We start from the raw sequence: 144,179 nt of genomic DNA, 5'->3' as shown, positions 1-144,179 counted from the left end.
CGCTGGGCCACGCCCCCTGGCGCCGGGCCTGGGCAAACCCCCCGGGATAATAGATATATATTGCTGCCCGATAAACGGGTTTTCAGAGTGCCTGAGTGTTTGATTTGATTAAAGCAACTCGGATGAATTCCAGCTTTTTGTCGCGTCCATTCTTCCGATCGACGTGGGAGCCCCAGCTCCTTCAATATATAATTAAATTTACACGATAGGTTGTGGGTAAGTTATAGTTAAAATTATACATGTATAACATATATGTTATACTTCTTTTAAAATAATATGTAATAAAATATAATATGAAAATAGATTATGTAATTGAAAAAAATATAAAAAACTAATTTTTTTGTTGGAGTATATAAAATGAATGTGCAACAAGACAAAATATTTCAATATATATTTAATTCAATTAAACGTTTGGTTGCGAAAATTATAATATGTATACACAATTATAATAGGGATAACGCACAGACTGAATGATTAAACGCTAAATCTTTTCAAACCAAAATAAAATGAATGATTTTTTTTATCCGTTTGGGAAAGTAATATAAAATTTAATATTCATGAGAATCTCCCAAATTCATTAAGATGTCTAATAGTTGGTTCAAGTGTATGTAGGAAAACCTGTTTGCTTTTAAAGATGCTCCTTACTCCAAACTTTTTAGATTATGAAAATTAAATAATTTTCACACAAAGTCAAGTTTTCAGCCAGAGTATCAACTACTATCACAAGGTTTTAATGCAGGCGTTAAGATATAATCGGTTAATTTAAATGGCAACACAAACTAAATAAGTACAACATTAAAGATTTAATACAACTATTTTGTGATACTCCACAAAAGGGTAAAAATAAATCAAAACCCACATCACCTACAGCCATAACTTGTATTCTCAGTGATAATACCGATGATATACCTTCACCCCAAGATTTAGATGAAACGAAAAAGAACCTCGTTATCTTTGATGATTGTGTTAATGAGAGAAATCAAACGGTTATGGATAGTTACTATACAAGGGGGCGACATTCTTCTTGTAATTGTATTTATCTCAGTCAATCATACTTTCAACTCCCTCGCTGCTCAATAAGAAATAATGCCAATACTTTTATTTTATTCAAACTAAATTCAATAGATATAAATAATTTTTGGAGAGATAATTGTTCTACATTATGTCGTAAAAAGGAATTTGAGGGGTATATGAAACATACGGTTGAAAAATATAAATATATTGTTGTTAAAGAAGATGATATAATAACCAATAAAAATTTTTGGATAAATAAAATGGACGCTGAAGAACGAGCAAGAAAATTTAAGGAATATAATCAATTAGTTTCAAAAGTTGGTAAACAACAGGAAGAGATAAAGAAGAAATGGAGACAGAAACTATAGGGGGGGAGGGTGAGGGATGGGAGGGGGCAGGGGGGAGGGGGAGGGGTGGGGGGAGGGGGGAGGGGAGGGGCGAGGGGGAGGGGGGAGGGGTGAGGGGAAGAGGGAGGGGGAGGGGAGAGGAGGGAGAGGGAGGGGAGGGGGGATGGTGAGGGATGGGAGGGTGAGGGGGTGGGAGGGGGGAAGGTGAGGGGGATGGGAGGGGGATGGGAGGGGGGAGGGGGAGGGGGAGGAGGAGGGGGAGGAGGGGAGGGGGAGGATGGACGGGGAAGGGGGAGGATGGACGGGGAAGGGGGAGGATGGACGGGCGAGGGGGAGGGGGGAGGGGTGGGGGGAAGAGGGAGGGGGAGGGGAGGGGGGAGGAGGGAGGGGGAGGGGAGGGGGGAGGAGGGAGAGGGAGGGGAGGGGGGACGGTGAGGGATGGGAGGGTGAGGGGTGGGAGGGGGGAAGGTGAGGGGGATGGGAGGGGGATGGGAGGGGGGAGGGGGAGGGGGAGGGGGAGGGGGAGGGGGAGGGGGAGGAGGAGGAGGATGGATGGGGGAGGGGGAAGGGGGAGGGAAGGGGAGGGCCAGTCAACAATGACGTTGCAGTTCTCATGGTCGGAGAGCAGCACAACAATCGCGACATCGTCCTGCATCTTCGAAAGAGCACGAAGCGGATTTTGGAGACTCACCGATCCTGTGACCCACGCCCTCCAGTACCGGCGTTGCCGGGCGGGGGAAGGGAGACCCACACATTCCCAACCCGTACATTCGCCCTCTCGACTCAAGCTCGTATTCGATTCGTATTCGAAATCGAAAGGGGAAAGGGGAAATCCTTCGTATTCGAATTCGTAAACACGAAATATGAATTAAAATTTAATTCATATCGTACAAAATCGACACAAAACACGATCGCATAAAGGTGAAAAAACGCAATGGTTTTTCGCCCTGAATTACGTGCAAACGTGTGACGTGTGACAGGATGGAACATCACGTGATCGCTCTGAGCGAATCAGCGAGCTGCTCGCACTGGCTGAGATTAGCGGGTACTTCGCTGAAATGCACTGAGGTAAATATGAATAAAAAATATGGATCTCGTCAAATATTGTCTCGGCCATGTTCGTCCCAGGCTCAATGGCCATGTCTATGCCAAATATCAAGCACGTGAGCCTCTCCGTTTCGGAGTCTATCGGTAACATTACACACACACACACACACACACACACACACACACACAAACTGTGTTTTATATATATAGATGTAGTAAGTATATAATATAATGTATAATGTAGTAAGTAATTTTTCTGTTGGTTTATACTTATTATTAAATGATAGTTGATAATCATTTAACCATTCTTTTTTCGGACATTCTTTAGTAGGGGCATATGGCAGGCCGTCGTGTTTATTATGGAGTTCTTGAAGATATTTTAAATCGACCTCAAAATAATATCCAACTTCCGAATCGTCCAATTCTTTTTGTTAGGATGTAACGATGTTTTGTAAAACCTTTTCATAATCTTTCTCTTCAACCCATTTGAGTCCTCCAGAAGGTAGAGCGTGAGACATAGCCCATCCATACAAATTATTAGCATCGTAATACATGAGGTAAGAACTATCTTTCATATCATCATAAGTAGGAAGATACTTATTGTTACCCTTAGCATATCTCTTAGAACATACTTGTGATATTCCTCCTCTTTTAGCCTCTTCCATCATCAAAAGCATATCTTCATCGCTGATTAAATCCAAACTCTGTTTCGTCATTTTTAACATAGCACTCCAAGCTAATCCAGGAGCTGTGTAGTAGTGGACGGGATCGAACCCATATGATTGTTTATTATGACAAACTGTTCTAAAGGTTTCAAAGACGTCAGTTTGAAGATACAAATCATGATACTCTCCAAGGTTCTTTATGTTAAACGTTTTCCAAATATTTTGTGCTTCAGTATATTCTTTATCAGTTATATGGCATTAGTTTAACTCGTTATAGAAATATTCTTTTGGGGGAAGTTGTGTTTCTTTAAACCTTTCAAATGAATCCATGTAATCATATGGGTATATCCCCTTTTGTGATAAGAGTTTAAGTTCTTTTTGATTTAGTACATACTCTGAAAGACATGGTAAGTTTTTAATATTTGATGCCAAGGTAGATAATGGACTTGCCATAAATTTAAATGTGTCAAGAAACCTGATGTTAGTTATAGTATCTGAAGGAATTGTTTTTGTGAATGAAATGTGTGGTGAAATTGTACCAAAGTTGAACCCAGGTTTGGTGCTCCCTTAAACCGCTGGGCAGTGTCTATAAGACCTCGGACGTCCGCGACTCGAGGCCACTCCTGCGACATCATTATACAATGCCATGTAGAATTGAATGGTATGTACCCGCCTATATTCTAGGTTTGCTTGCATTGACTGATATATTCAATCTTCTCATATGATGCCTAGATCCTGACATGTATGTTGCTTGATGTACTTTACAGGATGATGTACAGATCTGATTGAGATTAAACCATACATATGGAACACGTTGTGAATCTGGTTGATTTCCACAACACTTAATCTCAATCAAGATCTTCGGGAATGGTGGGACACGAGTCTGGCGATGGCTGGATGAACGCTGATCTCAGACGAGCGTTTCCCGACATTCTCCATGCTCCTGCGCGGCCCACCTCGGAGAAGAATGACCAGCTGAGAGCCCATCGAGCCAGCTCCAGCCACGGAGCTCCGACGACTCTCGCTGCCGGTCTACCTCGACGGGACCGGAAGCGCAAGCATTTTGCGGAACCGCGCCGTCAAAGCGCGAACTGCTCTCCTGGGGCCCGGACGCCGGAGCAGGCATGACGGACTCCGGCAAGGCGCCTGCTGAAGGAGGCCACTGGGAAATGTCCTGGGCCGCAACCCCGTCGGAATGACGGACCCGCTTGGCGCCGAAGGTACGAGTCTAGCCTCGGTTGCTCGAAACGCTAACGGCTCCGTCCGAGAGAATCATCCTAGATTTGCGTGCCTCGGCCCGAGATGAGATTCCCACGCGAGTGATCACGACTCCCATGTCGGCCATGCCTCCACACGGCCGGCACACTCCGACCACTCGCTGCTCGGTGGAATCGCCTCCTCCGCGCGGGCCGGAACACTCCGACCACTCGCTACTCGGTGGAGTCGCCTCCCCCGCGCGGGCCGGCACACTCCGACCACTCGCTGCTCGGTGGAATCGCCTCCTCCGCGCGGATCGCGCACTGCTCGTCGGGATCACGCCGTGCCTCACACGGCCGGCTCACCCTGACCACTCGCTGCTCGGTGGAACCACCTCCTCCGCGCGAATCGCGCACTGCTCGTCGGAATCATGCCGTGCCTCACACGGCCGGCTCACTCCGGCTGCTCGGTGGAACCACCTCCTCCGCGCGAATCGCGCACTGCTTGTCGGAATCACGCCGTGCCTCACACGGCCGGCTCACTCCGGCTGCTCGGTGGAATCACCTCCTCCACGCGAATCCCCTCGCTGCTCGGTGGAACCACCTCCTCCGCGCGAATCGCGCACTGCTCGTCGGAATCACGCTGTGCCTCACACGGCCGGCTCACTCCGGCTGCTCGGTGGAATCACCTCCTCCGCGCGAAGCCACACGTTGCTCCCTTCGCGGGCCCTACTCGGTGAGGCCGGCGATTCCTATCGCTGCTCACCGGAATCACCTCCTCCCGCACGAATCACGCGCTGCACCATCGCTGGATGGCATCCTCACTAGGCACGACGCGCCAGTCGCGCGCGCCGCATCTTCGCTGGATGGACCCCTTCTTCACGCGAAGCGCACGTGATTCCCCTCGCTGGCACTACTCTGTGGCCCCGTTGCTGCTGGTCGGAATCCCACCTACGCATGGCTTCTCAGCGAGGCCAGCGAACACCGCTGCCCGGACTCGCCTCAACGCGTGAGGCTCGTTTGGCTCCACTCAGGGACTCGCCGAGCATGGTCTTCCTAAACTTGCATCTTCTTCCGCTGTCATAACCTTAATAAACAATCTTAAAAGGGTTCTAAGGGGTTCACGGCACTCGGGGATTTGTGAAATGTGATTTGTGAAATGTGATTTGTGTGGCGTGATGTATCGTATCATGCTAGATACCATTGATAACTACTGCACTGCTGCCGCTATTCCCCGCTTCAACCCCGGACAAACCCTGCCCGAAAGCCATCGAACGGGACGCTACTTCAGGCCGTGCAAATTATTGCGGCCCAGCGTGCTCGCCCTCTCGTCTCCGCGTGCCACGCTGGCTCGACAGGCCGAGGACGACTTTCGGTTTTGCCAACGAACCGCACGCGCCCGAACCAATGGATGACGTCACCGACTAATCACGCGTTTGCTCTACGGCGTCATTAACGTAATTGCGTGCTTCACGCGATCTCATCATCGGGGATTCGTTTACATTTCCATGTACCTTGGTAAACTACGTACCAAATGTCCTTTATGTAAACGACGTAAACTACGTAATGCGGCGCTACCTCAAGGTCGCGCGCCCGCGCCGTTTAGGGAGTACACAGTGACCTCGTGAAATGGTGACATTGAGCGTCGCGCCCGACTCCCTTGTCACCTGCGCAAGTAACGGGGGCACCGTACTGCCTGCTCGCCCTTGACTCTGGGCTTGTTGTTTATCGGACAGAGCTCTTGGCTCGTATCCACGCACATTTTGAGACTGCGAGACGCCTCGTCTGATTCCATTTTCCCTCTGCCCCAGACTGACTGTGACTCAGACTGACCCAGACTGTGAAGGTCGTCTGACTTCGGTATGCAGCGCGCCGCTGCAACCTCGGTGGGGTGGGGGGGGGGGGGTGGGGGAGGTTGGGCAATCCATCCGCGATCCGGATGCCGCGATCCGGATGCCGTTCGGTATACCGCCTCCCACCTCGCCCCTTGTGGGGACCCAGGATGGACAATCCATCCGCGATCCGGATGCCGTTCGGTATAACGACTCCCACCTCGCCCCTTGTGGGGACCCAGGATGACGTCCATGGATGTCTTTGTGTCTTTGTGTGAGTCTTTGAGTCCATCGATGGTCGATCCGAGCCATTCAATGAAGGCGTTGAATGGATGGATCGGTCGGACATCCGTGGATGGACAATCCATCCGGGACATCTAGCATGGATGGACAGTCCATCCGGGGCGATGGCTGTCTTTGGGTCTCTGAGTCTTTGCGTCCGTGGATGGTCGATCCATCCGCGGTCCGGCTGGATCCGTGCCATGCAATGAAGGCGTTGAATGGATGGATCGGTCGGACATCCGTGGATGGCCAATCCATCCGGGACATCTAGCATGACAATCATCTCGACATCTAGACAATCCATCCGGGACAACGCTGAGACAAACAAGGTTTGTCCAGCCGGGACTCTCTCTCGGTTTGTGAATGGGACAATTCAATTCGCTTTGAATGGGACAATCCTTCCATCCGGGGCATCCTCTCGGTAGCCGGTATAGCCGATCTTCTCCGATCCTCCGAGCGCTGTACAGCAGGACAGGATTGCCATATGCATCCCGGAGGTTCTGCGCGCTTCGCTGGAGAGGCGCGTTCCGGTCGTTTGTGCGTCGTCGTAATCAGCCATGCCGGTCGTCCAGGCAGCCCTCAGAGGCCACTCGTGTCTCGTGCGAAGGATCGCTGCCAACGGTAGATTCACGTGCCGGAACAAGAGTTTGTAATGCGTATGAGCTGCCGCCAGGGGACGCTCGAGTCTCGTGATTCAACAGGGCCGCTGCCGGTGTCGAGTAACTCTCGTTATGGCTCTCATCGATTCTCTCCCTCGGCAATTCCATGACATGGACCTAACATGGATCGATCATGTACCCTTGGGAGCCTAGGCAGGTACAGACTGCAATTGACTTACTGTAATGGCCTCCTGTCATGTCATCTTACTTACTGTTACAGCTTACTGTAATTCTTTACTGTACTTGCTTACTGTAATTCCATGACATGGACCTAACATGGATCGATCATGTACCCTTGGGAGCCTAGGCAGGTACAGACTGCAATGGACTCACTGTAATGGCCTCCTGTCATGTAACCTTACTTACGGTTACAGCTTACTGTAAAGAGGCTTACTGATTTACACATGTGTTGCATTGCGACGAATGGACATTCGCTCTTCACCAAGGTACAACGTATCCTATCTAGCTACTGTGCCGACGACCCCGCTGTAAGACTAGACTATTGTGACCCACGTGACCGTCCCTCCCTTCGCCTGATACACCCCTGCCTGAAGCAGTGAAGGCACTGAGGTGCCCCTCCGACACCTGCCTCCAGCGGCTACTCCGAAGCAGGGGGACTCCGGGCTTGGGGATGTCGTACCCGGTAGTTTCCGACCCTGTGTTGGCAGGGTAATTTCGCCACCCTGACCGCTATGGAAGGACCGACTGACTTTATAGGGAAATATGTCTTTAACACCCCAAGAATAAAATGATGACTTCCTCAATCCATTAATGCTGACGCGCACTCGCTTCCTGCCGAGCAGCAGTATAGTTCTAACAGTGGGGAGAATGTGGTGAAATTGTACCAAAGTTGAACCCAGGTTTGGTGCTCCCTTAAACCGCTGGGCGGTGTCTATAAGACCTCGGACGTCCGCGACTCGAGGCCACTCCTGCGACATCATTATACAATGCCATGTAGAATTGAATGGTACGTACCCGCCTATATTCTAGGTTTGCTTGCATTGACTGATATATTCAATCTTCTCATATGATGCCTAGATCCTGACATGTATGTTGCTTGATGTACTTTACAGGATGATGTACAGATCTGATTGAGATTAAACCATACATATGGAACACGTTGTGAATCTGGTTGATTTCCACAACAAAATGTATTTCTGATCTGTGGTAGGAATTGCTGAAATGTATCCAGACGTCTGTGCAAGTTCATTAATAAATAGATGCGTATCATAATGAGCGTTGTTGTGAAGAAAGACGGGAATGAAAGTGGGAGATTTATAATTAAGATTACAACTTTCATGAGCCGGACCTCTATATTTACCGGTGAGATGACAATGATCCCTAACCTTTTTTTGGTTCTGATCCATTTTCTCCTCACAAATATGACAGATGCTATTTGGCTGCTCAAATTCTGTTTTTTCTTCTTTTGTTAGAGGTTTCATCGGTTTCTTGGTTTATATCATTATCTCTCTTAAGCGAACACAGTCCTTTTCTAACCGTTTTACAAACTCACAAGACGCATCTTCCCCCCTATAAAGTTCTAGTTTGTTGTATTTATCACCAACGGATGATTTGATATAATAACAGAAACCACAAGGAGTATGTTTTTGATATTTATTCGTGGATGATTTGTTTGGATTTGAAGAAGCGGTATCTATCTTTTCAAGAATACATTCAAAGTCGGCATATATCACGAATGGATGTTTTATAGTTTTATTGAAATCTTTGACTGATATGTTGAAACCTTCTGGCGGCATATTAATTATGGTGGATTTATGTTCGACACAGTATTTTTAGTGTTTGTCTGATCTTTCTTGACTATTAAAGAAGTTGAGACATCGCTTACAGATGTATTTTTTACCATGATGCTTACTTAATTGTGAAGAAACTAATTTTCCTAAATTTTCGATATAGGCGTAATGTGAATTTTCTCCCGATTTATAATATAGAAGACCAATATGTGTTTTATCATCTTTATTATAGTTATTAGAATTTTTCAAAATCTGAACTTCGTTTTTATCCGTTAGTCCAAATACATTAATAGTTAGATTATTCATTTTCTCAAATTTAGGAATATCAGATAATGCCATTGGAAATTGTAGATCTTTAGTACAAAGCGTATTCTCATATTTCTTATAATGGTTGACCCTTTCAGCCTTCCAATTCAGGAGGATATAAGTGTGCAAGAATAGACCATAGAAAACATTTATTATCTTTGTTTTGAATGTTAATAACCGCCTTTTTACGTTTTATATCTTCTGGTAAATCAATGTATGAAGAAGCTTTTCGGGGGTCTGATTTTAGAACGTGTATATCGATGAAAAGTACTTTCATAATAACATGTCCACTACCTACAAGCGTCTTATCTACATCTTGTTCCTGTTTTATAAGTTTGTCATAACGTCCGTTAATAAGAACTCCTGGAGTGATGCGATAAAGTAAGTTGGTGTTCTCATATAGCAGCGCGTTATATCAAGCTCCTCTTTTTCACTATTCGGTTTTTTCAATTCTAGTTTTACACCCATATAAAATTTAGCGGGATTAATCTTAACCAACGTATTCTTTACATATGTTTCAATGTCGTGTTTGACTTTTTCAACCGCCTCGGCTATTGATTTTGGTTCTAGGGGTATAAACTTTAAAAGCCCTTATTTTAATACGATCCTTAAATGCCCCATCAGAGTTTTTAATAGAGTATCCAAGCAACTTCGTGTGTTTTTGTGATTTACTATGAGTGGGAAAGCTCCTCTTCAAGACGGTCACAGCACAAACATCACAATATTTTGTTTCTTGTCCAAGCGGGGCCATCGTCTGTGAAAGTTTGGCTTTGTGTTTGTTGGTGCGAAAGTGTTGTTTATAATTTCTTTTATAATCATATTCACAAACATTACAAAATGCTGTGATCCTCTTTTTATATGCCTTCATATTGCTCATTTTATATCTATCTATAATTCCAGTAATCTCTGTCTGTACGTCTGTACGTCTGTACGTTTGTTTGTCTGTGACCGCTGTTTCTCGACAACCACGGGTCCGATATACTTTTAACTTGCCAGGTATATTGCTGGGGACCCGAGGATGTGCCTTTTCAAGGTTTCATATTAATCGGACAATTACTTACCGAGCTATGTCCAAAAAACGATTCAACCAATCAGAGAGCAGCGAACGATCGCGTGTGCCGAACGTGGCGGGCACACTCTGCCTCGGATGGCACATTTGAGAGCGTATTCATTTATTTCACGTTTGCAAACTATGTTGGCGTTAAACTATGTTTTACAACTAATAAAAACGAATTTGCGATTCATTCGCTTTCCTGCGCGTTTGTGCACACGATGGCGATTTCTTTACCAAACTCCGGAAGCCGTTCGCTTTGGACCAAACCATTGCATGTAAATAGAGGGGGGGGATTGTCACCACTCGCAAGCCGTTCGCTTTGGACCAAACCATTTCATGTAAATAGAGGGGGGGGGATATAATTTTAGATATAGATATAGTACGGGCATGCCCTAGTAAGAGAAAGTTCTTTAAATTAAAATCATTTTTTTTTCTCAAACGTGTTTTAATTTTATCAATCGTCATAATTCTGAAATTATAATTTTTTTGAAAATTTGGAATTTATAGAAAAATCCAGAAAATCGAGAAAATCGGAAATTTTAGAAATTTTTAGAAATTTTAGAAAATCGGGAAATCGAGAAAATCGGAAATTTTTGAAAAAAAACTTTTTTTTGAAAAATGAATATTTTAATTAATTAATTGTTTTTAGCCGCGTCGCAGACGCTGGTCATAGAGTGCCCTCTGCTGTTGTTGTTGTTGTTCTTCTTGTTCTTGTTCTTGCAGAGAAGACAAAACCTCAAAGCTCCACCCATTCTGGGAACCATAGCTCCACCCATTCTGGAAGAGGCTTCATATAAACAAATATCCACCATTTTATTAACTCGCATAGCTTTGAGGCCTGTTTTGTAGGCCCGTGGTGTCTTCCTCTCTCACACAGTTTTATTTCAAATCAAATTCGATATATCATTTCATTTTTCACAGTCGCTAACATAGTTTTAGACTCGGTTGAAAAAAAACGGGAAGAAAATCCGATGAAAGTTGCCCTTTATAGAACGAAATGAATTCTCAAAGGCCTGTAACTTCAAGTCCATTGAGATATATATCTATCTATAATTCCAGTAATCTCTGTGTGTATGTATGTATGTATGTATGTATGTATGTATGTATGTATGTATGTATGTATGTCTGTGACCGCTGTTTCTCGACAACCACGGGTCCGATATACTTTAAACTTGCCAGGTATATTGCTGGGGACCCGAGGATGTGCCTTTTCAAGGTTTCATATTAATCGGACAAGTAGTTACCGAGCTATGTCCAAAAAACGATTCAACCAATCAGAGAGCAGCGAGCTATCACGTGTGCCGAACGTGGCGAACAGACTCTGCCTCGGACGGCACATTTGAGAGCGTATTCATTTATTTCACGTTGGAAAACTATGTTGTCGTTAAACTATGTTTTAAAACTAAATAAAACTAATTTGCGATTCATCGTAACTGCGATTTGCGACCTTCCGGACAGTGAAGACTTCACTTCCGGCAGCCAATCACAGAACGCGTTGTTGCGAGCCGAGCCGAGCGCGTGCGCCATTACGGTTCGTAATTCGATTTCTTCCGGAGAAAATAATAATTTCTCGATTTCTTATGCGCATTATTTCTCCCAGAGCGAAGGGCGGAAGTGAAGAGCGTTGTTTTTTTTGTTTACGGGCGTACGGGCGTACGGGCGGGGTAGAGCGTACGGGTAGCGTTTTTTTTTTTTTTTGGCAAGGAACGGGCACCCACGTACGGGCATGCCCTAGTTTTTTAAATCGCGGCATGGTCAGTCATACACTGCCCGAAATAACAGATGGGAAAATGCCGAGATATATATATTTTGTTTAAATCGCGGCATGGTCAGTCATACACCGCCCGAAATAACAGACGGGAAAATGCCGAGATATATTAAAAATTCGTCCATTTGATGACAATCGTCACGATGAAATATTTAATTTATACGTCGTCACAATAATGTGGAGAGAGGAGCATAGCTTCGTTCACGTGTCGCCACATACGGGAAATTGCCGAGATATATATATTTTAAATCGCGGCATGGTCAGTCATACACCGCCTGAAATAAAAGAACGGGAAAATGCCGAGATATATTAAAAATTCGTCGCCACACACGGGAAATTGCCGAGATATATTTTCACTTTGCACAAAAATAACATCAAGTAATCGAATCAATAGGAATGTCCTGTGCCTATAACATCGACGTTATAGGCACAGCTGCATCTAGGCATTGTGTAACATCGACGCGGCTTTTGTTTTAATTAAAACTTTTTGTACTTGTTAACATTTAATGTGTTGCCTAAAAACACAAAATTGATTCTGGCAGATGTCCAAATCACTTTGCTTGTTTTATTATTATTTAATTTAATTAATTAATTAATTAATTAATTTTGTTGTGTGGTCTCAGGCGTCCCTGATCTCAGCCAGCCCATTTTATATCTACTTGTGTATTTAGCTCAATCGTCTGTCCTGGCACCTCATCAAGACCCGTCTCAGGGTTCCTGCACGGGAATCTGGACTCGGTCCCTGCCTTGGCGGGAAGTAGGCCTTGGTCCGCCTCGTTCGCGCGCTGCCAGGCCTCACCAGACGTCTCGCTCGCCCCCGTTTCGTCATGCTCCAGCGGCAAGCCGCCCTTGTACGCTTGTCGCTCGCACAGAGAATCCAACTCTTCGTCCGTGCTCTTCCTCCTCACATACAAATGAACAGGGGAATGAGGAGACGATGCTGGCACACAACTGCTTGCACCAAGATCCAGACAAGAGTGAGAAGGTCAAGAGCAAGAAGGTCCAAAGCAAGAGAGGATCCAGCACAAGAGGGGCAAAATGTCGGTCTACTCCAGTTTTTATCGCTCCCTCGTGACGTCATCTGCCTCTCTCTTCCAATACCTGCAGGCCACCACAACCATGTTTCGCTCTCCACCTATTACACGCAGATCGCCCTTTGACGTCATCGGCGTGCCCTGCCAATCAGCGTAATGCCCCTACGCGCCTTTCTCTTCACCAGTCTGCCGCTTCTTGCCTGCTTACGTCATTGGCCAATCACAAGTCCTTCCTTACTCTGTACTTCCCATTGGTCAACTCGCGCCCAATAGCGAGTCGCTTCTTGCTCCGCCCTGGCCAATCACGAGTCTACAGGCGTTCTTCGGCCTGGTTGTGCGATGTGTGTTCAACCAGGCGGTGTTGATAGCCCTGGTGCTTGATGCCTGGCTTCCGGTTAGTTTTTACTGTCATTTATTAATTAGTGTACCAATGGGCCTGACTAGTGTATATTGGTGTAGTGCCATAAGGGAAAATGGATAAATCAAAAGGTCTCATGAACAGGGGAATTAACATAATCCCTACACTAGTTACACGCCCCATTCCTCATAATCGCGACATATATATATATATATATATATATATATATATACAAGCTTAATCCGAACACACGGTCTACACAGGTCCCTGACTTATGTACATCAAAGTATTTCTTTCTACCCACGATCATCGGAGCACCTACCTATGCAGATCTATCAGAATCTATATATCACTCTACTCCACCGACATAACAATATATATATCGGCGCCGATGAGACGGAGCAATGCGAGGGAGAGACACGTGGGAGCTGAGACAAGTCGTTTCCCAAAATCGACGAGGGAATGGCGTCTGAATATAAACAATTTTGGGAAACAACTCTGTATTCCAAGGTTGGGAGACTGTAAAAAGGCCTCTTGACGCTGTAGCGGCTACCGCTGGGTTTTCACAATCGCCTTGCACCTATCAAGGACGTGGAGCGATCACCATGCCGGGCTCGTCCAGGACGCCCGGGCAGGCCCGCGCTCAACTTGCCAGGCCTCGGTCGGGACGCTGGGCCACGCCACCTCTCGCCTTTCCTGGGCAAACGCTCCGGGATAATATGTATATATATTGCTGCCCGATAAACGGGCTTTTCAGAGTGCCTGAGTGTTTGGTTTGATTAAAGCAACTCGGATGAATTCCAGCTTTTTGTCGCGTCCATTCTTCCGATCGACGTGGGAGCCCCAGCTCCTTCATTGGTGACCTACCGACATGGACACGGCAGTCGCCCTTAAACTGCCTACCTTCTGGGAGGCTCACGCGGCGGTTTGGTTCGCACAGGCGGATTCCCTGTTCGCCCTGCGAGGCATCACGGCCGACGACACCCGCTTCCACCATGTGGTAGCAGCGCTCGGTTCGGCCACCGCGGCCCGCGCCCTGAGCCTCCTCGAGAGCCCGCCAGCTGCTGACAAATACGGCGCGATTAAGAAGCTTCTCCTCGACGCTTTCGCCCTCCCATCGGCGGAACGCGCACGGCGCCTGCTCGACCTGCCCGAGCTCGGCGACACGCGCCCTTCCGAGCGAATGGACTACATGCTTTCAATGCTCGGCGAGCACTCTCCGGCATTCCTGTTCCGGGAGCTGTTCCTCCGTCAGCTGCCTAACCTGGTACGCCTCGCCCTGGCAAGCACGACGATCACAGATCCCCGGGCCCTTGCCAGAGAAGCCGACAAGATCTCCACCGCAGGACAGCGCATCGCAGCGGCGACATGGGACCCACCACCGTCCGACGCAACACCCATGGCGCCCGAGCACCCGGCACGGTCGACGACCGAACTGCCGACGCAATTGGCGGCTGCTACACCGAGCCGACCACCTCCAGCACGACGACCGGGGCCTCCACCTGACCAAGCGTGGTGTTACTATCATGCCAGGTTCGGACAGAAGGCCCGGACATGCCGACCACTGTGCACCTTCGGCAGGCCGGGAAACGGCCGGGCCGGCGTTCATTACCAGCCATGAGCGCCGGCCACACGGGCAACTTACTGTTCATCACGGATAAAGCGTCCGGACAGCGCTTCCTGTGCGACACCGGCGCCCAACTGAGCGTCATACCCGCCTCTGACCAGGACAGGCAATCCGCGGTTTGCGGCCCCTCCTTGGTTGCGGCCAACGGATTGACCATCCGCACCTTCGGCCCCCGCAACGTCACCCTCTGCTTCGGCGGCCAACGCTTTGCTTGGACGTTTGTAACCGCAAACGTGCCCATGGCTCTGCTAGGCGCCGACTTCCTCTGCGCACACGGACTGCTGGTGGACGTCCAACGGCGTCGTTTAATCAACGCCGAAACCTTCAGCTCCCTGGTATGCACATTGAGCAGCTCCGCGCCGACCGAGCTGGCATGCGCCGTCCCGGCGGCGAACGAGTTTGCTCGCCTGCTCACGGAGTTCCCGGCCGTCGCAGTACGGCATGGGATCGAGCACCACATACCAACCACGGGCCCGCCGGTCTACGCCAGGGCCCGCCGCCTCGACCCAGCCAAGCTCGCCGTGGCGAAGGCCGAATTCGACGCGTTGGAGCACCTCGGCATCGTGCGGCGCTCCGATAGCGCGTGGGCCTCGCCACTGCACATCGTGCCAAAGCCGGGGGGTGGATGGCGCCCGTGTGGCGACTACCGCCGTCTCAATGACGCTACCACCCCCGACAGGTACCGGATCCCGCATATCCAAGACTTCTCCGCCCGTCTGGCGGGACGGGTCATTTTTTCGAAAATTGATCTCATACGGGGATATCACCAGGTACCTGTCAGGGCGGCCGACGTCCCTAAAACGGCAGTCATCACGCCGTTCGGCTTATTCGAATTCTTGCGGATGCCGTTTGGTCTCAAGAACGCGGCTCAGGCGTTCCAGCGCTTGATGGACGGCGTGCTGCGTGACCTGCCGTTCCTTTTCGTTTACCTGGACGACATCCTCGTCGCCAGCACGTCCCGGGCCGAGCACCTCCTCCACCTCCGAACACTGTTCGGGCGCCTCAGCGAGCACGGCCTCATCGTCAACCCGGCCAAATGCCACTTCGGCACGACGGCCGTTGATTTTTTGGGCCACCACATCACCAAGAACGGGGCCGTGCCGCTGCCAACCAAGGTCGAGGCCATCACCACGTTCCCGCGTCCCCGCACCATAAAGGCCCTGCAGGAATTCCTGGGAATGGTGAATTTTTATCACCGCTTCGTGCCCCGCGCTGCTCAACTCATGCGGCCCCTCTACGAAGCCCTCCGGGGCAAGCCGGCCAAGCACGACATCACCTGGTCCGCAGCAATGGATGCGGCCTTCCAAAGCTCAAAGCGGGCCCTCGCCAACGCAACACTGCTCGCTCACCCGGTGCTCAACGCTCCCATCGCCCTCACCACGGATGCCTCCGACTACGCGGTGGGCGCCGTACATGAGCAATGGGTGAATGGGGTTTGGCAGCCACTCACTTTTTTCAGCCGGCAGCTCCGGCCGAACGAGCTCAAATACAGCACGTTTGACCGGGAGCTCCTCGGTCTACACCTGGCCGTCCGCCATTTCCGCCACCTCCTGGAGGGCCGACCTTTCACGGCGTTCGTCGACCACAAGCCGTTGGTTTACGCCATGGCCAAGGTCACGGAGCCATGGTCGGCCCGCCAACAGCGCCACCTCTCCGCTGTGTCGGAGTTTACCACGGACATCCGGCACGTCGCCGGCAAAAACAACGCCGTGGCCGACTGTCTTTCCCGGGCCAGCGCGAACGCGGTCCACCTGGGCGTGGACTTTGCGCTTATGGCGGCGGACCAAACCACCGACACCACGGTGCAACCCCTCCGGGCGGCGGACACGGGCCTCCGCCTGGCCGACATCCCCTTCGCGGACACTGTCCTGCTCTGCGACGTCTCCCAAGGCCAGCCTCGCCCCATCGTGCCCGTCACCTGGCAACGCCGCATCTTCGCCTCCCTCCACGGCCTTTCCCACCCGGGCCGGAAAGCTTCCCAGAAGCTGGTGTCGGCGCGATTCGTCTGGCACGGCCTTCGTCGGGACGTCCGCGATTGGACCAGCACCTGCACGGCCTGCCAACGGGCCAAGGTCCACCGACACACCCAGGCCCCGCTGGCACCTTTCACCGTGCCCGAACGACGTTTCGACCACGTCAACGTGGATCTGGTGGGCCCCCTCCCCCCATCACGGGGGTTCACACACCTGCTCACCATGGTGGACAGGACCACCAGGTGGCCGGAGGCCGTTCCCCTCGTCTCCACCACCACCGCCGACGTGGCGCAGGCTTTCATCGCCACCTGGGTCGCCCGCTTCGGCGCACCGGCGGACATCTCGTCAGATCGCGGACCACAGTTCACCTCCGAGCTGTGGGGTGCGGTCGCCCGCAACCTGGGGGTCAAGCTCCACCGTACTACGGCCTACCACCCCCAAGCAAACGGGTTGTGCGAGCGATTCCACCGCTCCATGAAGGCCGCGCTCATGGCCGGCCTTTAAGATTGCGGTTGGGCCGACCGGCTGCCGTGGGTCCTTTTGGGCCTCCGCACGGCCTCCAAGGAGGACCTCCAGGCATCCACCGCCGAGCTTGTCTATGGCCAGGCGCTACGCATCCCGGGCGAATTCGTGCCCGACGCTACCAGTCCCTGGTCCGCAGCTCACCAGCGCTCGGACCTCCAGGAGGCCGCCCGACGGTTTGCCCCCGTGCCAACATCCCACCACGGTGACCCCCAGTCCTACGTCCCCCCAGCACTTCGCACAGCGGAGTATGTTTTTGTGCGTCACGACGCACATCGGGGGCCACTCCGGCCGCCGTACGACGGGCCCTTCCGGGTGCTGCGACGGGACGACAAGTCGTTCGTCATCAACATCGGCGGCAGGTCGGACCGGATTGCGGTGGACCGCCTCAAGACGTGGACGTCGACCACCCACCACGGGTGGCCCTTCCGCCGCGGCGAGGCCGCCCCCCGTCCACGGTGCCCCCCACTCGACCGCCCACCACCACACCGGACCCCCTCCCACGACCCGCCAGGGGTCGCTTCGGCCGGGTCATCAGGACCCCCCTCAAATTGACCCTGCCGGTGCAAGTCGATTCTGGGGGGACGTGTGTAGCGGCTACCGCTGGGTTTTCACAATCGCCTTGCACCTATCAAGGACGCGGAGCGATCACCATGCCGGGCTCGTCCAGGACGCCCGGGCAGGCCCGCGCTCAACTTGCCAGGCCTCGGTCGGGACGCCCGGGCATGCCCGGGCATGCCCGGGCAGGCTCGCCCTCAACTTGCCAGGCCGCAGCCAGGACGCTGGGCCACGCCCCCTCTCGCCTTTCCTGGGCAAACGCTCCGGGATAATATGTATATATATTGCTGCCCGATAAACGGGCTTTTCAGAGTGCCTGAGTGTTTGGTTTGATTAAAGCAACTCGGATGAATTCCAGCTTTTTGTCGCGTCCATTCTTCCGATCGACGTGGGAGCCCCAGCTCCTTCAACGCCATGTTCGACACATATTTTGCCTTCATTCAAAAGATCACTGTCCCGACCTCGTTTACCATGAATTAAACACCATATGAATGAGACATTTGTGCACCACAAACACCACAAACACCTCATCTCCTCTTGGCTTCTTTCCACCCTCCCTCTCTCTCTCGACTTCTCAGCGCTTCGTGATATTTAAAGAGTTTTGCCACCAGTAATATTCAGACATATGCTCGTTGTCCTTTCTTTGTACTCGAGTTTATTTTCTCTTGTTTGTTTTGAAAGTTTTGTTTCTCTGGGAATTAAAAAGAAATCTTCAAATCAAATCGAACCACCAGAGGACAATCAATTCTTGTCCGTCACTTGTCTTTGATCTGCTTCATTATTTTGATAGTTACCCTCGCCATAGCACATGGTATTGCATTTGAGTCCGTTTGTTTGTTTGTCTCTCTGTCTGTCTGTCTCTGTTTGTCTGCCTGTCGGTTTCTTTCTCTGTTTGTCTGTCTCTCTGTTTGTCTGTCTGTTTGTCTGTGTTTGTCTGTTAGTCTCTGTTTGTCTGTCTGTCTCTGTTTGTCTGTCTGTCTCTGTTTGTTTGTCTCTGTTTGTCTGTCTCTCTGTTTGTCTCTCTCTCTGTCTGTATGTTTGTCTGCCTGTCGGTTTCTTTCTCTGTTTGTCTGTCTCTCTGTTTGTCTGTGTTTGTCTGTTAGTCTCTGTTTGTCTGTCTGTCTCTGTTTGTCTGTCTGTCTCTGTTTGTCTGTCTGTCTCTGTTTGTTTGTCTCTGTTTGTCTGTCTCTCTGTTTGTCTCTCTCTCTGTCTGTCTGTTTGTTTGTCTCTCTGTTTGTCTGTCTGTCTCTCTGTTTGTCTGTCTCTGTTTATGTTGTTTGTTTGTCTCTTTGTCCACACAGAAAAAATATGATTTTCTCTGCAACCATGGGTCCAATTGACAGGAAATTTTCACCATAGGTGCAACTCCACCTGTATATTTTTGAATGATAATTATGACGTCATAGATCAGTCACTTGGAAAACACCGAAAAACTTTGCACCTCTGTATCTCTGAAAGCGCTGAATAGAAAATATCGAGACATGGCTTTGTCAACTACTCCGCATGGGGAATAACATATGTTAATGATGTCAAAGGTGCCTCCATTATGACGTCATAATTCGACAAGTACAAACTTCATCCGATCAAGAGGAAATTTCTTGAGCGTCATCTAGGATTAAATTGGAGGAGAAAAATAAATAATGATGACGTCATCAGTCACGTGTTTGGGTCGCCATATTTGTTTTAACACAAAAGCCTTAAAAATCACCCAAAACACGTCCTGGCGAGGGTCTGCAATCTCTGATTGCTCTTTCTTGTTTTAATTTCAATACTTTATATTGACTTTCATATTTTTATTTCGGCTTTTTTGTGCTGACATAACTTCATATTGGTTAATGTATTTCATAATTTGCATTTTGCTACATCTTATATTATTGTAATTATTAATTGTAATAATTGCAACCTCATATTATTGTGCGATCTTTGTTTTTCATATATTATACATTCTTGTAAATGTACTCCTATTTTGTTTTTTTTAAAATAAGCAGTACTTTTTAATTCATTTTACTTATTTGTAGATGTTGTTATGCTCATTTCAATTTATTTTTTAATTCTTTTTCTTTATCTTGATTTTAATTTTTTATTGTAAAGCAATCACAATTGAGCTTCTGGCTGAGATGATTTGATAATAAATCTTTATCGATATTGAGACGAGGTCGCAATACATTTGCATCAACAATACATCAACATTCATCCATTAAACGGACCCTATGTTGTGTCGTCAAAATGAATTTGTACTTTCTCACATTCTCTTTCAACATGGTAAGATTAAAGGTGTTTCCCCGACCGTTGTCCAAGGTAATGATACTACAATAAGCTCACTACAATAAGGGAAGGGGTGAAGGTGGAAACATCATCAGTGGTTTTAACCTCGCCAGGCTGGCTCTTCCCCCAAAAGTGTTTCTGGGGTATCAGGCCTTTTCTATCCAGGAATATGTTCCCCCTCCACTAAGATGCTACAAGTGTCAGAAGTTTGGCCACACTGCTCTGGCTTGTAGGTGTAAGCAGCATTGCAGCAGGTGCTATGGAAACCACGAGCGTAGGGATTGTACTGTTTCCAAGATGTTCTGCGCCAATTGTGGTGGAGAGCATAGCGCAGCCTATAGATGGTGCCCTGAATTCCAGAGGGCCATACAGATCCAACAAATAAAAACATCAGGATCCTATGCGGAGGCCGTCCGCACGGTCCCCAAGGCCAAGGCCCCTGCAGAAGTAATCATCCCGGCCCCCAGAATTGCATTCAAGGCCCCAACTCTAACAAGATCGGTGGGAGTCCAGACCGAGACGAGGGATCAATGATGCCAAACTGAGGAGACAAGAACCATCATCATCAAGGGAAGGGTCATCCCGGCATGAAATTTTCAAGACTGGGGTTTATTGGCTTCATCACTGAAGTTGTTAATTGCGCAGCCCAAGCCTAAAGAAGAACAGAGAGAATAGGCATAATCTCTGCCGCAGCCCAGAAGCATCTGGGTTGGGAGGGGATTTCCTCCAAGGAGATCAATAAGTTATTCAAGTCCGGCGATATAAGAAGCAACTCTAGGCAGTCGCAAGATTCATCCATGGAGTAATGAGAATAATTAAGTTGAATGCAAGAAGTTAAGCGGCCCATGGTGACGAATTAAAAAAGTTTGTTATTATTGACCTAACACCCCGACCTGACGTCATATGTATTCAAGAAACATGGCTCAAAAGTCCCAAGCAATTCAGGATCCCTGGTTATACCTTCGTCCGCAAGGATAGAGTGAGAGGGAGTGGAGGACGTTGTGGGTTTTTTGTGAAGCTCGGTATTTCCTTTGAGGAAATGGAATGCGATGCTGAACTGGATTCGATTGTAATCAGGGTTTCCGGCTCGAGGGAAGGTCTATCGAACATAAACCAATACAACCCCTGCAAACCATTGAATCTCGGACTGCTCCAGGAGGTGCTCAGGAAGTGTGAAGGGGTCGTAATCTGGTGTGGAGACTTCAATAGCCATAACTCTCTTTGGGGCTCCAATATCACGGATAAAAATGGTGAGTGCATCAAAAGTATCATTGAGGAATTTGACTTGGTGCCGTTAAATGATGGAAGTGGGACCTGCTTAAATCCATCCTCGGGGAAAACGTCCCCCCTTGATCTCACCTTCATCTCTTCGTCTGCAGCAGCAAGATGCAAGTGGTGGGTGTACAGGGATAATCTGGGGAGCGACCACTTTCCTGTGTTTACAACTCTTTTATTTGAAAGGGACATCGAGGCTGCTGGTGGCCCTCCGTCCTGGAATTTCTACAAGGCCAACTGGGCTTCCTTTTCTCGTCAGTGCTCCGAGGGAGTGCGGGAAGATCTCGCGAGTGGGAACATTGCAGACTTCAACAGCTGTTTAGTTCAGACTGTGAAGGCCATCACCCAGGGAACAATCCCTACCTGCAGAAGCTCATCAGGCAGGAAAATCAAAGAGATGATCCGAGGCCTTGGTGGAATGTCGAGTGCGGGAAGGCCATCCGGGAAAGGAGGGAGGATCTGAAGAAAGTGAGAAAATCCTTAAGGATGGATGACATAATAGAGTACAAGAGGAAAAGAGCCCAGGCCCAGCGGGTCATAAAACGGGCCAAGACTGCTTCTTGGCGGTGCTTCTGTTCAGCCATTAGTCCAGACTCCTCTCTTCAATCCGTTTGGAGCAGTATTAAAGACGGGGGAAGGGTCATCCCGGTACTCATTTCCCCTGATGGAACCTCCTCTACGAATAAGGACAAGGCTGAGGCCTTGGGCAAATATTTCTCTGATTTGATTAGAGAAAACAACACCGACAGAGAGTTCAAGGTGTCCAGGTTCCAGTTACAGACCCAGCACAGAGAAATCCTCAATGACTGGTGTCCCGAAAATTCCCCTATAAATCTGGACTTCTCCCTCTGGGAACTTAAGCAAGCGGTTCATAAATCTAGGAACAGTGCCCCTGGCCCCGACCTATTGACCTTTCATATGTTTAGTAATATGGAATACAAGGTGTTGGGTGTGTTTCTCGGCCTATTTAATAGAGTTTGGTCTTTCGGAGAACTTCCTCAAGAGTGGAAACACTCAATAGTCGTCCCGATCCTTAAGGCGGGGAAAAAATCCTCAAAACCTGTGATCATACCGCCCTATATCCCTCATCTCAGTGGTAAGCAAGTTAATGGAGAAGATGGTGAACAGTCGCCTGGTTTTCTTCCTCAAACGGAACAACCTGTTCAATAAATCCCCAGAGCGGATTCCGAAGGGGGCGTTCAGCTATCGACAACATTGTTTTAGTGGCTAACGAGGTGAGAAAATCCCTCAATAGTCAGGGGGCGCTTCTTTGTGTTTCCCTGTACATTCACAAAGCCTACGATACAGTCTGGCAGGAAGGCCTGCTCTTCAAGCTGCACCATCTCGGCGTCAGAGGCAAAATGTTTTGGTGGATCCGGGATTTTCTGTCCACTAGATCTTTTCAAGTGAAAGTGGGGCAAACCCTCTCTTCCTACTTCCATCTGAAAGAAGGAGTCCCCCAGGGCAGCTGCTTAATCCCTACACTTTTCAACATAATGATCAACGATATAGCCTTCCTCTCAGGGATCCACGGCAAGATGCTGCTGTTTGCAGACGACATAGCCCTGTGGGTCCAGAGTAAAAACTTAGCTTTTGCGGTAAGCAAACTTCAGGCGGATATCGGCTTGGTGGAGCTGTGGGCCCAAAAGTGGGGGTCCAGTTCTCTGGGCCCAAATCCAAGTTCGTAATCTTTTCCCGCAAGAGGATGGTCCAGGACACATCCACATCAGTTGGTGGAACCATCCTCAGAGCATCTTCTGAAGTGTCGTTTGTTATGGATTCGTCACTTCCGTTGTTGTGGTTCTCATCCACTGTAAACATTTTTGGTTGCATGTACTATTAATGTTATCGTTTAAGTGAAATGGAGACAACTGTTTTCAAAAGGTGAAAAAGTTAGTGTTTTAAAAGAAACCGGAAACCGGATCGGGAACCGGACAACGAAGAAGAAGAGGAAAAGAAGGCGGAGCAAGGGAGGTTGAGAAGGAGCCGAGCTGCTTGGAGGTCTTGAGCAAATGCTGGCGAACGGGGGTCACTAGCGAACTTTGGGGTTTCCTGGGAAAGGGATTCCTGCGACAGAGTTGTTATCGCTGTGACAGATAAACCTGCGTGTCAGGTTTTGCGGTTGATTCTGAAGAGAATCGTTGGAGTGCCGTTATGCCTCGAGTTCGGGCCCATTGGCCATTTTGGCTCGCGCCCGATTTCGCATCGCTCTCGGCTCTTCACCTCTTTTCAACCATTTCACCACATCCAGACGTTAACCTGGTGTGTGTGTGTGTAACGTGGATTTTGAGTGGGAATTTGCGGTTCGCCAATTGGGAGCCGTTGAACGTCCATACCCAAAGGTGTGATTTCCCAGTCGCCTCTTGAGGGTACCTTTGCCCATCTTTGGCAGTGTGACTGTCAACCGAGCGGGATTCTGGTCTCGATACAACATCGTTCTGACGATCACTGGAGCGTGGATCAACTCTGGTTTGAAGCTGGGACAGAGACATTGGGAATGTTCTTTTCGCTCACCTGGAGCACAGTGAGTTATATTGTACGAAATGGATGGTACCATCATAGGAATGATATATTGGTTGTACAATTGATTACTATTGTTTTTGTGCTGTTATTCTTGTGTGACCTCAATACAATACTTGTTTGTTGGTAACAATTGGTGTGGTTTCACCATTGATCATTGACACACAGAATAACACATCTTTCTGCCGTGACTCCTCTCGGGGCTCGGAGGTACACCGTGACCGGGGTGTGGGGAGGAGCGCGTAACACGTTCCTGGGGGTTGTTTTCGACAAGGGGCTTACGTGGAGCTCCCCCGTTAAGAAGGTCGCAGTTTAATGCGCCAAGGGCCTAAATGTAATTCGATGCCTCACTGGCATTTCCTGGGGAGCCCACCAGGGTAGTCTTTTTCTCCTGTACAAAGCCCTTATCCACCCTCATCTGGATTATGGTAGCCAGGTTTTTTCAGACATGTCAAAGACCAACCTCAGCAAACCTGAAGCCATTCAGGCTAAAGCCCGGAGTTTCTGTCTGGGCGCTTTCGTGAGTTCACCTATATCTGCCCTTTTGGTGGAGGCAGGGGGGATGCGTCTATCCCTCCGCTGGGAGGTGCCCCAGTTAAAATTCTGGGCCAAATCTATGTCCTCTGGGACCAATCACCCAGTCCGAGCGGTTTTTGCAGACCGTTGGGAGTATGAGGCATGGGGTAAAAATCTAAATTCCGCTTCCTTTGGGATGGCCTGTAGGCGGTGTTACGGATTCGTCACTTCCGTTGTGGTGGTTTGCATCCACTGTAAATATGTCTGATTCCATGTACTATTATTGTTTTCAAAAGGTTTATTGTTCATGAACTGTTTTCAAAAGGTAAAAAAATTAATGCTAAAAGAAACAGGAAACTGGATCGGGAACCGGACGACGAAGAGGAAGAGGAGGGAGAAAAAAGGGCGGAGTGAGTGAGTCGGACAAGAACGAGCCGAGCTACTTGCAGTCTGGAGCGAACGTTGGTGAGCAAGAGTCACTCGCGAACTTTCGGGTTTCCGGGAAAGGGATTCCTGCCGAGTTGTCATCGCTGTGACCGATTAACCTGCGTGTCAGGTTTTTTGGCGGTGGATTCCGAGGAGAATTATCGCCGGGCAGTTACGTCTCAAGAATGGGTCGTCGGCCATTTTGACTCACACAGAACTTTTGCTTCGCTCGCGGTTTCATCTCTTTTCGACCATTTTCACTGCATTCAGACGTCGATCTGGGGCATGTGTATGACATGGATTTTTGAAGGTTAATTCATCCATACCCGAGGGTGTGATCTCTCAGTCGCCTGGAGAGTGCCTTTGGATTTCCCAGTCGCCTTGAGGGTGCCTGTGCGCCGCTTTGGCAGCGGGACTGTTCTTGCCAGCCGAACGGGATTCTGGTCTCGATTGGACATCGTTGTGGCGATCGCTGGAGCGAATCAACAGTGGCTTGAAGCCGGGAATAAGAGACATTGGGGATTTTCTTGTTTCACTCACTTGGAGCACAGTGAGTTATATATTATATAACTGATGGTACCATCATAGGATATTGATTGTACTTTTGATTCATATTATTGTTGTATTGTTATTCTTGTGTGATGTTAATACAATATTTCTTTGTGAGTAACAATTGGTGTGGCTTCACCATTGATCTTTGACATACAGAATAACACATTTTTCTGCCGTGACGCCTCTCGGGGCTCGGAGGTACACCGTGACCAGGGGGTCGGGGAGGAGCACGTTACAGAAATTGGGGGCTCGTCCAATTAACTTGGGGGCTCGAAATTGGGTTTTCGTCCGGGATTAAATTCCCTAATAACACTCGTCCGGGATCTAATTCCCTGATAACATTCGTCCGGGATAGAATTCCCAAATTTGGAATTTTTTTCTAACATTCCCAAATTTTTCAAGAAAATTGGAAAATAATTTGTGTGAAGGTTAACAGGTCTTAACTGATAGTCACCATGGTGTTTGACGCAGAACAGTTTGCGGCATCCCCTAATGAGGCACAGTTCCAAGCGTTAAAAAAATCGGAACTCTTGATATTGGCCAGGCATTTTAACTTGGAGGTCCGAGTTAATATGAAGAAAGCAGAGATGCAGACATTGGTGGTAGAATCTCTGGTGGGACAGGGAACATGGACAGAGTTAGCCTTGGATTGGTTACCCGAGGAAAAATAAAATGTGGAGCTCCGGAAAATGGAGATGCAACTGCAGAGCCAGGAAAGGTTAAAAGCAGAGGAAAGGAGAGCTGCAAGAGAACTCGAGGAGAGAAGAGCAGAGGAAAGGAGAGCTGAAGAAGAAAGAAGAGCAGAGGAAAGGACAGAGGAAAGGAGAGCTGAAAAGGAACTCGAGGAGAGAAGAGCAGAGGAAAGGAGAACGGAAAGGGACCTCGAAGAAAGAAGAGAAAAGGAAAGAGCAGAGGAGAGGAGAGCCGAAAGGGAGTTAAAGGAATGTGACATGGAGTATCAGAAGGAAGTTAAACTCAAGGAGCTGGAATTAATGGGAGAATGGGAAGAGGTAGCATCCATGCTGGCTGGTTCGACAACTAGTCAGAACACCTGGGATGTTGGTAGACGTGTGAGGCTGGTTCCACCCTTCAATGAAAAGGAGGTAGCCAAGTTTTTTTTTACACTTTGAGAAAGTGGCTCAAATGCTAAAATGGCCTGTGGGGTCCTGGACTATGTTAGTGCAAAGTGTTCTGGTGGGTAAAGCTCAAGATATATTTTCGGCTTTACCGATTGACAAATGTACAGATTATGAGGAAGTCAAGAAAGCCATTCTCAAAGCCTATGAATTGGTTCCTGAAGCTTACCGGCAAAAATTTCGGAATGCCAGGAAGAGGGAGATTGAGACCCATGTGGAGTTTGCCAGAATGAAGGACACCATGTTTGATCGGTGGTGTGATTCGAAAGGGGTTGGGAAAGACTTCAAACGGTTGCGACAATTGATCTTGGTGGAGGAATTCAAACAGTGTGTCCACACGGACATTAAAGTACATCTGGAGGAAAAGAAGGTCCCAGAGTTGTATGAGGCAGCAACCGTGGCAGATGACTATGCCTTGACACACAGGATGGGGTTCCACAAACCTAACTTCCCGCCTAGAGTTCGCCTGGGGAGTTATGGTACATCCGGTGCGGAGAACGAATATTCATGGGGATGGCTTAGAGATGACTATGAGGACAACTCTGATACCGCGACTTCTAGGAATCAGAAGACTACAGTTCCAAGACAGACTTATCTTCCGGGGGCTCGAGGCAGACCACGAGTTTTCCCTCCGGGCCTACTTGCGCTTTTTGCAAGAAACCTGGACACTTGATGTCCCAATGTTATGCCCTGGAAAGGAAAAATCAGGAGCGGAGTCAGACTAGTACAACTCCGAATGCATTGGCAAATGCGAGAAATCGTCCTTGGAGGACAGTGCCTTGTGAAGGTTCCCATGCCAAAGTTCCGGCATCTCAGAACGACCTTGTTCAAGAGGGTTACAAACCTTTTATTTCAGAGGGGTTTGTGTCACTGGATGGAGACTTGACTAACCAGAGACCTGTTAGAGTATTGAGGGACACAGGAGCACATCAATCTTTGATGCTTGAGGGCATTTTGCCATTGTCAGAGAAGACGGCAACTGGTGTTAGTGTTCTTTTACAGGGGGTTGGTGGCTATGTTAAAGCTCCACTTCATGTCATCCATTTAATGTCGGATTTGGTGTCAGGACCGGTCACCGTAGGTTTACAAGCCACACTACCTGTAGAGGGAATATCTTTTGTTATCGGGAATGATTTGGCCGGTGGTCAGGTTTCTGGTAACCCGATGTTTGTTGAAAAGCCTAGTATGGAAAATAACACCGCACAGTTAGAGCGGGAGATTCTGGGTATCTTTCCATCCTGTGCAGTGACTCGTGCTATGGGTAGGAAGCGCTCTGAAGAGAAGGAGAAGGTACTGACGTCACGCTTTGCACAGGCACTTCTTGTCGAGTACCCTGAAACTAAGTGTCAGCACACACGAGTCATGAATGGTGGCAATGTTGGCAAGCTCTTTGTAGGTGGACTGAACTTCAACACAAAGGAAGATGTTCTGGACTCTGTCTTCGGCAAATATGGACCACTCTTGGAAGTGCGGCTGATAAAAGACAGGGAGACGCTGTCAGGGAATTTGTAGTGGGGGACTCACAGGACTCCAATGACCGCACACAGGTTTACAAAATGTCTGGTTTATTAACTGTATTTATTTCATTTCCCATTACCAAAATGATACCGCATAATATAATGGATCAGGTTAACTCTTTTCGCTGGTCCTTCTCGTTCATCCGACACTCCCGTTCGGTCAGCGCTTCACGTAGCAAGTCCCTTCGACTCCACGTTTGCTCTAGTTTATATGGACGAACTGGACTTAATCCTCTGTCCGCTGAAACGTTAATCCTTCTTCCGCTGATGCCCCGAGGTCATGTATTGCACCAAGCCCTGGCATCAACTCGCTCCCCTCCTGCTGTGATTTCCATTTACACAGTAGGAGGGTGCTCCAGCCTGGGGCTGTGACCAGGTGGACAAGAGATTACCATGTTCGGGCACATTCCTGACACTCATTTACGAACTCGGCTTTCACAGAGGTTGCAGGTAAAATGTATCTGCTTCGTTACCAGTCTTAATCAATAAGTTACCAGTGCCAATCAATAAGTTACACTGAATTACACTTCCACAATTCCCTCATCTTTTTGTTTTTGTTTATATTAACCATTAATCTAAACATCAATATAAGTAAACAATCAATCACTACAAGTAAACATCATTACAAGTATAAGTAAATAATCATAACTTTGGTAATCAAATTCCCTTAGGCATACACCGTCATCCTGCAAGAATCACAAAACATTTCGTTGGTCATTGACTCCTTCCATATTGTTCAATCTATTGCATTTGCATCACAAATATATTTTCAAAACAACACTTCACCATCACCAAGATACAACAATTTCACTTCATTTTCAAGTTTTGTAAAGCATCTGCACCATCTGGCAAAAACGTTTGCCTCCACACAAATGTTGACTTTGTTTGAAAGGAAGGGCTGATCACTTGTGTTTGAATCCAGGTATGAAACATTTTCTCCTAATGTCTTCATAGCTCCTGCACTACTTCGTGTAGGATTTCGCTGTTGTGGTAACATTGCGGAGTCATAGACTGACCCTGCTCTCCTTGTAGCATTCTTGCCACTTTTTTGCTGTAAACCATAGTAATTCCTGAACAAGGCCTTCACCCAGTTGTAGTCGACTTGCCTCCTCCCTCATTGTGAGTGGGCAGCAAGTATTGGTGTGACGTTGATTGGCCAGCAAGATGTGGAACAGGGATGCCGGATGCATCCACAATGATGTTGGGACCATGGTGTTCAGGTCATTCATGGTCCTTACCAGGAGCAACCAGCAGAATCGTGCACAGCTGTTGTGACACCAAGGGCACAGCCGTTTTTTTTTTTGCAGCTCCATGCTGGTTCCCCGGACGTTGGTGAAGTAATAACATATGTCCCCGCATTTCACAGAGGTTGCAGGTAAAGTGTCGTTGTCCTGCAACTTCTGATGTGGTGAATGTTCGAAGCCTTCGAACAAGAGTAAGTGATCGCCTTTCTTTCATATGTTGCAGTGTGATCCAGGCAAATGGTCACATAAATTTCCTTGGTGAAGGTAAGCATTCATCTCCAAGTTACACGGGAGAATGTCTTCATCATTCTTTGAGAAAGAGGGTGTATGCCATGATTAACTTCATTTTTTTTTTAGCCACAAATTTTCTTTCTCGAACTTCTTCCCAATTCCGTTAGCACTCCCTTCAAAATGTGATCTCGTCTTATCCTTATGCTCAGTCACATCTGAATCTGCTTTCCACACACACTGAATCAGATAGGGTGCATCTTACCATGAAATCAGCATAATCATGTATATCTTCCGACAGTTTCACATTCAACAATTTGTTGTTTTTCCTTAACACAAAAAGTTATATTCATTTATATGCTTCACACAAATAATATTCAATCAGGTATGTATTTTATTACTAAACTAAGAATAGCATTGTATATGATTACAATCACAAACGGGAATACCTAATTCCCAACAACAATTTTCCCAAACCAACAAATTAAGCATAATGTATTATTACCATAATTCCTCTCCACTTTTTCTTTTCCCTCTTTTTTTTTTTTTTTTTTCTAACAGTGTGTCACTCGTGGTGATATGAGTTCATTGATATTGTAATTGACACAACTCATAACATTGTCGTTATGCCATTATCTTAATTCTACTGTTTATGTCGCCATAAAAGTCTTCCTTTTCTGGTTCCACATTTCTTTCCTCATTTGTCACTTCATGTGTTATCATCGTGTTGTTGGTTACCTTATTCAAACACACCGTCACTAAGGCTTTCAAGCAAGCCACCACTAAAACAATTGCCAATATAACTACTAAACCAACAAACAAGTCTGCTACTCCTTGTATATATTCATATCTATGACATAGTTATATGTCGATGACATTTAACATTATGTACCAAACTAACAAGCTTCCTAAAAGGTAAATAAAGAAAATCCCTTAATATGTAACATAATCAGATTATTTGTCTTACCCTGATCCCCCTATCTCCCGGGGTTGAACTCAATCCCCTGATCATGAGTGTAGTTGTGATACATTTTTTTCACTCATGCTGTATTAATATCAGCAGGTAATTGTATGTCATGTAGGCAAATAAATGTCACTATTCCAAGTAGGAATATCACATGTTGAAAATGTAATGTTTATCAATGCAAGGGGTGTTAAAATGTAATTCAAATGACTGTAAATCACGACTATCATTTTTCTACCACTGAATGTTCTGCTGGGCTGCTAGGTGCAGCCTCATTTTCTGTGGGATCGTCCACCTTAGCCCCATGTGCTTGCTTGCAATGAGAGGCATGAATCCAACTTTCTATTTTGGGTCCATATTTGTTTCTATTCTTATCAATCTCCTATGGTTTATCAATTCGTTCCAAGATACCGCAACCAAAGGTTTTAACCAAAGCTCTACCAAACTATTTCCAATTTGAACAAAAATGCCAGTGAAACAATGATTCGAAGGATTAACTTCAAGGGGTCAATAAATTTATTCTATAGCCAGATCTAATTTTCCCATCCAATAGTTTGCCTTGCCACATGTCATATTATAACACCTTAATAAACCTTCGAAAAAATGTTTCCCATCTCAACAAATTTCCTTTTTTACAAATAGCCATGTGTAACTTACGTATTTAACTACAATTTCCTCTCAATTTGTTTGGCCTAACTGGCCGCAAAAGTGGCTGCCAGCATGCAGTACCGTTTTTATCTACCAAGGAAGTGTTCCACACAAGACCTCTACCAAAATGTTGTTTGTAAAAACAAATCTGGGATTTCTGATTACATGGATGCACACTCTCAGGACATTTTCAGGCTGCTGTTAACAATCCACTACGATGACTTAATTCCTTTACCCACAATCAAATAATTAGTACAAATTGAGGATATTATCCCTATCACATTCTTTTATAGATTCATTATGTTGGATCTAATTTTTTCCAATAATTTTCCACTGCTGTAAGGCGGAACAATAGCTCTCATAAGTCTTAGTAATATCGTACTTAATTTGCCCAGCAGAGAATAATTTATTTACTATCCTTTCTCATCTGTTAACCAGTGACTTTGTTTAAACTCCAGAACTGAAAACCCACAATAGTTCAAACCAGCAAAATTTTCTTTACTCTTTTCCCATATCATCTATGCCTAAAACACATCCATACATACAGCACAATTTATATGCTGATAAAATTCAAGTTTATATATATATAATCCATGAGCAGAGTATTCTGGGAAGTCAGTGTAATACCTCTCCCAAATTTGGATGATTTTGTACTTCCTCATTTCCTTTTATGAAGCTCATATCCATAAATAGATGTTATTCTCATATACATTCTATCAAAAATGGAATCCCAAAATTACTCACAATTTTACTATTAATTAATGGCTGCTCATAACCCAGCACATCAAATTTTTTTTATATTCCATTTCCCTTGACAAAAGAGATAATGTTCATAATCAAATTATATTTCTATTTTATTTTACGGATTCTCTGGATATTCAATCCCATCCACATATCCCAATCCCATCCACATATAACTATCCATTTCCAGACAGGCACACTGTCGGTGTCAACAATCTTGTAAGATTGATACACAAAAACACACACACACATGCATTATGCATATTTGTTTGCGTTGGAACCATTATTTACAGATCAGATGGGTGTCAATTTTATTTCAATTTCATAAAATTTGTCAATCAAATTCAAAATGCTTATAGACAAATAAACCAAAAGTCCATTCTTAGAAAACCCTTATGATGTCAAATTGAAATTACCCTTTCTGCCTTCACAATAATCTATCCAAATTTTGACTACACACCCATTTGCATGTCAGTCGACCATTGACCTATCAATCGTGCGGAACAATAGTCCGAAATTCCCACCTGATCATCATGTGACTCTTGTTACTTGGTTTGCCAACAATTGCAACGCAATTGTTCCAAACTTTGTAAATTTAAAATTGCTGTGCCCAAAATAGAAGATCCAATTTTGGCATTTGATCAATTAATTATTAATTTGTTAACAAGCAAAAAGAAAAATGAATCATTCTTGCTCTGAAAACTTTTCAGACACAAGAATCATTGTCAGTTGTTCATGTTTGTCCAGTAATCGAATCTGTTGAGGCCAATCATCATTTGGGATTTGCAGCAATGAAGGCCTAATCATTGTCTGAGGTACCGGTAAGCACTGGTACCCTTGATCTTGGTTTGCCCCATGACCTTGTCTTCCTGTTGACATACGGACATCTTCTTCTCCAATGTCCCATCTTTCCACACTCGAAACACCGGTTTCTGTCGTTGTCTGATCTGTGCGCCTGTGCACTTGTATTGCTGGGCTGCATCTCTACATCCCTGAGTTGCCACTGCAATCTCTCGTTATCTCCTGAAACACGAAAAAATTCTCTGTACCGTCCTTTTTGGGGAGACAACTGGAAATCAGATGGGACAACTGTGACTTTCATTCCTAATTTCGAGGGCAGTTGTGCATTTGTCTCCTCCACTGTATCCTGTATCCTTTTTATTTTAAGTTCTAGTTCCGTTATCCGTTCTTGCTGTTCCCGTTGTCTGGATTCACCATCCCAAAGATGGAATGCAAGCCAGTCTAACGTTAGATTCTGTCTCTTCCTGGCTTTCAATCTTTGTTCCAATCTTTCCAATCGACTTCGCTCAAATGTACCATCTCTTGGAAACTCCTCATCATGTCCCTTTGTCCACAAATACCAATTCTCGACCTGCCTTATAGCTTCGGCACCATAACGGTCGTACATATGATGTGTACAAGTACCTTTTTGTGGAATCTCTGGTTGTCCTTGTGTGTTCTTGCAGGCTCCATTTCCCATTCTGCCTTTTATCAAAGTAGCGTTGGATGTGTTGTAGCTTGTTCCAGGTTCCTCTAAAGCTTCACTCGTACCTCCAGGAAGGATCTCTCCACCTGTTCGCACGGTGATTTCCAGAGAATCTCCCTCAGCTGTGGCTTTTGCACAATCCAATCTCACAGATCAGTATTTGCAGATGAGCCGGAGGGTCAGTATGAAGTGGGTGAATCCTCAGGTGTCCGCTCTGTTTGACGGGGAAATCACACAATGGTAACCGCACATATATATCTGTATATAAACTCACCACCTTGCTCAATTTTCCCAGGTTGTCTCCACATTGATAATATCTCGCAAAGATATCAAAGCTTCTTTCTTGAGACCGCATTTTCATCAATCAAACAATCAATATATTCAATTCAATTTATTCAGTTCAATTTATGCAATTAAATTCAATCAATTAGATTCAATCAATTAACAATTCAATCAATTATTCAATTTCAATTAATTCATCAATATTCATCAATAAATCAAATTAATCATTTTGAATGACTCCTTGCATAAGCCCTTTCCCCAATGATGTCAGGACAGGTCCATCCATTGACTGAGATCGACTCATCGGTCGTCACCTCTGGTTCGTACCTCATGCCAATTGATGAATCACCGTCCTGTCCTAGGGTCATATCTGACATATTTCCCCATTTTGCCTGGTCTCCACAAATTTTCTTTGCAACCACTAAAGGCAACTCATCCTTCATTCGTGAGACAGCCAAAATGGATGGCAGATATTAAAGTTCATTGGGAAAAATATCTCATCATTTTTCTTTTAATAGTATCCAAAATCTCTTGGCAATATAAATTTCGTAAAACTCCTGAAATAAGACTGTAAAATTTCTTCAATCATGCTAAATTTTGAAACTCCATCGCTTGTAATACCCAATTTATCCCATAGGGCTTGAAAGTTCTTTCCCAAGTTCATGCAGCATTCTGCATTTGAACCCTATGATATCATTCATAATAATCATCATGATTTTATAGTCATGGTCCTATCATAATCATCTATTTAAAACGAACATTTCCTTTATCACCACAGCTATGTGGTATAATCAACAATAGAATAAAACTGTACATAGCAACAGGCTACCTCATGGCCACTTAGTATACCTATTGACAATAAGTCATAACAATATCGAATAATCACTGAACAATTCAAAAATCGCTTCCCCTGCTCCAGCCGCAGCATCCGTGATATTTGTTTGCTCATTCACTATTCCTGATTCGTCATCAAGGATCTCCATCATCACACAGCGTACTTAATTCCGCATTCTAATGAGAATTCAACAGGATTTTACGACTCAAAGGAAAAGAACGAGCAGACCTTTTGCAGGATGATCGTTACAAAAATCGTTACATATATTAAAGTATTTATGATGTCGACAAATCATATCTTAATTCTTACAAGATTTTGGTTCTTTGAATAAATCACAGCACTGGGAGAACCAGCTCCAAAAATGGATCTTTGTGTTTATTCAGCACCCTAGTAATTGGTTCTTTGTGTACTAATTACACAGCACCCAGGCCCCGCTCATATGGATCTTTGTGCAGCGCTACACAGCACCTGAGCAAAAGGGGTTTCATCTACATTTTCCCTATCTGGTGTACCATCCGTGATATTTGTCTGCTCATTCACTATTCCTGATTCGTCATCAAGGATCTCCATCATCACACAGCGTACTTAATTCCGCTTTTTAATGAGAATTCAACAGGAATTTACGACTCAAAGGAAAAGAACGAGCAGACCTTTTGCAGGACGATAACTGGAATTAGTCGTGAAAATATATCCAAATACACAAAAATACACACCCACACAAATAAACAACATTTATTCCGTTTAACAGAACAAACATTTCCTCTATCATGACATGCATGTCTTCAAAATTATATGCCCAAGAGAAAAAGTAAAATTAATTAAAACTGCGGGCAGTGATGATCCGGGGACCATACCGCTCCATCCTGATTGGACGAGTGCGTGCTAGAGTCGTTAACAACGACAGTCCAGATCCGATTGTTCAAAATTTCAACTCAATCGATCGAAAAATGAACGCAGGGATGCATTTTAAAGGTGCAGTGGCACTAACTGAGTTGCCACGAATATGGCCACGAAATTGCCAATATGGCTATCGCAAAATATTTTCCTTAATCAATTGGCTCATAGCATAACCAATCTGCAAGTATTTCATCCGAAGATGTATCTCTGAGGAATTTTAATTAAATAAGTCATTTATAAATCAACGAGTTAATTTATTAAATGATTAATCAATAAATCAATATTTTCCTTGACAGCCACATCACTTGGTCAGTGTCATGTCCAAATATCAGCTTCCTTACTCAAAAGGTGCCTGAGTTAATGTAATGTAATTACTGTAATAAGATTACTGCAATTACTGTAATGATTACTGTAATTACTGTAATTACCGGAACTGTAATTACTGTAATTACCTCAGGTAATTACTGTAATGTAATTACTGTAATGTAATAAGAAATGTAATTAATTAAATAAGTACTTCATTAATCGTTAATAATGAAATAATTCCTGATTTCTCATTCGATTCACTTGACATTCGAATGTCCCCAAAACGTTGGAGCAAAACGTTGCAACAACGAAAGTGAAACGTTGTAGCGACGTTGTGGAAACGTAGGCAAAACACAACATTTGAATGTTCCCAAAACGTTGGAGCAAAACGTTGCAACAACGAAAGTGAAACGTTGTAGCGACGTTGTGGAAACGTCAGCAAAACACAACATTTGAATGTTCCCAAAACGTTGGAGCAAAACGTTGCAACAACGAAAGTGAAACGTTGTAGCGACGTTGTGGAAACGTTAGCACAACCCAACATTTAAATGTTCACAAAACGTTGGAGCAAAACGTTGCCACAACGAAAGTGAAACGTTGTAGCGACGTTGTGGAAACGTTAGCACAACCCAACCTTTGAATGGTCCCAAACGTTTCAACAACAAATGGTCACAAGTCATTATCACATTGCAATGACCTCTAAACATTCCTAAACCAATATCCCATTAAAAAATCCCATTATTTTATCACCCTTTGCATTGTTGAAAGCAATTAATTCCATAACTTAATATTACCTCAATTTATATATACTAGGGCGTGCCCGCACGTACGTGCTCGCCCGTACGTGCTTGCAAAAAACATGCGTGCAAACAACAACAACAAAACTTTGAAACCACGTGGCAGTAACGACCACAGAACCCCCCCTTCTATTTACATGCAATGGTTTGGTCCATTCGCAAAGCCAAAGCGAACGACCACAGAACCCCCCTTCTATTTACATGCAATGGTTTGGTCCATTCGCAAAGCCAAAGCGAACGACCACAGAACCCCCCTTCTATTTACATGCAATGGTTCGGTCCATCCGCAGAGCCAAAGCGAACGGCTTGCGAGTACGGTGACCATACCTTGGGACCCCCTTGTCCGATTAATTTCAAACCTTGACAAATTTTCCATTCCTTCCCTTCCTGATCTTTCGATGTAGGGCTGGGTTCTTTTTTTAGGATCATGTTGCATCGAGCATTATTTTCCAAAACAGTGTGAACATTAACCCACACCAAAACCTCTGACATCCCACCATTAACACCTATTGTAAGCGTGCCGAATCAGTAAGCATCACCCCTTCTATGAGCCTCGACCAGAGGGTGGTTGTCACCCACAAACACTCGTCGCGAGCTGTTCCATTGTCTGTTGATTCCCATTCTGCTGTTTTTGTCTCATAATCAAGATAAATTTGGAACAGCCCTTAAACTAACACCAAGCAGATCAATTTTTTATATTTAAATATAAAATCATTTCCTCATTAATTCATAATCATAAAATCATTTAATCCGTGTCACCCATGCTATTTATCTAGCAAATTTCGTCAAAAAAAAACAACAGCACTGGTTCCGTGTCACCCATGCTATTTATCTAGCAAATTTCGTCAAAAAAAAAAACAACAGCACTGGTTCCGTGGAAGCGTCCTGCAAAACGCTTTGCTTCTCGCAAAACGTCCGCCAACGGGAAGTAAAGGGAGGGAAAAAAAGCGGGAGGAAGAGACAGGGTGCCGGAATGGACATGAGGGACAATGAGGGACAGTGAGGGAGTGTTGGTATGCAATTTTTTTTTTCCAATCGCCATCTTTCACAGTAATTCTGGACCGGCATGAGGTGGGATTGTCTGTCATGAATTTATTTGTTGATCGAACGAGTTTTAGTTATGGCGGGAAAACTGAAAAAAAAATTCTCTATTTAAAACGGGTGTACACGATTGTACACGTGTACGGACCTTACCGAACCGGCAAACAAGTCGCTTCATGCACATCAGTGGTGCGTTTCTTCGTGGCGCGTGTCAGAAGAATTACACAGCGCAGGAAAAATACGTATTTACAGAAATCGTTAAAAAAAACTCGGATAATCGCTAAAATCGTTGTGGCCGGTGTACCATATTGGAAATATATATATATATAAATATAATTCCGTTTCCCGGTTCCCTGTCGCTCGCCGAGCGCCGAGCAAGTCAAGTGCTTCGAACAAGTGCAAAAAAAAAGTAGTACTTTATACGTGTGCGGGTGGGTAAACGAGTGTACCGGCCTTACACGTCCTGGAAGCAAGCGGTCGCAAGATGCACACTTGCTCCGTTTGCTTCCAGGTCACAGTAAGGCCCTTTAATAACCAGCGCAAAAATACGTATTTACAGAAATCATTTAGAAAAAAAACGAATAAATTGCTACAGTCGTTTATCGAAATCCCATTCGTGATGGCTCACGCCACCTATATCGCGGCATCGGTGCGCAAAGAAGCCCCAGACCACCTGCTCCCCCATGTATGTACCCATAACTTCCAAGTTCGTAAATCATATTGGACAAGACAAGACACACTCACCTTTTAAAGAAGACGTGCTTGTACAATTGATCCCAGCGGTGCCTCCAAGATTGTCAGGGAATTTGTAGTGGGGGACTCACAGGACTCCAATGACCGCACACAGGTTTACAAAATGTCTGGTTTATTAACTGTATTTATTTCATTTCCCATTACCAAAATGATACCGCATAATATAATGGATCAGGTTAACTCTTTTCGCTGGTCCTTCTCGTTCATCCGACACTCCCGTTCGGTCAGCGCTTCACGTAGCAAGTCCCTTCGACTCCACGTTTGCTCTAGTTTATATGGACGAACTGGACTTAATCCTCTGTCCGCTGAAACGTTAATCCTTCTTCCGCTGATGCCCCGAGGTCATGTATTGCACCAAGCCCTGGCATCAACTCGCTCCCCTCCTGCTGTGATTTCCATTTACACAGTAGGAGGGTGCTCCAGCCTGGGGCTGTGACCAGGTGGACAAGAGATTACCATGTTCGGGCACATTCCTGACACTCATTTACGAACTCGGCTTTCACAGAGGTTGCAGGTAAAATGTATCTGCTTCGTTACCAGTCTTAATCAATAAGTTACCAGTGCCAATCAATAAGTTACACTGAATTACACTTCCACAACGCAAAAGTCGAGAGGGTTTGGCTTTGTCACGTTTGAAAACACAAAGGACGCCAAAGATGCAGAAAAGGATTTGAATGGCAAGGATTTGGATGGTCGGACCATAACAGTAGAGAAGGCAGGCCATGGGCGTTGAAGGGGCTACAGAGGAGGAAAACGTGGAGGTAGTTTTAGGGGTGGATATGGCTCCCGGGGTGGGAGTAGTACTTTTGGTGGTGGCCGCAGTCGAGATTACTATGGAGGCTCCCAGAGTTCCGGCAGCTCCCGAAAGGGATGATTATCAGGGTAGTGGCCGAGGAAGAGACCGCTATTCCCGTGACTACAGCGACAAGCACTCCAACCGTGATTACTGTATTATGAAAGTTAGGAAGAGTTTGAAGCACTAAATGCTGCGGAGCAGCCGAGCCAAGATTCCTACACAGATTAACCGTGAACTCCACGTTCCTAAAGGCGTCCATGTAGTGAATACTTCCAGGCCTCACCACCCAACCACCATGAAACCTGGCTCTCAGCTCGGCCTCCCTAAAAAAGTACTGTAGATTTGCTTGACTTTGGATTTTTGATCACAACCCCTTAACCTTCATTCAAAAAAAATGAAAAATGAAAAAAAGAGGTTGATGAGATGGAGTTTGGCTTCTTGGAGTTCAACTTGGAAATTGAGCATGTAAAGGGCAGGGACAATGTCGTTGCTGATGTTTTGTCCAAAGTGAACTAACTTTGGAAATCTCTGTAGGTTGTTTGAAGTTTTGTTGCTTTATTTTTGGGAAATATTGATAATCGTTGCTCACGGGAATTGATGATTTGGGTGTGAGTTTACTTTTGTTTGATGGGAGAGTTTTGCCGACAAAGAAAGTTTTCACTATGTTCAAACTTTCTTTCTTGAGGGGGGGGGGGGGAAGTGTTACGGATTTGTCTCTTCCGTTGTGGTGGTTTGCATCCACTGTAAATATGTCTGATTCCATGTACTATTATTGTTTTCAAAAGGTTTATTGTTCATGAACTGTTTTCAAAAGGTAAAAAAATTAATGTCAAAAGAAACAGGAAACCGGATCGGGAACCGGACGACGAAGAGGAAGAGGAGGGAGAAAAAAGGGCGGAACGAGTGAGTCGGACAAGAAGGAGCCGAGCTACTTGCGGTCTGGAGCGAACGTTGGCGAGTAAGAGTCACTCGCGAACTTTCGGGTTTCCGGGAAAGGAATTCCTGCGACAGAGTTGTCATCGCTGTGACCGATCAACCTGCGTGTCAGGTTTTTTGGCGGTGGATTCCAAGGAGAATTATCGCCGGGCCATTACGTCTCAAGAACGGGGTCGGCGGCCATTTTGACTCACGCAGGACTTGTGCTTCGCTCGCGGTTTCGTCTCTTTTTGACCATTTTCACCGCATTCAGACGTCGATCTGGGGCGTGTGTGTGACGTGGCTTTTTGAAGGTTAATTCGTCCATACCCGAAGGTGTGATCTCTCAGTCGCCTGGAGGGCGCCTTTGGATTTCCCAGTCGCCTTGAGGGCGCTTGTGCCCCGCGTTGGCAGCGGGACTGTTCTTGCCAGCCGAACGGGATTCTGGTCTCGATTGGACATCATTCTGGCGATCGCTGGAGCGAATCAACGGTGGCTTGAAGCTGGGAATAAGAGACATTGGGGACGTTCTTGTTTCACTCACTTGGAGCACAGTGAGTTATATATTATAAAACTGATGGTACCATCATAGGATATTGTTTGTTCTTTTGATTCATATTATTGTTGTATTGTTATTCTTGTGTGATCTTAATACAATATTTGTTTGTGAGTAACAATTGGTGTGGCTTCACCATTGATCTTTGACATACAGAATAACACATTTCTCTGCCGTGACGCCCCTCGGGGCTCGGAGGTACACCATGACCAGGGGGTCGGGGAGGAGCACGTAACAGCGGGGTAGCGGGTGAAATGGGTCTGGACTCCTTGCCCATTGAGTCCGTCAATAAAGTTCCAATCTGGCCCCCCTGGAGTCTTACTATGCCCCAAATCCACCTGGATCTATGGGGGAGAGTTGACAAGGATATCCCCTCTGCTTCCTGCATCCAGGCGATCGAGTTCATCCATTCAGTTTGGAGTCAATCTCTCCACGTTTACACGGATGGTTCTAAAGTCCCTTCCCTAGGGAGAACTGCGGCAGCAATATGCATCCCTGATGTTAAGGTGACAAAGGCTAAGAGGTTATCTGATCATCTCTTCGTCTTCGCAGATCAACTCTTTGCTGTCGTATTGGCACTGGAATGGATAATCGATTTCAACCCTCTCAGTGCTGTGATCCTTTCTGATTCCTTCTCTGCGCTAGATCTCTACTACAAGATAGAACATTCTAGTAGATAGATTGGTCTCTACTACTAGAGACAGGAGGGATGCAGATTTGACCCAGTGCTCGCAGTACTGCACCTGTTCAACATTGCTAGTTGGAGAGGATCTGTGGTCAATCTGTGCTGGATCCCTGCTCATGTAGTGCTGGATCCCCGCTCAGGTGGTGTTGGATCCCCGCTCATGTGGTGCTGGATCCCCGCTCATGTGGTGCTGGATCCCCGCTCATGTGGTGCTGGATCCCCCGCTCAGGTGGTGCTGGATTCCCGCTCATGTGGTGCTGGATCCCCGATCATGAGGTGCTGGATCCCCGCTCGTGTGGTGCTGAATCCCCGCTCGTGTGGTGCTGGATCCCCACTCATGTGGTGCTGGATCCCCGCTCATGTGGTGCTGGATCCCCGCTCATGTGATGCTGGATCCCCGCTCATGTGATGCTGGATCCACGCTCAGGTGGTGCTGGATCCCCGCTCATGTGGTGCTGGATCCCCGCTCAGGTGGTGCTGATTCCCGCTCATGTGGTGCTGGATCCCCGCTCATGTGGTGCTGGATCCCCGCTCAAGTGGTGCTGGATCCCCGCTCAGGTGTGGTGCTGGATCCCCGCTCATGTGGTGCTGGATCCCCGATCATGAGGTGCTGGATCCCCGATCATGAGGTGCTGGATCCCCGCTCATGTGGTGCTGGATCCCCGATCATGTGGTGCTGGATCCCCGCTCATGTGTTGCTGGATCCCCGCTCATGTGGTGCTGGATCCACGCTCCTGTGGTGCTAGATCCCCGCTCATGTGGTGCTGGATCCCTGCTCATGTGGTGCTGGATCCCCGCTCAGGTGGTGCTGGATCCCCGCTCATGTGGTGCTGGATCCCCGCTCAGGTCGTGCTGGATCCCCGCTCATGTGGTGCTGGATCCCCGCTCATGTGGTGCTGGATCCCCGCTCATGTGGTGCTGGATCCCCGCTCATGTGGTGCTGTATCCCCGCTCATGTGGCGCTGGATCACCGCTCATGTGGCGCTGGATCCCCGCTCAGGTGGTGCTGGATCTCCGCTCATGTGGTGCTGGATCCCCGCTCATGTGGTGCTGGATCCCTGCTCAAGTGGTGCTGGATCCCCGCTCAGGTGTGGTGCTGGATCCCCGCTCATGTGATGCTGGATCCCCGCTCAGGTGTGGTGCTGGATCCCCTCTCAGGTGGTGCTGGATCCCCGCTCAGGTGTGGTGCTGGATCCCCGCTCAGGTGGTGTTGGATCCCCTCTCATGTGGGCATCGGAGGGAACGAGGCCTGCGATCTTGCAGCCAAGTGTGCGATCACATCCGAATGTGTCAGAGACATAATCGTCAAAAAATGGCGATCCCAGTGGGACACCACCACGAAGGGGAGGTTTTATTTCAGGGTGAACCCAGACGTGACCCACTCCCCTTTTCGGCTACCCCAGTTGTCCCGCAGAGACCAGGTGGCTCTCTCCAGGCTTAGACTTGGGCACTGTCGCCTTAATTCGTACCTTCACGTGACAGGGCAAAGGTTGTCACCCTTCCGGGGCTTGCGACGCCTGTAGGGAACCCGAAGATTTATCCCACGTATTTATGGGATGCCGCCAATATGACGCACCTAGGTTGCTCCTATTTAAAATCGTTAGAGAGGAGGGGGTCCGACCTGCCCGCCATTTTTGGTCATTTAAACCAGAAGCATCCTCGTTTGTGCAAGGCGGTCCTAAACTTGTGAAAGCGTGTGGGAGACCGATATAGTCCTATGGATGTCCCATCGGCCTCCTTTTCAATATACTCTTTTTTCGCAACACACGTGATGTTCAGGCGCGTGGCGTGTATAGATCCTCACGGCTCGGAGAACGCCACAAAACATAAAAGAAGAAGAAGAATACCCAGAATAATATAAATTAACGGCTGAGGTCGATATCTACTTCACAATAACATGTGAATTGTTTCGTTCCTCTCAAGTTGGACGTGGATGGATGAAAGGTTTTAATTCGGAAATAGTTTGTCGAGTGTTGTAACCAAAGCGGAGTCGAGGTATTTTATCTTCACCCACGATGGCTCGACGTGCTTGGTACGCGTTGAACGGGGTATTCTCCGTTTACAAACCCCAAGCTGTCAGCTGGACGAGGCTGCGACGTCAACTCGAACACCGTCTGTTGCAAGGTAGACCTCAAGTGCGGGGTATGGAGAAACTAGGTAGGCCTCGAGTGCGGACGTATGGAGAAACTAGGTCGGCCTCGAGTGCGGGGTATGGAGAAACTAGGTAGGCCTCGAGTGCGGAGGTATGGAGAAACTAGGTCGCCCTCGAGTGCGGAGGTATGGAGAAACTAGGTAGGCCTCGAGTGCGGCGGTATGGAGAAACTAGGTAGGCCTCGAGTGCGGCGGTATGGAGAAACTAGGTAGTCCTCGAGTGCGGAGGTATGGAGAAACTAGATAGTCCTCGAGTGTGGAGGTATGGAGAAACTAGATAGTCCTTGAGTGCGGGGGTATGGAGAAACTAGGTCGCCCTCGAGTGCGGAGGTATGGAGAAACTAGATAGTCCTCGAGTGTGGAGGTATGGAGAAACTAGATAGTCCTTGAGTGTGGAGGTATGGAGAAACTAGGTCGGCCTCGAGTGAGGAGGTATGGAGAAACTAGGTCGGCCTCGAGTGCGGAGGTATGGAGAAACTAGATAGTCCTCGAGTGTGGAGGTATGGAGAAACTAGATAGTCCTTGAGTGTGGAGGTATGGAGAAACTAGATAGTCCTTGAGTGCGGGGGTATGGAGAAACTAGATAGTCCTCGAGTGTGGAGGTATGGAGAAACTAGATAGTCCTCGAGTGTGGAGGTATGGAGAAACTAGATAGTCCTTGAGTGCGGGGGTATGGAGAAACTAGGTCGCCCTCGAGTGTGGAGGTATGGAGAAACTAGATAGTCCTCGAGTGTGGAGGTATGGAGAAACTAGATAGTCCTTGAGTGCGGGGGTATGGAGAAACTAGGTCGCCCTCGAGTGCGGAGGTATGGAGAAACTAGATAGTCCTCGAGTGTGGAGGTATGGAGAAACTAGATAGTCCTTGAGTGCGGCGGTATGGAGAAACTAGGTCGCCCTCGAGTGCGGAGGTATGGAGAAACTAGGTAGTCCTCGAGTGTGGAGGTATGGAGAAACTAGATAGTCCTTGAGTGCGGCCGTATGGAGAAACTAGGTCGGCCTCGAGTGTGGAGGTATGGAGAAACTAGATAGTCCTTCAGTGCGGGGGTATGGAGAAACTAGGTAGTCCTTGAGTGCGGGGGTATGGAGAAACTAGATAGTCCTCGAGTGTGGAGGTATGGAGAAACTAGATAGTCCTTGAGTGCGGCCGTATGGAGAAACGAGTGCGGCCGTATGGAGAAACTAGGTCGGCCTCGAGTGTGGAGGTATGGAGAAACTAGATAGTCCTTCAGTGCGGGGGTATGGAGAAACTAGGTAGTCCTTGAGTGCGGGGGTATGGAGAAACTAGATAGTCCTCGAGTGTGGAGGTATGGAGAAACTAGATAGTCCTTCAGTGTGGAGGTATGGAGAAACTAGATAGTCCTCGAGTGTGGAGGTATGGAGAAACTAGATAGTCCTTGAGTGCGGCGGTATGGAGAAACTAGGTCGCCCTCGAGTGCGGAGGTATGGAGAAACTAGGTAGTCCTCGAGTGTGGAGGTATGGAGAAACTAGATAGTCCTTGAGTGCGGGGGTATGGAGAAACTAGGTAGGCCTCGAGTGCAGAGGTATGGAGAAACTAGGTAAGCCTCGAGGTCGGGGGTATGGAGAAACGAGGTAGGCCTCGAGTGTGGAGGTATGGAGAAACTACGTAGGCCTCGAGTGTGGACTGTGGAGGTATGGAGAAACTCGGTAGTCCTCGAGTGTGCAGGTATGGAGAAACTAGGTAGGCCTCGAGTGTGGAGGTATGGAGCAACACTGCAACACAACCCTATTCACAAACAACGACACATGTTCAATTATTAAAGGTACATGTGATGACTATGTACAAACAGATCCATCAGATACGCGAGGTTTGTCACGTTATTAAAGGTACATGTATGTACTCTCCTGCCCCCAACCCCCTTCGTGATCAGTGCCTAAGGTATGAGTGAAGAGGGCAATTTAACATCTCCAATAGGCAGGTTCCATGAAGGGAGGAAAGAGAAAAGAACACCAAAAGAGTCGAGGTGTGTGGAGGTTCTGTTGATGGAGGTTTCACTTTTAGTGTAGCAGCATAGCAAACCTGTTGTGCATTTTGTGATACAAGCACCAAATTTGGCACAAATGTACATTAATATGTTGCGAACATTTTCAGATATTGGGCCACTTGAAATTCCGTAATTTTTTTTTTCAAATTTTTTCAAATTTCGTAATTTCAAATTTTTCGGGTGACACCGTCACAATGTCGGTCTTCGAGGCTGGCCGATATAGTGGGGCGGCTTAGCCCAAATATTCAAAAGAATTGTGCATTTTGTGATACAAGCACCAAATTTGGCACAAATGTACATTAATATGTTGCGAACATTGTGTGGTCAGCAATGAAGACGAGAGTCTGAATTACATGTATGCAAAAGACCTTGTGAACCAGTGAAGCAAATACACGGGTAAGCATGAATTAAATCTAGGGCATGATATAATTTCCATGATGTTTACCTCTACACTCAATGGTGGAAGGAGGTAATGTTTTGATCCCAGCTTGTCTGTATGTCTGTTTGTCTGTTAGTCCACAAAATTCCAGACAAAGCTTGTAGTAGTGGTAGTTGTAGTGGTAGTGGTGATAACAGAAATTGTTATATAGAACTGAACTTATATTATTATTATATGCAGAAAATAACTTCATTTCTATATGCCCTGCAGTGGACAGGTTAATTGGTTTATGCACTGAAGGGGTCACCCTGGTGTGCACTGCTGTGTTCTGCCTCACTGAGTTGTTCAGGTATGATGTACTCAGCACAAGCTTCCGGTCGGCCCGGAGGTGGGGGTGCGGGGCCCGTCACGGAACGTCAAAACAAACGGCCTGCCGGGGCCGCCCAAAAGTCGGGCGTGAGGGGCGCGTCCACTAATGGAACGCCTCTCGCTTCCCGGATCGAGGGCCACGTGGTCAGGAGAACCTCGTCCCTTCCGGTCACACTTTGCCTATCGACCGGCCTCGAAGACCGAAATTGTGACGGTGTCACCCGAAAAATTTGAAATTACGAAATTTGAAAAAATTTGAAAAAAAAAATTACGGAATTTCAAGTGGCCCAATATCTGAAAATGTTCGCAACATATTAATGTACATTTGTGCCAAATTTGGTGCTTGTTTCACAAAATGCACAATTCTTTTGAATATTTGGGCTAAGCCGCCCCACTATTTAGGAGGTTGAGGATGCTTTGTGTATATTATTATGTTTCTCTGTATAGGTTGGTGAGCACTACTGGGCCTTGCGCTTCCTCTCCCGGTGTCCCTCTCTCTCGCCGTTTCTGGTCGAACCTGCCGGTGAGGGCATCACCCTCTCATGCCAACCTTGGGGAGGGATCTTCGCCGCAGTGGCAGGGGCAGGTGCATCGCCCGCTCATGCCAACCTTGGGGAGGGATCTTCGCCGCAGTGGTAGGGGCAGGTGAATCGCCCGCTCATGCCAACCTTGGGGAGGGATCTTCGCCGCGGTGGTAGGGGCAGGTGCATCGCCCGCTCATGCCAACCTTGGGAAGGGATCTTCGCCGCAGTGGTAGGGGCAGGTGCACCGCCCGCCTGTCCTCTGCTATGCGCCCGGCGGAGGCGGACGGAGCCACAGCGTACTTGTTGGTACCCAAACGATTGTGAGCTACGCCCGGGCATGGCGAAGCCTGCAGAAACCATGGTGGAGGCCCGCAGTGTTTCTGACGTGCAAATCGATGGTACGACCCGGGCGGAGGGGCAAGAGACCAATGGAACCATCTAGTAGCTGGTTCCCTCCGAAGTTTCCCTCAGGATAGCCGGAGCTCTCGCTGGATGTGCAGTTTTATCCGGTAAAGCGACTGATGAGAGGCTTTGGGCCCGAAACGACTTCATCTTATTCTCAGTTTGAATGGATAAGACGCCATGTGTACATGTGTAGTATAGTATATTTTTACCTTCTAAAGTCTAAACTATTCATTTAGACATTCCATTGATACATTTATCAATGAACTCTCTTCTCAATAGGTTTACCTTTCATACACGACTCCGGTGGACCCAACGGGTTTTCTTGCACTTGCTCAAACATAATTGTATGCTGTGTATCAATGGATACTGTCTCATTACTCTTTGTTTTTCTCTAGATCTGAACGATCTCTCTCAGTCCACACCACGACTTCTGTGTGCCGCTGGGCAGGTAGATTTGGGGAAGGTGGATGCTAACATGGCCGCACATTCAAACCGAGGGCCAGACACGTGCAGCTTGCGGCTTACGCACTCATCTGTGCCCTCGTTCATCAACCACCCTCGAGGTTTGTAGGGGATACACATACACACCCACACGTATGGCATTTTTGTTTGTAATAATTCCCTCCGCCACCAAAGGTGCATGGAGGTTATGTTTTCACCCCTGTCTGTCTGTTTGTGAACAAGATATCTCAACAGGTTGTGGACGGATTCGGACGAAATTTGGCAGAGGTAGCGAATGTGGCAAGGACGAAATGATTAGATTTTGGTGAAGATCCAGATCGGATAAGGCGACTGCAATTTTTAAAGTGATTCTTCTTCATTGGGAGACAGGGCCAAAAACGATACATAGCAGGATATCTCAAAAAGTTGTGAACGGATTTGGATAAAACTTGGTGGAGAGGTTGGGTGTGTGTAAAGGACTAATCGTTTCAATTTTTGTGAAGATCTGAATATGGATTCGGCTATAAAAGTTATTTAACTTTGAAGTCATTCTTCACCATTGAGAGATCGGGTGAAAAGCGATTATACTGCAGAACATGATATTTTAATAAGTTATGGACGCGTTATGACTAAACTTAGTGGACGAGTTTGTTTAGTGACAAGAACAAGCCGATTAGATTGTGGTTCATGTCCGAATCCAGATCCGGCCTATCTGTGGATAGAAAACATAAACTGTTCAGCCTGGTGGAGGTTTGCGCTCTACCGAGTGCCGTTCCAGCAATTTCGTGTTGCGGCTAAGATGGTGCTGTTGTTATGCTGCCGGGGTGCGGTGGGGTGAGCTGTAGAATGACAGCTATGTTAAGGTGTCACATGATCTGCCCTCCCCATCTGGAATGGCAAGGAAAGGTCGGGATCCTATTTTTGTGTGCCGCTGGGGGTTGGGTTTGGGGGACAAACCAATAATGAGGTTGCACAAGAAGGCAACACGGCATGGTTTGCTGTCCCCATCGCCCCATCGCCCCCCCCCCCCCCCCCCCCCCCCTCTGCTCCCAACAGCTGGTGTGGCTAAGGACAGTGGGCCAGTTGCATAAAATTCCTTTAACCTGATAGAAACATTTCCTTCAGGTACACTGATTCTTTAGCTAAGGATTTTCTTAAAGTTGAGGAAATCCTCAGGAGCTGTTGCTATGCCAGGCAATCAATCGGATTGGAGATAGGAAGAGATGTCCAAAAGCAAGAACACGTGGTGAGCATGTGATTTAAAATGACACTTGTTATACAGTCACGTGGAAAAGTAAGTACACCCCATGTAAAGTTTTGACTTTTTCAACATATTTCGGCATACAGCTATTTGATCTTCATTTCAACAATATCGATAGATAAAGGTGATGTAATATAACAAATATCGTGAAACATTTACATTTGGTAGTTAATTGTATAATTTAAATAAACATAAACGCAAATTTCGCATGTGGAAAAAGTAAGTACTTACGCGCCATACGCCTTGCGCGCCGTACGCCTTGCGCGCTGTGCACCTTATGCATGAGGATTTTATGCCTCTGGCGACTTCGTTGCATCTTGTGTTTTCAGGTTGTCTATCCGGCTGTCCGTCTTTCCGTCTGTCGGACTCTGTGTCCTTTTTGTGTGTCTGTCTGTCTGTCCGACCGATTATAGGTTTTCGTTACCGCAATAACTTGAGAATGGCTGAAGGGATCTTTGTCAAACTTGGTGCATGTATGTATAATGAGGTAAAGATTAACTGATTCGATTTTGGGGTCACGAGGTCAAATGCCAAATGTCATGTTAGGTAAAAAATAATCCTGTTACCGCGATAACTTTTGAACGAATCGGTGATGGGATTCTGGCCAAAGTTGGTACAAGTATGTATTATGATGCACAGATGAACTGATTTGATTTTGGAGTCATGAGGTCAAAAGTCAAAGTCTGTAATAGGTTTATAACTTGAGAACAGCTTAAGGGATTTAAATCTTAGTACAGGTATGTATAATGATGTAAACATCAATTTCTTACATTTTTGGGTCAATAGGTCAAAGGTCAGAGGTCATTAAGTAAAAATTGTGTTGCCACACCAATGTGCTGATGAACTCATTTGAAAGGACTGACGGATTACAACCAGAAGGCTTGCAACTGAGCTCTCAGTATCCAAAGGAAGTCTGAACAACAATAACATTATGCTTTAGGGTATTCAAAACTGTGTGCACGTTGGGTTCCACGAAGCCTACCTGACGATCGCAAAACTTTTTGGAAAGAGGGGTGTTCAGATTTGCTCTCCCGTTACGAGGCTGATGTTGAAAGCTTTTTGTCACGGATCGTCACTGGGGATGAAACATGGATCCATCACTTTGATCCGGCGACCAAAAGACAGTCAATGGAATGGCATTATCCAACTTCTCCTCGGAAGAATAAGTTTAAGGTTACCCTTTCAGCAGGGAAAGTCATGGCCACTGTTTTTTGGGATGCAGAATGGGTGATTTTGGGAGACATTATGCCACGTGGTCAAACCATTAACTCAGATGTGTACATTCAAACTCTTAAAAAATTGCAGAAGCGTTTTAGGAGAGTTCAACCTCACAAAAATTTTGCTGAAATTCTCCTTCAACACGACAATGCACGACCACACACAAGTCTGCAAACACAAGAAGCAATCACAAAACTCGGATGGACTGTTCTTCCCCACCCACCCTACAGCCCAGATCTTGCTCCCTCAGATTTCTACCTCTTTGGAACCCTCAAAGATGCCATCCGTGGGAAAAGGTTTGGGAGTGATAACGAGGTTATTGAAGAAGTGAAAAAGTGGCTGTGAGTGCAGGATTCAGACTGGTACAATGAGGGGATACATGCTCTTGTTTCTCGCTGGTGCAAGGCTGTTGAAGTTGATGGAGATTATGTAGAAAAATGAGGAGTGTAATAAATACATGTAGTTATCCTATGAGTTTGTTCAAATAATTATATGATAAATTACTAGCAATAAAAAAATTGTGTTGCAAAACCTTTTGGGAAACCCTCGTATTTGTTTCCTATCATTCTCATTTACTCCGTCTGTTTCTCTTTCCATAGTCCATGGCCCATTATATCGACACATTAAAATTGGAGTTGGACATCGCCTCGACACAATGTCTTCTGGAGTTCTTGGTAAGTATGATTCAATTTGTATGTTTTAACAAACTAGAATAAAGTTGCTGACTGGACGAAAGGTGGAAGATTTAAATTCTTTTTTTTTACGATTTTTTTGTGCATGCAAAGGCCTGACGTAACCTAACGTAGAGTAGAGCAGCTAACCCTGACGTAACCTAACGTAGAGTAGAGCAGCTAACCCTGACGTAACCTAACGTAGAGTAGAGCAGCTAACCCTGACGTAACCTAACATAGAGTAGAGCAGCTAACCCTGACGTAACCTAACGTAGAGTAGAGCAGCTAACCCTGACGCAACCTAACCAAACGCAGAGTAGAGCAGCTAACCCTGACGCAACCTAACATAGAGTAGAGCAGCTAACCCTGACGCAACCTAACATAGAGTAGAGCAGCTAACCCTGACGTAACCTAACAGAGTAGAGCAGCTAGCCCTTTACGCCGCCTCCCCCCAAGCCCTCTCCCTCCCACACATTCCCGATGTCCCTTCTCTCAAATGTTGTTTTTATGTGCTTCCCCTTCTCTCCCCATCTTGTCTACCGCTCCCCTTTTTATATACTTTGTTTGTTTGTCTGTTTGATTTGTTTGTGTGATAAATGTTAGCTCTTTCACGAGCCTCGATTATGTATACAAAAAACAAAAAAAACCAAAAAAAAAACCCGAACAACTTGTCATTCAACCAACTCATCCACCAAGCTTTGTCATAATCCATCGACAACTTTTGGAGATACCGTTTTTGGCCTAATTTTCTCAATGGTGAACAATCACTTATAAATTATGAAATTCTCGTATTTGGATTTGGATCTTGACCCAAATCATATAAATCCGTCATTGTCGCACACAGAACCTGTCCACCAGGCTTTGGCCGAATCCATCCACAATGGTGAAAAATCAATTTTAAAATCCTAGTATTTGGTTCTTCACCAAAATCTAATAATTTCGTTCTTGTCAAACATCCTGGTGTTGGCTTAGCGGTTAGGGTGCCGGCTTGGGATCCTCGGATCCTGGGTTCAAATCCCGGTCGATGGCTGAATTAACACCAGGGGGGTTGACTCAGCCTGTCATCCTTCCGAGGTCGGCAAAGCGAGTACCAGCTTGCTGGGATGAATGATCCCGGTATGTACCCCTGTTTAGAATAGGTACACCGTATCCCTGCACATCGTAAGAGCGTGACCAAGGGTTGGCGTCAGGAAGGGCATCCGGCCATAAAAACATTGCCTCAAACAGGGAACCATGATTGTCATGGGGCCCGCAAGGCTAATCCCCGCTCTATCGGGGAAAATGGCCTTAAAACGATCATTCATTCATTCATATTTGTCAAACACCCAACATGTCCACCAAATCCCATCCACAACGTTTTGAGATATCCTGCACATATACAAAGAAACAGACAGGGTGAAAATATAACCTCTGTGCATCACAGATGATGACGTATTAGCAGTGGAAAAAGAGTTGGGGGGGGGGGGGGGTGAGGTGTTCACCAACAGTCAGGTAGAGGGGTAAAATTGAGACAAAATAGTGACATTTGGGGGGGAAAAAAAGACTTGAGGAAGAATGAGAACAAGGAGACGAGGGAGGAGGACATTATGGTGAACCAGGTGAATACAGATAAAATCTCTCAATCACTGAAGTGGAAGGGAAAACTGGGCCAGAAGCAGAAATGGAGCAGACAAACAAAAAATAGGGGCAATACCTATGGGGGCTCATCTGGTAGAATAAAGTAGTCTACTGCACTGACAAGATATTTCAAACAGTGTCACTGTATTTTAAACCAATTTCAATGGTTGCTGGGAGACAGGGCAGCATGTAGAATCATACTCATGTAATCATCAGACCTTAACAAACAAACAAAAAAATACCTATTTTGGGGGGAGCTAAAAACGAAGGGGAGTGTGAGAGAACCAGGTGGGAACCCAGAAAGAGGTTGGCTTGTGGAGGGTTAATGAGTTTATGAAAGATCGGGGGTATGCATGGGAGATGGCCTGAGATCGTTTGTGATTATTGGTCTATTTTGTATTGATTGTCCTTCATTTGGGGCTGGCAGGATAGTTCAGATGTCTACACACTCATCTCTGAGCTGTCCAGTCTGCGTTTGTATCCTGACCCAACTATAAACTGCCATCCAGTGTTTCGCATGCAGGCTGATTCATCGATATGTGTGCCGTCCCTCGGATGGATGTTAATCTGGGTGTCTCATCTGACATCATTAGTTGGTGGAAGTCAGAGATCCCACGGTTCTTCGTGAAGAGTAGGTGAGATATCTCGGGCGCACCATGGCCAAATTCTAACCTCCTGCTCCAACCTGCAGAGGATATTGCTTCAGCTGTGCTCCCCCCCCCCCCCCCCCCAGCAACTGATGCAACCCACTGTCAAGTGCTGCACATGAAAGAAGAACTTTTCTATTTGGCATGGGCAAACAAAATTTGCCAATCATTTGAGTCGTAGTTTTGGTTTTGACATTTAATATTTGTTATTCAGACATCTGATTATTTTGCTCAACTCGACGGACTTTGGTAATTGTGAAATAACGTTGGAATTGTAAAACCTCTTGGTCTCCAGCAATCTTGGGGGAAAAAACAACTTTCACTTTACAAAATTTACACTTTCCATCGTTGAGTCACCACCATGGTGGATGGTGGGGATGTGGATATACTGCCAGAGGACCAGGAGAGCTTGCAGGGATTGGACATCTCCTTTCTCCTCGTTCTACCTCCTCACCAGCCATCACCACTGCTAAAGCAAAGTTCGATGTCTCGGGTTCATCCACGAATGAACAAGTACGTCTGGCTAAGGAATAGTAGTACTTGCCTCAAGTACGTCTTGCCTCAATGCTCTGTGAGGCACTTCAGTTTCACCTCGCTGCTCATGTAGAAGCATTTCTTTGTCCATGAATGAGCATTATTCAAAAAATAAATGTGCTTTCGCATAATGAGCATTATGCAAAAAATTACCTCCATGCTCACTCTTCCAGAGTTTCAACATGGCGTATTCAAATGCCAGTTTCAGATCGTCATTGCAACTATCTGCTCAACCTTCGCCTGCACAACCCCGATGTACCAGTTGTGAACGAGCATATCCAATATGTATGTGACGCTGATACACACTACTGATAGGTCAGACTGTGGTGCCAGAAACAAATTCCAGAGCAAACTGAGTAAAATCCCAGTTTTTTTCATCCTTGCCTCAATGCTCTGTCTCACTCCCTCGTATCACCCAGCTCCTACTGCCTTGACTCAATGCTCTGGCTCACTCCCTCGTATCGCCCATCCCTCCCTGCCTTGCCTCAATCCTCTGTCTCACTCCCTCGTATCGCCCAGCCCTCCCTGCCTTGCCTCAATCCTCTGGCTCACTCCCTCGTATCGCCCAGCCCTCCCTGCCTTGCCTCAATCCTCTGGCTCACTCCCTCGTATCGCCCATCCCTCCCTGCCTTGCCTCAATCCTCTGTCTCACTCCCTCGTATCGCCCAGCCCTTCCTGCCTTGCCTCAATCCTCTGGCTCACTCCCTCGTATCGCCCAGCCCTCCCTGCCTTGCCTCAATCCTCTGTCTCACTCCCTCGTATCGCCCAGCCCTTCCTGCCTTGCCTCAATCCTCTGTCTCACTCCCTCGTATCGCCCAGCCCTTCCTGCCTTGCCTCAATCCTCTGCCTCACTCCCTTGTATCGCCCAGCCCTCCCTGCCTTGCCTCAATCCTCTGTCTCACTCCCTCGTATCGCCCAGCCCTTCCTGCCTTGCCTCAATCCTCTGCCTCACTCCCTTGTATCGCCCATCCCTCCCTGCCTTGCCTCAATGCTCTGTCTCACTCCCTCGTATCGCCCAGCCCTCCCTGCCTTGCCTCAATCCTCTGGCTCACTCCCTCGTATCGCCCATCCCTCCCTGCCTTGCCTCAATCCTCTGTCTCACTCCCTCGTATCGCCCAGCCCTTCCTGCCTTGCCTCAATCCTCTGGCTCACTCCCTCGTATCGCCCAGCCCTCCCTGCCTTGCCTCAATCCTCTGTCTCACTCCCTCGTATCGCCCAGCCCTTCCTGCCTTGCCTCAATCCTCTGTCTCACTCCCTCGTATCGCCCAGCCCTTCCTGCCTTGCCTCAATCCTCTGCCTCACTCCCTCGTATCGCCCAGCCCTCCCTGCCTTGCCTCAATCCTCTGCCTCACTCCCTCGTATCGCCCAGCCCTCCCTGCCTTGCCTCAATCCTCTGCCTCACTCCCTCGTATCGCCCAGCCCTTCCTGCCTTGCCTCAATCCTCTGCCTCACTCCCTCGTATCGCCCAGCCCTTCCTGCCTTGCCTCAATCCTCTGCCTCACTCCCTCGTATCGCCCATCCCTCCCTGCCTTGCCTCAATCCTCTGTCTCACTCCCTCGTATCGCCCAGCCCTTCCTGCCTTGCCTCAATCCTCTGGCTCACTCCCTCGTATCGCCCAGCCCCTCCTGCCTTGCCTCAATCCTCTGGCTCACTCCCTCGTATCGCCCATCCCTCCCTGCCTTGCCTCAATCCTCTGTCTCACTCCCTCGTATCGCCCAGCCCTCCCTGCCTTGCCTCAATCCTCTGGCTCACTCCCTCGTATCGCCCAGCCCCTCCTGCCTTGCCTCAATCCTCTGGCTCACTCCCTCGTATCGCCCAGCCCTCCCTGCCTTGCCTCAATCCTCTGTCTCACTCCCTCGTATCGCCCAGCCCTTCCTGCCTTGCCTCAATCCTCTGTCTCACTCCCTTGTATCGCCCATCCCTCCCTGCCTTGCCTCAATGCTCTGTCTCACTCCCTCGTATCGCCCAGCCCTCCCTGCCTTGCCTCAATCCTCTGTCTCACTCCCTCGTATCGCCCAGCCCTTCCTGCCTTGCCTCAATCCTCTGCCTCACTCCCTTGTATCGCCCAGCCCTCCCTGCCTTGCCTCAATCCTCTGTCTCACTCCCTCGTATCGCCCAGCCCTTCCTGCCTTGCCTCAATCCTCTGCCTCACTCCCTCGTATCGCCCAGCCCTCCCTGCCTTGCCTCAATCCTCTGCCTCACTCCCTCGTATCGCCCAGCCCTCCCTGCCTTGCCTCAATCCTCTGCCTCACTCCCTCGTATCGCCCAGCCCTTCCTGCCTTGCCTCAATCCTCTGCCTCACTCCCTCGTATCGCCCAGCCCTCCCTGCCTTGCCTCAATCCTCTGCCTCACTCCCTCGTATCGCCCAGCCCTCCCTGCCTTGCCTCAATCCTCTGCCTCACTCCCTCGTATCGCCCAGCCCTTCCTGCCTTGCCTCAATCCTCTGCCTCACTCCCTCGTATCGCCCAGCCCTTCCTGCCTTGCCTCAATCCTCTGCCTCACTCCCTCGTATCGCCCATCCCTCCCTGCCTTGCCTCAATCCTCTGTCTCACTCCCTCGTATCGCCCAGCCCTTCCTGCCTTGCCTCAATCCTCTGGCTCACTCCCTCGTATCGCCCAGCCCCTCCTGCCTTGCCTCAATCCTCTGGCTCACTCCCTCGTATCGCCCATCCCTCCCTGCCTTGCCTCAATCCTCTGTCTCACTCCCTCGTATCGCCCAGCCCTCCCTGCCTTGCCTCAATCCTCTGGCTCACTCCCTCGTATCGCCCAGCCCCTCCTGCCTTGCCTCAATCCTCTGGCTCACTCCCTCGTATCGCCCAGCCCTCCCTGCCTTGCCTCAATCCTCTGTCTCACTCCCTCGTATCGCCCAGCCCTTCCTGCCTTGCCTCAATCCTCTGTCTCACTCCCTTGTATCGCCCATCCCTCCCTGCCTTGCCTCAATGCTCTGTCTCACTCCCTCGTATCGCCCAGCCCTCCCTGCCTTGCCTCAATCCTCTGTCTCACTCCCTCGTATCGCCCAGCCCTTCCTGCCTTGCCTCAATCCTCTGCCTCACTCCCTTGTATCGCCCAGCCCTCCCTGCCTTGCCTCAATCCTCTGTCTCACTCCCTCGTATCGCCCAGCCCTTCCTGCCTTGCCTCAATCCTCTGTCTCACTCCCTCGTATCGCCCAGCCCTCCCTGCCTTGCCTCAATCCTCTGCCTCACTCCCTTGTATCGCCCAGCCCTTCCTGCCTTGCCTCAATCCTCTGTCTCACTCCCTCGTATCGCCCAGCCCTTCCTGCCTTGCCTCAATCCTCTGCCTCACTCCCTCGTATCGCCCAGCCCTTCCTGCCTTGCCTCAATCCTCTGCCTCACTCCCTCGTATCGCCCAGCCCTTCCTGCCTTGCCTCAATCCTCTGTCTCACTCCCTTGTATCGCCCAGCCCTTCCTGCCTTGCCTCAATCCTCTAGCTCACTCCCTCGTATCGCCCAGCCCTTCCTGCCTTGCCTCAATCCTCTGCCTCACTCCCTTGTATCGCCCAGCCCTCCCTGCCTTGCCTCAATCCTCTGGCTCACTCCCTCGTATCGCCCAGCCCTTCCTGCCTTGCCTCAATCCTCTGTCTCACTCCCTCGTATCGCCCAGCCCTTCCTGCCTTGCCTCAATCCTCTGCCTCACTCCCTCGTATCGCCCAGCCCTTCCTGCCTTGCCTCAATCCTCTGTCTCACTCCCTCGTATCGCCCAGCCCTTCCTGCCTTGCCTCAATCCTCTGGCTCACTCCCTCGTATCGCCCAGCCCTTCCTGCCTTGCCTCAATCCTCTGCCTCACTCCCTCGTATCGCCCAGCCCTTCCTGCCTTGCCTCAATCCTCTGTCTCACTCCCTCGTATCGCCCAGCCCTTCCTGCCTTGCCTCAATCCTCTAGCTCACTCCCTCGTATCGCCCAGCCCTTCCTGCCTTGCCTCAATCCTCTGCCTCACTCCCTTGTATCGCCCAGCCCTCCCTGCCTTGCCTCAATCCTCTGGCTCACTCCCTCGTATCGCCCAGCCCTTCCTGCCTTGCCTCAATCCTCTGTCTCACTCCCTCGTATCGCCCAGCCCTTCCTGCCTTGCCTCAATCCTCTGCCTCACTCCCTTGTATCGCCCAGCCCTTCCTGCCTTGCCTCAATCCTCTGCCTCACTCCCTCGTATCGCCCAGCCCTTCCTGCCTTGCCTCAATCCTCTGCCTCACTCCCTCGTATCGCCCAGCCCTTCCTGCCTTGCCTCAATCCTCTGCCTCACTCCCTCGTATCGCCCAGCCCTTCCTGCCTTGCCTCAATCCTCTGCCTCACTCCCTCGTATCGCCCAGCCCTTCCTGCCTTGCCTCAATCCTCTGTCTCACTCCCTCGTATCGCCCAGCCCTTCCTGCCTTGCCTCAATCCTCTGCCTCACTCCCTCGTATCGCCCAGCCCTTCCTGCCTTGCCTCAATCCTCTGTCTCACTCCCTCGTATCGCCCAGCCCTTCCTGCCTTGCCTCAATCCTCTAGCTCACTCCCTCGTATCGCCCAGCCCTTCCTGCCTTGCCTCAATCCTCTGGCTCACTCCCTCGTATCGCCCAGCCCTTCCTGCCTTGCCTCAATCCTCTGCCTCACTCCCTCGTATCGCCCAGCCCTTCCTGCCTTGCCTCAATCCTCTGTCTCACTCCCTCGTATCGCCCAGCCCTTCCTGCCTTGCCTCAATCCTCTGCCTCACTCCCTCGTATCGCCCAGCCCTTCCTGCCTTGCCTCAATCCTCTGTCTCACTCCCTCGTATCGCCCAGCCCTTCCTGCCTTGCCTCAATCCTCTAGCTCACTCCCTCGTATCGCCCAGCCCTTCCTGCCTTGCCTCAATCCTCTGTCTCACTCCCTCGTATCGCCCAGCCCTTCCTGCCTTGCCTCAATCCTCTGCCTCACTCCCTCGTATCGCCCAGCCCTTCCTGCCTTGCCTCAATCCTCTGTCTCACTCCCTCGTATCGCCCAGCCCTTCCTGCCTTGCCTCAATCCTCTGCCTCACTCCCTCGTATCGCCCAGCCCTTCCTGCCTTGCCTCAATCCTCTGTCTCACTCCCTCGTATCGCCCAGCCCTTCCTGCCTTGCCTCAATCCTCTAGCTCACTCCCTCGTATCGCCCAGCCCTTCCTGCCTTGCCTCAATCCTCTGCCTCACTCCCTCGTATCGCCCAGCCCTTCCTGCCTTGCCTCAATCCTCTAGCTCACTCCCTCGTATCGCCCAGCCCTTCCTGCCTTGCCTCAATCCTCTAGCTCACTCCCTCGTATCGCCCAGCCCTTCCTGCCTTGCCTCAATCCTCTGCCTCACTCCCTCGTATCGCCCAGCCCTTCCTGCCTTGCCTCAATCCTCTGTCTCACTCCCTCGTATCGCCCAGCCCTTCCTGCCTTGCCTCAATCCTCTAGCTCACTCCCTCGTATTGCCCAGCCCTTCCTGCCTTGCCTCAATCCTCTGCCTCACTCCCTTGTATCGCCCAGCCCTCCCTGCCTTGCCTCAATCCTCTGCCTCACTCCCTCGTATCGCCCAGCCCTTCCTGCCTTGCCTCAATCCTCTGTCTCACTCCCTCGTATCGCCCAGCCCTTCCTGCCTTGCCTCAATCCTCTAGCTCACTCCCTCGTATTGCCCAGCCCTTCCTGCCTTGCCTCAATCCTCTGCCTCACTCCCTTGTATCGCCCAGCCCTCCCTGCCTTGCCTCAATCCTCTGGCTCACTCCCTCGTATCGCCCAGCCCCTCCTGCTTTTCTTTCTCCATTATTTTCTGACCATTGAATTGATGTTGGCAATTCATGCCATGATTTATGCGTCGATTTTACTTAATATTAATTCCGAGAAAATTGTACTACCTTTTAGATTTCGATTTGAATGCGTGTGAATTTATGGGTAAGTCTCCCACCTTAAATTCCTTTATGGGTAAGTTTAGTACGATATTTCAAAAACTTGTGGTGGACGACTTATGACAAAACTTTGTGTATGAGTTGGTTTGGTGAATAGAACAAGTGGATTCGATTTTTGTTCAGGTCCAAATCCAGATCCAGCCCATCAGTGGATACAAAACGTAAACTGTTCAGCCTGGCAGAGGTATGCGCTCTACCGAGTGCCGTTCTAGTTGTTGATGTGCTAATTTTAATGTGCTCTTTCTGTAAATCTTCATGATTTTTCAGTGATATATTCATGTTAGCTGTGTTAAACTTTTTTATAGCAGAGTTTTCGTATTTATTTATATTTGTTTTATTTGTCATTATTTGTAAATCAAATATCTTTTCATCTTTGGACTTTTTATTTAGTGCTTCATAATAAAACCACCATTCTATTTTTATAAAAATAATATATATAATACACACACACACACACACACACATACATACGAGTATTTTGTCATTGTTAATTTTTTTTCCACTGTTTCTTCCTTGATCAGTGATGGCTGTGGGAAATGGAAACAAGCTCCTGCCTGAGTTCCAGAAGGCCCGCTTCACCAGGGTGAGGAACCATTTTAAAGTTGGGGAGGAGTAGGGGATGTTGGGTAGAGAGCATTGTAAAGGGGAGAAAGAAGGGGGAGGGTGTGTGAGGAGAGTTTCAGTTGGGAAGGGGAATGGTGAATGAGCTAAAGTGAGAATCAGTGGCCCAGGGTTGGGAAGAGGTGCAGGTTGAGCATGAATGCAACACCAATGTCCCAATGTCCCTGTTCTCCGTTGTTGTGCTTTCCTCTTTCTACCCCCTCATGTCTCTCGCTCCCTTTATTATTATGTTTCATGTGTTTTTTTTTGGTTTTTTTTTGTATACAGAATCGAAGCTTGTGTAAGAGCTAACACATTGAACATGAAAACATGCACAGAGATACAAAACATGCAATGAAGGGAGCAGGAGACGAGGGGGAGAGAGGGAAGCACACAAGCACAACAACAGAAGAGAACAGGGACGCCAGTAGATCTGTGGAAGAGGGTGGGCTGGGGGAGGAGGGAGGGGTACACAGTATAAAGCAAATGAACACTACTAGGAACCCCAGGAAAAAAGCTGGGGATTCAAAGAGATGGATTTGGGGTATTTTAACGGGGGTAGAAATATCAAGGTTTTGGATGGGGGAAGATAAGAGATGGTGGTGAACAGCTGTTTTAAAGACTTGGAGTGAAGAGAGGGATTGAGGAGAGTGAGGGAGTTTGTTCGAGAGGTGAGAGAAAAGAGGAATGAAGGAGTGAAGGTGAGCAGAGAGTCTTTATTTTGGCGGTTTCACCAGAACAGTGTTGCTGACAGATCTTGTCTGTCCTGCAGGAATATTTGGGGGACAGAGCACAGACAGAACAGGTTGAGCAAGGCCGGAGAGGAGTGGGTAGAAGACAAAGACCACCTACCTACCTATCTGCCTACGGTGAGAGAGAGAGAGAGAAAGGCCCTTACAATCAGCTTCTTCGCGGGAGATTCCAATGATTCTGAATGCTTTGGTTTCAACTGCTTGAAGCCGAGCTAGGTGTGAAGCAGGAGTACCGGCCCAGAGGGGAGAGCAGTATTCCATTGAGCTGCAGATGAAAGCTTTGTATGTGGTGAGGAGCTCAGAAGTGCCCAGAAAGGATTTCGCACAACGTAGGATGCCCAGTCGGCGATTGGCTCTGGAGACCAGCTTGGAAATGTGGTTTTCTCATGGAAGATCATCTGCACACTTGGGGAATCCCTGCCGCCGTCATCTTGGAGACGGCGGCAGGGATTTTCGAAGCTCCACACGGTCTCCACGTTTTTCGAAGTTAAGTCTGTTCACAATTGTATTTTGTCGAAACTGTATTTATCTTTCGGTGTGTGAAGTTATTGTGTGCAACTTTGGTTGTTTCTCGGTGTTTATCTTTCATAAATTGATCGTCTGTTTGCCGTGTCGCGAGCAAGGCCTTGTACAGTGTGCACTGTACAACCTTGAGGCTTTGTTTTTCTCTCAGTGGTCCGTCGTTTGTGATCCAATAACTTTCGTTCTCTGTATTCCCAGTCTTTTCACCCATAGCCTACTTCCTTGTGTAAATCTCAACTCAAAAAAAAAAAAAAAAAAACATTTCCTTCTCTGTTCTCATTCGTTTATTCATTCTTATTCGTTCGTTCGTTCTTCGACCACGTGTTTCTCCCCCATTTCCCCAGATAGTTTTCACTCATTAACCTTCAATGTTTACACTTTCCCCTCAAGTTATGTATTCCGTCATATTTTATAACACCTTTTTCTTCTTCTTCTTTAAAAGGCTGCTTTCGACTTGCTCACCAAATCAATTCATCCCAAAAAAAATATCCATCTCCTATAGTGCCTTTGTTCTACATTCCCTAAACTCTCCTGCACTCCATCCTCCATCCAGCGTCCTTAAACGTATTTCTAACTCGAAGGTCACAAGAAACTCATTTTGCAATAAATGTTCGTTTCCCATAAATCGTACACTTTCAAAAATCCAATCTCACCCCTCCCCTCCAAATCTTCCCCATAACCCCTCCCCTCCAAATCTTCCCCATCACCCCTCCCCTCCAAATCTTCCCCATCACCCATCCCTTTCAAATCTCCCCCCTTGCCCCCTCCCTCCTAAACTACTCCCTCACCCCTCCCCGCCAAGACGCCCCCTCGCCCCTCCCCTCCTAGACTCCTGCCTCACCCCTCCCCTCCAAATCTCCCCCATATCCCATCCCTTTCAAATCCCTCCCCTTGTCCCTTCCCTCCCAAACTCCCCCCTCACCCCTCCCCTTCAAATCTCCCCACCCTCATTGCTTCTCAATTTCCCCCCGCTCACTCCCCCTCCTCAAAGCGTCCTCCCCGCTTCTTCCCCCTTCAAACTCTCACCTCCATCTCCCCCAACCTTCTGCCTCGCTCTTCCCCCTCCTCAAATAACACCTCATTGTGGCTCACCCAATCACCATCAAACCTTTTGTCCGCCCCATCCTTCCCTTTCTCCGAGCTATTCTGAAATCTCTGACACACCTTCAACAGCTCTCCCTACCTCTTCCACCTCTTCCACATCTTACCCTACCCCTCCTCCCCCCTGTTCTGTATCTGATGCTCCCCCTTCCTCTTCATTAACGGTATGGACCTCAAACATCCGGGGCCTTCGTTCAAACTTAACTGATCTCTCCATACAGGTTGCTTCTGTCAAACCAGACGTGATCTGCTTAACAGAAACTTTCCTCCTTTATGACGTCTCTGATTCCATAGTATCTCTCCCGGGCTACTCCCTCCTCCGGTATGATAGACCTGAGCCTCGTCCTGGAGGCGGGGTTGCTATCTTTATCAAAAACTCTCTTCCTCACTCGCCCTGCACTGCACTCTCTCCACCTCACCCCCAGGAATACCTCTGGCTACGGCTTCCCCTTCGCTCCCACCTCTTGTTCATATGTGTGTTGTACCGTCCACCAAACAGTGATGACTCCATCTACATCTCGCTGTCTGATGATATGGACCAACTTCTATCTACTCATCCCAACTCTCTCTTCCTCATATGTGGTGATTTCAACTGTCATCATGCCAGTTGGCTGGGTGTGGGTACCTCTCTCACCAGCCATGGCTCCTCAGCAAAGGACTTCTGCGACTCACTGGGACTGACACAATCTGTCAATTTCCCGACCCGGATCTCAGTCAACGGAACATCTTCTCTTCTGGACTTGGTTATGACTAACTTCCCTGAAAATGTCTGCTGCTCTTCTTCTGCTCCGATCGGATCATCTGATCATGTCCTTGTTAAAGTGGACATCTCTCTGACCATCCTCAGGGAGCCTGCTCAGCGTCGACGAGTCTGGCATTTCACTCAGGCCAACTGGCACGGTCTTCAAGCAGCCATCAATCATCTGGACTGGTCTCCCATCTCTACCACCTCTGACATCAACTCATCCTGGGAATTCTTCCAAAGTAAATTGCTCTCTCTCATGCACAGATTTATCCCATCTCGTCTTCAGTTGTCATACCCTTCCTCCCGTCCATGGTACACGGAATCTTGTGGTGAGGCTGTTGCCCAGAAACAACTTGCCTTCGTCTCCTGGAAAGCAAATCCAACGGAAGGAAATCTCATTTCCTTTCACAAAGCCCGAAACAAGTGTGTGTCCACCCTCAGGAGAGCCAGGAAACAATATCTCTCCGTTCTCAAGACCGAACTCTCTTATCTGTCTCCCTCTTCCAAATCCTGGTGGCGTCTGGTCAAATCCGTTTCTGGTGTTTGTTCCCCCTCCATCCCCTCCCTTACCTCAAACGGCTACACAGCTGACTCCGCACGTGAAAAAGCTGAATGCCTCAACTCTGTGTTTGCCTCTAAATCTTGTGTCCCAAACCCATCCCTCTCTGTACCCACCATACCCAGTCGTACCCTGCTGCTCCTGGACTCCGTGTCCTTTCCTCCTGACAAGGTGGAAAAGTTTCTGTCAACCCTCGACTCTGATTCTGCAACTGGACCCGACGGCATCAGCCCACGGGTCCTAAAATCCTGCTCTGCTGCTCTATCTCACCCTCTCTCTGTTCTCTTCACCCTCTCTTTTGCTCAAGGTCAACTGCCATCTGCTTGGAAATCAGCCAACATCACCGCTTTGCACAAAAAAGGTGCAAAAACAGATCCTAGCAACTACAGACCAATCAGCCTTCTCCCAATTATCAGCAAAGTCATGGAATCCATCATTGCTTCTGATATGAAATCTTTCCTCTTCTCCAATGGCTTGATCTCTGATCATCAATTTGGTTTCAGACCAGGTCACTCTACTCTGGACATGCTGCTTCTGCTGTCTCAACAATGGATGGAGGTCCTCAATGCCAAACAGGAAATTAGAGCTGTCTCCCTCGACATATCACGTGCCTTCGACACGGTCTGGCACCCCGCTCTGCTCACCAAACTCTCCTCCTTTGGTATCCATGGAAATCTCCACGCATGGCTGGCGGACTTCCTCTCTAGTCGTCGTCAACGTGTGGCCCTGAATGGGTTTCTCTCATCTCCTCTTCCTGTTCAGGCTGGAGTTCCCCAAGGCAGTGTTCTGGGCCCCGTGCTTTTTCTGGTCTTCATCAATGATCTCTCTGACTCTCTCGAAAATCCTCTCTATCTCTTTGCTGATGACTCCACTCTCTGCCGCTCCATTCCTCTTCCCTCAGATCGGCAGTCTGCTGCCTCCTCACTCTCTGAAGACCTGGACAAAATCACAGACTGGTCAAACAAGTGGAACATGTCTTTCAATCCTGACAAATCTCACACTCTTACTATGTCTCTCCGAAAAGATCGACTGGACAACCCTCCCATCTACTTTCTCAACAATCCTCTCCAAGAAGTTCTGTCGCTCAAGATTTTGGGTCTCACTATCTGCCATGATCTTTCTTGGGAAAACCACATTTCCAAGCTGGCCTCCAAAGCCAGTCGCCGACTGGGCATCCTCCGTCGTGCGAAGTCCTTCCTCGGCACACCTGAGCTCCTCACCACATACAAGGCTTTCATCCGCAGCTCAATGGAATACTGTTCTCCCCTATGGGCCGGTGCTCCTGCCTCACACCTAGCTCGGCTTCACGCTGTTGAAACCAAAGCTTTCAGAATTATTGGAATCTCCCGCGATGAAGCTATCTCTGAGGGCCTTTCACTCACTCACCGCAGGCAGGTAGGTGGTCTTTCTGTCTTCTACCGACTCCTCTCCGGCCTTGCACCCCCAGCTCTCTCTGTGCTCTGTCCCCCAAATATTCCTACAGGTCGCACAAGATCTGCCAGCAACCCTCTGATGGTTAAACTGCCGAAATCTCGGCTCTCCGCTCACCTTCACTCTTTCATTCCTCTTTTCTCCCGCCTCTGGAACAAACTCCCTCACTCCCTTCAATCCCACTCCTCCCTCCAGGTCTTTAAAACAGCTGTTCACCACCATCTCTTATCTTCCCCCATCCAAAACCTTGATCTTTTCTACCCCCGCTAATTCACCCCAGATCCACCTTGTTTGAAATTCCAACTTCTTTCCTGGAAGTCCTGGCAGTGTCCATATGTTTTATACCTCTCCCACTGCCCCCTTCCCACGCCCCCCCCCCCCCCAAAGCCCTCGCCCTCTCTCAGATCTCTCGATGTCTCCATGTCTCTCGGTCCCTGCTCTCAAATGTTGTGTTTGTGTCCTTCCCCCTCTCTCCCCATCTTGTCTACCGCTCCCTATGTTATATGTTTTATGTGTCGGTTTGTCTTTCTGTGTGATTAATGTTCGCTCTTTCACGAGCCTCGATATTGTATACAAAAAAAAAAAAAAAAAAAAAAAAAGATAGTGGAACCCAAAAGCTTGAGTGACAGAACTTCTTCAAGAGGATTGTTGATGAAGTGGATGGGAAGGTTGTCCAGACGGTCTTTTCGGAAAGACAAAGTGAGTGTGAGATTTGTCAGGATTGAAAGACATGTTTCACTTGTTTGACCAGTTTGTGATATTGTCCAAGTCTGCAGAGAGTGAAGAGGCTGTGGCCTGCTGATCTGAGGGTTGGGATATGGAGCGGCAGAGAGTGGAGTCATCAGCAAAGAGATAGAGAGGATTTTCCAGAGAGTCGGAGAGATCATTGATGGAGACCAGAAAAAGCACAGGGCCCAGAACACTGCCTTGGGGAACTCAAGCCTGAAGAAGAAGGGGAGATTAGAGAAAACCATTCAGGGCCACATTTTGACACGTTGATTGTGACCAGAGAGGAAGTCCGCAAGCCATGCGTGGAGATTTCCATGGATACCATCAGAGGAGAGTTTGGAGAGCAGAGCGGTGTGCCAGACTGTATCGAAGGCACGTGATGTGTCAAGGGAGACGGCTCGGATTTCCTGTTTGGCGTTGAGGACCTCCATCCATTGCTGAGACAGCAGAAGCAGCATGTCCAGAGTAGAGTGACCTGGTTTGAATCCAAATTGATGATCAGAGATCATGCCATTGGAGAAGAGGAAGGATTTGATGTCAGAAGCGATGATTGATTCCATGACCTTGCTGATTATTGGGAGCAGGCTGATTGGTCTGTTGTTGCAAGGATCTGGTTTTGCACCTTTTTGTGTAAAGTGGTAATGTTTGCTGATTTCCAAGCAGATGGTAGATGACCTTGAGCAAAAGAGAGGGTGAAGAGAATTGAGAGAGGGTGTGAATGTTCTGTTTATGCTTTTGTGTTTGATGTGTTCGCGCTTACACGAGCATCGACTTTGCATACAAACAACAACAACAGGCATTTTAAGGCCATTTTCCCTGCAAGAGTGGGGGTTAGCTTTGCGGTTCCCATGACAATCTTCTCCATTTTGCCCTATTTTCTGCATCTCCCCTTCTTAACCCCCTTGCCCGCATTTCTTCTTCCACCATCTTTAGCCAAGTCTTTCTCTGTCTTCCCCGTCTTCTACTTCCTTCTACATTCATTTCCATCACTCTTCTCAACCAGTCACTTTCATCCTTCCTCAACACATGACCAAACCATCTCAACCTGTTTCTCTTCACAGCATCCATCACAGGCTCTATTCCCATCATCTTTCGCAATTCATCATTTGTCTTCCTCTCTCTCAACGATACTCCACACATCCACCGAACCATTCGCATTTCCACCCTTTCCAGCCTTCGTTGCTGCTCTACGTTCATTACCCATGTCTCGCTCCCATAAATCATAACACTTCTCACACATGCAGCATACACCTTTCCTTACAGCTTCAACGACACTCCCCTCCTCGTCAGCATGCCACTCAGTTCCCGAAACTTCTTCCATGCACATCTCACTCGAGCAACCGTTGCCGAGTCTGATCCACCTTCTCCATTCAGCATGTCTCCTAGGTAACAAAATGTTTTCACACCTTCCAGCTTCACGCCGTCTCCAAGATCCAACTCAACATTTCCTCCATCTGCAGCTCCCTCTGTGCACATCTTACATTTGAATGTAGCTGCCACACTGGTTAATGACCCTCTCAAACCACTACATTTTTGATGAACCCACTCAGCGCACATTGTACATTGAATTGAGTTCACTCCGACACCCTTCCTGCACACAGCACATGGCCACTTCCCAGTTCTTTCCACCTCACCACATGCTTTACCACTTGCCATCACCTTAGTTTTTCCGATATTCACCTTCAGACCTTTTGTCTCCATACATTCCTTCCACTTGTTCATCTTCTCCTTCAGTCCATCCATACTTTCTGCAATCAACACCAGATCATCTGCATACAACAACTCCCACGGTAAACCCTCCTTTACATTCTGACCAGCACCTCCATCACAGCTACAAATAGTAGTGGACTCGGTACCGACCCCTGATGCACTCCCACCTTCACCTCAAACTCACCACTGTTCCCGTCCTTACAGCTGTGCGTGCTCTTTTGTACATTGCCATCACTACTCTGATCAACCATTCCTCCACTCCTAACTCCTCAATGCCCATGTCACTACTTCACGTGGAACCCTATCGAATGCTTTCTCCAGATCAACAAACTCAAGAAACAACTTCTTCCTCTTCTCCATATACTTCTCCTGCAACTGCCTCACAATAAAAAGCGCATCTGTCGTTCCTCTTCCTGGCATAAATCCAAACTGCATTTCGTCGATCTTCACTTTCTTCTTTATCCTCCTCTCCAACCCCCTTTCCAATACCTTCATTCCATGCTCCAATAACTTTATCGCTCGATACGAGCCACACTCCAGAGGGTCACCTTTCCCCTTGTATAGAGGGACGAGGGTACTCAGTTCCCAATCCACTGGAATGCGGCCTTCTTTCACCACCAGATTGCAGATCTCTGTCATTCTCTTCACACCCCAATTTCCCGCTGCCTTCAACATATCTCTCACAACTCCCGTCGGCCCTCCCGCTTTTCTACTCTTCATTGCTTTTATCGCTTCCTCAACTTCCTTCTCGGTTATGTTCTCTGCCGGTCCTAAAACTGGGTTACTCTCTATGTTGCCATCCCATTCATTCTCTGCATCCAACAGTATTTCCATATATCTCTTCCATCTTCCTTTAATTCCATCTGGGTCCACAACGATTTGTCCCACTTCATCCTTCAAGCAACTCACCCATCACATCACACCTCTCTTTCGCTATCTGCTTTGCAATCCCGAATACCGCTCTCTGACCCTCTTCCAAATCCAAGCGTTCTCCGAACATTTTCCTCCATGCCTCCTGTGCCTTTGCTTGCTCTTTCTTTGCAGTCTTCTTGGCTGCCTTATAACTTTCATGCTCTGCCTTTTATGCCCCCATTAGTGGGGCAACTTCGCATAACAATTGTGCATTTTGTGAGGAAAGCACCAAATTTGGCACACTAGTAGACTATCATATTATGAAAAGATCTGGATATTGGGCCATCTCAGATTCAGAGATTTGATTTTTGCAAGATTTCGATTCGATTGGGATTGAAGAGAACACCTTCTTCGTCTTCTGCACAGTGAAGTTGCCAGCCCTGAATTATCTGGCTGCATCTGAGTGCTTCATTGGGAGTGCAACCATGTCCCTCAGGTGAACAGGGACACACCTGGCATCGTGTGTGTGGTCTAAGGCATGGAACCATGGGACCAGTTCCGTCAGGGCATCAAGGTACATCGTGAATGAAGCCTGACGCAGAGAACGCACGTAGACCAGTACCAACATCTCTAGTTCCAGCACAGTTGCCCAGTACTGAAAGTTGGGAATGTCTTCTCCTCTCTGGTGACACCAGTCTTCAAACTCAGGCAGGTCTTCTGCGTCATCAGCATATGTCATACAGTGGCGTTCATATGCACGGTGTTGCAGGATGTGCAGTGCCGCTGCAGTGATTTGATGAGCTCTTCTTGTGCGGGTGACGTGAGCAGCTCGCAGGAAGGAGTCGGCCGTCCCTGGCGTTGCAATCTCAGCTTGCAAATCTGCAAAATCTGCAAATCTTGCAAAAATCAAATCTCTGAATCTGAGATGGCCCAATATCCAGATCTTTTCATAATATGATAGTCTACTAGTGTACCAAATTTGGTGCTTTCCTCACAAAATGCACAATTGTTATGCTATATTTCGCTTAGCTGCCGGACTACATACCGTTCGCCTTCTGCCACTCCTTGAACTTCTTCCTCTTCTCGTCAATCTTCTTTCCAATTTCATCATCCCACCGCCATGTTTGCGAGTGCCTCGGTGGTCCTTTTGTCCATCCACATACCTCACCAACAGCTCCCAACAGACTATCTTTCATTGACATCCAACCACTTTCAAGCTCAACCACATCATCCTCGACCATATTCAGCCTCTCTTTTAATGCCTCCCTCACTGCCACCTCTTTCAACCTCCACACCTTCATTCTCGGTTGGTACCTCACCCGCCGAGCTCTCCTCGCACCTTTTACCCTTATGTCGCAGACAACCAAGTGGTGCTGTGAAACAGCCTCCTCCCCCGGGATCACCTTTGTGTCCCGGAGGTTCCCCCTATCTCGCCTACGCACCATCAGGTAGTCAACGGTTGTCATCGACCCACCTGACGTGTATGTAACAAGCTTATTATGCTCTTCCTGGAGCTGAGTATTACAAATCAGCTCAATCAGCAAACTCCAAAATCCTTTCACCTTCTCCATTTCTCACACCATATCCATAACTCCCATGAACTCCCTCAAAACCGGCCATACTCCTTCCCACATGTCCATTTAGGTCTCCTCCTACCACAGCAACTTTCTCATCTTTCACGTTTCCCATCAGCTTCTCTATAGCACACCAGAACTTGTCCTTCTCTTCATCGCTCCGACCAACCTGCGGAGCATATCCCGAGATGATGTTCACCAAGAGCTTTCCAATCATCATTTTCACCATCATCAACCTTTCACTCACTATCTTTCATTGACATCCAACCACTTTCAAGCTCAACCACATCATCCTCTACCATATTCAGCCTCTCTTTTAATGCCTCCCTCACTGCCACCTCTTTCAACCTCCACACCTTCATTCTCGGTTGGTACCTCACCCGCTGAGCTCTCCTCGCACCTTTCACCCTTATGTCGCAGACAACCAAGTGGTGCTGTGAAACAGCCTCCTCCTCCGGGATCACCTTTGTGTCCCGGAGGTTCCCCCTATCTCGCCTACGCACCATCAGGTAGTCAACGGTTGTCATCGACCCACCTGACGTGTATGTAACAAGCTTATTATCCTCTTCCTGGAGCTGAGTATTACAAAATCAAAAATTTGAACCCTGGTGTTGGGCTAGCGGCTAGGGTGCTGGCTTAGGATCCTAGGATCCTGGGTTCGAATCCCGGTCAATCGCTGAATTAACGCCAGGGGGGTTGACTCAGCCTGTCATCCTTCCGAGGTCGGCTAATTGAGTACCAGTTCACTGGTAATTCCCTGTTTGTCGTTAAAGGCGGCAAAAAGGGTTGGCGTCAGGAAGGGCATCCGGCCGTAAAACATTGCTTCAAAAAGGGGACCAAAAAACAACAACAACCACGGTTCCCGAAAAAGGCCAACCCCCGCTTTGCAGGGAAAAATGGCCTCTAAAGGTGGTTATTTATTTTATCAACCTTTCACTCACTCTAGTCACACTCACCACACTGTCTACAAACTCCTCAGAAAACAGGACACCAACACCATTCACACCTTGGCACTCTTGCCACACAAACTTGTATTTCTGTCCCTGAATACCCTACACCATTCTCACACCACTTCCCTTCCATCTCGTCTCCTGCACACAACATATGTCCACTCTTCTTCTGACCAATATTTCCACCACTTCTCCTGATCTCCCTGTCATTGTCCCTACATTCCATGTCCCAAACCTCAGAAACCGATCTCCACGTCGGGCATCAGACGTTTCGTCATCATAAATGGAATGATTTCCACCCTTGCTTCAGACGAGAGCCTCGACTTTGCATACCAAAAAAAAATCAGAATTGTTTATAACTGATTAATAAAACGGACAACAGTGGGATAAAATGACCTGAACACGCCCATTTTGCCCTTCTAGCTCTATCTTTTCCTCGTTGGCATTAAATGAAAAATTATGCATGGGATGGAAAGCATCGTGAATAATTGCCTTGGCTCTTTTGACACACAGGTTTTCATATTGACTGTCTATCGAAGGCAGGTGCACTCCAATAATTACCGATGGCGTTGGTTGTCATAGACTATCGAAGGCAGGTCCACTTCAATAATTACCGATGCCGTTCTAACAACACGGCACAATTTTTTTCCTTGCAGATTCTGTGCTGCTACTAAACCAGACAGTGATGGAGAGTGTCAATATACTCTCGATCACTGCCTGATAAAATTTCACGAACGGTAGTGCTGTCATGAAAACTTTTAGGTCGCCTTCGGAAGTACAACCGCTGCTGGGCCTTCTTCACACTTTGATCAAGATTCGCCTCCCAGCCTTGATCATCAGAAATAGGGATATTGAGGAATTTAAAGGAATCTACAATTTCAACCTCAGCACCGTCAATAAAAAGGGGATTAATTTCTGATTTATTATTTCGGAAAATAAACGTAAATTCCTTTTTAATTCCGGAAATTTCTTTAGTTTTGTTAATGTTGAGCTCCAAGTTGTTGTTTAAGCACAAACGTACCAGTATTTTGACCCGCTGGCGATAATTGCCTTCCTTGCCAATGTGAATGAGTCCCCACAACGATTGCATCATCCGCAAATTTTACAATCAGGCAATTTTCAAGAGATGACACGCAATCATAGGTATAAAGACAACACAATAAAGGGCTTGGTACACATCCTTGAGGAGCACCAGTATTCAATGTGATTGAACTTGAAAAGTGAGATCATATTCTAACGACTTGTGGCCTGTCATAAAAAATCTATTTGCGCAAAGAACCATCAAAACCAAGAGCAATTCATATCGTATGCAATTTTAACGGTAAAATAGTATTAAAAGCAGAAATAAATCAATAAAAAGAAGCCTAGCATAGGTGGAGGAGTCAGGTTTATCAAGATGCTGTAAAACATGATGAAGAGTGAGCAAAACCACATCGACAGAATGATTCACAAGGTATGTGAACTGAAGAGTCTGATACAAGAACAGATTTTCAATAACTGAGCACAAGACGTGCTACCGGCCTCGCAATTCACTCGGTCAACTAACCAGACATTGCTTTGGAACAGGTACAATGATTCATTACTTAAAAATATGTGGCACTTGACACACGACGTGACCAATTAAATAGGAAAGTTAGAATACCAGACAGTTTGTCAACACACAGCTTTTGCAATCGCAAGGTGATGCCATCAGATCCAGGGGCTTTTCTCATGTGCAACCTCGAAATGTTTGGTCTCAGGTATGGTGTTCACAAGGTGATGCCGTCAGGTCCAGGGATGCTTTTCTCATGTGCAACCTTGAAATGCCTCGTATCAGATATGGTGATCGTAAAAGGAGGACGATCACCTCCACAACTTGTCTTGTGTGAAGCACGCTGGTGATCAAAACTCCTGCAGAACTGGTTCAATTGGTCAGGTAAGGTGGTATCACCTGACAGAACAGGTTTTGGCTTTGGTTTGTAGGGAGATCTCTTCTGGATTGCTTTCCACAATTCTTTTGAATTACTGGTTGATAAATTATTCTCCAACCTCAGCTTGTCGTCCCGTTTGGTCGCTTGAACAGCTTTGTGGAAGTCCTACTTGGCTTTCTTGAAAGCACTTGCATTGTTACTCCTGAATGACTCATTCCTTGCTCCAAGTTTATTCCTCAGGTCACTGCCAAACCATGGCTTTTCATTTGCATATGTAATCACTTCCTTAGTCGGAATGCATAGATCCTCGCAGAATTAAAAACAAATCGAGGATAACCTCCTAAAATTAACCTATCAATGTCAATGTCCTCGTATTCCTGGAATACATTCCAATCAGTGCAGGCAAAACATCTACGGAATCGTTCATTGGCCAACATTGACCACTGAGACACTGACCCATGAATTGGCTTTTGGTGTTTCAGTTGTTGCCTGTGCAAAGGAACCAAGTGCACCATATTGTGAATGGTATCACCAAGAGTAGCATGTTTCAGCAACTTGTACACTCTTTTAAAGGCCGTGCAACATTGGTCCAGTGTTCTCTCTTTTCGTGTGAAACATGTCACATGTTTATAAAACTTAGGAAGGCTTTTCTTCAGATTAGTTTGATTGAAGTCATGGGCGATAATGAGAGTGGCATCAGGATTCGCATTCTTGTTCAGACAAGGCAGGCAAAGCATTGGCTGCAGTGGGGGGGGGGGGGGGGGGGGGCGACCATCTTACTATAATTCACCAAATGTCCGTCTGTCCGTTCGAAGGTACCGCAAAAACAGCTCAACCGATCACAACAATATTTTGGGTGGGTATTCCTGGGACCCCTTGGAGTAAAATAGCTATATTATTTTTTTAATTTTTCCAATTTTCCAGTTTTTCCAAACGCTATGGAATAATATTTACCGATATGAACAGTAATGTGGATTTTATTGAAATTCTACAAATACTGTTTCGATTTTGATGACAATTATGAACCTGCCGCGAATGCGGAAGTGGACAGATGACGGCAATGCGCGGATTTGATAATACCCCAACACAACCGTCATTCAATCGTAATGTTAAATCATTAAACGTTAATCGTGTTAATCGTTTTGTTAAAGTATCAATTGATGGTTGGAATTGAGTGAATACAATTACGATTTTGAATTCGTAATTGTATTCACCCAACCGTACGGAACTTCACATCAGGTTTTAAATATTTGTTTATGTCACGAATGTTGTTAAAAGTTTATTTTTTATGTTAATGTTATTTCATTTGTGATTGGAGTTATGCTGTTTGGAATGAAAAAAGAGATTATCGAGTTCAGGTGAATGACGAAATGCCATGACGGTTTCTACTTTCTAAATGTGAATTTAGAAAGTCAAAGATCGCCATATGCAGATTCGCCATTGACTGGGTATGGAACAAACGTACCTGTTTGTTTGCGAACGGGTACGTTTTTCATGGAAGTCCTTCACGAACTTGCTGTCCATGTCTGACGTGCGACTGAAGGTGCTACAGGAATATGGAATTTATTGGTTTCATGCTTTAGCATTCGCTGTTTCTGCATTGTCTGTTTGCTTCCGGCCTCCCACCTGTGCATAGCACGTGTACCTCACTAGTTAAAATCAATGACTGGATTCCTAGCTTCGCCAAATGTAATGTTACCTCCCTATTTTTATTTTTTTGCAAATTGCTAATAAAATATACATTTTCTCAAATTGTGTTCCGATTCACATTTTTTATTACTCAGGCATACATTAATTCTCAACATGTTCGTTGATAAATGGGAAATGGTTTTTTGGTTTGGTCACAATAAAATGGCATACAACAGCATTTTCAACTTAGCATACATAAACGACAAAAAAACAACCACCTTCAGAGGCCATTTTTCCCCGCAGAGCAGGGGTTGGCCTTTTTTGGGCACCGTGGTCCCCTTTTTGCAGCAATGTTTTATGGCCGGATGCTCTTCCTGCCACCAACCCTGTTTGTCACCTTTAGCGACACACAGGGAATAACCAGTGAACTGGTACTCAATTTGCCGACCTCGGAAGGATGACGGGCTGAGTCAACCCCCCTGGCATTAATTCTGTGATCGACCGGGATTCGAACCCAGGATCCTAGGATCCCAAGCTGGCACCCTAACCGCTAAGCCAACACCAGGCTTAAAATGCATCAACTTAGCATACATGATGTTTGATTTTTGATTTGTCTGGTATGATGAAACAAGAGAAAAATGACCACAGTGTGGTTACCAGCTGCGACGTGTAGAATCATGAGGATATCCATTGCAATATGCGCTACCAAATTCGACCAGTCATTAAATTATGCGCATGCACTAGCGTCTTTTTGTCTTTCAGCTAAATTTATTCTGGTTTCTTCAAACAAATCGCGATTTTAGTCCGCGATGTTCTTACCTCATACCAACGCACGTCCGAGTGTATGCGCATGCGCTATTCAAAAAGGCACCCCAACAACAAGAACAACAACGCGGTCCTCTCATAGAGCTGCTCGTCACAGCTAAAAATTAGGGGGGTAACATTACATATGTCTAAACTAGGGTATGATGATTACAAATAATCCATGATTTTTGTGCTCTGGCATGTAGGGTAAAACGTGGGGATAATTTTAATGCATCAAACTCCTCCATGGGACCTGATTCTTGGAAGCTATGGGCAACTTTTAAGATGTCGAAACCTAAACCGAAACAAACTTTGGGCAAAAGAAAACTTAGTTTTTGCTTTCCCGATGGGTGTAAAACTGAACTATCATGATATAAAGGTTGCACTTACCATAGGTGCATATGGTGCAAGATTATGTACAATTTGGTACCATCTGTGCATATTTCGAGTAAATATTAATGAGTATAATTTATCACATTTTGAAATATCGCTAATCTCATTTGTGGAACACTCCACTAAGTGTGGAGGAATTCACCATCCAGTTCGAGTAATAAATTTATTAATAGAGTTGATACATCACAAACATCAAAAAAATGACATACAACAGCATTTTCAACTTAGCATACATGATATTTGATAGGAGAACATGCATGGAGAGAACAGCAACACGCCAAGCCGCATGAAGGCTATTCTTTCGATTTCTGGAGCACTGCCCTATAATACACAAACTTTGTCAGGTGGGGGGAGCGATTGATGAGAAACAGCTGTGGGCTCTTGCCCGGGGCCCCGATCTGATAAGGAGGAGTAGGCTCACAAAAGAAGCACTGTGAAGATAAAGTTTTGGACAGCCAGGGAAATTGGTAGGCTGAAGGAGTGGAGGAAAGATCCGGACTCGGGAGGAAGAATGCAGTTCTGATCATCATGAAATGTTCAACACATTGTTAAAACGCACGTAAATATTTCCCAGCTCGGCTTTCAGCAGGAGAAACAACGGGGTGGCGTGAGATTACGACTCCAGATGGTCGGTTGTGTAGAAGGGGAGTTTGAGGTGAATCATAGGCTGTGCATTCTTTCAGGTCATAAACCACGAAGGTGTCCTTGGCAAGTTAATGCAATTTAAACAGGCCTGGCCAGTGTGTGCCTTTTAAAACATGTAGTTTTTGTGAATACATTATTACTTGATTAAAATAATTTATCCGCCATAAAGCATTCATTAATATGTAATAGTATTAAAGCAAACGATACACAGGTTAGCAGTTAGTTAGAAAATATATGCATTGTATTTTGTATGTGTGTGTTTACGAATTAATCGCAATTAATTTTAAGTGTACACAAAATACTTCCACACGAGCCGCATGAATATGCTCATAAGTCAGTTGTGTAAAGCTTCAGAGAATGACAACCAGACATTTCTACTCCCCAAGGGTCCCCTCTAGCCAAATAGATAGTGTCGCATCCCTGGGATTAAGACCCCTGGGTGACGGATGGCCGACCGAGCTTTAACTCCGAAGCTTATACCCCAAACTATGGCGGTAGTGATATGTGCTGGGTGGAGGGTAATTGCAACCTGCAAGGGTTTACCTGTACGGAGCTCACTGGGCTTCCTCGAACCCACCACGGATAAACAAGACAGAACACAAGGTATTGAAAATGCAACAAATAAAGGTTTAATGAGAATAATGCAGGCAACAAAGAAATTAACACACGGTAAACTAAAATTCCTAAATGAGGGACCCTCCATCGGACTCGTATACAGACACAGAGAGAAATCAATAAAACAAGCGTTACGCCTAGGTCCCCCGTCGGTGAAGTGATGCGAGTTGACAAAGTGGAAGACGCAAGGCGGCCATCTTGGATTTTGACGTGGCGACCCAATTTTCAATAGCGTTCTTCCTTATGCATAGATACACCCACACACCAGATCAGACGTTAGTAGTTCGTTTATTTTTCAAGATATTTCGCTCAAGGTTCAGACATATATATGGTGGTGGCCATCTTGGATTTTGACGTGGCAACCCAATTTTCAATAGCGTTCTTCCTTATGCCTAGATACACCCACACACCAGATTAGAAGTTGGTACTTCGCTTATTTTTCAAGATATTCCGCTCTCAAGGTTCAGACATACATGGTGGTGGCCATCTTGGATTTTGACGTGGCGACCCAATTTTCAATAGTGTTCTTCCTTATGCGTAGATAAGCCTGGCGTTGGCTTAGCGGTCAGGGTGCCAGCTTGGGATCCTGGGTTCGAATCCCGGTCGATCGCTGAATTAACGCCAGGGGGTTGACTCAGCCTGTCATCCTTCCGAGGTTGGCAAATCGAGTACCAGCTTGCTGGGATGAATGATCACGGTGTGTACCCCGATTCAGAATAGGCACACTGTATCCCTGCGCATCGTAAGAGCGTGACCAAGGGTTGGCGTCAGGAAGGGCATCCGGCCATAAAAACATTGCCTCAAACAGGGAACCATGATTGTCATGGGGCCCGCAATGCTAACCCCCGCTCTAGCAGGGAAAAATGGCCTTAAAACGATCATTCATTTATTCATTCATTCTTATGCGTAGATACACCCACACACCAGATTAGACATTAGTAGTTCGTTTATTTTTCAAGATATTTCGCTCACAAGGTTCAGACATATATATGGTGGCGGCCATCTTGGATTTTGACGTGGCGACCCAATTTTCAATAGGGTTCTTCCTTATGCCTAGATACACCCACACACCAGATTAGAAGTTGGTACTTCACTTATTTTTCAAGATATTCCGCTCACAGGGTTCAGACATACATGGTGGCGGCCATCTTGGATTTTGACGTGGGTTGCATCCACACACCAAATTCTAATGCGGTCCTACGCTCACGCACGCACGCGCGGACGGACGGACGGACGGACACACGGACGGAGGGGAAAACCATAGTCCTCCTTTCGCTCCGCGGTGCGAAGGGGGACAATAAAATGTGGTGTGGTGCATTGGCTGGTACTCAGCTGTGACCTCCTCAAACGGCCCTTGGATAAACAACTCGAAATAAAACGGCCCTGATGGTCATTGACTAGGTCCCAGGCCCTGCGCTGGAAAGCGAGCGAGGGCACCGCAGCCAGACGGTCCGCGCGAGACAGCCGAAATCCCTCCTCCTCCGATGGCCCAGAGAGAGAGAACAATGGCGTGACCACTTGCACCAAACCAGCATGAGAGAGAGAAAGTATGCGTCCGCTTCCACCAACGCCAGAACAGAGAGAGACAGGGAATGCCCTTTTCCTTATTCCTTATCTAATTCGCATAGCTCCACCCCTCGCATGGAGACGCATGTACGCTTACACGGACATCAGGCCCTAACTTAGATACATCGAGGTGGCTTCACAGCATAATAGGCATGCTAAACCTACACAATTCTATCTGGACTAAAGTATTTCGTTACCTACCCCCACACACTTAACAGTAGGTTTAAAGTACAGTCGGATCCCGACATTCACGGTTCCAACATTCGCGGGTTCGGCGTATTCACGGTTGATAAATTGCAACCTGCTTCTACATTTGTGGCCTGTGTCCGTGTATTCATGGTTTTTCGCAGGCGCAAAAAATAATTTCCACGAGCAATGAGTATGACCTGCTTCTACATTCGCAGCCCTGTGCGTCGCGTTTTCATGGTTTTTCGATGCCATATAAAAAATATATTAGCCACGCTGTAAGCGAGCTTTGTGGGATATCCCCCCCATTCACACTGTAAACATAGCTTTGCAGGATGTCCCACAATTCACACTGCATACATAGTTTTGCGGGATGTCCCACAATTCACACTGTACACTTAGCTTTGCGGGATGTCCCACAATTCACACTGTATGCATAGCTTTGCGGGATGTCCCACAATTCACACTGTAAACATAGCTTTGCGGGATGTCCTGCCATTCACTCTTTAAATATAGCTTTGCGGGATGTTCCACAATTCACACTGTACACATAGCTTCGTGTTATATCCCACCATTCACACTGTAAACATAGCTTTGCGGGATATCCCACCAGCTGCGCGACACACCATCCCCGCTAGTTGCTGTACAGAATAAAAACACTCCACACATCTATTGGTGCAATTAGCTGTCCCATTTTCCCCCACTGAAACAATTCCTCAACAATCTCACAATTTTCCGTGAATCAGGAACCGCAGGGAACCTATCGGCCCTTTCCCCATTGAAACAATTCCTCAACATTAATGGGTCTGACATTCGTGGCATTTTCTCGGTACGTTTCCCCCGTGAATGTCGGGGTCCGACTGTATATACACTGATGCTTGATTGTAATTTATGAAATGGGTCCCTGGTTCCCACATTAAAGCGCACACCTTCACCAGACTGAACACTTTACATTTTGTATCCCTCTGATGGGCTGGATCTGCATCCGAACGTTAATCAAAATATAATCAGCTTGTTGTTATTACCTACCCAACTCATCCACCAAGTTTTGTCATAATGCTTACACAACTTTTTGAAATGTCGTGTTCCATATCGTTTTTGGCCCCATCTATCAAAGGTGAAGTCATTTGAAAAATTAAAAAATATATAGTATCTGGATCCGGATCCAGATCTTCACCAATCTAATCGATTCATCCTTGTCACAGACTCTACATGTTCACCAAATTTTATCTGCATCCATCCATAACTTTTTGGGATGTACTGCTCACAGTCAAACAGACAGGGGTGAAAACAGAATCTCCTTCAGTGGCGGAAATAACTAGAAGGCATCTTAAAATGCAAAGGCTGTCCATGTCCACTTTGTACTCAAAGAAAACTTGACAAAAACGACAGCTAAACAAAAGTCAATTTTATTATGTGGTGTTCTCCATATTCTCATAAAGGTTTGTTGGAAATTTGATGATAAAAGCTCAAATGCTTACACGCATACGCATACACATGTATACACATACACATACACATACACACATACATACACACACACATACACACACACACATACATGCACACACACACACACATACGATTGCAAAGCCCCATCTCCCACTGCATGGACAGACGGGCTAATGAACAGGAGCACAAGAAATGTACTTTGTGGAAAAGTTGCACAATTGCAAATTAGGTGATTCTTTTTCCATGATGTGGTGTTGTATTATATTTTATGCGGGGTAAAGAAAACATTTATTTGTGATCTGTAATTTGTTTCTGTAGACATATACCCTACATGGTCGCCTGGGCTTTGCAACTAAGGATTTCTCAGACTCTGGGCAGGTCATTGAGAAGGTCACATATGGTAAGCTTTTTCTTGTTTTGTCTTTGGTTTGGTCTACAGTATCCTGTATAGTTTAAATGTTTATTCACAATTGTATTGTTGATGAGGTTAAAGTCTGACACAATGGATGGATGAGGAAATTTATAGTTTCCTTGTTTCAAATTGAGCAAAATGACTTGCATTTTAAATTTAAGAATCTTCATCATTATTTAGTAATGTTAAACTTTAATGCAGTTTTGTTAGTGGAGTTGTTTTTCTGTATTGAATTTATTGATTTCTTTTTACTTTAATCCAATAAGGCTCATAGAGGAATTTTCACATGCATCATGTGCAGGATAAAAATACAAAAACATGATTGTAATTTTACATGAACTAACAAAGAACCTTTCCTGAACGACGGGTTAATTCCCCAACTTTAACGATGTCTCTGCCATATTTTATTTCCCATGCACATGAAGGGAAGAGTACGGTTAAGCAATTGGTTTATGTCCGTCCGTTCGTCTGATCAGCTTACGATCGAAGAACAACTAATTTAAGTTGAATGTTTTATATTTTGAACACGAATCAGAACATGAATAGGAAGACGAGTTTTCCCGTACTTTGTTTCTGAATTCGTCCCGATCGCACATGTGCAGAGAGGAGTGGGATAAAAATGTTTTACTCTGCCTGCCTAGCAGTCAAACAAGATTTAAAATGATTCCAAACAGGAACCTCACTGTTTTTAAGGACGTCATAATGGACACAAACAATAAACACGAGAACTAATATAACATGTTACATACTGCATATATATATACTCATGTATTGTCTTTGTGCCAAGTTTGAAGAAAATTGGTCCATACATGTCCAAGAAATAAATGGTTGAGGATGTGCTCAACATCGGGTTTTTTTACAACTAAAATGGCCGCCAGTCGACCATCTTTGATCAGATCGCAAAATATAGTGATTTGCACATGCATGCCATCATGTGCTGTGCTTGTGCCAAGTTTGAACAAAATCGGTCCATGCATGTCCGAGAAATTGTTGGAAACACGTTTAAGTAACAAAATGGCCGCCAGTCGGACATCTTGGATCTGATCTCGAAAAACAATGTCGTGCATATGTAAGCTGTCATTCGTTATCTGTGTGCCAAGTTTGAACAACAGCGACAAATGCATGTCTGAGAAATGGTCGAGGACGTGTTCAACATTGGGTTTTTTTACCACTAAAATGGCCGCAAGCCGACCATCTTTGATCGCATCGCGAAACAAAATAATGCGCTGATGTGTGTTGTCTTTGTGCTAAGTATGAACAAAATCGGTCCATACATCTCTGAGATATGGTTGCGGACGCATGGATGAGACCAAATCCTTAAGCCCCCGTTTCGGACTAAGACCAATGGGGGATAATAACAACAACAAGCACATACATATGCTCTCACACAATCATACAACACCAGATCGCGTGAGTAATAACAAAAAAAAGATTATGATGTGCTTTGACGATTTATGACTATTTTGACGCATTAATGATGTGCTTTGACGTTTATTTTGCTTGAGTTTTGCAAAAAATAATAAAGTCCTCCATCTGACCTCGACCACCGACACATAACCGGAAGCGGCCACATGTAGGATAAAAACCGGTATGTGCTGGGGCTCATGGCCTATTGGCCTGGGGAAGTCTGCTGTGAAGCAGGTGAAACGTCACCTGAGATGGTCTGCTCTTGCTTATTTGCTCAAATTTGCGGAGATCTAATTTTACTTCCTGGTTGGAAGCACCTTCGTTCTTTAAAAATGTGTAATCCCAACCTTCCCAGTCTTTTACCATATTAACGCGATCATTGAGGTCCATAAAATGTCATCGCGAAAAAAGCGGGGTCACGCTAAATCGGGGTTCAAGAAAATCAGTGTTCAAACTGACCCAATGTTACCCTAATATCCTAAAACATCCTAAAACAACAAATAAAAACATTCAAGAATATTAGCAATCATCATTTACAGTTTATTTCTTTAAAAAGTGATCAAGTGTTCCTTGCTTGAACGTAGCATGTCGCTGGCTGCGAGTGAAATCTAGAATGCTTCTGAGTTGGAGGATTTTTATGTGGTCCACCTCCTGGGTCTCCAGCCAAATGAACACCTCGAGGTGTTCAATGGCTTCAGACACTTTTGGGGGTGGGGGCTCTTCATTATCATCTTCTTGTGGCTCGAGAACCGGTACACGTGCCTCCGCCGGTGCTATAGTTACGTTGCGGACGATCTCGGCGTCCGTCAGGTGCTCATATGTTGGGCATTCGTTGTCGGCAGAGTGCCACTGGTGTAGCTCTTCTTTGCTCCATTCAGACATTGGAAGGCCTTCTGAGCGAGCTTGAACAAACAACTCGTACAGGGATTCATCGAGGCTGACATCTTTGGCTGTCTTCAGGCGTTTAGCTTTTAGTCCTGCTTCTTCTTCAACTTTGCAAAGTGACGCATCTAACTTTTCTTCTCGAGATTTCCAGCCACGAAGTGTTTCATTCCGGTATCCCGAGGTCTCGTGCAACTTGAGTTTGACTTTTCGTCTTGATCGAGTCAAGTGCGTGAAGCTTATCTTTCACAGAAAAATATATTCTTTTTCTAGCAGTTTGTTCCATTTCCGGAAAGAGCAAAAAAAAAAAAAGGGTCCAATGACTCATCGCGTTATATCCGAATTCGCGTTAATTCGGGGCACGTAAAATCGGGGTTTCACTGTATATACAGTCACGTGAAAAAGTAAGTACACCCAATGTAAAGTTTTGACTTTTTCAACATATTTCAACACAGCTATTTGATCTTCATTTCAACAATATTGATAGATAAAGGTGATATAATATAACAAATATCATGAAACATTTACATTTTGTTGTCCATTGTAAAATTTAAATAAACATAAATGCAAATTTCGCATGTGGAAAAAGTAAGTACACCCTTGGCTCTAATAGGTGGTATTGCCCCCTTTGGCAGAAACAACCTCAAGCAGGTGTTTCTTATAACTGTCTACCAGTCTCTGACATCGGCTGGGAGAAATTTTTGCCCACTCCTCCATGCAGAATTCTTTCAGCTGTGCGATGTTTGAGGGGTTTCTTGCATGCACAACAACAACAACAACATGCATTTTAAAGGCCATTTTCCCTGCTAGAGCGGGGGTTAGCCTTGCGGTCCCCATGACAATCTTCTCCATTTTGCCCTATTTTCTGCATCGCTCCTTGTTAACCCCCTTGCCCGCATTTCTTCTTCCACCATCTTTAGCCAAGTCTTTCTCGGTCTTCCCCGTCTTCTACTTCCTTCTACATTCATTTCCATCACTCTTCTCAACCAGTCACTTTCATCCTTCCTCAACACATGACCAAACCATCTCAACCTGTTCCTCTTCACAGCATCAATCACAGGCTCTATTCCCATCATCTTTCGCAATTCATCATTTGTCTTCCTCTCTCTCAACGATACTCCGCACATCCGTCGAACCATTCGCATTTCCACCCTTTCCAACCTTCGTTGCTGCTCTACGTTCATTACCCATGTCTCGCTCCCATAAATCATAACACTTCTCACACATGCAGCATACACCTTTCCCTTCAGCTTCAACGACACTCCCCTCATCAGCACGCCACTCAATTCCCGAAACTTCTTCCATGCACATCTCAGTCGAGCAACCGTTGCCGAGTCTAATCCACCTTCTCCATTCAGCATGTCTCTGAGGTAGCAAAATGTTTTCACACCTTCCAGCTTTACGCCGTCTCCAAGATCCAACTCAACATTTCCTCCATCTGCAGCTCCCTCTGTGCACACCTTACATTTGAATGTAGCTGCCACACTGGTTAATGACCCTCTCAGACCACTACATTTTTGATGAACATGCACAGCTCGTTTCAAATCCTCCCACAACATCTCAATGGGATTGAGATCCGGGCTTTGACTTGGCCATTCCAGAACCCTCCATTTCTTTCTTTTCAGCCATTCCTTGGTGGATGTACTGGTATGCTTAGGGTCATTGTGATGTTGCAAGGTCCACCTTCGGTTGAGCTTCAACTTTCCGACAGATGGCCTCACATTATCCTCAAGCACCCACTGGTTCAATGAAGAATTCGTAATGGATTCTATGATGGTGAGCTGCTCAGGCCCTGATGCAGCAAAGCTGCCCCAAACCATAATATTTCCACCACCATGCTTGGAGTTGGTATCAGGTTCTTGTGGTCAAATGCTGTCTGTGGTTTTCGCTAAACATGTCTTCTGGTACTGTGGCGAAATAGCTCTACCTTTGACTCATCTGTCCAGAGCACATTGTTCCAGAAGTGCTGGTCTTTGCCTCGGTGTTCATTGGCAAATTTTAGTCTTGCCCTGATGTTCTTTCTGGACAGCAAAGGTTTCTTCCTGGCACACCTCCCATGTAGATCAAATTTGTGCAGCCTCTTTCTAATGGTAGACTCGTGCACTTTGACATCAACAGCGGCAAGAGCTACCTGTAGGTCCCGTGATGACATTCTGGGGTTCTTAGAAACTTCTTTCAGTATCTTGCGGTCTGCACTCGGGCTGAACTTGCTGGGGCGGCCTGGCCTGAACAAGTTGGCAGTTGTTTGGAATCTTTTCTACTTGTAGATGATCTTCCGTACAGTCGAATGATTGATTTCAAATTGTTTGGAGATCTTTTTAAATCCCTTCCCAGACTCGTAGGCATCTATAACCTTCTTCCTAAAGGCCTCAGAGAGCTCTTTTGATCTCAACATGGTGACGCCGCACACTTCAACAACAAAGAGCAAACCAAACTAAATGTCAGGTTTAAATAAGACAGGTTCCTCCAAGATCCTCTCCGACGATGTTCTAATCATTTGCACCTGAGCTGGTGCACCTGATTCTAATTTTAGGTATTTGAAGTAGTGATAAATGTAGGGGTGTACTTACTTTTTCCACATGTGAAATTTCCATTTATGTTTATTTAAATTATACAATGGACTACAAAATATACTGAAACGCAAAAGAAACTTACCACCTTTGAAACCTTTAAATATCAACAATATCACTACATGTAGTAAATGTGTGAACTTATTTGTGGACAATAGTGTCCTCACTGTCAGACAAAACGGTCATGAATGGTCACTTGAACCTTCAATGGTCAATTCATAGCACAGCTGTTGAACAGCCGTTTTGACTGTCAGTGATTAGCCAAGGGGTACGGGATGATTTTAATGAGCTGCACGTGATGTCTTGATATTGGCTTTAAAAAGACCAGTGCAAAATGGGCATTTCAATCAACATGCCACGATTGTCAAGGGATCAACGGCAGCGTGCCCTGGGCATGCTGCAAGGCGGACTGAGCTACCCTGAGGTGGCACGTCGCCTTGGTTGTTCACACCAGACGATATCGGCCTTGACTCATCGCTTGACTCATCGCTGAAACAGAACCTTGACTCATCGCTGAAAGCGACCTCGTTCCACTGCGCCAAGGTCCACCGCTGATGCTGCTGGCACCATCTCTGTAGGTTGCGGCGATGGGCAGCCGTCATCACGGGGCCTCTGTATGGTCTTCTGGCAGTCAGACCATAGTCATGCAGTCGTCTTCGTGCAGTATCATTGGAGATCCGTGGGTTTGCACGCCCCGGAGTTTCTGCCACAGTGCGGGATGCTGGACGGAATCGATCCCGCAGGTGACTTCGGACCATCTGCCTGTCCTGCCTTGCAGTGGTGACTCTTGGCCTCCCTGATCGAGGTCTGTCATCTGCAGAGTTGTGGAGGGTGTCTCTGTCCACCAGGGCCGATATCGTCTGGTGTGAACAGCCAAGGCGACGTGCCACCTCACGGTAGCTCAGTCCGCCTTGCAGCATGCCCAGGGCACGCTGCCGTTGATCCCTTGACAATCGTGGCATGTTGATTGAAATGCCCATTTTGCACTGGCCTTTTTAAAGCCAATATCAAGACATCACGTGCAGCTCATTAAAATCATCCCGTACCCCTTGGCTAATCACTGACAGTCAAAACGGCTGTTCAACAGCTGTGCTATGAAGTGACCATTGAAGGTTCAAGTGACCATCCGTGACCGTTTTGTCTGACAGTGAGGACACTATTGTCCACAAATAAGTTCACACATTTACTACACGCAGTGTTATTGTTGATATTTAAAGGTTTCAAAGGTGGTAAGTTTCTTTTTCGTTTCAGTATATAAATGTTTCATGATATTTGTTATATTTTATCACCTTTATCTATCAATATTGTTGAAATGAAGATCAAATAGCTGTATGTTGAAATATGTTTGAAAAGTCAAAACTTTACATGGGGTGTACTTACTTTTTCACGTGACTGTATATAGTATATAGTACATGAAATGAATTGGTTGAAAATTTATGATTTGTCACTATAACCTTTTGACCTATTGACTTCAAACAATAGCCTTTCAGTTTGTCAGTACCTCTACCAGGTGGTGAAGTTTTGTGAAGATCGGAGGACTAAAAATATTATGTGCAGTCGATTGACAGACAGACAGACAGACAGACAGACAGAACAAGAGTGAGAATTGCTTTGCTATCCATGTCCCCTACCAATGTGATATTTTCAAAGTCCAAAAAGGACACAATTCTGTGAAAAATTGACGAAACGCCTAGAAACTCGAGCTTGTTGTAAAACTTATCATAATATAGCCGTGCACCAAATTGCAGTTGCATATGTTAATGGGGATGGGAGAAAATTCTGAAATACCACAGGTGGGGCAGACAGGCATACATCAAACCGATAGTCCCCTCTGGTGAAACAGGTAGTGGGCTAATAACAGACCAGACCAACAAATATACTTGTGAATCTTTGATTTCACAATAACAAACAGTTTCTTCTCGAATTATATATACATCAGGCATTTTAAGGCCATTTTCCCTGCTAGAGTGGAGGTTAGCCTTGCGGGCCCCATGACAATCTTCTCCATTTTACCCTATTTTCTACGTCTCCCCTTGTTAACCCCCTTGCCCGCATTTCTTCTTCCACCACCTTTAGCCAAGTCTTTCTCAGTCTTCCCCGTCCTCTACTTCCTCCTACATTCATTTCCATCACTCTTCTCGCCCATTCATTTTCATCCTTCCTCAACACATGACCAAACCATCTCAACCTGTTTCTCTTCACAGCATCAATCACAGGCTCTATTCCCATCATCTTTCGCAATTCATCATTTGTCTTCCTCTCTCTCAACGATACTCCGCACATCCACCGAACCATTCGCACATCTACATTGCCATCACTACTCTGATCAACCATTCCTCCACTCCTAACTTCCTCAATGCCCATGTCACTACTTCATGTGGAACCCTATCGAATGCTTTCTCCAGATCAACAAACCCAAGAAACAACTTCTTCCTCTTCTCCATGTACTTCTCCTGCAACTGCCTCACAATAAAGAGCGCGTCTGTCGTTCCTCTTCATGGCATAAATCCAAACTGCATTTTGTCGATCTTCACTTTCTTCCTTATCCTCCTCTCCAACACCCTTTCAAATACCTTCATTCCATGCTCCAATAACTTTATCGCTCGATATGAGCCACAGTCCAGAGGGTCACCTTTCCCCTTGTATAGAGGGACGAGGGTACTCAGTTCCCAATCCACTGGAATGCGGCCTTCTTTCACCACCAGATTACAGATCTCTGTCATTCTCTTCACATCCCAACTTCCCGCTGCCTTCCACATATCTCCCACAACTCCTGTCGGCCCTCCTGCTTTTCTACTCTTCATTGCTTTTATCGCTTCCTCAACTTCCTTCTCAGTTATCTTTTCTGCTGGTCCTAAAACTGGGTTGCTCTCTATGTTGCCATCCCATTCATTCTCTGTATTCAACAGCATTTCCATATATCTTTTCCATCTTCCTTTAATTCCATCTGGGTCGACAACGATTTGTCCCACTTCATCCTTCAAGCAACTCACCCCCATCACATCACACCTCTCTTTCGCTATCTGCTTTGCAATCCTTAATACCGCTCTCTGACCCTCTTCCGAATCTAAGCGTTCTCCAAACATTTTCCTATATGCTTCTTGCGCCTTTGCTACCTCTTTCTTTGCAGCCTTCTTGGCTACCTTATAACTTTCATGCTATTTGGGAGTATAACTCCCAAGTATAACTCGTGGGAGTATAACTTTCATGCCTTTTCTGCCCCCGTACCCTTCACCTTCTGCCACTCCTTGAAGTTCTTCCTCTTCTCGTCAATCCTTTTTCCAACTTCATCATCCCACCATATATGGCAGGATTAAAATAATATTGGTAGTTAATAAAGTTTGAATACATATTCTGTAGTTGTATAGGATTTGAACCAGCATCATGAGCCACAGTGTTCAAATGGGAATGCAAATAGGGCCAATCTTGACGTGTTTGTTGCAGATCATGTGACTCGGGAGAGGTTGGAGCGTGTCATTGCCATGGTGCACAGCAGTCATCAAAAGGCCCTGCTCACGTGAGTTCTTCACACACTATCCCCACCTCCAAAAGATATTCATCAGTGATCACTGCATGACATATTCCGCATCACTCTGCTATAATGTTTGTGTCCCCCATCCACCAGGTACTCTGGCATTGGCCTGTCATCACAGGCTGCTTACGAGATGGCAGCACAGGGCTTTCTCAGACCGACACAGTCCAGCCCAACATTGCTAACCGCTTTGCGTTGTGTGCACTTCCGTCCACCAGATTTCACTTTAGGTTCGAGCTGTGAATAAGTTATTGTTTTGATGTTTCTTATGAAGGTATTTTTGGCTTTTTGTTTGTCATCCTTTCTCTTGAAACTATTCATAATTAACTTGCCATCCAATCTCTCTTGTTCCTCTTCTGCCCCCATTTTGAGCACCTTCTTATCAAGGCCCATATTTCTCTGGCTATTGTAAGGGAGCAGGATATGGTTGTCTGTACAGTCCAACTGACAGGGACTTCAATCTGTCCTCTCTCAAAAGGATTCGCCCAATCTTCACATAACCTGATATTGATTCCAAAGAATACTTTCACAAAAGTCTACTTTCTCTCATGCACCTATCACATCTGCAACGTTATTATCCATTCTTTCGACCCTGGTACATGCAATCCTTTGGGGAAGTGGTTGCAGGCAAGCAGTTAGCTTTCTCAGCTTGGAAAGCTAACCCGAGTGAGGGTAATCTTATTTTCATCCCATAAAGCTCACAACAAGTATGTGTCCATCCTAAGATGAGCCAGAAAACATCTTACAATCTCAAGGCTGAATTCTCCAACCAGTCTCCTTCCTGCAAGTCCTGGTGGTGTCTTGTCGAGTCATTCTCTGGTGTTTGCTCCCCCTTGATCCTATCCCTCACCTCAAACGACTGTACTGCAGATTCTGCCAAAGATAAGGCAGAATGTCTAACTCTATATTTCTGTCCCCTTCTTACCCAACTATTTACTGGACACTGTGTCCTCACCTGAGAAGAGAGAGAAAGTTCTGTCTGGCCTTGACAATGCTTCAGCAATGGACCCAGATATCATCGGTGCACTTGTTCTCATATCCTGCTCTGAAGTTCTTGCTCCACCTCTATATACCCTATTCATTCTGTCCTCTTTTGGGCACCTCCCCTCTGCATGGAAGTCAGCAAATACCACTTCTGTCTACAAGAATGGTGCAAAAACAGACTCTACCAACTATTAGCCGGCACGTGTGCTTCCAATTACAAGCAGAGTGATGGAATCCATCATTGCTTCCAATGTCAAATCTTCCCTGTTTTCAAACAGTCTGATCTCTAACCATCAGTTTGGATTCCATCCCAGTCACTCAATTCTGGACATGCTACAGTTCTTAGACAATGGTTGGATGCCTTCAATCTCAAGCAATAGCTTAGGACCAACTCCCTGGACATACATCAGGCATTTCACACAATCTGGCATCCTGCTTTGCTTGCTAAGCTCTCTGCCTGTGGTGTTGACCACGCCACCTTCATTCCTGCATTTCTGACTACTTCCACTCATGTAGTCAATATGTTGCCATAAATGGAACCCTCTCCTCCCATTTCACAGTGGAGGCTGGAGTTACCTAAAGCAATGTTTTGGACCCAGTCTTGTTCGGCATCTATATTAATGACTTCATCGATGCTCTGAAAAACCCTCTTTCTTTTTGCAGGTAACTCCACGTTGTGGCGTACAGCAGCCCATCCTTCTGCTAGACAGGCAGTGGTCGTGTGTCTCTGACAATCTGGAAATGATTAGACTTTGGTCTGATAAATGAAACATGTCCTTCAATCCTGGAATATCTCAGTCTCTGTGGAAGTTTCTAAAACAAACCCACCTCCTTGTTCCTTGGTCATCCGATGGAAGAGGTTCAATCTTAACGCCTCCAAAGCCAGTCGTTGACTGGGCATCCTCTGACGATCCAAGTCGTGCCTTGAAAATCAGATCTACTCCTACAAGGTCTACAAGGCCTTTGTCCATAGCTCGGTCGAGTACTGCTCTGTTCTGTGGGCTAGCACCCCAGCACAACATTTGTGTCTGTTGGATTCTGTGGAATCTGAAGCTCTTAAGTTATTTGAATATCCAGTGATGAGGCCAAAGCATGAGGTCTGTTGCTTTCATATCACATTATCACAGGCAAGTCTCTTGCCTGTGATATCACAGTCTCTTGGTTTTCTATTGTCTATTCTTCAGCATTGCTTCTTCGGCTGTTAGTCCTGCGACTCTCCCTAGAAACTCCAGGATACACGTGTTCTTCCAGCAACACCCTCCTGGTTGAACTTCCAAAATCCTTCTTCCAGTAATCCTCTCCTAAACTTCCAAAATCCTTCTTCCAGTAACTTCCTCCCGGTTAAGCTTACAAATTCCTTCTTCCAGTAACTTCCTCCTGGTTATACTTACAAAATCCTTCTTCCAGTAACCCAGTAAAAACCGGGGAGGAGTAGGGTCGTGGGGGGAGAGGGGTGCACAGGGATTGCTGTCAGATAAATGAGAAAAGCCAAAATCATTGAATTTTACAAAAATGTTTGGGAAGGAGGGGGAGGGTTAGGGTTGGTGCTGTGCATTTCACCATAATGCTTTTATTTGCGCCTTGCCTCCACCTTGCCAATTGCACCCATTGATCTGTTTCGCTCCTCTCTCTCCCTCCTCCCCCCTTTCCTTGCCTCAGAGGTGCACTGTGTGAATGAGACGTGCCCTGCCCTCCGTCGCATCATTCACGAGATCGGTCTCGAGCTCCGGTCTGCAGCGTCCTGTCTCCTTGTGCGCCGTACATTCGAGCAGCCATTTGGCTTAGATGACGCATTGCTTCCGGCTCAGTGGGGGTTAACCGCCATCTTGAACTCCATCCAACGGGGGCAGCCAGCTGTTACCCGTTTCTTTGCTCGTTTGCTCTCCTCACCACAACCCACGTCTGAAGACATTTGCTCCCACTCATCAACTGGACACCAAAACCGATTATAAAACTACAGGACATTCGGATAACCTCTGGCTCGTTGTCTGCACCTAAAAATGAACTTTGGAATAATGTTTCAATCATTTTGTCCCCTTTTTGGGAAGTGTTATTAGTCTCGATTCTATCGTGGGATATCTGTTTTCCGTTTCAAAATAAAATGAAACCTGATGTGAAATTATTAGAATATCAGTATTTAGTGTGAACATACAATGTTCAACAATGTGTACACTTCATCCCTCGTCTCCTTCATACACAGTGCGGATACCCTGATCACGTGAAACGGCTTGGTGTGTTCATATGGGTCAGTGTCACTTTCGTAACTGTCTTCATCGCCTTCAGTACAATACCCCGACACTTCATTCACCGAGGTCCCATTATTGTTACTTCCCCGAAGCATACCTCTCAACTTGCTTCTGCTGACGCGACGGCTTCTTCCACCCATTGCAGGACGGCGGCTCCACTCGTATCCATCAGCATATCTCGTGATTCGTTTGGGATTTTCACAACAACCAGCCCAGTGTCCCAGTTCACCACAATACTTACAATAATCATTGTATGCTGGGCAGTTCCGTGGTGGATGTGATAGTCCACACTTTTTGCACTTTTGTCGATGTGTCATGGCATTCACAGACGATGAAGGCCCTTCCATCTTCTGGATGGCCTGCTTTCCGATTACCATTGCTTCGTACTTGCATCCCTCACTTAAAACCAGGTCCATGTCGTACCCGACCTCCTGGTCGAGCAGATGCTTTTGAAAATCATGTGGGGTGCTCACAACAATCAACTCGATAATCCGTTCCGAGAGTTCTGCTTCGGAGAAATTGCACAACCTTCCCTTCCGTCGGCATCGGTTGACGAAATCATCAATGGACTCTCCTTCTTGCTGCCGGAATCTCATCATTTCCAGCCGGTGAATCCGAAAGTTTACATGAATGTCCAACTGATCCTCGAATAATTTATCCGGATCCTTTTTATCATCCTCACTCAGAGTCGATGCATTGATCCACCTCAGTCCTTCGTCTCCCACAGCAATCTGAATCTTGATGGCCTGTCTGGCTTTAGTATCGATGTCCTCGTCCGACAGCACCAAGTTCATTCGTTGCTTGAATAACTTGCAGGTCTCTGCCAGCTCCGAGCTGGACCAGTCCATTGTCAGGAACTTCGCCATGTTGAAAAAACACGGAATGTGCCGCCGTGGTAATCCGCAAAGAAAACAAGACCAAACGTCAAACTGCTTGTTGATCTTCACGATACCGCGCTGCCACCATGTAGTAAATTCAGGAATCTCCTTTAATCAAGTGGTTTATTAAAGAAGACGCCAAGCTCTCACAGAGCACACAGCCATCATGACGAACCGCCATCAACCACCGAAGCCACGCCCCCAGACGTCACTACGCAGTACGTAGTACCAATCACAACAATCACTGTAGTACCAATTTTTCCGTCTTGTGAAGGTGTATATATAACAGCGTGAGCGTCATTCCACCTTATTGTTACATTTTCACAAGACCATTTCAAATGACAAAAGTAATAAGAATAATAGCATAATAATGATACTAACTTCACAGTATTGCAAAATAATAATAATAGTACAATAATTGGCAGTAATAACAAGAATAATGTGGTCGTCTCTGGCCGCTCCCGTAGATAAATTTTCAAATTATTTTATGTGATTAGAAAAACGTTAACTAACCCAGGTAACCCACAAATCGCAGACGACACCTTCGTCTTTAGACGAAGAAAACAGTCATTGGATGCACAAGTGGAACGTTGTCTATTTTTACTGTGAGGTGAACCAGATCAGGCAGACGGCACGAACCGCGCCATTTTGTATTCGGCTGTGGTGGCCGAAACGTACAGAGTCATCCGGTCACTGTGTGCACCCAGGAAGCCGGGAAAAGTGGATTTTGAAGAGATTGTGAAAATCGTTCGAGCAATTTTCACCGAGGCCTCATAAAAACCCTCGCACATTTCAAGTCGAGGGGTTGTTTCACTTGTTTGCTATGACCAGAGGAATCCATCAGTTCGTTTCTGGCAGAAGTACGAGAGGACACTGAGTACGGGGTGATGTGTGAGGTGTGATGAGTTCATATTTGGCGTGAGCAATGAAAACCTTCACAAGAAGTTGTTCGAAATGGGCGGACTTGCATTAAAGATGGCGCAGTTGAAAAAGCATTGGTAGAGTCAGCTAGAAGTGCAGCTGCTGTGATTCATGAAGGTTCTGGGGGGACCAATCGTCGACTACAATCCAGGTGTTGTCCTTTATGCCATTGCAGACCGTCAGGTGTTGGAGGTGTCGTGGAAAACGTGCTCCGGACAGTTGCCAATTCAAACTCGAACCGTATCTTTGTTCCGGTAAAATGGGTCATATCGCGAAACATGGTGGGAAGAAGGCGGACGACACTACAATTGTTGGTAGGGACTGGCCAAAAAAATTCAAGTTGGAGATAGATGTAAAATTACTATGTGAGCTGTTAGAGCTCTTCAAGATGAAGAAAAGGAGCCATAGATGACCCTTCTTGCATGTCCAGAAGCAAAGTTATGTCCAAAAGCATATCAGCAATTTTCCGCATCAGTGGCCATTATTTATCATATAAATATGGAATCCATATCTGTGACCGATTTACATTGAAAACTGCTGAAATATGTGTGCAACTTCAACTTAGCACAGTTTAGTAAATACTCGAGATAAATCCATGCGGTAAAAGATTGCTGAGAGTTGCTGAGACCTACGACTTAGAAATTCCACCTGGACACACGTCAGGGGGCACTTTCAAAGGGGAGATGTGCTTCTTCTTTCTAAATATTTTAGGTGTGGTATGGACACGATATTTGCATGCATCGGTTTCAAAAATCGAGCAAATATGGAAACATTACTCATGTGGAACCAGGATCCGTCTCGGTGGTAGCCATGAGTGTAGATGTCACATGATCAGTCATGAAGAGTGGTTAAGTCCAAAATATGACATACCATGGCATAAAAACGATTTGCCCGCAAAGCATTGCACCGCAACGGCGGTCACAGAGTGCCATGCACAGCGTGACGTAAGTAGTGCGCGCAGCGCCACTGGCGGAATTACCGGTCCCTATTGTTGGGAAGTGACTCAACCGAAGTCGAGAGTCCATTGTATGTATTCATCAGCGGAGGAGGCCACACCAGAATCGGAGACATCCAGGTATGGGGATTACTCCTCAGTGGAACGCGGTAACATGGATTATGATACACCACATCGTACGTCCAATTCTAGGGCTTTTACGTGCACAGTCGACATGGAGGAGACAAAGGGTGACATGGAGATGGACACGGGAGCATCCTGCTCTGTCATCAGCCAAAAGTATATGATTCTCTGGAAAATGGCTGGAAATCTCTGGAAAATCGACCACCATGGCTCCGTTCTCTCGATACTATTAAGATGTTCACTGGTGAAATAGTCCCCTTGATAGGTGAAGCTGATATCACAGCGAGACATCGATGTTAGCAAAATTACTAACAGTGGCGGTTACTAAGAGTGGCAGTTGCTGAGAGTGGCGGTTACTGAGAGTGGCGGTTGCTGAAAGTGGCGGTTGCTGAGAGTGGCGGTTACTGAGAGTGGCGATTGCTGAGAGTGGCGGTTACTGAGAGTGGCGGTTGCTGAGAGTGGCGGTTGCTGAGAGTGGCGGTTACTGAGAGTGGCGGTTACTGAGAGTGGCGGTTGCTGAGAGTTGCGGTTACTGAGAGTGGCGGTTACTGAGAGTGGCGGTTACTGAGAGTGGCGGTTGCTGAGAGTGGCGGTTGCTGAGAGTGGCGGTTGCTGAGAGTGGCGGTTACTGAGAGTGGCGGTTACTGAGAGTGGCGGTTACTGAGAGTGGCGGTTGCTGAGAGTGGCGGTTGCTGAGAGTGGCGGTTGCTGAGAGTGGCGGTTACTGAGAGTGGCGGTTGCTGAGAGTGACGGTTGCTGAGAGTGGCGGTTGCTGAGAGTGGCGGGTGCTGAGAGTGGCGGGTGCTGAGAGTGGCGGTTGCTGAGAGTGGCGGTTGCTGAGAGTGGCGGTTGCTGAGAGTGACGGTTGCTGAGAGTGGCGGTTGCTGAGAGTGGCGGGTGCTGAGAGTGGCGGGTGCTGAGTGGCGGGTGCTGAGAGTGGCGGTTACTAAGAGTGGCCCCAGTTTATTGGGCAGGAACTGGCTTGAACAGCTGAAGTTGAACTGGGTGGAGATCAAGCAGCTGAAGATGCATCGTCGTCAAGACGTGGCAGTGTTAGCTGATGATGAAGATTTGTTTTTTATGTTGAAAGCTCCAGTCGTAGACTACATAGTCAGGCCTTAAATAAAAGAGCTGCATTGATAAAGGTGAGGAGTGAAAATGAGTAAGAAAAGTGTGTGATAAAAAGTGTGTGAGGTTTGTTTGTAAGGAAGTGAGGTTGAAGCTAGGCCTGTAGATATCGTTTGAGTGAAACAGAAAGTAAGACCAACGATCCTAACATGGAGAGTCTAAGATGGTTCCGGGCACCACTTTAGCACTTCTAAGTGCGATCGGTAGTACTGTCCTGAGCGGTTGCGGTCTACAACCTACTACCCAAAAAACCGGTCGAAACCGGATGGGTGTGTTTTTTTGGAGACACCATCTCCTTATTGGATGTCCATTGGCTCCCTATGGGAGCTCATCCACCCTTTAACAGGTATTGTTTTTAGTCCTGCAGGTGTCAGTCACCCTCCCCACTTGCAAACCATTGAGGGTAGTCGGCTTAGTCTGTCATATTTCATTTGACCAGTATCCCATTCCAAAGGTGGAGGATCTTCTAGCGGAGATGAGTTGTGGTAAACAGTGGTCTAAGTTCGACCTCACATCAGCTTACATGCAGCTGGACTTGGGTGAGGATTCGAAGGACTATACGATGATCAATACACATCATGGTCTGTTCCGCTACAACCGTTTACCATTTGGTATATCATCGGTCCCAGCTAGTTTTCAGAACTTTCTTGAAAACTTGCTGAAGTCCATTCCCTTTGTGATTGTTTGAGTGGATGATATACTTGTCTTGTGTTTGTCTGGTAAAGACCAAGCAGATTACCTGTGCCACCTCCAGGAAGCGTAGACTACAGTGGACATCAGCAAAGCATTTGACACACTCACAAAGCTCTTACAAACAAAATACTCAACACAAACATGCACAACAACACCACACACTGCCTGGCCAATTACCTATCATGCAGGCAGCCATTCGTAATTTTTAACGACTGGTCATCACTCATATGATGCTTTCCGAATGGAGTCGCTCAACACTCAGTCCTCTCCCCCCCCCCCCCCCCCCCCCACACACTCTTTAATCTGTTCATGCATGACATTCCACAACCACCCGAAAATATACAATTAGCATAATATGCGGATGATATAACCATCACCTCCACTCATAGCAACATCAACACCACCACAGCACAACTTCAACCCTTCCTCAGCACCCCACAAACCTGGCTCACCATTAACAGACTAAAAGTAGCTCCCTCAAAATCAACAGTCACTCTTCTAACAAATTACACCAAGGAGCCTAATGCTGCACCACACATCACACTGAACAACAACCCGATTCCACACACACCAAACAGAAATACACGGTGTCATTTTTAACACATCCATTTCATTCTCGGATCACATCACAAACATTTAAAAACATGCACACTCAGGCTGAACACACTCTGGGCATTCACAGGCACCGACTTCGGACACTACAAACAAACAACATCACTAACATACAAACACTACATTAGATCAGTCATCAACTATGTCAGCTCATCTTGGGCCTCCAGCCTACCAAACACACATCTCAACACCTGCAGATCATACAAAACAAAGCCCTTCGCATAATCACGGGTGGCACATGAACAACACCTATCGAGCACCTGCACACAGAAGTAAAAATGCTAAAAATCAAAGACCACTTAGACATGAAAGGTGCACAGTTCCTTGCAATAACAAATGCCAACCCTAATCACCAAGGCCACCACATGTACAACCACCCACAGGCACCTAGACACATTGACACTACACCACAAAGACACTACAGTGACATCCTTCATAACATCCCCCCACCGAACAACGGAAACTACAAAACACATCCACACCTACGTACATCACCATAAACGTAATACACAACTTGGGCCCAAACACTATCTTGGGCACAAAACTCCCACCCATCGATGACACAAACAAATTACTCCACAGGTCTGATCATGTTCACCTTTCCGCCTTCGCTGTGGACACCACCCACAATTTTTACACGACAAACATGGACTTGATGACACCACTGACGACACCTGCAACCACCGATAGGCCGCTCCACACACAATACAACATCATGGAAGACTGCGCGGTCCTAACTTTACGTAGGCAAGAGCACAACATATTTGATGTGAGGGATCTCCGGGTCGCTCCTGTGAGATCGATCGGCTATCTCCATGCCGCTGGTCAGTTCAACCAGAACTGACTGGGACAACAAAACAACAACAGGAAGGGCTCCGTCGGGTGAGGCCCGCAGGGATTCATCTGAACAAGGCCATATGTGCATTCTTGGCTGATTCAGTTGTGTAGAGCGGTTATCGCGTTCATGCGACTGGACTGGACCATTGTGGAGGAACCAGAACCTCAAAACCCACCGGAGCTCAAAAGTTTTCTTGGAATGTTGAATTATTTCCAGCGGTTCTTGGCGAGTGGCCACAGTTTTTGAACCACTTGACAAGTTGCAATGCAAAGGCGTGGTATGGAAGTGGACTGTGGAACAGAGTAAAGCTTTCCGGGAGGCAAAACGCTTGATCACTCACATGTGTTGATGTTTTCATCCACTACAGTAGTGATAAACCCCTCGTCCTATCGGTGGATGTTTCTTCACATGGAGTTGGGCCTGGACTATCTCACATCATGGAGAATGGTAATCAACCCCCTGGTCTTATCGGTGGATGTTTCTTCACATGGAGTTGGGCCTGGACTATCTCACATCATGGAGAATGGTAATCAACCCCCTGGTCCTATCGGTGGATGTTTCTTCACATGGAGTTGGGCCTGGACCATCTCACATCATGGAGAATGGTAATCAACCCCCTGGTCCTATCGGTGGATGTTTCTTCACATGGAGTTGGGCCTGGACTATCTCACATCATGGAGAATGGTAATCAACCCCCTGGTCTTATCGGTGGATGTTTCTTCACATGGAGTTGGGCCTGGACCATCTCACATCCTGGAGAATGGTAATCAACCCCCTGGTCCTATCGGTGGATGTTTCTTCACATGGAGTTGGGCCTGGACCATCTCACATCATGGAGAATGGTAATCAACCCCCTGGTCCTATCGGTGGATGTTTCTTCACATGGAGTTGGGCCTGGACTATCTCACATCATGGAGAATGGTAATCAACCCCCTGGTCCTATCGGTGGATGTTTCTTCACATGGAGTTGGGCCTGGACTATCTCACATCCTGGAGAATGGTAATCAACCCCCTGGTCCTATCGGTGGATGTTTCTTCACATGGAGTTGGGCCTGGACTATCTCACATCATGGAGAATGGTAATCAACCCCCTGGTCTTATCGGTGGATGTTTCTTCACATGGAGTTGGGCCTGGACTATCTCACATCATGGAGAATGGTAATCAACCCCCTGGTCTTATCGGTGGATGTTTCTTCACATGGAGTTGGGCCTGGACCATCTCACATCATGGAGGACTCAAGTCAACCCCATGGTCCTATCAGTGAATGTTTCTTCACATGGAGTTGGGCCTGGACTGTCTCACATCATGGAGGACTCAAGTCAACCCCATGGTCCTATCAGTGAATGTTTCTTCACATGGAGTTGGGCCTGGACCATCTCACATCATGGAGGACGCTAGTCAATGACCTATTTGCGTTCAGAACTCTTCAACAGGCAGAACGCAATTATGCAGAGATTGATGGAGAAGGGAAGGTTAACTATTTATTGGGAATGTTAACAGTGTGCATTGTTTGTATTTACAAGTGAAAGTAGTTATTGGGAATGTTAACAGCGTGGAATCTGAGAGTATGCTTGTTTTCAACTTTCACCCACGAAAGCAAATCCCATTTCACATTGTATGTAATATGTAGATATCGCTATTAACGTCAGTCGGCAGTCTGAACCTGGTGCCCTTCAAATGACGTTTTCATTTCACTTGTTCCACGATGTTGTTGTGATGTTTCCCTCGCTTTTTCAAACAAGGAGCACAATTTCCATGCTGGTCCGTGAAGGATGTTCACTCTCCCCGTCACGGGGCATGAATGACGTTCCCAAGGGCACAGTCAGTCTCATTCATGTGAACAGCGCCATGTTTACAGATAAAACCCAATGCGGGTTTGTTGCTTCATTGCTCTGCTCCAGCTCAGTCACCCGGGATGTGTTCGGTTACCAAGCACCGAGCCAGCGCTTGCCAACCCGTCTAGGTAACTGTATGTCGGCATGCGTTATCATTGTAGTCTAGGTAACTATATGTCGGCATGCGTTATCAATGAAGTCTTGGTAACTGTATACCAGCATGTGTTATCATTGTAGTCTAGGTAACTGTATGTCAGCATGCATTATCAATTAAGTCTTGGTAACTGTATACCAGCATGTGTTATTAATGGTCTTGGTAACTGTATGTCAGCATGCGTTATCACTGTAGTCTTGGTAACTGTATACCAGCATGTGTTATCACTGTAGTCTTGGTAACTATATGTCAGCATGCGTTATCACTGTAGTCTTGGTAACTGTATACCAGCATGTGTTATCACTGTAGTCTTGGTAACTATATGTCAGCATGTATTATCAATTAAGTCTTGGTAACTGTATACCAGCATGTGTTATTAATGGTCTTGGTAACTGTATGTCAGCATGCGTTATCACTGTAGTCTTGGTAACTGTATACCAGCATGTGTTATCACTGTAGTCTAGGTAACTGTATGTCAGCATGCGTTATCACTGTAGTCTTGGTAACTGTATACCAGCATGTGTTATCACTGTAGTCTTGGTAACTATATGTCAGCATGTATTATCAATTAAGTCTTGGTAACTATATGTCAGCATGCGTTATCACTGTAGTCTTGGTAACTGTATACCAGCATGTGTTATCACTGTAGTCTTGGTAACTATATGTCAGCATGTATTATCAATTAAGTCTTGGTAACTGTATACCAGCATGTGTTATTAATGGTCTTGGTAACTGTATGTCAGCATGCGTTATCACTGTAGTCTTGGTAACTGTATACCAGCATGTGTTATCACTGTAGTCTTGGTAACTATATGTCAGCATGTATTATCAATTAAGTCTTGGTAACTGTATACCAGCATGTGTTATTAATGGTCTTGGTAACTGTATGTCAGCATGCGTTATCACTGTAGTCTTGGTAACTGTATACCAGCATGTGTTATCACTGTAGTCTAGGTAACTGTATGTCAGCATGCGTTATCACTGTAGTCTTGGTAACTGTATACCAGCATGTGTTATCACTGCAGTCTAGGTAACTATATGTCGGCATGCGTTATTAATGGTCTTGGTAACTGTATACCAGCATGCGTTATCACTGTAGCCTTGGTAACTGTATGTCGGCATGCGTTATCAATGAAGTCTTGGTAACTGTATACCAGTATGTGTTATCATTGTAGTCTCGGTAACTATATGTCAGCATGTTATCAATTAAGTCTTGGTAACTGTATACCAGCATGTGTTATCATTGTAGTCTCGGTAACTATATGTCGGCATGCGTTATCAATGAAGTCTTGGTAACTGTATACCAGCATGTGTTATCATTGTAGTCGAGGTAACTATATGTCAGCATGTGTTATCAATTAAGTCTTGGTAACTGTATACCAGCATGTGTTATCATTGTAGTCTAGGTAACTGTATACCAGCATGTGTTATCATTGTAGTCTAGGTAACTGTATACCAGCATGTGTTATCAATTAAGTCTTGGTAACTGTATACCAGCATGTGTTATCATTGTAGTCTAGGTAACTATATGTCAGCATGTGTTATCAATTAAGTCTTGGTAACTGTACACCAGCATGTGTTATCATTGTAGTCGAGGTAACTATATGTCAGCATGTGTTATCAATTAAGTCTTGGTAACTGTATACCAGCATGTGTTATCATTGTAGTCTAGGTAACTGTATACCAGCATGTGTTATCAATTAAGTCTTGGTAACTGTATACCAGCATGTGTTATCATTGTAGTCTAGGTAACTATATGTCAGCATGTGTTATCAATTAAGTCTTGGTAACTGTACACCAGCATGTGTTATCATTGTAGTCTAGGTAACTATATGTCAGCATGTGTTATCAATGAAGTCTTGGTAACTGTATACCAGCATGCATTATCACTGTAGTCTCGGTAACTATATGTCAGCATGTGTTATCAATTAAGTCTTGGTAACTGTATACCAGCATGCATTATCACTGTAGTCTCGGTAACTGTATACCAGCATGCATTATCACTGTAGTCTCGGTAACTATGTCAGCATGCATTATCACTGTAGTCTCGGTAACTGTGTACCAGCATGCGTTATCATTGTAGTCTAGGTAACTGTATACCAGCATGTGTTATCAATTAAGTCTTGGTAACTGTATACCAGCATGTGTTATCATTGTAGTCTAGGTAACTATATGTCAGCATGTGTTATCAATTAAGTCTTGGTAACTGTACACCAGCATGTGTTATCATTGTAGTCGAGGTAACTATATGTCAGCATGTGTTATCAATTAAGTCTTGGTAACTGTATACCAGCATGTGTTATCATTGTAGTCTAGGTAACTGTATACCAGCATGTGTTATCAATTAAGTCTTGGTAACTGTATACCAGCATGTGTTATCATTGTAGTCTAGGTAACTATATGTCAGCATGTGTTATCAATTAAGTCTTGGTAACTGTACACCAGCATGTGTTATCATTGTAGTCTAGGTAACTATATGTCAGCATGTGTTATCAATGAAGTCTTGGTAACTGTATACCAGCATGCATTATCACTGTAGTCTCGGTAACTATATGTCAGCATGTGTTATCAATTAAGTCTTGGAACTGTATACCAGCATGCATTATCACTGTAGTCTCGGTAACTGCATACCAGCATGCATTATCACTGTAGTCTCGGTAACTATGTCAGCATGCATTATCACTGTAGTCTCGGTAACTGTGTACCAGCATGCGTTATCATTGTAGTCTAGGTAACTGTATACCAGCATGTGTTGTCACTGTAGTCTAGGTAACTATGCGAGCGTGCATTATCACTGTAGTCTAGGTAACTGTATACCAGCATGTGTTATCACTGTAGTCGAGGTGACTACATGTCAGCATGCGTTATCATTGTAGTCTAGGTAACTGTATACCAGCATGCGTTATCATTGTAGTCTAGGTCACTATATGTCGGCATGCGTTATCAATGAAGTCTTGGTAACTGTATACCAGCATGTGTTATCATTGTAGTCGAGGTAACTATATGTCAGCATGTGTTATCAATTAAGTCTTGGTAACTGTATACCAGCATGTGTTATCATTGTAGTCTAGGTAACTGTATACCAGCATGTGTTATCATTATAGTCTAGGTAACTGTATACCAGCATGTGTTATCAATTAAGTCTTGGTAACTGTATACCAGCATGTGTTATCATTGTAGTCTCGGTAACTATATGTCGGCATGCGTTATCAATGAAGTCTTGGTAACTGTATACCAGCATGTGTTATCATTGTAGTCGAGGTAACTATATGTCAGCATGTGTTATCAATTAAGTCTTGGTAACTGTATACCAGCATGTGTTATCATTGTAGTCTAGGTAACTGTATACCAGCATGTGTTATCAATTAAGTCTTGGTAACTGTATACCAGCATGTGTTATCATTGTAGTCTCGGTAACTATATGTCAGCATGTGTTATCAATTAAGTCTTGGTAACTGTACACCAGCATGTGTTATCATTGTAGTCTAGGTAACTATATGTCAGCATGTGTTATCAATGAAGTCTTGGTAACTGTATACCAGCATGCATTATCACTGTAGTCTCGGTAACTATATGTCAGCATGTGTTATCAATTAAGTCTTGGTAACTGTATACCAGCATGCATTATCACTGTAGTCTCGGTAACTGTATACCAGCATGCATTATCACTGTAGTCTCGGTAACTATGCCAGCATGCATTATCACTGTAGTCTCGGTAACTGTGTACCAGCATGCGTTATCATTGTAGTCTAGGTAACTGTATACCAGCATGTGTTGTCACTGTAGTCTAGGTAACTATGCGAGCGTGCATTATCACTGTAGTCTAGGTAACTGTATACCAGCATGTGTTATCACTGTAGTCGAGGTGACTACATGTCAGCATGCGTTATCATTGTAGTCTAGGTAACTGTATACCAGCATGCGTTATCATTGTAGTCTAGGTAACTGTATACCAGCATGTGTTGTCACTGTAGTCTAGGTAACTATGCCAGCGTGCATTATCACTGTAGTCTAGGTAACTGTATGCCAGCATGTGTTATCACTGTAGTCGAGGTGACTACATGTCAGCATGCGTTATCATTGTAGTCTAGGTAACTGTATACCAGCATGTGTTGTCACTGTAGTCTAGGTAACTATGCCAGCGTGCATTATCACTGTAGTCTAGGTAACTGTATACCAGCATGTGTTATCACTGTAGTCGAGGTGACTACATGTCAGCGTGCATTATCATTGTAGTCTAGGTAACTGTATACCAGCATGCGTTATCATTGTAGTCTAGGTAACTGTATACCAGCATGCGTTATCATTGTAGTCTAGGTAACTGTATACCAGCATGTGTTATCATTGTAGTCTAGGTAACTGTATACCAGCATGTGTTGTCACTGTAGTCTAGGTAACTATGCCAGCGTGCATTATCACTGTAGTCTAGGTAACTGTATGCCAGCATGTGTTATCACTGTAGTCGAGGTGACTACATGTCAGCATGCGTTATCATTGTAGTCTAGGTAACTGTATACCAGCATGTGTTGTCACTGTAGTCTAGGTAACTATGCCAGCGTGCATTATCACTGTAGTCTAGGTAACTGTATACCAGCATGTGTTATCACTGTAGTCGAGGTGACTACATGTCAGCGTGCATTATCATTGTAGTCTAGGTAACTGTATACCAGCATGCGTTATCATTGTAGTCTAGGTAACTGTATACCAGCATGCGTTATCATTGTAGTCTAGGTAACTGTATACCAGCATGCGTTATCATTGTAGTCTAGGTAACTGTATACCAGCATGTGTTGTCACTGTAGTCTAGGTAACTATGCCAGCGTGCATTATCACTGTAGTCTAGGTAACTCACCCCATTAGTGTCGATGTTTCCCAAAATTTCAATTACTGTACTATACATACCCTATTGGCGAAATTCGAGCTTTGCACACTAAAGGTTACTTTTTTCTTCTTCTTGTATACAAAGTCGAGGCTCGTGGAAGAGCAACACATGAAACACACAGAACGTATAATAAAGGGAGCGGGCGAGAGAAGGGGGAGAGAGATGTAAGCACATCCACAGTATAGAACAGGGACATCTGTTGATCTGTGGAAGGGAGAAGGCTGGGGAGTGGGGGGGGGCGGGGGGTGGGAGAGGGGGTGGGGGTGGAGGGGTACACTGTATAAAACAAATTGACACTGATAGGAATTTCAGGAATGGAGTCGGACATTGAAAGAGGTGTATTAGCAGGGATAACAAAGATGAAGGTTTTGGATGGGGTAAGACAAGAGATGGTAGTGAACAGCTGTTTTGAAGATCTGGAGGGAGGAGAGCGATTGAAGGGAGTGTGAGGTGTTTCAGAGGTGGAAGAAAAGAGGCAGAAGACCATAAGAGGGTTGTTGGCAGATCTTTTGCGACCTGGAGGAATATTTGAGGGACAGAGCACAGAGAGAGCTGGGGGAGCAAGACAGGAGAGGAGTCGGTAGAGGACAAAAAGACCACCAACCTACCTGTGGTGAGAGAGAGAAAGACCCTCAGAATCAGCTTAATCGCGGGAGATTCCAATGATTCTGAATGCTTTGGTTTCTACCGCGTGAAGCCGAGCTAGGTGTGAGGCAGGAGCACCAGCCCAGAGGGGAGAGCAGTATTCCATCAAGCTGGGGATGAAAGCCTTGTATGTGGTGAGGAGCTCAGGTGTGCCAAGAAAGGACTTCACACGAACGAGGATGCCCAGTCGGCGACTGGCTTTGGAGGCCAGCTTGGAAATGTGGTTTTCCCAGAAAAGATCATGGCAGATAGTGAGACCCAAAAGCTTGAGTGACTGAACTTCTTCAAGAGGGTTGTTGAGAAAATAGAGGGGAGGGTTGTCCAGACGGTCTTTTCGGAGAGACATAGTGAGAGTGTGAGATTTGTCAGGATTGAAAGACATGTTCCATTTGTTTGACCAGTTTGTGATATTGTCCCAGGTCTAAGGAGAGTGAGGAGGCTGCTGCCTGCCGATCTGAGGGTTGAGATATGGAGCAGCACAGAGTGGAGTCATCAGCAAAGAGATGGAGAGGATTTTCCATAGAGTTTGAGAGATCATCAATGAAGACCAAAAAAGCACAGGGCCCAGAACACTGCCTTGAGGAACTCCAGCTTGAACAGGAAGGGGAGATAAGAGAATTCGATGCAGGGCCACACGTTGACTGTGACAGGTGAGGAAGTCTGCAAGCCATGCATGGAGGTTTCCATGGATACCATAAGAGGAGAGTTTGGTGAGCAGAGCTCACCAAATGCAGGTGAGAGGTGAGAGAGAGAGCGAGGTGCCAGACCGTATCGAAGGCACGTGATATGTCAAGGGAGACAGCTCTGATTTCTTGTTTGGCATTGAGGACATCCATCCATTGTTGAGACAGCAGAAGCTGCATGTCCAGAGTAGAATGGCCTGGTCTGAATCCAAATTGATGATCAGAGATCAAGCCATTGGAGAAGAGGAAGGATTTAATATCAGAAGTGATGATTGATTCCATGACCTTGCTGATTAATGGGAGCAGGCTGATTGGTCTGTAGTTGCTGGGATCTGTTTTTGCACCTTTTTGTGTAAAGTGGTGATGTTGGCTGATTTCCAAGCAGATGGCAGATGACATTGAGCAAAAAAGAGGGCGAAGAGAACAGAGAGAGGGTGAGATAGAGCGGAAAAGCAGGATTTTAGGACCCGTGGGCTGATGCCGTCTTAGACCACAATACGTCCATATCTAACTCTCTGTTTCGTGCAACATTACTGGGGGCAATTTTATTATTGATCAATAATTCCAAAAATATTATAAGCATTCAGAAAATGTGTGTCCCCAATCCTCAAAATTGCTCATAAAAGCGTAAAAATCGAATAAGTTCGGTAAATAATGTCACAACAAATCTGCTAACCAGTCGATGCACGTGATGAAATAGGCCAATCAGCGTTACCGTATTTGACGCTCAGTGAAATTGATGACGTAGTTTCCAGAATAATCCAATCACGGTCGCCGTGCCATTGCACTGCGAACCAAAGATGGCGGCGCCCACGGAATGCAGTTCTATGGCGGATTGTACATTTTCTTCAAATTTTTGCATCATGTACGTAGATTCTACAACAAAAAGTAACTTCATCGTGTTCAATAATGAATCGTGGAAACGATTTGTCGATTTCGCTTGCAAATGGGTGAATTACGACGCAAAGAGAGTGATATAGTTACCGAGATTGCAACAAAGCTTGGTATTGATTTTCACGATACTGCGTATTGATTTTCACGATACTGCGTATTGATTTTCACGATACTGCGTATTGATTTTCACGATACTGCTACATGCATTGCGGCTCAGCCCTCGCCGTCGAGTAACATTGGCTACCACGACAATTGCTACAAGCGCTTCTGTGACATCAGTAAAATCAGAAGAAAAGAGAAGTCATTTGCAAAGAAATCTACTTCTCAAGGACAAGGTATGTGTAAACTCATGCACCATGCATTGAGAATGACTTTATTCATTCATTTATTCATTCTTTATTCATTCATTCATTTATTCATAAGTTAAAATTAACTTATGTAACGTTAGATTGGACATGCGAATGATGATGATGATTTGGTGGAAGACTAAGTTAGTGACTGTATCATGTTCAACTTGCTGTAGTAGTTCAATTTTACTGTAATTTTGGAATCATGGTTATTCAGGGAATTATAAATGTCAATGATTTGATATTAAACTTAAAGCCATTATTGGAGGAGGTGGACATAGACTACAGGAACTTTTGCAAATCTGTAAACTGGGGATCAGCGAAGCAGGTGCATACAACAGCCTTCCATGTGTGTTTCCTTCAAATTCACCTCATATCTCTTTGTAGCCTCTATAGTGAGGCTATATATACTTTTATGATATTGTAAGTATAAATTTCACGGAAAAAAAAGTGAGGAAATATTCGCTTGGTTACAAAGAAATCCTACGTAAACAAACATGGAAATACTGTTGTTTTAACGGGCATCGCTGGTCCCTCTCTCACAAATGCGCAAAAATTACTTGTGTCCGCCCCTCCTAGAGCATGCGGGCTTGTATTGTAAGCAAAGGAGAGAATGAAAAGATTTGTTGGGAGATATTACACAACACAAAGTCCAGTTCATCTAATTTCATCCAGTTTTCCAGAAAGTTATGGAAAATGTTGACCTTCTAAATGCCTGTCTAATAAAAGGCATTTATACTACACTGAAGAGCAAAAGAAACGTCAGTCAGAATCAATATTTTGGAGTCTTTATTTTCAAGTCATGATCAACACGAATTGAGATTTAGGATCAACATGAAACATTACAGGTGTGGTCACCAGAGTTCAAACAATAATGCGAAATGCTCTGAATAAGAAAAACACAAGACCAGGTGAGAACAAGGGAGGTCAAAACCAGTATCTTGTGTGACCCCCGTGAGCGTTGATGACAGCCATACATCGTCTGTACATGGAGTGGATTAATCGGTTGATGAAGGCATTTGTCACTTGGGCCCACACTCTGAGAAACGCATGACTGAGTTGAGCTGCAGTTGTCGGCCTTGGTCGAACGTCATTCAGTCTTCTTTGAACCTCGTCCCACAAGTGCTCCATCGGGTTTAAATCGGGGCTGAGCGCAGGCCAGTGCATGGTTTGGATGCCATTCTGTTGCAGGAAGTCCCTTGTTGCTCTGGCAGTGTGGGCACGGGCGTTGTCCTGCTGGAAGACATGATTTCCGTGACGTCCAAAATGTGGCACAACGTGAGGTCTGAGGACTTGATCGATGTAGCGAGCAGCTGTGACACCATTGCCTCTTCCTGGACCAATATTCTGGAACACCACAGGACCGACTTTGTGATTGAGAGCAATAGCACCCCATACCATGATGTTTGGACCACCACACGAGTCTCTTGCCATCGCACAGTCATCTGAGTAGCGTTCCCCATGTCTACGCCAAACTCTCACTCTGCCATTAGTCGAGTTGCCAGAGAGGGGTACCTAGAAATGTTTTATAGTATAAGGTTTTTTGATGGATTTGTCATCCCATGGGGTTAATAAAGTATTTCAGCTTGGTTGTCCTCCAGACAACCTCGGGGAAATTTTTTTATATGCAAATTAAGGCGACCATTACCGGAAATGATACTTTCTTCAATATCTCCAAAACTATTCATGATAATTTCATGAAAATGATGTCTAGACCTATGTTTTCAGGGTCAAGGATTATGTTAAATATATTTTAAATGTCATCAGATGAAAAAAACATTATGTATTTTGACATATCATGCGAATTGATCCATTTTTTGATGTAAAATTGTGGATCTTAATGGTTCAATTTCAGATCATTGATTTCAACGAACAGACATTGGGATGATGATAAATACCTGCATGTACATTTGAAATGATCAAAATTATGCACTTTGTTGTAAATCTTGTTTTATATCAATGTAGGGTTTTCTTTTGACAGGCCACAAGTGTACGAGTACCCGTTAGAATCAAGTTCTGACCGGAGAAAATCTCAATCATGATAGGCATTGTAGCACAGTAGAGGTAAAGCACATAGTATTTAAGATTTATGTTCAAGCATCTCAAACAATTCCTAATCAATTTAATTGTATGAATATAAACACTGATTCATCATTATTTTGATATGATTGTCATTAAACATATATTATAGCATGTTGATTTGATATTTTGTTTTGCACCTTATTTAATGCACTTAGTTTGTTGAAACTTTATACCATACGTTTGGTGATGGTGCTTTGCATAATATAATCTTTTTTCTTAGATGGATTGTGGGATGTGCTTTTTCCACTGCACCATTACAAGATATATATGTCTCCCAATGGCCAAGGTAAAGCATGTGATATGAATGAGCACCCAATTGCAGTGGAAAGAGGACAACAGTAGAGGTACATTTTTCAACCATAACATCAATTATAGATTTTATTCTTTGTATGTCATTTGCTCTTTTGCACTTGTCTGGCTTGCTTTATAGTTTTAGGTTTTTAGTGTGATAGAGTAGTCACTTGCTTTGTTAACTGCACCTATCTTGCTGTAGTTTGCGGTGATGGTGTCTTGCATGGTATTGTTTTTCACAGATGGCCAGCTCAAGGTGCATATTCCCATCCTGCTGTGAGAAGGGATCCTTACAAGTCTTCAAGGTTGCAGCAATCAAGAAAATAATCCAAAGCAGTAAAGATAGGGGGGATGATATCCATCAGAAGTTGGAGATGTTACTTGAAGCAGGAGATAGTGCAACCATAGAGTGTCATAAAAACTGTTATTGTTCATACACCTCAAAGCAAAACATCGCAAAGTATTTGGCCAAGAAAAGAAGAGATGGTTTCCCCTCTTCAGTGAATGAAGAACCTCGTACCAGAGTCAGAAGGTCACAACTTCCCACTTTTCAGTTCCAAAAGCATTGTTTAATATGTGTAGAGGAGTGTGTAGCTATAGACCCTAGACACCCAGAACGATGGAACCGAGTTATCCAGTGTGAGACCAAAGATCGCCCTGGATATCAAGCATTCAAAGATGTACTTCTAGATGCATGTGAACAGAGAAATGATGAATGGGGTAGACAGCTTGAAATCCGCATCAAGGGTGCCCTTACAGATTTGCCAGCTGCAGATGCACAATACCACAAGAAATGCTATGATTTGTTCATGATAATGCCCAAACACACTAACTTGCTACGCCAGTGTAGAGTAAATGATGATGATGCCCTGGAGATGGTAATTAATCACTTATATGACAATCAAAAGTTGTGTACATGGACATCCATTGAACTGTATGATATGTACTGCAGTTTTGGTGGTGAATTATCTTGTAAACAAATGTTCTCAAAATTAGTGACCACTTTAGGGGATTATATTGTTGTGGTGCATTTGGAGGGGTGTGCATCTGTTGTAGGATTCAGAGATTTAGTTGGCAAGTCTTTGAAATTGGTAAAGGTAGATTCAGTTAATGAAGAACGTGTAGATGCTGTGGTAAGACAGGTCAGATGTGAAGCAGAATCAGTAGAGTATAACAATGCTGTCTTTGATCTTGGAGACTTTACATACAACAATACACTGAAACAAACTAGTGCAACATTGCTAAATATGATTTCAGAACTTGTCTCAAATGGCAAGATAACACAGAAGTCGCTCAGTTTAGCTCAAGCTATACAGAGCCACATCACAGGTACTAGAAATCAGACTACACTTGGGCTTGCAGCAAAACTGCACCATAGATATGGCAGTTCTGAGTTGATTAAACTTCTGCATGACTATGGATTCACTGTGTCATATGATGAGGTCATACGTTTCCGCAAGTCAGCGGCAAAATTTGTGGGAGATAACACTACTCTGCTTCATCAGGCAATGGGAGTGACCCGCAGAGTTGGACCAATATTTGGTTGGTTTGATAACTTTGACCTCCAAGTGTCAACTCCCAATGGATGTCGTGAAACACATGTCATGGCTCATGAGTTTCAAATGAACCCTGCAGGTATCATTGAAAAAGGAAGTGCTGAACTTGGAGTCATGAATCTGGTGATTCCTCGCCTGCCTCGTAGTGTTGCACAGGTCCATCAGGCTCAGTCTATTTCATTGGTACACTATACTGGGCCAAAGAAAGTGAATCCTCCTTTGATCTTAGTTTCATCCGGAATCCCATACACAGATGTATGTGCCAGGAACAGGAGTCTAGCTTCTGCTGAAGTGAGGGATGCCCAGTGGTTGAACACTCTTTCCAGTGACCAGAGTATTGAATGGCATGGATTCAATAACCAGCTTGCCAGAGAGTTAGGTTCTCCGGCACTGAAACCACAGACTGTGTATCTACTAGGTCATCTCATAGATGCCCCACCCTCTCATCCAGATACTGTTCTTACTTCACTAAGTGCATTAAATAAGGTGCAAAACAAAATATCAAATCGACATGCTATAATATATGTTTCATGACAATCATATCAAAATAATGATGAATCAGTGTTTATATTCATACAATTAAATTGATTAGGAATTGTTTGAGATGCTTGAACATAAATCTTAAATACTATGTGCTTTACCTCTACTGTGCTACAATGCCTATCATGATTGAGATTTTCTCCGGTCAGAACTTGATTCTAACGGGTACTCGTACACTTGTGGCCTGTCAAAAGAAAACCCTACATTGATATAAAACAAGATTTACAACAAAGTGCATAATTTTGATCATTTCAAATGTACATGCAGGTATTTATCATCATCCCAATGTCTGTTCGTTGAAATCAATGATCTGAAATTGAACCATTAAGATCCACAATTTTGCATCAAAAAATGGATCAATTCGCATGATATGTCAAAATACATAATGTTTTTTTCATCTGATGACATTTAAAATATATTTAACATAATCCTTGACCCTGAAAACATAGGTCTAGACATCATTTTCATGAAATTATCATGAATAGTTTTGGAGATATTGAAGAAAGTATCATTTCCGGTAATGGTCGCCTTAATTTGCATATTAAAAAAATTTCCCCGAGGTTGTCCGGAGGACAACCAAGCTGAAATACTTTATTAACCCCATGGGATGACAAATCCATCAAAAAACCTTATACTATAAAACATTTCTAGGTTCACAATAGAAATGATAGAGGCTGCAAATAGACTACATCTGCCGTGGAAACACAGTATCGGCTTTCGTCTGAGAAAAGAACGGTTCTCCACTGCTGGTAACGCCAATTTTGATGCTGTGTGGCCCACTGTAGTCGGTCACGGCAGTGTCGAGCTGTAAGAATGGGGCCATGATATGGCCTGTGACAATGGACATCCCTGTTCTTCAAACGTCGACGGACTGTATCACCACTAATGTGTCTCTGGTGGGTTCCAACTGTTTGTCTTGTGGTTTCTGTAGCCCTGGTAAAGTGATATTGGATGTGATGACGCACAATCTGTCGATCCTGTCGTGGTGTTGTTACCCTCGGTCTGCCACTGCGTGGGCGGTCATCGGTGCTGTTGGTGGCCTGGTATCGTTCCTGTAACCTGTAGATGGTTCTCACGTTGACATGGAAAGCATTGGCAACCATTCGTGCAGTCTGTCCAGCATGCAATCTTCCAATAGCCTGGTCTCTCTGAATCCTCGCAAGTCTGGGAATGGCGCTGGCATCGACACACGAATGATGAACACACGTTTTGGGGTGCCTTTTATAGGGAAAGTCACAAGGAGACGCACGTGCATTTTGATTTCCATGGGAATCATGCACGACTTTGTACCGTGGTCGTTTTCTTGCCTGCGTTTTGGTGACCTGTTTTTATCCACGTGTGCACCACTGTCGGTAGTTAGGATTAAATTTACATACAGACTAATGTAAATAACGAGATATCTAAACGAAATGCATTGATATTTGTATGGGAAATGTTCAGGAATTATTTTTATGAAGTGACCTTTCTATTGCTGTTCAGTATATATTCTGGCTTTTTCTCTCGGTGTTGGTGTTGTGTGTGGTTTAGTTTGTGGTTTATGTTTCAGTTTGTGTGGGTGCTTATGGCTCAAACGAGATTAAGCCCATAAATGTTAATAATAATAATAATAATAATAATAATAACAATAATATATTCTTATCATTAATACTCTTAGTATTATTATTATTATCTATCTATAATTCCACTAATCTCTGTGTGTATGTTTGTATGTTTGTATGTTTGTATGTATGTATGTTTGTATGTATGTTTGTCTGTGACCGCTGTTTCTCGACAACTACCGGTCCGATATACTTGAAACTTGCCAGGTATATTGCTGGGGACCCGAGGATGTGCCTTTTCAAGGTTTTAAATTAATCGCAGAAGTAGTTACCGAGCTATGTCCAAAAAACGATTCAACCAATCAGAGAGCAGCGAGCTATCACATGTGCCGAACGTGGCGAACAGACTCTGCCTCGGATGGCACATTTGAGAGCGTATTCATTTATTTCCCGTCGGCAAACTATGTTGGCGCTATGTTGGCGTTAAACTATGTTTTAAAACTAATTAAAACTAATTTGCTATTCTTTCGCTTTGCGATGCGATTTGCGATTGCGTTAAACTCGCTCGGGCGTTAAACTATGTTTTTAAACTAATTTGCGATTCATTCGCTTTCCTGCGCATTTGTGCACGCGATGGCGATTTCTTTACCAAACTCCGCAAGCCGTTAGCTTTGGACCAAACCATTTCATGTAAATAGAGGGGGGGGATTGTCACCGTACTCGCAAGCCGTTCGCTTTGGACCAAACCATTTCATGTAAATAGAGGGGGGGGGGGGATTGTCACCGTACTCGCAAGCCGTTCGCTTTGGACCAAACCATTGCATGTAAATAGAGGGGGGGGATATACTTTTAGATATATATATAGTACGGGCATGCCCTAGTTATTATAAATGCACGTTATTAATTTATGAAGCCCAACAGATAATAACATGTTCACTGAACAATCTGATTAAAAAGCCAGGAAGCCATCATACACTTCATGTACCATTTGTTAATATGCATTTTCATCAACTGCTTGTTATAAATTTCTGAGCACCCCTTGTGCGTGGGGACATGGATATTCTTAATCAGTGACACATTTCTGACAAACCCATTAAAGTTTTAAGTTGCCCCCATCATTGTTGCACGAAAATTGAAAATTAAGCGCATATATACTGCATGCCCTATGGTCTATGGTTCAGTTGCAGAATCAGAGTCAAGGATTGACAGAAACTTCTCCACCTTGTCAGGAGAGAAGGACACAGAGTCCAGGAGCAGCTGGGTACGACTGGGTATGGTGGGTACAGAGAGGGATGGGTTTGGGACACAAGATTTTGAGGCAAACACAGAGTTGAGGCATTTGACTTTTTCATGTGCAGGTGTCAACTGTGTAGCCATTTGAGGTAAGGGAGGGGATGGTGGTGGAACAAAGACCAGAAACAGATTTGACCAGACGCCACCAGGATTTGGAGGAGAGAGACAGGTTTGAGAGTGGAGAGATATTGTTTCCTGGTAGACATACACTTGTTCCGAGCTTTGTGAAAGCAACTGAGATTGACTTCCGTTGGATTTGCTTTCCATGAGGCGAAGGCAAGTTGTTTCAGGGCAACAGCCTCACCACAAGATTCCGTGTACCATGGATGGGAGGAAGGGTATGACAACTGAAGACGAGATGGGATAAATCTGTGCATGAGAGAGAGCAGTTTACTATGGAAGAATTCCCAGGAAGAGTTGATGTCAGAGGCAGTAGAGATGGGAGACCAATCCAGATGATCGATGGCTGCTTGAAGACCGTGTCAGTCGGCCTGAGTGAAATGCCAGACACATCGACGCTGTGGAGGCTCTCTGAGAATGGCCAGAGAGATGTCCACTTTAACAAGCACATGATCAGAAGAACCGATTGGAGCAGAAGAAGGGCAGCAGACATTTGCAGGGAAGTTTATCATAAAGTCAAGAAGAGAGGATCCTCCGTTGACTGGATCCGGGTCGGGAAATTGACAGATTGAGTCAGTTCCAATGAGTCGCAGAAGTCTTTGCTGGGGTGCTGTGGCTGGTGAGAGAGGTACCCACACCCAGCCAGCTGGCATGATGACAGTTGAAGTCACCACATATGAGGAAAACAGAGTTGGGATGAGTGGATAAAAGTTGGTCCATGTTGTCAGACAGCGAGATGTACAGTGCATTCAGAAAGTATTCAGACCCCTTCACATTTTTCACATTTTGTTATGCTGCAGCCTTATGCTGAAATCGTTTAAATTCATTTTTTCCCTCATCAATCTACACTCAATACCCCATAATGACAAAGAGAAAACAGGATTTTAGAAAGTTTTGCTAATTTATGAAAAAGAAAAAACTGAAATATCACATTGACATAAGTATTCAGACCCTTTGTAATGACACTTGAAATTTAGCTCAGGTGCCTCCCATTTCTCTTGATCATCTTTGAGATGTTTCTACACCTTGATTGGAGTCCACCTGTGGTAAATTCAATTGATTGGACATGATTTGGAAAGGCACACACCTGTCTATATAAGGTTTCACAGCTGACAATGCACATCAGAGCAAAAACCAAGCCATGAGGTCGAAGGAACTGCCTGCAGAGCTCAGAGACAGGATTGTGTCGAGGCACAGATCTGGGGAAGCCGACCAAAAAATCTCTGCTGCATTGAAGGTTCCCAAGAGCACAGTGGCCTCCATCATTCTTAAATGGAAGAAGTTTGGAACAACCAGGACTCTTCCTAGAGCTGGCCGCCTGACCAAACTGAGCAATCGGGGGAGAAGGGCCTTGGTAAGAGAGGTGACCAAGAACCCGATGGTCACTCTGGCTGAGCTCCAGAGATCCTGTGTGGAGATGGGAGAAACTTCCAGAAGGACAACCATCACTGCAACACTCCACCGATCTGGGCTTTATGGCAGAGTGGCCAGACGGAAGCCAGACAGTTCAATCTTGGTTTCATCAGACCACAGAATCTTGTTTCTCACAGTGTGAGAGTCCTTTAGGTGCTTTTTTGCAAACTCCCAGCGGGCTTTCATGTGCCCCTGTTCTCTACTGTTGTGCTTGTGTACTTACCTCTCTCTCTCCCCCTCTTGTGCCCACCTCTCTTACCAAGGCCCTTCTTCCCCGATTGCTCAGTTTGGCCGGGCGGCCAGCTCTAGGAAGAGTCCAGGTTGTTCCAAACGTCTTCCATTTAAGAATGATGGAGGCCACTGTGCTCTTGGGAACCTTCAATGCAGCAGAGATTTTTTTGTCGGCTTTCCCAGATCTGTGCCTCGACACAATCCTGTCTCTGAACTCTGCAGGCAGTTCCTTCGACCTCATGGCTTGGTTTTTGCTCTGATATGCATTGTCAGCTGTGAGACCTTATATAGACAGGTGTGTGCCTTTCCAAATCATGTCCAATCAATTGAATTTACCACAGGTGGACTCCAATCAAGGTGCAGAAACATCTCAAAGATGATCAAGAGAAATGGGAGGCACCTGAGCTAAATTTCAAGTGTCATTACAAAGGGTCTGAATACTTATGTCAATGTGATATTTCAGTTTTTTCTTTTTCATAAATTAGCAAAACTTTCTAAAATCCTGTTTTCTCTTTGTCATTATGGGGTATTGAGTGTAGATTGATGAGGGAAAAATGAATTTAAACGATTTCAGCAGAAGGCTGCAACATAACAAAATGTGAAAAAAGTGAAGGGGTCTGAATACTTTCTGAATGCACTGTAAATGGAGTCATCACTGTTTGGTGGACGGTACAGAACACATATGAACAAACGGTGGGAGCGGAGAGGAAGCCGTAGCCAGACGTACTCCTGGGGGTGGGGTGGAGAGAGGGCAGTGCAAGGAGAGTGAGGAAGAGAGCAAACCCACCACCAGGACGAGGCTCAGGTTTATCATACCGGAGGAGGGAGTAACCAGGAAGATAAATTAAGGAATCGGAGACATCATGAAGGAGGAAAGTTTCTGTTAAGCAGATCAAGTCTGGTTTGTCAGAAGCAACCTGTATGGAGAGATTAAGTCAGGTTTGAGCGAAGGCCCCGGATGTTTGAGGTCCATACCGTTAAGGAAGAGGAAGGGGGAGCATCTGATACAGGACAAGGGAGGGCAGGTGTAGGGAAAGATGAGGGAGGTAGGGAGAGCTGTTGATAGTGTGTCGGAGATTGCAGGAGAGCTGTGGGTGGATTTCGTGTACAGCCACCCGGATGCTGGTGGCATCATTTTTCTGTGAACGCGTCTGCTGCTGATGAAATGCCTTTCTAAAACCAATTATCTGGCACTCATTTTGCCAACCTCAGAAGGATGACAGGCTGAGTCAACCCCACCGTTAATTCAACGGGATTCGAACTCAGGACCTTAGGATCCCAAAGCCCGCCACCATAACCATTAGGCCAACACCAGGTGATGCAGGAAAGCTAAGAGAAGGGGAAGGATGAGGAGGACAATAGGTTTGATGGTGATGGGGTGAGGCACAGTGAGGAGTTGTTTGAGGAGGTCAGAGCGAAGTAGAAGGTTGGAGGATGTGGAGGTATAATAATAATAATAATAATACATTTATTTTATATAGCGCTTTTCAAGAAGCCCAAAGGCGCTTTGACAGAGTACAAAAAACAAGTGCAAAAAGACAAAAATCAATAGGTAAATAATCAAAGCAAAAGGAAGGAGAAGGATAAGAGATAGTCAGGGGTTAAATGCTGTGGGTTAAATGTTGAATGCAGTGTTGAACAGGTGGGTCTTGAGTGATGTTTTGAATGAGGTGAGTGAGGAGGAGTCTCTGATGGTGTGAGGTAGTGAGTTCCAGAGGGTGGGAGCAGCGATGGAGAAGGCCCTGTCCCCCCAGGATCTGAATTTGGTCCGGATGGGGGGGCGGGGGGGTCAGGAGGTTGGTACCAGCAGAGTGGAGGTTGTGGGTGGGAGTGTGTCTGGAGAGGAGGTCAGTCAGGTAGGATGGGGCCAGGTTATGGAGGGTTTTGTAGGTCAAGAGGAGGATTTTGTACTGGATTCTCTGGGGGATGGGGAGCCAGTGAAGCTTATAAAGGACGGGGATGATGTGGTCACGGGTCCGGGAATGGGTGAGTAGACGGGCAGCGGAGTTCTGAATGTATTGGAGTTTATTGGTGATTATTGAGGGTGAACCATAGAGGAGGCTGTTGCAGTAGTCCAGACGGGAGGTGATGAAGGCGTGGATGAGGGTTTCTCCAGCCGTGGAGGAGAGGGATGAGCGGAGACGGGCGATGTTTTTCAGGTGAAAGAAGGCTGTCTTTGTGATCTGTTTAGTGTATTTGTTGAAGGAGAGGGTTTGGTCAAAGATGATGCCAAGATTCCGGATGTGAGGGGAGGTGGATACTGGGAAACCGTCGATGTTGAGGGCAAAGTTATGGGTGGATTTGGTGAGCGTTTTTGGGCCAATGATGATTATTTCAGATTTATCACAGTTAAGCTTGAGGAAGTTGATTTGAAGCCAGGATTTTATTTCAGTGATGCAGTTTGTCAGGATAGAGTGGGTGGCGGTGGAGATGGACTTGGTGGAGATGAAAAGCTGGATGTCATCGGCGAAGCAGTGGAATTGGAGACCATGACGGCGGATTAAGTGACCAAGGGGGGACAGGTACAGGATGAAGAGGAGGGGGCCAAGAACTGTACCTTGCGGGACACCTTGAGGGAGGGGAGCAGTGGGGGGTTTGCAGTTATTGATGGAGATGAACTGGCGTTTGTCAGAGAGGTATGATTTGATCCAAGAGAGGGCAGTGCCGGTAATGTTAAAGGTGGTTTCAAGTCGGGTGAGGAGGATAGTGTGATCGATGGTGTCAAAGGCGGCGCTGAGGTCGAGGAGGACGAGAATGTTGAGGTTGCCGGCGTTCAGAGGAGAGGAGAAGGTCATTGGTGATTTTGAGGAGAGCAGTTTCGGTACTGTGGTTGGAGCGGAATCCGGATTGGAATGTTTCATACAGGTTATTGGCAGAGAGGTGATGTTTGAGTTGAGTGGCTACAGCGCGTTCCAAAACTTTTGACAGAAAGGGTAGGTTGGAGATGGGTCTGAAGTTGTTTAGGGTGTCAGGGTTTAGTCCAAGTTTTTTCAGAATGGGGGTAACAGCAGCAATTTTGAGGGATGGTGGGACGATGCCTGTAGACAGGGACGAGTTTATTGTTGCAATGATAAGTGGAGAGAGAGCAGGAAGGGAGGCCTTGACAAAGCTGGAGGGGATGGGGTCAAGAGTGCAGGTGGCAGTTTTCATTCCTATGAGGAGTTCAGAGAGGTCAGTAGGGGAGACTGGGGAGAACTGAGACAGGGGTTGGCAGGATAAGGGGGGGCAGGTGGTTTGAGGGGGAGCGGGTGCGGTGGTGGCTAAGCGGTTGTAGATGTTGTCAATTTTGCTTTGGAAGAATGAAAGGAAGGAGATGCAGTTTTTTACTGTGAATGACTGGGTGGTGGTGTTCAGGGGGCTGAGGAGTTTGTTTATTGTCGAGAAGAGTGTTTTTGGGTTTCCGGAGCCAGAGTGGATAATTTGAGAGTAGTAGGTGGAGCGGGCGCGGGAGAGGGCATCTTTGTAGTGTTGTAGGTGGTCCTTGTAGGCTTGGGAGTGAATTGTGAGACCTGTTTTATTGCGGTCTTTGAAGTTGGCGAGCACGAGTTTTCATCAGGCGGAGTTCAGGGGTAAACCAGGGAGCAGAATGGGTGAAAGAAACTGTTTTGGTTTTTACAGGCGCAAGTTGGTCAAGGCAGGAGGAGAGAGTGTGGTTGTAGTAGTCAGTGAGGTCAGAAGGGGTGTGGAGGTCAACGAAGGGAGAAGTGGACATTTTTTCAGAGAGGGTGGATGAGAATGAGGTAGGTGAAAGAGCGTTTAGCTTACGGAAGTTGATCGTGCGATAATGCCTTGGTGCTGGGGTGGGGATGTTGATGGTCATAGTGATGGCTAAGTGGTCAGAGAGGGTGAGGTCGGAGCCAGAGAGATGGTGCAAAATTAATCCAGTATAGCAGACAAGGTCCAGAATGTGCCCACGGTTATGGGTAGGAAAGTCGACATGTTGTGAGGTTAAAGCAGGTGAGTAAATCAGCGAAGTCAGTGGTTATTGTGGAGTCAGTGGAGTCCATGTGGATATTGAAGTTTGTATGAAGGTATGAGTTGGAATGGAGAGGAAGCAGGGAGGGGGCAGCTTTGTGGAAGAGTTAAGAGGCAACTTTGAGGAGAAGGGGTGAGAGGAGAGAATTGAAGAAAAATGGTGAGGGGAGTTTTGAAGGGGAGGGGTGGGTTGGGAGTTTTGAAGGGGAGGGGTGGGTTGGGAGTTTTGAAGGGGAGGGGTGGGTTGGGAGTTTTGAAGGGGAGGGGTGGGTTGGGAGTTTTGAAAGGGAGGAGTGGGTTGGGAGTTTTGAAGGGGAGGGGTGGGTTGGGAGTTTTGAAGGGGAGGGGTGGGTTGGGAGTTTTGAAGGGGAGGGGTGGGTTGGGAGTTTTGAAGGGGAGGGGTGGGTTGGGAGTTTTGAAAGGGAGGAGTGGGTTGGGAGTTTTGAAGGGGAGGGGTGGGTTGGGAGTTTTGAAGGGGAGGGGTGGGTTGGGAGTTTTGAAGGGGAGGGGTGGGTTGGGAGTTTTGAAGGGGAGGGGTGGGTTGGGAGTTTTGAAAGGGAGGAGTGGGTTGGGAGTTTTGAAGGGGAGGGGTGGGTTGGGAGTTTTGAAGGGGAGGGGTGGGTTGGGAGTTTTGAAGGGGAGGGGTGGGTTGGGAGTTTTGAAGGGGAGGGGTGGGTTGGGAGTTTTGAAAGGGAGGAGTGGGTTGGGAGTTTTGAAGGGGAGGGGTGGGTTGGGAGTTTTGAAGGGGAGGGGTGAATTTTTATGCCTCCGCCGACTAAGTCGCTGTTTTCAGGTGTTTTTCAGTCGCATTCTGTTTTCAGGTTGTCCGTCCGTCCGCCCGTCCGTGATAGGTTTTCGTTACCAGGATAACTTGAGAACGGCTGAAGGGATCGAAGTCAAACTTGGTGCAGGTATGTATAATGAAGTAAAGATGAACTGATTACTGATTATTTCAAGAAAATAAATTCTTGGCCCCTGAGTACTTGGGTCGCCGCATCTCACGCGGAAAGGCATTTTGCCCTCACCAGGTAAAGTGGAACCTATCAAGAACGCTCCCGCTCCCACCAATGTGCCTGAGCTTCGGGCTTTTCTCAGAATGTTAACCTAGTTTGGTAATTTCCTACAAAACCTGAGTACTGTCTTGGCACCATTGCACATTTTGTTGCGCAAAGGCGTTCATTGGAAATGGTGTTCTGCTCAAGAGAAGGCTTTCAGCAATGCATAAACCCTGTTATGCACTTCATCATTGCTTGTACATTACGACCCTATGAAAAAGCTCACGTTGAGCTGTGACGGTTCATCTTACAGATTAGCTTGTGCACTATTGCAAACCAATGATGCTGCTCTTTTGCAACCTGTTGCATATGCATCAAGGAAACTGTCAAGTACAGAACGTTGGTATGGGCAGGTTGACCGCGAGGCACTTTCTTGCATTTTTGGAGTACGTAAATGCACCAGTACCTTTATGGCTGACATTTCATATTGGAAACTGACCACAAACCCCTCCTCGGTCTGTTGGGGGAGGATAAGGCAGTATCACCGACTTCATTTGGTCGGGTGCAACATTGGGCTCTAACCACTGCTGGTTATGACTATAAGCTTGGGTACAGGCCAGGACGTGAAATGTATTGTGCAGATGCATTGAGTTGTCTACCACTTCCGCAAACCATTGAGGAACCACCCCCTTACCAGGTAATGTTGTTCATCTGCTGTCTCAGGTTGTTCATGAGAAAGCACCTGTAACTGCAAAGCAAATTGCAAGAGGGACGAGCGACAATCCTACATTGTCGCATGTCAGACGCTGTGTCCTGTCGGGTGATTGGTCATCTTGTGCAAGTGAAGTTAAACCGTATCTAAACAGGGAGGACGAGTTGTCAGTTGATGTGGATTGCCTCCTTTGGGGGAGTCGTATCATAATCCCACCTAAACTACTACAGTCACGTGAAAAAGTAAGTACACCCCATGTAAAGTTTTGACTTTTTCAACATATTTCAACATACAGCTATTTGATCTTCATTTCAACAATATTGACAGATAAAGGTGATATAATACAACAAATATCATGAAACATTTACATTTTGTAGTCCATTGTATAATTTAAATAAACATAAATGCAAATTTTGCATGTGGAAAAAGTAGGTACACCCTTGGCTCTAATAGGTGGTATGATCTCGGATGATCTCGCGGATGATCTCGCGAGATCACGGCGAGGTCACGTCTTTTCGAAGCTGCTCCATGCGCTCATGCTCTCGAAGCTAAGTGATCTATCACAATTGTGTTTTTGTCGAGACTGCATCTATCTTTCAGTGTGTGTACCTATAGCGTATCTTTTGGAAAATTTTCGGTGCTCATTTTTCGTACATGTATACACAATCGTCGGTTAATGGTATCGAGTATTCTGCGGCCTAGTACTCATAGGCTTAGACTACCGTACCGTCTCCGACCTTGTGGCTTTGTTTTTCTCTCAGCGATTCGTCGAATGCGCTGAAATTATTTTCGTTCTCTGTTTCGTACCAGTCGTTCACCCCATACCTCCTTGTTTAATATCTCTACTCAAAAAAAAACAAACAAAAAAAACCCCAAAAAAATATTTCCTTCCCAGGTCTTATTCGTTTATTTGTTGTTCTTATTTGTTTGTTCGTTCTTCGTTCGCGATCACGTGGTTAGAAATGTATAATCTCTCCCCTGAACAACTATTTTCTCTCATATATTATAACACCCTTTTCTTCTTTTCCTACAAAAGGATGCTTTCGTCTTGCTCACCAAATCTATTCATTCCAAAAAATATATATAATACCATCTCTTACAGTTCCTCCTTTCTACATTCCCTAAACTATCCAGAACTCCATCCCTCCTCCAGTGTCCTCAAACGTATTTTTGACTCGAAGGTCTCAAACTCATTTTGCAAAAAATGTTCGTTTCCCATGAATCGTACACTTTTCAAAATCCAATCTCACCCCTCCCCTCCAAATCCTCCCCATCACCCATCCCTTTCAAATCTCCCCCCTTGCCCCTTCCCTCCCCTCCCTCCTAAACTCCCCCACACCCCTCCCCTCCGAGACTCTCCCTCGCTCCTCCCCTCCTAGACTCCCCTCTCACCCCTCCTCCTCAAAGCATCCTCCCTGCTTCTTCCCCCTTCCAACTTTCACCTTCATCTCCCCAAACCTTCTGCCTCGCTCTTCCCCCCTCCTCAAATAACACCTCACTGTGCCTCACCCAATCTCCATCAAACCTTTTGTCCGCCCCATTCTTCCCTTTCTCCAAGCTATTCTGAAATCTCTGAAATCTCTGACACACCTTCAACAGCTCTCCCTACCTCTTCCTCCTCTTCCACATCTTACCCTACCCCTCCCCCCCCCCCCTGTTCTGGACCCGATGCTCCCCCTTCCTCTTCATTAACGGTATGGACCTCAAACATCCGGGGCCTTCGCTCAAACTTGACTGACCTCTCCATACAGGTTGCTTCTGACAAACCAGATGTGATCTGCTTAACAGAAACTTTCCTCCTTCATGATGTCTCTGATGCCTTGGTATCTCTCCCAGGTTACTCCCTCCTCCGGTATGATAGACCTGAGCCTCGTCCTGGAGATGGGGTTGCTATCTTTATAAAAAACTCTCTTCCTCACTCGCCCTCCACTGCCCTCTCTCCACCTCACCCCCAGGAATACCTTTGGCTACGGCTTCCCCTTCGCTCCCACCTTTTGTTCATATGTGTGTTGTACCGTCCACCAAACAGCGATGACTCCATCTACATCTCACTGTCTGATAATATGGACCAACTTCTATCTACCCATCCCAACTCTCTCTTCCTCATATGTGGTGATTTCAATTGTCACCATGCCAGTTGGCTGGGTGTGGGTACCTCTCTCACCAGCCATGGCTCTTCAGCAAAGGACTTCTGTGACTCACTGGGACTGACACAATCTGTCAATTTCCCGACCCGGATCTCAGTCAACGGAGCATCTTCTCTTCTGGATTTGGTTATGACAAACTTCCCTGAAAATGTCTGCTGCTCTTCTTCTGCTCCAATCGGCTCATCTGATCATGTGCTTGTCAAAGTGGACATCTCTCTGACCATTCTCAGAGAGCCTCCTCAGCGTCGACGAGTCTGGCATTTCACTCAGGCCAACTGGCACGGTCTTCAAGCAGCCATCAATCATCTGGACTGGTCTCCCATCTCTACCGCCTCTGACATCAACTCATCCTGGGAATTCTTTCAAAGTAAATTGCTCTCTCTCATGCACAGATTTATACCATCTCGTCTTCAGTTGTCATACCCTTCCTCCCGTCCATGGTACACGGAATCTTGTGGTGAGGCTGTTGCCCTGAAACAACTTGCTTTCGTCTCCTGGAAAGCAAATCCAACGGAAGGAAATCTCATTTCCTTTCACAAAGCCCGAAACAAGTGTGTGTCCACCCTCAGGAGAGCCAGGAAACAATATCTCACCATTCTCAAGACCGAACTCTCTTATCTGTCTCCCTCTTCCAAATCCTGGTGGCGTCTGGTCAAATCTGTTTCTGGTGTTTGTTCCCCCTCCATCCCCTCCCTCACCTCAAACGGCTTAACGGCTGACTCCGCACGTGAAAAAGCTGAATGCCTCAACTCTGTGTTTGCCTCTAAATCTTGTGTCCCAAACCCATCCCTCTCTGTACCCACCGTACCCAGTCGTACCCAGCTGCTCCTGGACTCCGTGTCCTTTCCTCCTGACAAGGTGGAAAAGTTTCTGTCAACCCTCGACTCTGATTCTGCAACTGGTCCTGACGGCATCAGCCCACGGGTCCTAAAATCATGTTCTTCTGCTCTTTCACTCCCTCTTTCTGTTCTCTTCACCCTCTCTTTTGCTCAAGGTCATCTGCCATCTGCTTGGAAATCAGCCAACATCACCGGTTTGCACAAAAAAGGTGCAAAAACAGATCCCAGCAACTACAGACCAATCAGCCTTCTCCCAATTATCAGCAAAGTCATGGAATCCATCATTGCTTCAGATATGAAATCTTTCCTCTTCTCCAATGGCTTGATCTCTGATCATCAATTTGGTTTCAGACCTGGTCACTCTACTCTGGACATGCTGCTTCTGCTTTCTCAACAATGGATGGAGGTCTTCAACGCCAAACAGGAAATTAGGGCTGTCTCCCTTGACATTTCACGTGCCTTCGATACGGTCTGGCACCCTGCTCTGCTCACCAAACTCTCCTCCTTTGGTATCCATGGAAATCTCCACGCATGGCTGGCGGACTTCCTCTCTGGTCGTAGTCAACGTGTGGCCCTGAATGGGTTTCTCTCATCTCCTCTTCCTGTTCAGGCTGGAGTTCCCCAAGGTAGTGTTCTGGGCCCTGTGCTTTTTCTGGTCTTCATCAATGATCTCTCTGACTCTCTTGAAAATCCTCTCTATCTCTTTGCTGACGACCCTACTCTCTGTCGCTCCATTCCTCATCCCTCAGATCGGCAGTCTGCAGCCTCCTCACTCTCTGCAGACCTGGACAAAATCACAGACTGGTCAAACAAGTGGAACATGTCTTTCAATCCTGACAAATCTCACACTCTTACAATGTCTCTCCGAAAGGACCGACAGAACAACCCTCCCATCTACTTTCTCAACAATCCTCTCCAAGAAGTTCTGTCGCTCAAGCTTTTGGGTCTCACTATCTGCCATGATCTTTCTTGGGAAAACCACATTTCCAAGCTGGCCTCCAAAGCCAGTCGCCGACTGGGCATCCTCCGTCGTGCGAAGTCCTTCCTTGGCACACCTGAGCTCCTCACCACATACAAGGCTTTCATCCGCAGCTCAATGGAATACTGTTCCCCCCTCTGGGCTGGTGCTCCTGCCTCACACCTTGCTCGGCTTCACGCTGTTGAGGCCAAAGCTTTCAGAATCATTGGAATCTCCTGCGATGTAGTCAACACCGAGGGCCTTTCACTCACTCACCGCAGGCAGGTTGGTGGTCTTTCTGTCTTCTACCGACTCCTCTCTGGCCTTGCTCCCCCAGCTCTCTCTGTGCTCTGTCTCCCCAATATTCCTTCAGGTCGCACAAGATCTGCCTGCAACCCTCTTATGGTTAAACTGCCAAAGTCTAGGCTCTCTGCTCACCTTCACTCTTTCATTCCCCTTTTCTCCCGCCTCTGGAACAAACTCCCCCACTCCCTTCAATCCCACTCCTCCCTCCAGGTCTTTAAAACAGCTGTTCACCACCATCTCTTATCTTCCCCCATCGAAAACCTTGATCTTTTCTACCCCCGGTAATTCACCCCAGAGTCCTTGCAGTGTTCATATGTTTTATTCCTCTCCCACCTCCCCCCAAGTCCTCCCGATGTCCCTGCTCTCAAATGTTGTCTTTGTGTCCTACCCCCTCTTCCCCCTCTCTTTTGTGTCCTTCCCCCTCTCTCCCCATCTTGTCTGCCACTCCCCTTGTTTTTTGTGTTTTGTGTGTCGGTTTGTCTTTTTGTGTGATTAATGTTAGCTCTTTCACGAGCCTCGATCTTGTATACAAAAAAAAAAAAAAAAAAAAAAAAATTGCCCCTTTGGCAGAAACAACCTCAAGTAGGCGTTTCTTATAACTGTCTACCAGTCTGTGACATCGACTGGGAGAAATTTTTGCCCACTCCTCCATGCAGAAATCTTTCAGCTGTGCGATGTTTGAGGGGTTTCTTGCATGCACAGCCCGTTTCAAATCCCCCCACAACATCTCGATGGGATTTAGATCCGGGCTTTGACTTGGCCATTCCAGAACCCTCCATTTCTTTCTTTTCAGCCATTCCTTGGTGGATTTACTGGAATGTTTAGGGTCATTGTCATGTTGCAAGGTCAACCTTCGGTTGAGCTTCAACTTTCTGACAGATGGCCTCACATTATCCTCAAGCACCCTCTGGTACAATGAAGAATTCATAGTGGATTATATGATGGTGAGCTGCCCAGGCCCTGATGCAGCAAAGCTGCCCCAAACCATAATATTTCCACCACCATGCTTTACAGTTCGTATCAGGTTCTTGTGGCCAAATGCTGTCTTTGGTTTTCGCCAAACATGTCTTCTGGTGCTGTGGCCAAATAGCTCTACCTTTGACTCATCTGTCCAGAGCACATTGTTCCAGAAGTGCTGGTCTTTGCCTCGGTGTGCATTGGCAAACTTTAGTCTTGCCCTGATGTTCTTTCTGGACAGCAAAGGTTTCCTCCTGGCACACCTCCCATGTAGATCAAATTTGTGCAGCCTCTTTCCAATGGTAGACTCGTGCACTTTGACGTCAACAGTGGCAAGAGCTACCTGTAGGTCCCGTGATGACATTCTGGGGTTCTTAGAGACTTCTTTCACCATCTTGCGGTCTGCTCTCCGGCTGAACTTGCTGGTTCGGCCTGGCCTGAACAAGTTGGCAGTTGTTTGGAATTTTCTCCACTTGTAGATGATCTTCTGGACAGTCGAATGATGGATTTCAAATTGTTTGGAGATCTTTTTAAATCCCTTCCCAGACTCGTAGGCATCTATAACCTTCTTTCTGTAGGCCTCAGAGAGCTCTTTTGATCTAGGCATGGTGACGCCGCACACTTCAACAACAAAGAGCAAACCAAACTAAATGTCTGAGGTTTAAATAAGACAGGTTCCTCCAAGCTCCTCTCTAACGATGTTCTAATCATTTGCACCTGAGCTGGTGTACCTCATTCTAATTTTAGGTATTTGAAGTAGTGATAAATGTAGGGGTGTACTTACTTTTTCCACATGTGAAATTTGCATTTATGTTTATTTAAATTATACAATGGACTACAAAATGTAAATGTTTCATGATATTTGTTATATTATATCACCTTTATCCGTCAATATTGTTGAAATGAAGATCAAATAGCTGTATGTTGAAATATGTTGAAAAAGTCAAAACTTTACATGGGGTGTACTTACTTTTTCACGTGACTGTACGTGAGACAATATTGTCAGAACTACATGATGCTCACCCTGGGATGGTCATTGTGAAAACTATCGCCAGAGCTCACGTGTGGTGGCCAAAGTTAGATGATGACATAGAAACCTGCGACCGTCATTGTCACACATGTCAGGTTAATGCGAAGTCACCGCCGGAAGCACCACTTGAAATGTGGTCATGGCCAGGTAAACCTTGGTCGAGGTTACACATTGATCATGCTGGACCTTTCTTAGGTAAGTTCCTTGTCGTCGTTGATGCCCACTCAAAGTGGATTGAGGCTGTTGTTGTACCCTCCACAGGCTCGGTCATTACAATCCAAGCCTTACGCAGTATGTTCGCCATTCATGGTATTCCTGATTGCATTGAATCGGACAACGGCTCATCTTATACCAGTGCAGAGTTCCTGAGCTTTTGCAAGCAAAATGGCATCAAGCATCAAGCATAAATGGCATCAACCTCTGCCCCATACAAGCCTGCCAGCAATGGCCAGGCTGAGAGGGCCGTTCAGATCGTGAAGAGTAGACTAAAGTATGTTACGGAAGGGACCATACAAACTCGCTTGGCCCGAGTCCTATTGAGTTATCGCACACGACCGCATCACACGAAATTCCAACAGAAGCATTATCACGACCGTATGCCTGTGTATCATGAAATTAATGTAAATGATCCTGCCAACCAAGGCCAGAGTGCCTGAGTGTTTGGTTTGATTAAAGCAACTCGGATGAATTCCAGCTTTTTGTCACGTCCATTCTTCCGATCGACGTGGGAGCCCCAACTCCTTCATTGGTGACCTACCGACATGGACACAGCAGTCGCCCTTAAACTGCCTACCTTCTGGGAGGCTCACGCGGCGGTTTGGTTCGCACAGGCGGATTCCCTGTTCGCCCTGCGAGGCATCACGGCCGACGACACCCGCTTCCACCATGTGGTAGCAGCGCTCGGTTCGGCCACCGCGGCCCGCGCCCTGAGCCTCCTCGAGAGCCCGCCAGCCGCTGACAAATACGGCGCGATTAAGAAGCTTCTCCTCGACGCTTTCGCCCTCCCATCGGCGGAACACGCACGGCGCCTGCTCGACCTGCCCGAGCTCGGCGACACGCGCCCTTCCGAGTGAATGGACTACATGCTTTCACTGCTCGGCGAGCACTCTCCGGCATTCCTGTTCCGGGAGCTGTTCCTCCGTCAGCTGCCTAACCCGGTACGCCTCGCCCTGGCAAGCACGACGATCACAGATCCCCGGGCCCTTGCCAGAGAAGCCAACAAGATCTCCGCCGCAGGACAGCGCATCGCAGCGGCGACATGGGACCCACCGCCGTCCGACGCAACACCCATGGCGCCCGAGCACCCGGCACGGTCGACGACCGAACTGCCGACGCAATTGGCGGCCGCTACACCGAGCCGACCACCTCCAGCACGACGACCGGGGCCTCCACCTGACCAAGCGTGGTGTTACTATCATGCCAGGTTCGGACAGAAGGCCCGAACATGCCGACCCCCGTGCACCTTCGGCAGGCCGGGAAACGGCCGGGCCGGCGTTCATTACCAGCCATGAGCGCCGGCCACACGGGCAACTTACTGTTCATCACGGATAAAGCGTCCGGACGGCGCTTCCTGTGCGACACCGGCGCCCAACTGAGCGTCATACCCGCCTCTGACCAGGACAGGCAATCCGCGGTTTGCGGCCCCTCCTTGGTTGCGGCCAACGGATCGACCATCCGCACCTTCGGCCCACGCAACATCACCCTCTGCTTCGGCGGCCAACGCTTTGCTTGGACGTTTGTAACCGCAAACGTGCCCATGGCTCTGCTAGGCGCCGACTTCCTCTGCGCACACGGACTGCTGGTGGACGTCCAACGGCGTCGTTTAATCAACGCCGAAACCTTCAGCTCCCTGGTATGCACATTGAGCAGCTCCGCGCCGACCGAGCTGGCATGCGCCGTCCCGGCGGCGAACGAGTTTGCTCGCCTGCTCACGGAGTTCCCGGCCCTCACGCGGCCGACGTTTTCGGCCGTCGCAGTACGGCATGGGATCGAGCACCACATACCAACCACGGGCCCGCCGGTCTACGCCAGGGCCCGCCGCCTCGACCCAGCCAAGCTCGCCATGGCGAAGGCCGAATTCGACGCGTTGGAGCACCTCGGCATCGTGCGGCGCTCCGATAGCGCATGGGCCTCGCCACTGCACATCGTGCCAAAGCCGGGGGGTGGATGGCGCCCGTGTGGCGACTACCGCCGTCTCAATGATGCTACCACCCCCGACAGGTACCCGATCCCGCATATCCAAGACTTCTCCGCCCGTCTGGCGGGACGGGTCATTTTTTCGAAAATTGATCTCATACGGGGATATCACCAGGTACCTGTCAGGGCGGCCGACGTCCCTAAAACGGCAGTCATCACGCCGTTTGGCTTATTCGAATTCTTGCGGATGCCGTTTGGTCTCAAGAACGCAGCTCAGGCATTCCAGCGCTTGATGGACGGCGTGCTGCGTGACCTGCCGTTCCTTTTCGTTTACCTGGACGACATCCTCGTCGCCAGCACGTCCTGGGCCGAGCACCTCCTCCACCTCCGAACACTGTTCGGGCGCCTCAGCGAGCACGGCCTCATCGTCAACCCGGCCAAATGCCACTTCGGCACGACGGCCGTTGATTTTTTGGGCCACCACATCACCAAGAACGGGGCCGTGCCGCTGCCAACCAAGGTCGAGGCCATCACCATGTTCCCGCGTCCCCGCACCATAAAGGCCCTGCAGGAATTCCTGGGAATGGTGAATTTTTATCACCGCTTCGTGCCCCGCGCTGCTCAACTCATGCGGCCCCTCTACAAAGCCCTCCGGGGCAAGCCGGCCAAGCACGACATCGCCTGGTCCGCAGCAATGGATGCGGCCTTCCAAAGCTCAAAGCGGGCCCTCGCCGACGCAACACTGCTCGCTCACCCGGTGCTCAACGCTCCCATCACCCTCACCACGGATGCCTCCGACTACGCGGTGGGCGCTGTACATGAGCAATGGGTGAACGGGGTTTGGCAGCCACTCGCTTTTTTCAGCCGGCAGCTCCGGCCGAACGAGCTCAAATACAGCACGTTTGACCGGGAGCTCCTCGGTCTACACCTGGCCGTCCGCCATTTCCGCCACCTCCTGGAGGGCCGACCTTTCACGGCGTTCGTCGACCACAAGCCGTTGGTTTACGCCATGGCCAAGGTCACGGAGCCGTGGTCGGCCCACCAACAGCGCCACCTCTCCGCCGTGTCGGAGTTTACCACGGACATCCGGCACGTCGCCGGCAAAAACAACGCCGTGGCCGACTGTCTTTCCCGGGCCAGCGCGAACGCGGTCCACCTGGGCGTGGACTTTGCGCTTATGGCGGTGGACCAAACCACCGACACCACGGTGCAAGCCCTCCGGGCGGCGGACACGGGCCTCTGCCTGGCCGACATCCCCTTCGCGGACACTGTCCTGCTCTGCGACGTCTCCCAAGGCCAGCCTCGCCCCATCGTGCCCGTCACCTGGCAACGCCGCATCTTCGCCTCCCTCCACGGCCTTTCCCACCCGGGCCGGAAAGCTTCCCAGAAGCTGGTGTCGGCGTGATTCGTCTGGCACGGCCTTCTTCGGGACGTCCGCGATTGGACCAGCACCTGCACGGCCTGCCAACGGGCCAAGGTCCACCGACACACCCAGGCCCCGCTGGCACCTTTCACCGTGCCCGAACGACGTTTCGACCACGTCAACGTGGATCTGGTGGGCCCCCTCCCCCCGTCACGGGGGTTCACACACCTGCTCACCATGGTGGACAGGACCACCAGGTGGCCGGAGGCCGTTCCCCTCGTCTCCACCACGTGGCGCAGGCTTTCATCGCCACCTGGGTCGCCCGCTTCGGCGCACCGGCGGACATCTCGTCAGACCGTGGACCACAGTTCACCTCCGAGCTGTGGGGCGCGGTCGCCCGCAACCTGGGGGTCAAGCTCCACCGTACTACGGCCTACCACCCCCAAGCAAACGGGTTGTGCGAGCGATTCCACCGCTCCATGAAGGCTGCGCTCATGGCCGGCCTTCAAGACGGCGGTTGGGCCGACCGGCTGCCGTGGGTCCTTTTGGGCCTCCGCACGGCCCCCAAGGAGGACCTCCAGGCATCCACCGCCGAACTGGTCTATGGCCAGGCGCTACGCGTCCCGGGCGAATTCGTGCCCGACGCTACCAGTCCCTGGTCCGCAGCTCACCAGCGCTCGGACCTCCAGGAGGCCGCCCGACGGTTTGTCCCCGTGCCAACATCCCACCACGGTGACCCCCAGTCCTACGTCCCCCCAGCACTTCGCACAGCGGAGTATGTTTTTGTGCGTCACGACGCACATCGGGGGCCACTCCGGCCGCCGTACGACCGGCCCTTCCGGGTGCTGCGACGGGACGACATGTCGTTCGTCATCGACATCGGCGGCAGGTCGGACCGGATTGCGGTGGACCGCCTCAAGCCGGCGCACATGGACGTCGACCACCCACCACGGGTGGCCCTTCCGCCGTGGCGAGGCCGCCCCCCGTCCACGGTGCCCCCCACTCGACCACCCACCACCACACCGGACCCCCTCCCACGACCCGCCAGGGGTCGCTTCGGCCGGGTCATCAGGACCCCCCTCAAATTGACCCTGCCGGTGCAAGTCGATTCTGGGGGGACGTGTGTAGCGGCTACCGCTGGGTTTTCACAATCGCCTTGCACCTATCAAGGACGCGGAGCGATCACCATGCCGGGCTCGTCCAGGACGCCCGGGCAGGCCCGCGCTCAACTTGCCAGGCCTCGGTCGGGACGCCCGGGCATGCCCCCTCTCGCCTTTCCTGGGCAAACGCTCCGGGATAATATGTATATATATTGCTGCCCGATAAACGGGCTTTTCAGAGTGCCTGAGTGTTTGGTTTGATTAAAGCAACTCGGATGAATTCCAGCTTTTTGTCGCGTCCATTCTTCCGATCGACGTGGGAGCCCCAGCTCCTTCACCTGTGTGTTTGTTCTCAACGGCGGCCTGTGTGAGAAGTGGTTGTCTGGGGTAATTATCGAGAGTATTGGTAGTCAGATTTTCCTCGTCAAACTGTCTGATGGTAGACCTCAGTGGAAGCACCTTGATCAACTCAAGTTGCGTCACACCAAACCAGTGGAACCACCTGCATTTGTACCGCTACCTGTTCAACCATCTGAGAGAGTGCCTTTATCGCCCCTCGTAACTGCACCTGCACCTGTAGTACCTTTACCAGAAACGTCCCCGACCAATGGCTTTCCAGTTGAGGATGTTTCATCCACTGTGAGCGGTGTCATTGCCGAACCACCGGTTGTTGTTAGGCGCTCGAGGCTCGAGCTGCTGACGCGCCTTGATTTTTAAGGGGGGAATTGTAACATACTGTGATGTCATATCCTTTCCTGGGCTCCGGCACCTGTTGGGCGCCCCGAGGGCTTTTTTCTGTGTCGTCACTTCCGGGAATAGTCACTTCCGGGAATAAACCGCTGTTTGGACGCTTGCTTTGTGTCTCTGAATCCCTCTATTTGTGATGCCATCAATCTCGTAAGGACTTTACATTAAGACATCAAACAAAGGGTAAGAGGTTCGGGGCTGAAAAAAAAATCCAGAGTGAGATTGAACGTGAATAAGAAAAGACCATATGAGGTGACTAGGCAGGCCTCGAGGCTAACCAGGCCCCAAACATGTATGACCAAACTGACTGACTAATAGACAATTTTGCACGAAATGCAAAACACGATCGAACCAGAAACACAGTGGACACACACACAGCAAAACAAAATACTTAACTTTGAGAAAAAAAAAACTTGACTTTGATCGACGTGCATGAGCTCTGATGACGCACAACCTGATCCGGGGAAACGGAGCGGAAAAAGAGACTTGTTAGAATTAAAGTACAAGACGTTATACCGTACAATTAGTTATTGTTACAATCTTACAATTAAAGTACAAATAAAGTAAAAGCTGTAAAGTTTACTTGTTACAATTATAGGACAAGCTCTAAAGTTTACATTTTACAATAAAAGTAAAAGCTGTGAAGTTTTCTTACAATTAAAGGAAAAGCTGTAAAGTTTACTTGTTACAATTATAGGACAAGCTCTAAAGTTTACATTTTACAATTAAAGTAAAAGCTGTAAAGTTTACTTGTTACAATTATAGGACAAGCTCTAAAGTTTACATTTTACAATTAAAGGAAAAGCTGTAAAGTTTACTTGTTACAATTATAGGACAAGCTCTAAAGTTTACATTTTACAATTAAAGTAAAAGCTGTAAAGTTTACTTGTTACAATTATAGGACAAGCTCTAAAGTTTACATTTTACAATTAAAGGAAAAGCTGTAAAGTTTACTTGTTACAATTATAGGACAAGCTCTCAAGTTTACATTTTACAATTAAAGTAAAAGCTGTAAAGTTTACTTGTTACAATTATAGGACAAGCTGTGAAGTTTTCTTACAATTAAAAGAAAAGCTGTAAAGTTTACTTGTTACAATTAAAGGAAAAGCTCTAAAGTTTACATTTTACAATTAAAGTAAAAGCTGTAAAGTTTACATTTTACAATTAAAGGAAAAGCTGTAAAGTTTACTTGTTACAATTATAGGACAAGCTCTAAAGTTTACATTTTACAATTAAAGTAAAAGCTGTAAAGTTTACTTGTTACAATTAAAGGAAAAGCTCTAAAGTTTACATTTTACAATTAAAGTAAAAGCTGTAAAGTTTACTTGTTACAATTATAGGACAAGCTGTGAAGTTTTCTTACAATTAAAGGAAAAGCTGTAAAGTTTACTTGTTACAATTAAAGGAAAAGCTCTAAAGTTTACATTTTACAATTAAAGTAAAAGCTCTAAAGTTTACATTTTACAATTAAAGGAAAAGCTGTAAAGTTTACTTGTTACAATTATAGGACAAGCTCTAAAGTTTACATTTTACAATTAAAGTAAAAGCTGTAAAGTTTACTTGTTACAATTAAAGGAAAAGCTCTAAAGTTTACATTTTACAATTATAGGACAAGCTCTAAAGTTTACATTTTACAATTAAAGTAAAAGCTGTAAAGTTTACTTGTTACAATTATAGGACAAGCTCTAAAGTTTACATTTTACAATTAAAGGAAAAGCTGTAAAGTTTACTTGTTACAATTATAGGACAAGCTCTCAAGTTTACATTTTACAATTAAAGTAAAAGCTGTAAAGTTTACTTGTTACAATTATAGGACAAGCTGTGAAGTTTTCTTACAATTAAAAGAAAAGCTGTAAAGTTTACTTGTTACAATTAAAGGAAAAGCTCTAAAGTTTACATTTTACAATTAAAGTAAAAGCTGTAAAGTTTACATTTTACAATTAAAGGAAAAGCTGTAAAGTTTACTTGTTACAATTATAGGACAAGCTCTAAAGTTTACATTTTACAATTAAAGTAAAAGCTGTAAAGTTTACTTGTTACAATTAAAGGAAAAGCTGTAAAGTTTACATTTTACAATTAAAGTAAAAGCTGTAAAGTTTACTTGTTACAATTATAGGACAAGCTGTGAAGTTTTCTTACAATTAAAGGAAAAGCTGTAAAGTTTACTTGTTACAATTAAAGGAAAAGCTCTAAAGTTTACATTTTACAATTAAAGTAAAAGCTCTAAAGTTTACATTTTACAATTAAAGGAAAAGCTGTAAAGTTTACTTGTTACAATTATAGGACAAGCTCTAAAGTTTACATTTTACAATTAAAGTAAAAGCTGTAAAGTTTACTTGTTACAATTAAAGGAAAAGCTCTAAAGTTTACATTTTACAATTAAAGTAAAAGCTGTAAAGTTTACTTGTTACAATTAAAGGAAAAGCTCTAAAGTTTACTTGTTACAATTAAAGTAAAAGCTGTGAAGTTTTCTTACAATTAAAGGAAAAGCTGTGAAGTTTACTTGTTACAATTATAGGACAAGCTCTAAAGTTTACATTTTACAATAAAAGTAAAAGCTGTGAAGTTTTCTTACAATTAAAGGAAAAGCTCTAAAGTTTACATTTTACAATAAAAGTAAAAGCTGTGAAGTTTTCTTACAATTAAAGGAAAAGCTGTAAAGTTTACTTGTTACAATTAAAGTAAAAGCTGTGATGTTTACTTGTTACTATTAAAGTACAAGTTGCGAAGTTTATTTGTTACAATTAAAGTACAAGTTGTTAAGTTTACTTGTTACTATTAAAGTACAAGGTGTAAAGTTTACTTGTTACTATTAAAGTACAAGTTGTTAAGTTTACTTGTTACTATTAAAGTACAAGGTGTAAAGTTTACTTGTTACTATTAAAGTACAAGTTGTTAAGTTTACTTGTTACTATTAAAGTACAAGGTGTAAAGTTTACTTGTTACTATTAAAGTACAAGGTGTAAAGTTTACTTGTTACTATTAAAGTACAAGTTGTTAAGTTTACTTGTTACTATTAAAGTACAAGTTGTTAAGTTTACTTGTTACTATTAAAGTACAAGGTGTAAAGTTTACTTGTTACTATTAAAGTACAAGTTGTTAAGTTTACTTGTTACTATTAAAGTACAAGGTGTAAAGTTTACTTGTTACTATTAAAGTACAAGTTGTTAAGTTTACTTGTTACTATTAAAGTACAAGGTGTAAAGTTTACTTGTTACTATTAAAGTACAAGGTGTAAAGTTTACTTGTTACTTTTAAAGTACAAGGTGTAAAGTTTACTTGTTACTATTAAAGTACAAGTTGTTAAAGTGCAAGGTTAAAGTGCTAGGTGTAAAGTTTACTTGTTACTATTAAAGTACAAGTTGTTAAGTTTACTTGTTATTATTAAAGTACAAGGTGTAAAGTTTACTTGTTACTATTAAAGTACAAGTTGTTAAAGTGCAAGGTTAAAGTGCTAGGTGTAAAGTTTACTTGTTACTATTAAAGTACAAGGTGTAAAGTTTACCTGTCCTTTACATCCAAATGTTTGAACGCGATATGTCGAGCGCATTCGTCAGGAGAAACAGATTCATTGGAATGATAGTTCTTGGTGCGACAGTCTGGCGATTCTCCATGTGATCGATCACGATAAGAGATTCCTCGCCCCTCCTCAGGTGAAGTCGTGGGTGGAGGGTCCGGAGGAGGCGAGTGGGGTTGGGGGTTCGTGTCCCGCTTTATCCTTCTGTTCTCTGGTTTTTCCTTTGCACACCTTTATTTTAAACATGTACAGCACATTCATGTTGGTCACGTTTTTAAGTGTTTACTCTTCCCCGCATCGTATCATTTACTCGAGTGTTGTTTGTTAACTTGACCTGTTGTTGTGGATCCAGCTTCTTCTTCAGACATCCAGGTTCATCCATCCCCTGCAAGATGGTAAGCTCCAGTGTGCAGCACCCTTCTGTACCATGACAGGTAGTGCAGCACACAATCGGATATGATTATAATTTCGAGACAAATTTATAATTATCTGCTGCTAATTAGGAATATGAACCTCTCTGATGTGACCTCCCCTGATGTGACCTCCCCTGATGTGACCTCCCCTGTTGTGCATTTTATAAACGTTCTCATTGGTTGTCGTGGGTGAGTACGTCCTCCAGCATGGCCACGCCCCTTCGTCCTCGGCGCTTTGCGGGAACACCCAAGTAACTCTCACCTGGTCAAGGTGGGCACGTCAAGTCGGGCTCGTTCATATTTGGAGTGCATGAAGATGGGAGTAAAGGGTGAGACAAACAAACCTGTCCATGAGTGAGTGTAAATGAATGAGTGAATGAGTGCAATCTGCGTTGATCTCAAATACAAGAGATGGAGAAAATGTGTTAAATCAGAATAGGAAGTATTTGAGACTGTATGGGACAGTTGTGACGTTCTTTTTGTGACCCCCTCCCCTTTTTTCTTGTTTTCCATCCGAATGATGAACAGGATCCATGGTCGAACACTAATTACTCTGCTGTTTCCACTAACGTGTTGACATGGCCAGTGGTGCGGTCATACCACAGGTCACGGTGTCCGCACCGACGGCTTGTGAATATTGTGAGGGAACGACGACCAAACAGGAGCAGACTTCGATTGACATTTTAGCTGCTGCTGCTGTTGGTGGAGACACTTCCCCCAAGGAGAATCGGCCACATGATCCGGAAATCTCGGGCAATGCCAAGATCTCGATCGAGGCAAGATCCCAAGGAACCACAGAATCCATGGCAGACAATAAATTGGCCCCGGTCTTCATGGGGCCTCTGCCGGAAAGCTCGGGCAATGCCAAGATCTCGATCGAGGCAAGATCCCAAGGAACCACAGAATCCATGGCAGACAAAAAATTGGCCCCGGTCTTCATGGGGTCTCTGCCGGAAAGCTCGGGCAATGCCAAGATCTCGATCGAGGCAAGACCCCAAGGAACCGCAAAATCCATGGCAGACAAAAAATTGGCCCCGGTCTTCATGGGGTCTCTGCCGGAAAGCTCGGGCAATGCCAAGATCTCGATCGAGGCAAGACCCCAAGGAACCGCAGAATCCATGGCAGACAAAAAATTGGCCCAGGTATTCATGGGGTCTCTGCCGGAAAGCTCGGGCAATGCCAAGATCTCGATCGAGGCAAGACCCCAAGGAACCGCAGAATCCATGGCAGACAAAAAATTGGCCCAGGCATTCATGGGGTCCCTGCCGAGCATCGAGACGTCGTCGTGCCCATTCCACGCAAACGGATTTTCTTTGCTGCCATCTTCTCCACCCCCTGCCTACGATGCCGAGTTTATCTTTCCAGAACCACCGAATCTCAGAACGTGCTGTTCTGCATTCCCAGCGCTTCCTACGAACACCGACTCCCTGTCTGTGCCTTATTCTGTAGCTGACCCTTGTCCACGGAAACGTGACATTTTGTCCCATTTAGCACCACGTGCTCTCCCTCAACTTTTAGGACATTCTTCACCGCTCTCCCATACCGAACTCCCAGACACTCCTCCACGTGATGTCAGTCCTTGTACACCTGAAGTCTGTAAAAGTGAACAAGCTAACTGTACAGGTCATCGCACAATAACCAATTGCGGTCCGGTGGCCCGACATAAGCTGGAGATCGAGACCATTGACTACCCATCAAGTTCGGTCTCTGTTGAACATATAAATATGAGCGATGAAAAACCCATAGTTTTCCCGTTGCCCGATGGTCCACCATCATTTCTGAGAAGGTCTTGCCATGACCGATTCTTCAATAAGTTTTGTGCACTTCTCCTTGTTATTGTGTTTGCAGGAGTTGTTGCCATGGTGGTTGTCCCATACATCATCACTAAAGATGGTCCATAACATTGATGTTAACCCAAGCAGGTGAGTGAATAATCTTTATAAATAGTCTGTCTTGGTCAAGGTTGTCCAGACAGCTGATCTGCACATTTATTGTACAATTCTAGGTTTATCTTATTCCACATTCTTTTTGAATTATATAGCAGTAAATAATACATCGAACATACATTTAATTTGGCATTTTAGTGAACTTGATTATTTTTTAATGCTGTGTAGTTTGAGGTTTGATTGAACAGTTACATTGGTGTTGTCCTTTTTGTGACGGTTTATTTTTTTTTTAATGCTGCAAGTGCAATGCCGATGAAATTAAATAAATAATTGGACTATTAACGGTGTTGTTGATTAAATGCAACCATTGGATTGCTGGTGTGGGAATGCTTTAATCCCAAACTACACAATGTGATCGATTTTTATCATCGTTATTATTATTATCCACTGATGTGCCAGATGTCTCAATTTGTGGAGAATTCCTACTTTGTATCTCACAAATCCATCATCGGACCGAATTGTCAAGATGTATTGTATTTTTAATATTGTCTGGTGGGATAATGCAAAGGTAGCGTATTTACCTTTGAACGGTGCAGTCTGGGTTTGATTCCCAACGTGACTATAAGCTTTCGGATTGGTGCCTCACAAGCAGGACGTTTCGTCACAACATGCGCCATCCCTTGGATGGATGTTAAGCTGGGTGTCCCATGTGCTAGCATTGGGCGATACAAGTCACACATTCCGCGGAGTCTTTTGTGAAGAGAGGGCGATCTTCGACCAACTCTTTCCTACACAAATCACCTTCGGTCGAATCCCATTCCTGGCCAGCCAGTTCATGACATTTGGGCCAAAATGTTCCCTTTGTGACCCTACAATTAAAAAAAAAAAAAAAAAAAGAATGTCATTTGTGACATTTGTAGGGTTTGTGACCCTACAATAATGGGAATAATTGGGGCTGTTAATGAAGTAATGATATATCGTACTTTTAATAGTCCTATGTTCCTTGACACCATGACACCACAATGTAGGGACTACATCGATCACGTTAATAGGCTGTGTAGCAAAAGCACTTCTTCCATGAATCAAATAACCATGTTCTATGTGTTTTTTTAATTGCTTTTTTTTACGAGGTCAAGGCTCATGGAAGAGTGAGAACATAGAATGGATCAGGATACAACACAGCATGGGGAACAGCAGAGATAGAGCGAGGGAAACACCAATAACAGGGTCAAAGGACAAAATAGAGGGAAACTTGGAAAATACATGGTGTGGGAAGGAATGAGGGGTATACGAGGGTTTATGGGTGGACAAAATGGATGCAAAAGCAAACCTCGGAGGGAAGAACTGGGAAGAAAATGGGACAGGGGTTATGGCAGTACAAAAGATCGTGGTTTTGGAGGGGGTGGTCTGAGATAGTGGTGACTAGCTCTCTTGAAGAACTGAAGGGAAGAATGACTTTGAAGAGGATGTGGAAGTTGGAAAAGAAGACAAAATAGGGGTAATACCCCCAGGCACTCATCTGGAAGAATAAAGCGGTGTACTACACCGACTAAAGGTATTTTAAACAAGTACAGATACATTCAAAGTACACCACTCCCATGCCAAATAAATAAATTCTAGCCGAAACCCGTGGAACATCCACGGAAGGGAGGATGTGGTGTATGGATAGAGTGTACCATTATGGATGGCATAGGGGATTTGCTTGTCCGAGTAAGAGTTAGGAAGAAAGATGAGAATGAAGAGTGCATATATGAACAACGATCGCCGACACCGGCACGAATGCATGCTCTGGATTGTCTACTCAGTGGACGGCTTGCTTTCGCCTTCGCCTGTCCAATCAGCGGACGGCTTGCTTCGCCTTCGCCTGTCCAATCAGCGGACGGCTTGCTTCGCCTTCGCCCAGCAGACGCCAATACGATGGCATCGTAAGATGGCGTCGTATCGGCAGTTAATCGGATGCTTTTGGGCCCCAACGTCGGCTAATTCAGATTTTTCGAGTATGGCTGTACGTGATGAACAAAGAGCGCGGTTCGTAGATCGTAAATCCATTAGTGCCGTGGGAATCGGGTCACTGGGTGCGGCGTAAAAGGGATAACAAAGTCGAGTCCTTACGCTATTATTATATAGATCCTCCAGTGCGGCATTGCCGGGGTGCCTTCGGCGCCCGGCAATACCACCGTGGAGCACATCGAGACGGTATTGGGAGGGAGAGGTGTACAATAATTGATTGATTAATTGCATAATTAAAATCAATCAATGGCAATCATAAAATAATTTCTTAATCAATTGGCTAATAGCTTACCTCAACCACCAGTCAACCAACCACCTCAACCTCAACCACCTCAACCTCAACCAACCATCTGAAGCTGTACCTTTTTGAAAATTAATGAAATAAATCATTAATAAAAAAACATAATTGACTAATCAATAATTAATTAATATAAAATTAAATAATATCTTCCTATCTCAAAAGGTGCCTGAGGAAAAAGAAAGATGAGAGAAAGAACTCCCAGATGAGAGAAACTTCAGAGACTCAGACTTCAGAGACTTCTCTTCAAAGACTCTTCTCTCCCAGATGAGAGAAAATAAATAAGTACTTAATAAATCGATAATAATTAAGTAATTAATCAATAAAAACAAAAATATCGTTTTTGCCAAAGCACTGACTCACAATTGTGCCGAAATTTCGGGATTTCACTTGTCGCCTGGACAAACAGACAAATGGAAAATAACTTGCAGAGCGACATTTGGCAAAAGAGAACAAAGAAGAATTGCACTCAGTAGAGCATCCTTTTGACCTCAAAAATAATTGGTGGTTGAATTCTCTGACCTGATAAGAAAATCATCTTCAAATTTCAAGTGAATCAAATGAAAATTGAGAATTTTAGAAATTTGAAAAGGTTGATGACCTTTTGGCCGAGGTTGATCTCAAAAATAGTTGTTGGTTTCATTCAGTAAGCTGATATGTAAATCCTATACAAATTTCAAGTCAATCGGATGAAAATTGATGATTTTATGTGACACTGACATTTGAGCTTTTGACATTAAGATAAAATTATTAATTTGCCCTCTCCGTATTATCAAATAAAGCTTTGGTGAAAATTTTATGACGATATCTCAAATGGGAAAAAGTTACCGCCCGGACAGACACACACACACACACACACACGCACACACACACACACACACACACACACACACACACACACACAAACACACGTCATTACAAAACCCCATCTCCTGCTGTGCAGTGGACGGGCTAACTAGAATATCTTGGTTGGATAAGTGTCCACCCTCCTTCGTTAATACTTGGTAGAAGCACCTTTGACAGCAATTACAGGTGTGGGTCTGTTGGGATAGGTCTCTACCAACTTTGCCCACCTTGATTGGGCAATATTTGCCCATTCTTCTGTACAAAACTGTTCAAGCTCAATCAAGTTGCATGGGAAGTGTTGATGGACAGAAATCTTCAAGTCATTCCATGGATTTTCGATTGGATTTAGGTCGGGGCTCTGACTGTGCCACTCAACGACATTTACCTTTTTGTTCCTTAGCCACTCCAGTGTAGCTTTCGCTGTGTGCTTTGGGTCGGTGTCATGCAGAAAGGTGAACTTCCGTCCTAATTTCAGCTTCCTTGCAGAAGACGGCAGGTTTTCCTCCAGGATTTTTCTGTATTTTGCTCCATCCATTTTCCCTTTTACCCTGACAAGTGCCGCAGTCCCTGCTGATGAGAAACATCCCCATAACATGATGCTGCCACCACCATGCTTCACAGTAGGGATGGTGTTCTTTCGGTGATGTGCTGTGTTGGGTTTGCACCAAACATAAGGTTTTGCATTTAGGCCAAAAAGTTCCATCTTTGTTTCGTCAGACCACATCACTTTTTGCCAAATGGCTTCAGAATCTCCGGAATGTTTCTGTTGCCTTCCTCAAATAGGACTCAAGGTGGGCTTTTTGAGTAATGGCTTCCTTCTTGCCACGCTGCCATGCAGGCCAGACTTGTGGAGTGCTTGGGATATTGTTGTCACATGCACACAGTGACCAGTCTTTCCCATAAAGGCCTGTAGCTCTTTCATAGTTGCCATAGGCCTCTTGGTGGCCTCTCTGATCAGCCTCCTTGCGTGGTCGTCCAGTTTGGAGGGACGACCTGATCTAGGCAGGGTCTTTGTGGTACCATACATCTTCCACATCTTAATGATTGTCTTAA

General features: G+C 46.2%; 2 protein-coding genes across 6 annotated transcripts; both read left to right on the top strand.

Moving 5' to 3' along the window:
* Positions 1-45,482: 45,482 nt before the first annotated feature.
* TRUB2 (TruB pseudouridine synthase family member 2) lies at positions 45,483-92,111 on the top strand. The gene is made up of 9 exons (XM_068134885.2): positions 45,483-45,508; positions 46,725-46,800; positions 47,602-47,769; positions 50,726-50,800; positions 60,002-60,063; positions 80,524-80,605; positions 88,921-88,993; positions 89,102-89,238; positions 91,652-92,111. The coding sequence occupies exons 3-9, from the start codon at positions 47,682-47,684 to the stop codon at positions 91,942-91,944; spliced, it is 810 nt and encodes a 269-aa protein (XP_067990986.2). The 5' UTR covers positions 45,483-45,508; positions 46,725-46,800; positions 47,602-47,681; the 3' UTR covers positions 91,945-92,111.
* Positions 92,112-100,232: 8,121 nt separating this feature from the next.
* Positions 100,233-140,344, top strand: LOC137439150 (uncharacterized). 5 transcript variants are annotated; one of them, XM_078767839.1, is made up of 5 exons: positions 100,233-100,350; positions 137,810-137,839; positions 138,026-138,068; positions 138,293-138,415; positions 138,615-140,344. In XM_078767839.1, the coding sequence occupies exon 5, from the start codon at positions 138,665-138,667 to the stop codon at positions 139,985-139,987; it is 1,323 nt and encodes a 440-aa protein (XP_078623965.1). In that variant the 5' UTR covers positions 100,233-100,350; positions 137,810-137,839; positions 138,026-138,068; positions 138,293-138,415; positions 138,615-138,664; the 3' UTR covers positions 139,988-140,344. The 5 variants fall into 5 exon arrangements, with proteins under 5 accessions (XP_078623965.1, XP_078623967.1, XP_078623966.1 ...); XM_078767841.1 differs by lacking the exon at positions 100,233-100,350 and adding an exon at positions 122,422-122,558 and having other exon boundaries at positions 138,293-138,357; XM_078767840.1 differs by lacking the exon at positions 100,233-100,350 and adding an exon at positions 122,445-122,558 and having other exon boundaries at positions 137,810-137,887; positions 138,293-138,357.
* The last annotated feature ends 3,835 nt before the right edge of the window (positions 140,345-144,179 follow it).

Source organism: Myxine glutinosa, chromosome 13, assembly GCF_964187855.1.
Source record: "Myxine glutinosa chromosome 13, kmMyxGlut1.1, whole genome shotgun sequence".
Taxonomy (NCBI): domain Eukaryota; kingdom Metazoa; phylum Chordata; class Myxini; order Myxiniformes; family Myxinidae; genus Myxine; species Myxine glutinosa.
Note: the sequence above shows the minus strand (reverse complement) of the source record. Positions and strands in the feature narration are given on the sequence as shown.

Excerpts from the sequence above, each read along its gene's own strand:
- TRUB2 (XM_068134885.2), top strand. The coding sequence starts at position 47,682 with ATGGCCGCACATTCAAACCGAGGGCCAGACACGTGCAGCTTGCGGCTT. Across the intron at positions 80,606-88,920 it reads CATTGAGAAGGTCACATATG|ATCATGTGACTCGGGAGAGG; the intron begins GTAAGCTTTTTC and ends TGTTTGTTGCAG. Across the intron at positions 89,239-91,651 it reads TCCACCAGATTTCACTTTAG|AGGTGCACTGTGTGAATGAG; the intron begins GTTCGAGCTGTG and ends TCCTTGCCTCAG.
- LOC137439150 (XM_078767839.1), top strand. The coding sequence starts at position 138,665 with ATGGCCAGTGGTGCGGTCATACCACAGGTCACGGTGTCCGCACCGACG.